This window comes from Bos indicus, chromosome 11 (assembly GCF_029378745.1).
Source record: "Bos indicus isolate NIAB-ARS_2022 breed Sahiwal x Tharparkar chromosome 11, NIAB-ARS_B.indTharparkar_mat_pri_1.0, whole genome shotgun sequence".
Classification (NCBI taxonomy): domain Eukaryota; kingdom Metazoa; phylum Chordata; class Mammalia; order Artiodactyla; family Bovidae; genus Bos; species Bos indicus.
In genome coordinates, this window is record NC_091770.1 from 20,579,870 (window position 1) to 20,724,048 (window position 144,179).

At 41.0% G+C, this 144,179-nt stretch overlaps 1 protein-coding gene across 7 annotated transcripts; it reads right to left on the reverse strand.

Annotated features, from left to right (window-relative positions):
* Positions 1-15,582: 15,582 nt before the first annotated feature.
* ATL2 (atlastin GTPase 2) lies at positions 15,583-83,505 on the reverse strand. 7 transcript variants are annotated; one of them, XM_070798518.1, is made up of 14 exons: positions 83,349-83,505; positions 54,691-54,935; positions 33,021-33,155; positions 32,669-32,773; positions 28,395-28,445; positions 28,040-28,096; positions 26,516-26,608; positions 23,743-23,881; positions 22,787-22,914; positions 21,595-21,651; positions 20,606-20,677; positions 19,537-19,968; positions 18,005-18,019; positions 17,420-17,904 (listed from the first exon to the last, which is right to left on the reverse strand). In XM_070798518.1, the coding sequence occupies exons 1-14, from the start codon at positions 83,464-83,466 to the stop codon at positions 17,797-17,799; spliced, it is 1,755 nt and encodes a 584-aa protein (XP_070654619.1). In that variant the 5' UTR covers positions 83,467-83,505; the 3' UTR covers positions 17,420-17,796. The 7 variants fall into 7 exon arrangements, with proteins under 7 accessions (XP_070654620.1, XP_070654619.1, XP_070654622.1 ...); XM_070798521.1 differs by lacking the exon at positions 83,349-83,505 and adding an exon at positions 82,805-83,004; XM_070798519.1 differs by lacking the exons at positions 17,420-17,904; positions 18,005-18,019 and adding an exon at positions 15,583-17,413.
* Positions 83,506-144,179: the final 60,674 nt, after the last annotated feature.

Sequence of the window (144,179 nt, forward strand, 5' to 3'; positions counted from 1 at the left end):
AAACGCTGGGTTGCCCCCTGCTGTTTTCTAGGTAAATGACAGGACATCCTAACCAGCAGGAGATAGAGCTGCTTTTGGTGTGTACTAGCATCCCTTGCTAGAATGGAAAGGCTATGGCAAAAAGACTGTGCCTGAGGCTCACCAGTGTGTCCCCAGCATGAAATTAGCTGGAATGTAGCAGGCACTCAATTAATGTGCCGAATGCATACACAAACAGAAAAGAAAATAGGCTTACATACTCTGTTTGCAGAGACATAACACAGAGAGTATACAGGCCCAAGGAAAGAAATGCTTTGCAATTCTCTGTTCATAACTGTTTGAAATAAATTGGTGGCAATTAGACATGCCTGATGTCCTCTAATAATTCCACTGGGTTAAACAAATTAATAAACTGGAATATTTAGACTTAACAATAAAGATATATTTTCTGAATGTTGCTTACTGCCAAAAAATAAATATTTGAGAGCTTAGGATCTAAAAGCTGCAAGGTTAAAAAAAAAAAAAATGATGGTTTCCAAGATGGCAGAGCTGGTTAAGATATAAAGTTCTCAGTGTTATCTTTCATCTGTTCTCCGAGATCCCTGCTGCTAGTGCTAAGGTCACAATCAGTCACAATCCGTGTATCTCTCAAGCATCAATGAATGCAAGGATAGAAATAGATCCTTTGAAACAGAAGGGCTTTACCCTGACCCACCCATCCAACTCAAGAATTCTACAGTGTCCTGGGATTCCCTAGTGGCCCACTGACTCTTTCATCCCAATGCAGGGGGGCAGGTTCAATCCCTGATCAGGGAACTAGATCCCACATGTTGCAACTGAGACCCAGTACAACCAAAAAATAAATAAAATAATAAATATTTTGTAAAGTTTAAAATAAAAGAATTCTATAATGTCCCCAAAGGGAAGTCACCATATTCTTCTGGAACACTCATCACATCTTGAGACAGCTCTTCCATTACAAAACAGCTCTTCTCTCTTCTTCCTTCTTTCTTTTTCTTATAGGCATCATCTTTAGTTGGGGGTGGATTTATTGAATATGAAAAGAGTCACGTTAGGAAAAAGATTTTGACATTTGATATACCTCTGTACCCACCTGGAAGCTTAGGTTTCTCTGATGAGTCAATCAGTGTAGGCAGAACAATTCTGAAGGGAATATAAATATGTGCCAGTGCATGTGATACAGAAAATGTCCAGAAGAGAAATGTTTCCACCGGGGGTATCTACCAGTGGAGACTGGCGCTTGGTCGTTTCAGGTTCTGTACACCACATGACTAAATAAGCAAATAAAATGGGGTGGAAGGGGGAGGGTTGACCATTTCAGCTGGGGTCACTGATCCTGGCTGTTAGGGAAATAGCTCTGCTTCCTGAGACAGGCTGGAGGAATGTTCAAAACTAAAGTGCCCTCCTTGTACTTCCCCATCAAATGGTGAAAATTAACACAACTAAAGCAACCCCAGAGAAACAGAAGGTCACCCCAGACTCACATCCTCAGGAATAAAAATCCTCCACCAGGTAAAGGATGCTAGCAAAGTAATGCTCAAAATTCTCCAAGCTAGGCTTCAACAGTATGTGAACCAAGAACTTTCAGATGTTCAAGCTGGATTTAGAAAAGGCAGAGGAACCAGAGATTAAGTTGCCAACACCCATTGTATCATAGAAAAAGCAAAAGAATTCCAGAAAAACATCTACTTCTGCTTCATTGACTACACTAAAGCCTTTTACTGTGTGGATCACAACAAACTGTGGAAAATTCTTAGAGATGGGAATACCAGACCACCTTACCTGCCTCCTGAGAAATATGTATGCAGGTCAAGAAGCAACAGTTAGAATGGGACATGGAACAACAGACTGGTTCCAAATTGGGAAAGGAGTACATCAAGGCTGTATATTGTCACCTTGCCTTTTTAACTTATATGCAGAGTACATCATGCGAAATGCCGAACCGAATGAAGCACAAGCTGGAATCAAGACTGTCTGGAGAAATATCAATAACCTCAGATATGCAGATGACACCACCCTTATGGCAGAAAGTGAAGAGGAACTCAAAAGCCTCTTGATGACAGTGAGAGAGGAGAGTGAAAAAGTCAGCTTAAAACTCAACATTCAAAAAACTAAGATCATGGCATCTGGTCCCATCACTTCATAGCAAATAGATGGAGAAACAATGGAAACAATGAGAGACTTTATTTTGGGGGGCTCCAAAATCACTACAGATGGTGACTGCAGCCATGAAATTAAAAGACGCTTGGTCCTTAGAAGAAAAGTTATGACCAACCTAGACAGCATATTAAAAAGCAGAGACATTACTTTACCAACAAAGGTCCATTTAGTCAAAGTTATGGTTTTTCCAGTAGTCATGTATGGATATGAGAGTTGGCCCATAAAGAAAACTGAGCACCAGAGAATTGATGCTTTTGAACTATGGTGTTGGAGAAGACTCTTGAGAGTCCCTTGGACAGCAACAAGATCAAACCAGTCAGTCCTAAAGGAAATCAGTTCTGAATATTCATTGGAAGGACTGATGCTGAAGCTGAAACTCCAATACTTCGGCCATGTGGTGCAAAGAACTGACTCTTTGGAAAAGACACTGATGCTGGGAAAGATTGAAGGCAAGAGGAAAAGGGGCTGACAGAGGATGAGATGGTTGGATGGCATCAGCGACTCAAAGGACATGAGTCTGAGCAAGCTCTGGGAGTTGGTGATGGACAGGGAAGCCTGGCATGATGCAGTCCATGGGGCTGCAAAAGGTAGGATATAACTAAGTGACTGAACTGAACCAGGTAAAGGCAAACCAAGTTATGGCTGAGGGCAAAGCAACATGGAGTAATAAATATTAACTGTATTCTTATATTTCCCCTTGTTGGTGAGTTATGTTATATAAATGTATTGCTAAATCTTTCTCCTCTCCCTTTCCCAATATATATTGTATATAGTCTCTGTTGATATATTTTATAATTTATCCAGGGTAGGGATTCCCTGATGGCTCAGACGTAAAGAGTCTGCCTGCAATGCGGGAGACCTGGCTTCATTCACTGGGTCAGGAAGATCCCCTGGAGAAGGAAATGGCAACCCACTCCAGTATTCTTACCTGGAAAATCCCATGGATGGAGGAGCCTGGTAGGCTATAGTCATGGGGTTGCAAAGAGTGAGACACGACTGAGAGACTTCACTTTCACTTTCCAAGGCATTAAGAAAAGAATGTGTTTAAATTAGAATGAACAGCAAACCAAAATCCTGACTATAGAGCTGAATGCAATCCACTGAAACTAGGGGCTTCCCCTTTTGAGGAGCGAGGCTGTGTTCTGCAGGCTGGGGGTTTAAGGATGGAGGAAGGGTGTACACTGATGTAGGGCATCCACAGAGTGACTGCGGCGAACATTTATCCTTTCCTGGATCTCTCAAACAGCTTCTTCTCACTTGGATAATTCCCCCCATATAAATCTTACCTCCCTCATCGGAAACAGATTTTTTAAATGCATTGAAATTTTTAATCCATTTCAAAATGCATTTTGAATTCATTTCAAAGATACATTTGAAATTTTGAAATTAATGTAAGTGTATTAAAGTCTACCAATCAGAAATACACATGCAAGACTTTGTTTTGAAAGCAAGTTTTCCGGAAAAAAAAAAAACAAACAAAGAACGTCCAGGGAAGCAAAGGTAGCTGGTTCTGAAGTCAGTGGTGATGGAACCGTCTCCTCTGTCCACAGCAGAGTCCCTGTGTTTTGCCTGCGGCTCCACTACCGGTCGAATCTGATCTGTGGTTCTGTGATCTGTTGTTCCTAGCAGCTCAGCCTAGCTTCTCCAAAAATTCTGCAAATTTTGAAGAGCCTTTGTGAATCCCTTCCCATGTAAACTAGCTAGAGAGGATTCTATTGTGAGAACTAAGACATCTGATTAGTATAGAAAAATTCAGTAGCCATGTGCCTAAGGCAATTTGTTTTGCCTCTCTCAGACTCAGTTTTATCATCCTTGAAAAATTTCAAGCACTGTTGTAAAGACTAGAAATAATACAAAATGTCTTATATTTTTTTAAAAAAACATTATATTATGGCTTATTATTTCATCAAACTATCAATTCAGTTAGCTGTTCACTCATGTCTAACTCTTTGTGACCCCATGGACTGCAGCATGCCAGGCTTCCCTGTCCATCACCAACTCCCAGAGCTTGCTCCGGGATGAACCCAAGTCCATTGAGTCAGTGATACCATCCAACCATCTTATCCTCTGTCATCCCCTTCTCCTCCCGCCCTCAATCTTTCCCAGCATCAGGGTCTTTTCCAATGGGTCAGTTTTTCACATCACATGGCCAACGTATTGGAATTTCAGCTTCAGCATCAGTCCTTCCAATGAATATTGGGACTGATTTCCTTTAGGATAGACTGGTTGGATCTCCTTGCAGTCCAAGGGACTCTCAAGAGTCTTCTCCAATGCCACAGTTCAAAAGCATCAATTCTTCGGTGCTCAGCTTTCTTTATGATCCACTCTCACATCCACACATGACCACAGGAAAATCCATAGCTTTGACTAGACAGACCTTTGTTTGTCCTTTGACGTTTTTCAAAGTATATCCCTAATCTATTTCTTACCATCTGATCCACAATCATCATCATCTCTCATCTGGACTATTTCCATCACTTCCTAATTGATCTTTCTTTTTCTGCCCCCCCAACCCCCTACAATCTAGTCTCATTCCAACAACCAAAATGACCCAGTCACAATCAGTTCCTATCACTCTTCTGCTCAAAATGCCCTAATAGTTTCCAGTTTGCCTTCTACTAAAAATTTCTTTTAACTGTGTAGAAGCCCTACATGACCTGACCCCTAAGAGCCTGACTGATCCCTTTCACAGGATATGCACTCTCATTCCTCAGGCCCCAGTACTTTCTTTTTTCTGGCATACTCTTCCCTGAAACATCTGCATGGTTCATTGCCTCACCTCCTCCAAGTCTTGGTTCAAATGTCACCTTGACGATGAATCGTACCGCCACCATCCCACTTAAAACAGTAAACCTCTACAACATCATTAAAGTACAGATTTTGTTAAAATTTCACAAAATTTTATGCTTGTGTCCATTATTTGTTTTCATACCTTATTCAAGATCCCCCTTGTATTTAATTGCATTGAGCAACTTCAGCTACATGCAGCAAATTCTGGTAAATACTCTTTTTATTTTTATTCTATTACAAACGTTTTCTCATTTTCCTTGTTATGGCTTCTTAGATGCAACCATCATTTAAAAGTGGACATTTAACTTCCACATACATGGGATTTTGTTTAAAGTATCATTAATATTATCATCTTGATACTAATTTCTCGTTTAAACATTCTTCTGTGCAGTCACCCAAGGTGTTTTTTTCAGTCTAACTTTGAGGCTTTTGATGCCTAAGTCGAAGATCTCTCTTGGTAAATGTCACACCACACTTGAAACCATGTGGGTTGTTTTCGAATATCTTTAGATATTGATTTCTAGTATAATTCCACAGTGATAAGAGAACAGACTTTATATGATTTTAGTACCTTTAGACCATGACAATTTTGCACTTTTTATATCCCTGGATGTGTTCCAGTGTCTCCTAGTTTACAGTCTATGGGAACTTGAATAGAATTTGTATCCTACTGTTGTGTGAAAATTTTATAAATATTAATTATATTGAATTGGTTCACAGTGCTTTTCAGGTCTACTATATCCTTCTACTTCTCTGTATATTCATTCTATTAATTTTTGAGAGTTTGACATTGAACTCTCCAACTAAAAATCTTTTTGTAATTATTTGTTTATTGGCTGTGCTGGGTCTTTGTTGCTATGTGGGCTTTTTCTCTAGTTGCGGTGCTCAGGCTGCTCATTACAGTGGATTCTCTTGTTGCAGGGCAGGGGCTCTAGAGCACAGGTTCAATAGCTGTGGCACACAGGCTCAGTGAAGAGCCCACGTGCATTGGCAAGCCGATCCCTTACCGCCGAGCCACCAGGAAAGTCCTCCAACGAAAAATCTTAATATACAGTGGAATTATATGTAACCTTGTTCTGTATTTTCCAAGTCTCCTGAAAATGTGTTATTGTACTTTCATAATTTAAGGCAAATCTTTAAAAAAGAGAGAGAGAGAGAAAGAAAGAAAGTACTCTAGGTTATGCCTCAGGCCCCTGGGCAAAGAGGTGAACAGGACCTTCCTTGGTCAACCCTTCAACTAGGCAGTTCCTCTCCTACAACCCACCCAAGAGACATGCACGGGAATGTCACAGCAACCCAAACTGGAATCCGTTCAAATGTCATCCATGGACATATACATACATATCTACCAGTGGGATGCAATAGAGCCTACTAAAGCGTGAATCCTGGCAACTCAGCGCTACAAACGTTCAGTGTTGGCTGAAGCTGAAGGAAAGCAGACCCAAGCATACATATGCATGAATTCATGCAGATAATGTTCAAAATCAGGCAAAACAGAGTAACAGAATATAGGTCAGTTCCCCACCCCCCAATAACAGGAGGGTTGACATGGAACTACCTATGGAAAGGGAGCATATGGGAACTTTCTGGAACAGTGGGAAGCTTCTATATTTTTACCTAGGTGGTAGTTATGTAGGTGTGTACATTTGTGAAAACTGAGCTGTACAAGATGTGTGCATCTTATGTAAATTATGCCATAATTTTTAAATTAATTAATTAAACCTCCCCACCCCTAGCACTCCTCATCCTGATCCTTTTTTTTTTTTTCTGTAGCACTTACCACATTCTTGTGGCTTCTCAGGTGACTTAAGTGGCAAATGCAGGAGACACAAGAGACACAGGTTTGACCCCTGGGTTAGGAAGATCCCCTGGAGAAGGAAATGGGAACCCACTCCAGAATTCTTGCCTGGAAAATGCCACGGACAGAAGAGCCTGGTGGGCTACAGTCCATGGGGTCACAAAGAGTCAGACACGACTGAGCGACTAACACGCATACACACCACAAAGAGACTAAGAATATACGTACAAGAATAACTGGGACTTCCCTGGAGGTCCAGTGGTTAAGACTCTGCACTTCCAATGCCAGGGCCACGAGTTCCATCCCTGGTGGGGAAACTAAGATCCCACATGGCATGGCCAAATTTTTTACAAAAGAGAAGAATGGTTGTCTTGCTGGACCACTGCATCTAAGCTGAGTAAGAAAGGAAGTGAGATGGGTGTGATATGTATGAATAAGTGGTAAGGCCAGAGAATAAGGTTTTGGTGAGATCAGAGGATTGCTTGAAAGGAAATACAGGAGTAAATGAGTTGAAAGGTTAGGAGTGATAACTGTCAAAAATTTAGATTTGGGAGGCAGTATGGATATAGTAGGACAGTGTGACTGAAGACTAGTCCTACTTAGGACTAGGTGGAAATGGAGTGGAAAAAAAGATATCATGGGAGCTGAAAAAAAGTTCAGGTATGTGATGGGTCATTTCTGTGGTGTTACAGTTGCCAAGAATGACCACAGAAGGAGCAGAGAAGAAGCACTGCAAGCCAAGTGCTGTAGTTATTAGTGAAGGAGAGAGGTGTGGCAAATGCCAGTAGCAAGTTGGGGTGAGGAGTGGAAAAGTCTGACAGCTCTGAAGAAGCTGGTTTGTTTGTGGTCAGTTAATGGAAAAAAAGATTTGAATCAGCAATAGAGCACAATTAATCTAACCCTACTTCAGGACTTGAAGAACACAGGTATGGAGAAAACCAGCCTCGAAGACATATAGGGAGACATTCTACTGAGGGAGTGCAAGAGGAAACCCAGTTTCAGTTAAGGCAAGACATGAAGAGAGAACACAGAGGGACTGAGCTGTAGACAGCACAGAGGAAGGGGCAGGAGGGCAGGGGAGGGTCTTCAGTCCTAAGTGCACAACAGAATCACCTGGGGAACTTTTAGAAAATGAAGCCTGTGCCGCAGACCCCCTGAAACACAATCTTGAGGGTTGGCTGCGTGTGGTGATCCTGTTATACGGACAAGAATGAGAACTACTGGATTCAATGATTAATGAAACAGTAAGAAGATAAATGACTTCATTTTCTGATGGTAGATGGATGTCAGGAACATGATGGGGTTGGTCCTAAAAGCACTGGTGATGGGTCAGTATTCTCAAACACTGCTAAAGGAGGTGTGGACTGGTACAAGACTTCTATAGGTCGGTAATTCTATTTCTAGGATTTGTCCCAGTCTCCACATTATTAGCAGAGATGTCCACAAAGAGATAGGTACAGAGTTATTCACTGCTGTGTTATGAACACACCAAGAATGAAGATGTCAAGCATACATTATGAAACTAAGTAAATAGATTATAACAAAATAAAATAGCTGTTAAAAAACTTAGGACATGATTTACTGTCATGAAAAAGGCTTGTGATATGTTAAATTTTTAAATATATTAAATTTTTTTTAAAAAACATGGTCTCAAATTCAAACATATGCTTACTTTTATACACCTACACTGCCTGCAATGCAGGAGACCCTCATTCGATTCCTGGGTCGGGAAGATCCCCTGGAGAAGGGATAGACTACCTACTCCAGTATTCTTGGGCTCCCCTGGTGGTTCAGCTGGTAAAGAATCCTCCTGCAATGCAGGAGACCTGGGTTTGATCCCTGGATTGGGAAGATCCCCTGAAGAAGGGAAAGGCTACCTACTCCAGTATTATGACCTGGAGAATTCCACCAGGGGGTCGCAAAGAGTCGGACATGGCTGAGCAACTTTCACTTTCATTCTATATACCAACACAGATGACAGACTGAAGGAAATTAAAAAAAGAAGGTATCAGTGTTTACCTCCAGTAAGTTCAAAGTACTAGAGATAATTGTCTTTTATATTTTCTGAATTTTGTGCATTTTACACTGAGAGGGAAAAAAGACATTTTTGCTTGGGGGGATTGTTTAAAGAAATGTGTTTACAATGTAGTCCCAATTCTCACTGTTCACAAATGGAATTTGGTCTGTCTGACCCAATCTGTTTCTGGTGATAGGAGTATAACATAGGCTTTGAAATATAAATAAGAAAAATCATCCAAACCTTGGAAATAAGCAAAAGACAGTACAGCATGTACTTTCAAAGTTCTACTGGGGCATTGTTTAACATGCCTGCCAAGGGTATTTTTTAATAGAGGGTAGTGGTTCTCAAAGTGTAATCTAAGGACCCCTGAGATTTCCCAAGACATTTTGGGACTCTGTAAGGTCCTCCCTTTCCAACTACATAAGTGTGAGGTCAGATTTTCCTCATATACTTCAACCAAAACAACATACTGCAACATGTGAATGAAGAAATTGATATAAGAATTCAGCTGTCTTCTGATAAGCCAGTTTAGTGTTCTTTTTGCCAAAGTGTAAAAATGCCTTTTTTCTGAAAACATATCTCAAGTTATTTTTCATTTAAAAATGTTAATAGGCTTGTTCTTCTTATTTTTAAAATATGGTTGACCTTTGGGACTTCTCTGGTAGTCTAGCAGTTAAGACTTCACCTTCCAATGCAATGGGATCCTTTGTCAGGGAACTGAGATCCTACATGCCTCATAGCAAAAAAAAAAAAAAAAACAGAAAACAAAAAATATTGCAACAAATAAAGACTTTTTAAAAAATAATGGTCCACATAAAAGAAAAAAATCTTTTAAGAAAATACAGCTGACCCTTGAAAAACATAGATTTGGACGTCACAGGTCTGTTATACAAAGATATTTTTCTGTAGGGTCTTCCCTGGTGTCTGAATGGTAAAGAATCCATTCTGCCAAGCAGAAGCAGCGGGTTCAATCCCTGGGTTGGGAAGATCCCCTAGAGAAGGAAATGGCTAACAACAACAAATTTTTCCGTAGATACCAGCTGCTGTGCTACATAATCTGTGGCTGGTTGAATCCAGAGAAGCAGAACCCAGGATGAAGGGTGGACTCTAAAGTGATTCCTGGAGTTTTGACTGTGGGGAGGGTGGGTAACCCTAACCCCCACCTTGTTCAAGAGCCTACTATAATATTTAAACATTTTTGTTTTAGTGTCAAATAAGGTTAATACTGATAGATCACTTGGGATCCTCAGTTTTTAAGAATATAAGGAGTCCTAAGAATAAAAGTCCTTGAGACTCACTAACCTAGAGGTTTGACTTTGCTATTCACTTTAGAAGGCTTAGATCACTCAGCACACTCATTTCAAAACACCCTTTCTGGTAGACTACGTAACTCCTGTTCCTCCAATTCTGCTTCCAACCAGCTTTGCCACCTTATCAGCTTCCTCAATCGGAGAAGGCAATGGCACCCCACTCCAGTACTCTTGCCTGGAAAATCCCATGGACGGAGGAGCCTGGTGGGCTGCAGTCCATGGGGTCGCTAAGAGTCAGACACGACTGAGCGACTTCACTTTCACTTTTCACTTTCATGCATTGGAGAAGCAAATGGCAACCCACTCCAGTGTTCTTGCCTGGAGAATCCCAGGGACGGGGGAGCCTGGTGGGCTGCCGTCTATGGGGTCGCACAGAGTCGGACACGACTGAAGCGACTTAGCAGCAGCAGCAGCAGCAGAGGGATCAGAAGCACAAATTCCTATCCCAGAATGGGCTCTGGTGTCCCCCCATCCTCCCTACTGCCTCAAGCCCTGTGCTCTTTTAGTTGTACATTTTATTTCAAAGGAAAAAATATTTTCAATTGCCAAAGGGGAAAAAAACACCAGAAGTTGATTACCCTACTACGCATTAGGAAACACTTCTCAAAATACTAAAATATTAAGCTCCAGTACACATCAGAATGATCTGAGAGGCCTATCAGAAACAGATTTGAGTTCATTAGTGTGGGGCAGGGCAACAATGTGCATTTAAAACAAGCACTTCCAGGTGACTGATTTAAAAATAAAACCATACTTTGAGAAACCAAGACAATTAAAACCACTGCTAACTGACTGCCTCTGTTTTTCTAAGAATCACCCATGTATCCTTAACATCTACATGCCAAGTCCTTCTACATGGTCTGTAAAAGGACTTCACAATCTGACCAGGGTCTTCACAACTTTCTCTCCCACCACTCCATCCTTCTCCACCCTACAACCACCTCCTACACTGGAACCCACTGCTGCACTCCTCCTTATTGTTGACCTCTTTCCTTCTCCCTTGCCCTGCCTATGCAGGACTGCTTATTCTTTACAACGGTGCAATAGAGAGGGTTCGGTTCAGTTCAGTCGCTCAGTCGTGTCCGACTCTTTGCGACCCCATGAATCTCAGCATACCAGGCCTCCCTGTCCATCAACAACTCCCAGAGTTCACTCAGACTCACGGCCATTGAGTCGGTGATGCCATCCAGCCATCTCATCCTCTGTCATCCCCTTCTCCTCCCGCCCCCAATCCCTCCCAGCATCAGAGTCTTTTCCAATGAGTCAACTCTTCGCATGAGGTGGCCAAAGTACTGGAGTTTCAGCTTTAGCATCATTCCTTCCAAAGAAATCCCAGGGCTGATCTCCTTCAGAATGGACTGGTTGGATCTCCTTGCAGTCCAAGGGACTCTCAAGAGTCTTCTCCAACACCACAGTTCAAAAGCATCAATTCTTCAATGCTCAGCCTTCTTCACAGTCCAACTCTCACATCCATATATGACCACAGGAAAAACCATAGCCTGGACTAGACAGACCTTAGTTGGCTAAGTAATGTCTCTGCTTTTGAATATGCTATCTAGGTTGGTCCTAACTTTTCTTCCAAGGAGTAAGCGTCTTTTCATTTCATGGCTGCAGTCACCATCTGCAGTGATTTTGGAACCCCAAAAAATAAAGTCTGACAGTTTCCACTGTTTCCCCATCTATTTCCCATGAAGTGGTGGGACCAGATGCCATGATCTTCGTTTTCTGAATGTCGAGCTTTAAGCCAACTTTTCCACTCTTCACTTTCACTTTCATCGCTATCTAGACTCTAAAGCCAGTACACCTGGCTTCCAATCCCAGAACTGTTTGGTAAAAGTGGCCAACCTCTGAGTCTCAGATAACTCCTCTATCAAAGACTGTTTAAATAGCCACCCCAAGGTTATTAGTACGTCAGCACCAGCGGTATTTCGTTTAGAGGCTAAATGTATTAATTTGGTTTTCTTACCTCCTGTAAAACCTTCAACACTAATAGAACTAACAGCTCTCCCCTCTGTTTTAAGCAGTGTTAGCATTCCTAGAGACACAATGAATATAAGAACTCTAAACTCCTTACTGTGCAGGTCTATAAATCCAGTTCTGTAAGAACTTAAAAGAGTAGACACTTAATTTGAAATGACTTTTTACAACTGGAGTTTCAGAAATAAAATTCGTGTCAGTTTAAGTAATCACGCACTCATTTTCCATAAATACTTTATAAATTTATACATTCACACACACACACAGAGCAGATACTTAAGAAGCTGCATTAAATCAGTATAAGTTCTAAAGATAATCCAAATCCCTAAGGGTAGCCTACCCTCACTTCCTCAGTTACGATTTTTTTAGTTAATAATCATGTTCCTTATTTTGAGGTCAAGGTGGAATAATACAACTACTGATACTTAGGGTCCATAGCTGCCACATGACCCCCTTGCCCATCTACAGCAGATGGTATAGCTCATCTATAGTGGATGTTTAAGTACGGAAGGTGGGTGAAGGGATGCAGTTGCCCAGTCCAGCCCATGTTCAAATATTCTGAGCATTTACCATGTATAAAAAAATACTAGACAATATGAAAGGCTAAAAGATGCATGAAGTATAGTTTCTTCTTTCCAAGGAACTTAGTCCTATTGAGGAAAGGAACTCCTGATACTGCTTTTCTCCACAATGACTATCACCCTCCAAGAGTCATCATGGTTTTTCTCTTCAGAAAGCAGAGGGTGTAAGATTAAGAGTAGGTATGATTTGTAAGACAGATGCACATTTACAAATATCATCCCCCATAAAAGGGATTCAAAAGAATGTCTATGAGGATTTTATGTTCTCATCCTATTCTCCTAACAACCCTGAGAGGTAGGTATTATCTCTATTTAATAGATGAAAGTGAGGCTCAACTGTTACTAAGTGTTGGCCCAAGTTCACAAAGCTTGGAAGTGGTGGTGCTAGGAACAAAGCTGTTTTAACCCCAAGGTTCATCTCCTTTTCCCCCCCGAGTTTAAATTCAAGTATTCTTCCAGCTCCAGGTCACCCAAGCATTTACAGAGTCTTCACATTTTTTGATTGGAAAGTCTAAACTATGACATTTTAGATGACCTTTCTTGCTCTGTCAGTAGCTACAGAACCATTTTACTCAATGACCACATTCTTTGACATACAAACTTTCAGAAAGTTTAAAATTGTTATTTAAAATAAGAGCCCAGGTGGTACAGTGTAAAAAATCTGCCTGTCAATGCAGGAAAATTTGGGTTCAATCCCTGGGTTGGGAAGTTCCCCTGGAGAAGTAAATGGCAACCCACTCCAGTATTCTTGCCTGGAAATTCCATGGACAAAGGAGCCTGGTGGCCTACAGTCCATGGGGTTACACAGAGTCAGACACAATTGAGCACACACACAAATCACAGTCCAGATAACCCCCACACCCTATCAAAGTATGGACAAGCTTCAGGAAGTAGTCATTAGTCAACTGGCCAAATAGAGCCAGCAGACAGACAAACAAAACTGAGTACAAATTTCCTACAGTACCTGCTTCCCAAGCACCCTCCACGTATCTGATTCTCTCACCAATCCTGTGGTAGGGGGGAGAACAGCACAAAAAGTAAGATCCAAGGTCTGGGCTCTCCCCACAAAACCCCATCGACCCTCAGAAGGGTCAAAGCCACTGCATGAGCATTGAAGAATTACTTAACAGCCCAAGAAAATGTCAGTGTTGTATGGGGAAAATGTATAATGTACAGGGTAATTCTATTTTTGTGTACAACAAAAACCATGTTTTATACATACATAAAGATGTGTCAATAAGCACAGGGCAAGTTTTCCATAGCACACACACCAAATATATGGTTACCTCTGGCACATACAATCAAAAGGACAAGGAGACTTTCACTACTTAATTAATACCACTTTTTAAACGTGGTATTATGGGTCATTTTCACCTTGCTTCAGTATTAACAAATTCTTCTCCAGCTTTAGTAATTTTAAAATGCAGGTAAGACAGTTTTGAGTTATGAATATCACTGTCTGTCTGAAACTTTCCACGGACTCAAACCCCTGGTGTGGAGTGGCAGAATCCTGGTTCGCAAGCCTGAGACACCCGAGACAGCTTTTTTTAAGTGGTTTCCTACCACACGACGGTTGAACAGAAAGTACTAATGTATGTGCAAGTGCTTGACTGACTACACGAAGGCTGTGATGCCCCCCTTTCTCCTAAGCTTGTTTTACACTCCTCTTCAGGCACTTTTGACCCGGTCAGCTCCTAGCTTTCACTGAAGAATGTTAACAGGAGCTGTATTGCCCTCAAGTATGTCAAGGGTAGATCAATTCCTCATCCTAAATTACAGCAAACTGCAAATCTGGAGAGGAGAAATTCCTAAAATCTGATAAAAGACTTAGGTAGAGAAGGTGGCATTTCTCTGTCCTGCATGAGAAAGCCCTCATGTAGCTTTGTTTGCCCCAAAGCCAAGAATTCCCCAAAGTTAAGTTCCCTTTCTGACAGAGGCTCCAGACTGAATCCAAGAGTCATTTGATGAGTACATTCTGGCCAAGTAGATGGCTGCCAGGAACAGCTGCCAGCTCTCCAAGCCGACGTTCGCCATCACCTCACAACTAGGACACAAATGGAAAAATATTTAGGTGCACAGAGCAATCCTGGTCAAAGTAGGAAAAAAAACCCTAATGCCAAGAATGAAACTGCTGAAACCTAAAAATGTGTGCAACAGACCCAGGCAACCCACAGTGGCAAAGAAACAGCTAATCGGAAAGCCAAAAGACTAAGCAACTGCTTAAAAACTTTCTATAAGCCCATTTTGACCTTAGGGAACCATTAACAGTAACATTATAGTGCTTTCTGCAATTTTATGATATATTTATTCCCAATAGGTTCTTAACCAAGCTAAGTCCACCCAAAAAATGTTTAACCCTGCAATAATCAAACAATGTAACAAACTCCAGCAGTAGTCACACCTACACCAAGAGTAACTGCTCAAGCCGCCCAGTTCTGGAATAAAATGACTAATTAAAGTTCACCAAATAATATAAATTCTCAAAAATCACTGCTACTCCATTTCACAAGCAGAATATACTTAGTCAAGCAAGGATGACTATTTTCATGAGGAATATATAAGGCATACTCAACAGTAGGGTCACAAATTTTATCTCTTCCATAGAAGTAAGTTATTTATATCTCAATGGGGAAGACAGTTTGCTTTAAAAAAAAAAAAAAAAAACAAAAAACCCTTGTAATATAAATTACTAAAAAATTTTACCACAGAAAATATACTAACACCAAAATTATTTCAGGGAACAGTTTGAATTTGTCTTTAATCCCTTTTACTGCTTCTTAACAATATTCAGTCTTCCAGCTGAAACCAAAGTACTTTCTTGGAATCCTTAATAGAATTGTTATCTTTGGGAAAAATACTCTTTCCAACAAGAAATATTAAGAAATCCAATGGTCTAGATTTCACAACTCTTTTGTTAAAAAAACAAAAAACAAAAAAACAAAACAGTTACCTGTGTCTCTTTAATTTCAGAAGAATTGCTATTATACAACAAACTTTTTATTTTTTCCATTCATAAAAACAGTCCACAACATTCATAAAACATAGTAAAATGAGACACTTTTCAGGTGGATTCTCTTAAAGAACAGATGAGTTGGTAGCAGTTTAATAATAGATGGAAACAAACACAATCCATATAAAAACAGGATTTGAAGCGGGAGGGGGGAGATATATACCAAAGTAAATTTTGAGCTTTCGGCCATGCAACTCAACATCTGAGTTCTCCATTTAAAAACCAAACTAGGTGCTTTAAACAGGTGTTCACAGAAAAGGCTACAAAAGTACTGCAAAATGTTAGCCTTACATACACCAGAAAAAAGAGAGAGAAATGAAAATTAATAAATCCCCTAGCTAATCACAAGTTTTCCCTGACAGAGACAGACAGAAAAATAACTGTTTACAAGCTTAGCTTCGAGGTACAATGGCTTACAGCTCTCACATGGGTGTTCCTCACTCATGCTCTTTTTAGTATAAACAAATAGGTTTACGTAATGGAATACATATTTGAAGAATTCCTTAAAAAAAAAAAATCACAAGTTCCATTTTATATATGCAACAAATTTTTAATTATGTACTGAAAATAAATTACAGAAAATAACTTTAAAATGCAACAGAGGACAAAGTCACAATAAACATTCCCATTGAATTCCCTCGAGGGTGGGGGGTGGGGTGGGGAGTGAGACTGCAGTGCTCAAGAAGATAAATATCACAAATATATCAAAAACTTCAAATTGTCTATGCATTCATACACTGACATGAGCCACAAACACTCCTTCACAGGGACTGTACTCATTAGCCTACCACAGAACCAGATTTTGCCATAAACTACAAAACTTTTAATACAAAATCGTATTTATATATTTATAATTCATATACATGCCCTATCTGTGATTTTAGAAAATAAAAGCTACACACTGTACAGACACTCTTAACTCATAGCTGTAGGCAACATTTTTGGATGGAATTTCTCCCCCAATAAAATTAATGGCATATTTTATGTACATGAAGGCTAAACTGCATAAAGACAGTTTAGTTTCCCAGATATGCATCTCGTTTTAGGGCAGGTTTATAAATTTAAAAAGGCAAGACAAATGTACACTTCAGAATCACTTTCTTAGCTACAAGAGTTGTCGTGTAATTTCTGTGAAATTTCTGATACATGCATTTATGTAATACTGGTATTGAAGGCAGTAAAGCAATATATACTTTTAATGTCGTGGCTCAATAAAGGCTTCATTGTCATTCCAATCTGAATCTTGCTACAGTGATTCATTAACTTCTCTAAAAATTAAAATTTCAATGGGACACTGTGTTAAAAAGACTCTAAATAGATTTCTTAAAATATTTCCCTGAAATATCCTTTTACATAAGACAAATTTCACTAACATCAAAGAAGGGAAAAAGAAAAAAAAGAATTAAACATGGCACCAGTGTGCATGATAAACTAATGCTCCTCAGCCAATCATCATGTCTCAGGAGCCATGAACAGAATGCTTAAAACCAACAAACAATTTCACACTCTGTGGCAGCCATCTGTGAAGCCAGTTATACTAAACTACTTCTACAGTTGATTGTAAACTTTGGTTTATTTTTATTTGAGTTCTCATTGTACAGCAAGCATGAAAAAAAGGGAGAGTGGAGTCCATGAGGAGATGAAGTGTCAGTCTGTCTTTAATCTGGCATGATGAGACACCTGGTCAGTCAGGCCTGCTTTGATAGAGTTTGTTACAGACTGCCTTATGTTTTCCTCCATCAAATTATCACCCAGGGGCTTCAATACCTGTGGTATGAGAAATGTGCAAAACAAATAAAAACATGAGGTAAAAAAAGAGTTACATATAAAAATAGATATAAAAAATTCAATTCAAAGCAATGAAGAAAATAACCAGGAATGTGGGAAATAAAAAGATGCTTCTCCCAAAAAAAAAGTTATGATGCTACAAATAATGCAGTTAGACATTTTATAATGTAACAAAAATTACTTTCCTCCTATTCAAACCATTACAATTCCTATGAGATGGATGTGCAATTCCATACCCTATATGCAGCATCAAATCTGGTATGTATACAGCATTTATGCAGACCGGCCCAGACGGTCCTGCTTATTGTCCTACATGTATAAGTGTGAACACTTCAGATAGGGAAAAAAGTTAAAAATACTGTCTAATTTTTCTTCTTGTTATTGTTGGATGACAGTCTCTGTCGCTGTGCTGACGAAAGAACACGATGAACCATTCGACGTCTAGTAACTTCGAACAGTTTGGAAAACACCTAAAACATGGAGTGATTCGTTAGAAGAATGATTCAGAGGGCCTTGAACTTAAAGAGTTTAATTAAGACTATAAAAATTTGAGACTTCATAGTTTCTCACCTTCCTGGGACTCCTCTGAAGCAAAAGAAAAGAGAAATGCAAAAAAATTTAGACAAGGTTTGTTGACACTGCACAGACCTTCCGCCTAGTGATCATCTTACCTCAACTGTACTAAAAATACTTGTACACGCTTTAGATTCTTCCACTGACTTGTTTTGTGATAGTGGCACCTCTAAAATCCTAGAATCAGCGCTGTACTGGAGATGACTGATTTTCAGAAGACTCTGTACAATTATCAAAATTCCATGTGGCAGAAAATTAATAATGATTCAACACTTTTAAAGTAGATACTATTTTAAGTGATGCTGTGATAGCTTTTTTTTTTTAGGTTGTGATAGCTTTTAATCCATCTTCTGTCAGAACATATCAGAGGAATATAAAGAATGAACTTTTTAAAGATATAAAAATTTAATAAATATCCAGACATAAGGTTCCAAATCAGATCTGAATAGAGCATTTCTCTAAAGAAATATAAAATGGAAATTAATATAGCAGGTCACTGTATAAAATAGTAACGACATTATTAGTAGAAAAATCAGCATCAATCAACTTCTTCAGTCTTTGACTTTAAAACCAAAACCAGCATGGACCTGCATTATCTTAAATCTTCAAAATAAGCCCAATACTTCATCGGCCCAGAAATGGTATCTGAAAACGCCTTTCATATTGTCCATCAGTAATAACTGTAGCTTTCATTCTTGATATGATGCTCAGGTATTTCACGATGACCATTTTAATGACAATATCCTTAAGTGGAATTTTCTGAACACAGGCAATTCCAGACAACAGTTGGCTGATACACAAGGCTTTCCTTAGTAGATACTTGTCAGGCCCAACTTTGAATTCTGGTTTAAGGTAAAAAATCATGATTTGAATTCTGGTTGCGGCAACAGATTATGATTAAGAAAAGCTGGCTCCCTGTGGTACTTTGCTTTGCTCATTAGCATTTCCATAGTACAGAAGTAAAAGATTATTTGCTGTAAGAATTCCCTATAAGATTGTTCTTTGTAGTAAGTACATCAGTAAACCACTACTATCTTCATGGAAGGCAATGAAGACCTGAATATCACCCATTTTTCCTGGAATATAAGCATGCATTGCTTCTTATCAACCCTAGTAAGAAACTTCAAGGGAACTGCACTTCCGAACTTACTTCCTTACCTTCATTACTCTTGCACTGATATTTTCTTTTCTCAAAAAAACAAAAAAAAAGGGGAAAATCCTTAAAGACTCTGGTCCTGCCCACTTGTCTGGTATAATCAGGCCTATAACTAAGAAACTATCCAGAGTATTACAGATATAAGTTAACCAAAGCACACTAAAACTTTCAAGGAAAAAAAACTTCAGTTTATACTTTATATTTGGATTATGCATCTAAACAAAACAGAAAATATCCTTTTGCCATTCTCCATATAAAGAAAAAGTAGGTGTGGAAATATTGGGGGTGAGGGTGGGGAATGGGGGACTGGAGGAGGGGTGGGGAGCCACAAGGATAAGATTAGTCACTGAAAAACCAAAAGAGAGATACCAACCTGTTCCCATAGTGTTTCAGCAATCTGATCGATCATTGTTCCAATTTCTCTGAACTCCCCAGAGTATTTAACATATGCCCAAGTACAAAGAGACGTCAGTGCTAACCCCATGACAAGGTTACACAAGACGGCTATAGAGTTTAGGCCAACGAAGCCAGTCAGTCCTGAGATTATATACATAGCAAACATGACCGCAAACAGTGTGGCAGGGGTACGAGCAGCATAGAAGATGTTTTTGCCATCATTGTGCTTTATAAAATTTGCATAGGTTTCTTCAATTTCAGCCTCAAGCTGGTCCTGATAACGACGGCAGAATTCATCTCCACCCATTTTTTTCACTGAACGAAACTGTTTAATCGCCACTTCCTTAAGATCCAGGTGTTTTCGCTCCAGATCTGAAGGTGCAATGTAAGGCTTGTCCCCACCACATACCTGTGCAGACAGCAGGACAGATTACATGCTGGAAATAAGTCACACTTGAAAGAAATTCCCCATCAGTAAAGTTAAACCACCTACATGATTTAGTTTTAAATTTGTTTGTAATACTCCACACTTCATCATAATCTATGCATTTCTTATATATTTAACTGACTCAGGCAAAATAAATTTTCCCAATTAACTATATACCAATAAAGACAAAAAGAATTACACTACAATCTGTATTGATGTCAGCTGACCCAGCAATACACCACAAAAGACTGCTGGCAAGAAAGTGTGTTAAGAGCTGTAACACATAAAAAAGGTACTTGAATATTTGAATTAGCAAGCTTAGCAAAGCAATTGCTATTGGTCTTAGGACAATGTTACTAACATCAGAAGCTACTGATAATAGCACTCTGAATCATGTGTCAAAAAATATTTTATTGTGGTCTATGTAAATAACTTACTACTCTCATCCTGCACTCTAACGATGGAAATTATAATCTTAAGTTTATTTTCAGTAGAGATGATAAAAGAAGATTTGGGAATGATGTAACATGACAATGTATAAGGAGTATGAATTGGTTCAATGATTTTAAATATAAAAATCTTCTCACTCTAGTGTCTAATATAAATGTTAGTCACAAACCTGCTCCATACTTTTGCAATAGATCTCTCTTGCTCCTGCTACTGCAGCAAGATTATTAGCTTCAGCTGTTGCCTAAAAAATAAAATAAAATGTGCCAACTTTATGTGAAATAACTGATGACTATAAATGCTTAAGACAATAAATTATGTACAGTGACCAAGTCTGAAAATGAAACAGAAAAATATTATCAACTTCCAGTTTTCCTTTCTAATGGAGGAAACACTAGTAAAAATGATATAACAACTGCTTCTAATAGGACTACCTGATTAATTTTGTTTTGCTTAGATTTGTTAAAGTGGGTTTGTAGAATAGAACACATATGCCCAGGAAATTATAAGAGAATTAAATAAATACAGCCCTAAAATATGTCCCGTCTCCAGGTGCAAAGAATCAAGGGTTACTCATATGGTCCTCTCTCTCATAATCAGTATGACACAGGATACATTTTTAAATCCACAAAACTGTTTACTACATGTATTTTATGAAAAAAGTTTAATCCACTATAAAACTGGGAAATTGCCCAAAGTAGCAAATTTTTAAAAAATGAAACAGGTTAAAATAACATTGTCCCTAAAGAATACCTTTTTTTTTAAAGAAAGAAAAAAAAGAAAACTATAGTCACTAGAAGTAGCTGTCATTCATTAAAGAGAAAATAAGCCTATTTCAAACAACATTCATTGTCAAAGACCCAGAGAACAGAAGCAGCTTGGTTCAGCATGGCCCACACCAAGCTATCTTCTGAAACAGAAATTTTCCTACACTTCTTGAGCAACTGAAGAGAAAGCACCAAGGACCTTCATTTCTATGAACTGTGTGTGTACAAGGTCTGCAATCTGTAGTTACAAAAACTCAAAAACTTCAGGACCCATGCCTTGAGTATCTAAAATGTATTTGCATGCAAAGAAGCACCACCCCATTTCCAGCATTTCTCTCTAAAGCAAATTTTTTTTCTACCTCATAAATAAATGTATGTACAATGCACACACTACCTGAAGCATGGACTTTGGATGTGGAAGTTCCTCTCCTTGATAAATTTTAATGTAAGCCTAAAAATACAGAAGACTCATTATACTGATAGGTTATGCAATTTGGCTCCATATCGCCAAAGAAAAATCATTAGATAGAAAAATGATTCACACTATTAAAAGGAAAGTCTAAGCTTTAAAAATCATATACTCTCATTCCAACGAAGTTAACCCTATTCTCAACATTATTAAAAACGTGTGTTGCTAAGTAATATCCTAGAGAAATATCTCTAAATGTAACTCCAACTTGGCAGAAAAGTTGTTTCATATTTAAAGTTATATATAAAATGCTATCTACCCTATGAAAAGAAATCCACAATTCTCTCCTACTGCCAAACTGCCAATGTTTCAAATAAATATGTAACAAAACATTTTAACTCAGTATTTTACTTTGATCAGATTAAAGTATATTTCAGTTCAAGAGCAAAAAAAATTACCGAATTTGTGGTTTAAGAGTAAGAAAGATGAAAATTTTTAGGTAAGTTCCATATAGGAATCTTTCATCTCAACTTTCATCTGACTCTTAAATTATTTCATAACTAAACAAAGACAGTATGAAAGTGATCAAGTGTCCATTAAATAACACAAAAATACACTCTTTCATTAACTGTGTTTTCCCATCCATCTACAACTACTACAAATAATTACAACCCTCAACAGTGGCCTTCCTCTGGCAAGTAAGCTATAAAGACTAGAGAGCAGAGGGGGGGGAAATAATCTATGAATAATTTACTTGAGCTCAGAACCCAGTTTTGATAACTTTCAAAGGCTCTCATCAAGTACTCAGACTCTGAGACAAGGTTTTTTATGAGAACTCAAGATGCAGAATTATGCTCCCAATATCTATTATTATTTTCAAATGATAAGAGTGGTATTATAATATTATGAATGGTTCTTCTCTGCATATCAGAGCTGGAGAAAAAGTAAGATAACTGTATAAACAAATAAAATTACTGTGTAGAAGATACGTGTTACAATCTGCTATAATCTTCAATATTCTAAAATATTGATACATCCAATTCAAGGCAAAAAAATACATTATAAATTTTACTTCATTGTTTTAAAATACAGATAAATTTTTATACCATACAGATGAGTTTTAAGTCAACTATATTTCTAACTTACACAAAGTCATTTAATATAAGTATTTTCCTACCTTAAAGTATTCTACAAGATCTCTACAAGTGACTTTAGATCCACTTATCTCTTTTTCTACCAAATTTTCTGGGGCAAGGAGCAATGGAACCAGATTTCGAAGCTCTCGTTTAAACTCTTCATCAATATCTGATGGGCATGAAATTAGTCAACATATTAGTAAAATAAAAAAAAAAGAAGAAGAAGAAGTAAAGTCACCATTGGTAAGAGTTAATGAGATTCTGTTTTATAGAACAAGAGTATGATACTTAAGTATAGATTCATTTCAAAAAACTCATCCAAATCTGTCATACTGACACATCTCCTAGGAAAAAATATAATGCCCCCACCCAACTCTGTACCCCATTTTCTTCATCTTCCAATAATTCTGTCAGCTTAAATAATAAAAAACTGTGAACTATCAAAACAAATTCCACATCAAGTATTTTAAGTCAACTATCCTTTCCAAATGGCAGGCAATTCATGAAACTGTATTAAATATTAAAACTAAATTTTGTTTTTCTAGCCATACTGTTAAAGTTTTGTTAGTCCCCAAGTCTTCTGCTATCATGCTCAAAATAATCCTAAAACATACACAGAAAATTATACCATCACCCCGAAACAGACTTAAATCTAATTATATCAATACAATACATTGGTAATGCTTTTTAGCAGACTGCAATCAGATGAAATACTGAAATGTTCTTAGTCTTCAGTGTTTTTAGGACATCAGTGCTGAGCAACAGACATTAAAAAATATGTTAATCAATATGCTAGGTGTTTGCAACAAACCAATGAAATGGAAAGCTACAAAGACCACACAGAGCACTACAATCACTTCATTAACAATGCACTGAAATATCCTCCAGTATAAGAGAGAAATTTTAAGGAACCATATATATATATATATATTATTTTTTTTTAACTTTCAGTCTCTAAAACTTCAGTTCTGATTTTAGCAAGAATGGGAATTCCCACCTTTCAATCTCCCATCAAAACTAGGATTAGTTGCAACTTTAAGACCAGGATGTGGCAAAAGGAAGCAACCAAGATTTGAGAAACAATTGTGAATGTGCTTCCTTACATTCTGCAGCTCTTCATGTTGATTCTGTTTTACCTGGAGGTAGGAGGAGACAGGGTAAAGGAGCAAACAAGAGAAAAACAAATTTTTTTTAAAAAAGTACACACACATACTCACAAGCATGCACAGTAATTCAAATGCTACTCCACATGGGTGTTTTTTGACAATATAAAATTTTATTAAAGACCCATTTCTAACCATTGGGTAAGACCCACCTCCTCTCCTAAACCAAGAGATTTTTTTTCCCCGTTAGCTACCAGAGAGAAAGTGAAATTCCGAATCTGACTCTTTGCAACCCCATGCATTATACAGTCCATGGAATTCTCTAGACAGAATATTGAAGTGGGTAGCCTTTCCCTTCTCCAGCGGATCTTCCCAACCCAGGAATCACCCATGTCTCCCACACTGCAGGCGGATTCTTCACCAGTTGAGTCACAAGGGAAGCCCATTAGCTACCAAGGATATGAATAAATACAAATAATAATCAATCATAATATCTAACACCAGAACAACAGGTGTGACTGTGATTTATAAACCCGTCTTTAAAGTACTTATAATGGCAAAGAGAAAAACAAAGTACTAATCTGCCTACAAATAAAAAGGTCAGCCCTCGGGCAAAACAACAGATAAGGTGAAAACTACCAGTACAGTCTAAAGAACTGTAAGATTTCAGCACTCATCCCAAGTGATTACTTATGACATATGCTAGTCATCAGTTTTCTGCAGAAGAGAAACTGCTATGTGTTTTCTGGAAGAATATACTATAGTTAGATTTTTAATAACTACTTATCCCAATATAATTCACATATTCCCTCCTAAACTCTTCTCAAAAACCATTCTAAAATACATGTACTGTTAGTAATCAACAAAACCTGGAAACTACCCAAATCTCCATTGAGAGTAGAATGGAAAAATTATTGTTATTCTTACAATGGAATACTGAATATCAATGAGAATAAGGGAACTAAACTACAGGCAACAATCTGAACTAATCTCAGAAACGTAATACTGGGCAAAAGAAACTGGACACAAGAGAATACATATCATGTGTGATTCCTTTCATAAAAAGTCCAAAAACAAAGCCTCATGAAGGTCTGAACAGCAATGAAGGGTTTGGGGACCAGGGGGAGTTAGCAGACAGAGGTGGGTGCTTCTGGGTCATTATATGGCTATGTTCAATTTGCACAAATTCACCAAGGTGCATACTTATGGTCTGTGTACTTTTCTGTATCACTTTAATAATGTATTTAAAAACCCCTTTGTCTTTGAAGTCCATAATTCTGAATTTAGTTAGTATGCCTAATGTACTTCGTGTTAATTTCTTCTGAACAAACCAAAGAAAATGCTGATGAATGAAAATCTTTGACAGTCTAGAAACGCCTTTCATATAATCTAAGAATAAGGATTTGGTTTTAATCTCAGTTTAGGATCAAGAAAAATTATATTATACCCTCAGTCTTTGAATATGGTTGCAAAACTAAATTCATCCTTCCACAGGGAAAAAACAAAAGTTTATTACCCCAAAGAAAGAAATCTCCTATTTATGAATAAAGGGATTTTTATACATCTTTTATTGATGTCAGTAGGCGGGTAGTATTTGACCTGAGGGTTTCCACAGGAGGATACCTCTAGGAATAAAGGATCATGGTGGTGAGTTTATTTTCCAGGACTGCCTTGGTATGGCATTTTGCATGGGTCAGAACAAGAGTCTGGATATTTGAGTCCTATTATAGTTACTGATAATGTGTTAAATAAACAAAGGCAAGTCACTTTTCTGGATTCCAGTTTTGAGGTGTGTGTGGAACTGTGGTTTTGGAGAAGACTCTTGAGAGTCTCTTGGACTGCAAGGAGATCAAACCAATCCCTCCTAGAGATCAGTCCTGGGTGTTCACTGGAAGGACTGATGTTGAAGCTGAAACTCCAATACTTTGGCCACCTCATGCGAAGAGCTGACTCATTTGAAAAGACCCAGATGCTGGGAAAGATTGAGGGCAGGAGGAGAAGGGGACGATGGAGGATGAGATGCTTGGATGGCATCATTGACTTAATGGACATGGGTTTGGGTGGACTCCGGGAGTTGGTCATAGACAGGGAGGCCTGGCGTGCTGCAGTTCATGGGGTCGCAAAGAGTTAGACACGACTGAGCGACTGAACTGAACTGTGTATAAATGCTAAGCTAGATAAAATGTTTAAGATCCCTTTTCTAGCTCTCTATATGCTGCCACTCTATGAGGCAATATTCCTTGGAAAGAAAGTCTCACATCATTTGCGTTCAATGCATGCACACTAGATTATCCATCCTGTCTCAAATGTTCAGAAGCTCAGCTGGGCCAGAAAGAGACATGCATGCAATCTGAACAGATCAAAAGGTTAGTCTACCTCAAACTCTTATCCTGTGAATATTGATTTATTGAAATGTCCCTTCAATATGTCTCTGGAGAAATATCTGTTCCTTAATTTCTATTCAAGGGCATTTCTACTGTTCTCTTTCTCAGGAGTGCTACCAATTTATACCTCATCAATTATGTATGGGGTTACCTAGGTTAACCAGGGATACTCTATTTGTCCCGATCATACTTAGACATTGGTGGTCTAAGCAGCAGTCCAGGCAGCCCACTCCTTTGCCTGACTCGGTGCTTATGCTCTCCTCTCTCAGAAATAGGGACTTACCTGCAATCTCTTTTCAAGGAATTGTTTGCCACCTTCCAAACCATATGAATGTTCATAAGGATAACTCCAGTCTCGAATCAAAAACATTAATGTCTACAGAAAAAAGGAAAAACATAGAATCATTTCTTATAAAATTTTACCAAAAATTACTACCTTAACAACTGAAGCATCCCTTACTCCCCAGAAACAATCCTTATCAAAAGTTACAGCAACCAAATGGTTTACTACTAATCATAGTTATATCAAGAGCCTACTACATAAACCAGTAACACTCCCAACTCCTATCCAAGAATCTACATCCACTTGAGAAACTTACTCTATATATTGTCACCACAAGTAATAACACAGGGATTTTTAAGAAGAAACAAAAGACGTATCAGGGTATACAGATCATAATTTTAAGCCAAGATTGTATAATTAAAAGACCAAATAATTCACAGAATTTTGTATTCTTACATGCTTAGGTTTCTCAATTCAGCATTATTGATGCTTTGGGTCAGATAATTCTTAGCTGTACACACTTGTCCTATGTATTACAGGATGTTGAACAGCATGTCTGGTCTCTAAAAACTAAATACCAATGGTATTAACTTCCTCCCCAAAACTGTGATAACCTAAAATGTCTCCAAATATCAGCAAATGCCATTTGGGTGGCAAAATTACCCCAGTTCAGAAAAACAGATATAGGCAAAATAGAGTACATTTTATCATATACAAAAAATGACACCATAACCTGTCTAAATATTTCATGAAAGTAATCACTTGAGCCAGGCAAGACTGAGGCTGAATCAGTGTAAACCCACTGACAGTAAGAAGCACCAGTGATGCTTTCATGTAAGGGAAGACTTCACACACGGATGAGCAAACAGGGTGGAGTCATTCTTACCTACTGTAACACAACTAACCAAGTAACACTATGTCAACTTATAAACCACTTATTTCAAAAAAGAAACTATCTAAAATTAGCTTTTTTTCTTTTAAATCTCTGTAATGTTAAGACTCCAAAGAAGCAATATCAAATTATGCTTCTCAAATAACTCCACCCAGATTAATTTCTGACTTAATATTCTGCATCTAGCATTTAAAGGTAATGAAAAAACATGAGGGAGAGACATAATAAATTCTGAAACTTTTCTATGAATCAAAAATGAACAATAACAGGTCTAACTTCAACTTGTAATATACTCCCCCACACACACAAAACCAACAACATGGCAGTAGTTTATGATGTATACAAGAAGTTCACATGACTATCTCAACTCTGGGAATTAACACCTAATTAAGAGAAATGTTATTAACTTCTTTAAGTAAAAATTCTAAGAATCAATCTATAATCATTTGTTCTATTTCCTATCTTGTAAATTGCTACTGTTAAGTTGGTAATGACTCTACCATAAATTAGTTTCAATTCCACTGGATCTGTTGCTAAAAATGAGTTTGGCATAATGTCCTTATGTCTTCAGAAATACAAGATGACAGCTTTTCACAGATAAATTTCTTTTAATGATAAAATACTTAATTTACCTGAAATGGTTTCTGGTAGATTTCTTCCATTGCAAGTCTGCCGTATTCTGTAAATAACTATTAAATCAAATTATTTAAAATAATGCCCCCAAAGACGTTGAAAGAAGACATCTGTAAAGCTGTTCTATATCAGAGCACTAGATGTCAGGGCCTTTAAAATCATTTGAAAGCCAAGCATTTAATTTTTAAGACCAAGTATACATCAAAATTTCTTTTAGTTAAGAAATCATGTATCTGTTTAAAATCATATAATAGTCAATCTTCTTACAATATTATAGATTCTTGGTGTAAAGTAACAATAATGTAGGAATTAAATTTTCAATACTTTGGCATACATTCTTTGAGACATACATACTTGTAAGTGTTGAAGATCATCTTCCTGAATATTTTGAGACAAATTATATACCTGTTAAAACAGAATATGGTTTTCATTAGTGCTTTACTTTGAATACCCATCTGTGTGTAACTTTACTTGTGGTAATGAAGGCTATTTTATACCTGAACACATATGGATGACTCGATCATTATCTTAACTGGTGATGAAAAGGATTTCTTTTTCCCTAACTATAAAACATTAAGGGGGGAGCAGTGGTGGTAAACTATGTAAAAATCATGAATACATGCATATGGGGCCAAGAGAGCAGCAGACCTTTTTTTAAAGTATATGTAGTATATTTATATTGTACGTTTACATACTTACACTTAGGTAGTAAGTTTCTTTAATGTTACACCATGTTTTTTTTTTTTCTTAAGTATAGGATTTCCCCAATTATTTTTCTAAGTGAATGTATGTGAAGGGCATAGTTCTACAAAGATCAAATTCCTCCTTGGAGCATTCACAATATATATGGGTGAATATATATATCACCCATATATCATGGGTGCCTCAACTACCATTGACTCTATCTTTTTACTTAAGCAAACTCAGTCTAAATAACACGAAAATTTTACCAGACTGTAGTAGCTGTTTTAAAAAAAAAACACACAACAGTAGGTGGCACTCTTGCCCTTTCCACAAATTTTTAGGAGGCTTTCCAAGCCACACAGACCAGAGCTGATAATGGTAAGTTCAGTAAGTATAAATATCAAATAGGCTAAGTTTTCAAACTGAGTACAATGACATATAATCTTGTATGCTAAGTCACTTCAGTCATGTCCGATTCTGTGTGATCCTATGGACTATAGCCCGCCCGGCTCTTCTGTCCATGGGACTCTCCAGGCAAGAATACTGGAGTGGACATCCCTCTCCATGGGATCTTCCTAACCCAGGGATTGAATCCGGTCTCCTGCATTGCAGGCAGATTCTTTACCATATGAGCCACCAGGGAAGGTCTTATAATTTATTAAGTGATTTCTTAAGTGCCTTTGGTTGGGTTTTTTTTGCCTGTTGGAAAGAACCCCCATTATACCGAAAAAAAAAAAACTTAAAAATTGCTAATTTAAATACTGATTATATTTGAAAAGTAGCTTTTCAAAGAATTATGATATATTATACATTTTATAGCTTCTTTATTTGAAAATTACTGTTTTTGCACATATTTTTGAAGGAATGTGAAAAATGCACAGTTATCAAAAACAGAATTTTAGAACTAGAAGGAGCATTGAAGGAGCATCTGACCCTAACTTTGTATTGTCCATGGGTAAAACTGAGACCCTTTGGGTCCAGTTTGGGTCCAGAATCCTGTTTGCTGAAAAACATGGAGAACTCATGGCTCCTGACCCCTTTTCTCTCTTCAGTCCCCAAGTCTGGGGAAGGAGTGTTCAGTTCATTGGGAGATGGACCAATGTGACCTGGCATTCTGGAAATGGAATGGTTTGGGTGGGGGCAGGGGAAAGGTAAGAAGAACTGGGTTTGAGACCTAATATCTGTGGAGCATCAGGGTACCTTCTGAAACCATTATACCCTAGAATGGAACCGCAAATACCTCATCCATGCAGAATTTTAGAGGCTTTGCGAAAAATCTGGAAAGTGCCACTGGCCAGTGGGAATTAAAGGGATGTGTCTTGGGACTGGAGCTGTGCTTAGGGAGGATAATGAACAGTCAGACTTGACTACCTATCTACCCACCATGCAGGTTTCTGAGTGGATGCAGGCAGCACCCCAGTGCCCCAAAATTCCACCATGAGGGATTGCTCCTTTTTGTGAGAGGGGCATGAAGGTCATTTGGAAAAGGAAATGGCAACCCTTTCCAGTATTCTTGCCTGGAGAATTCCATGGACAGAGGAGCCTGGCAGGCTACAGTCCATGGGGTCGCAAAGAGTTGAACACAACTGAGTGACTATCACTCACTCAAGTACTCGCAAGAAAGAGAAACTGGAGAGAACATTCACTAGGTACAGTCCTTCTGAATCAAATCTTTTAAGAGGTCAACTAGGCCACCAAAGGAGAAAAGTAGTAGGTGTCCATAGTTGCAGCCTCTGCTAAGAAATAACGTATCTAAGAAAACTGGGTTACTCCAAATATAGAACAAGCTATTCTAACCACAAAAAAATGCCGATCAAACTTAATCACTTGGAGGTCAAGAAAATAAACAGCCACTATAAGCCAGCAAACTTAAAATTATTTTCTCAGCTAATTTCAAACAGGTACTTACAAAGAAATTAATGATTGAGGTGGTTAAACTCTATTTAAACTTAAAATCTGAGAGCATGACCAACCTATTCTCACTGATATGGGCCTTAGCGTTTAGAAAATAGGCCCAGATCCTTTCATTGTCAGGGCCAGGTTATAAACAGCAAAGAGAAAAGATTTGTTTACTGTAGACCATTAGTACTTAGTATACCACACTGTATTTAACAAGATGCTCAACAATTATTTTTTGAAAAAATAAATGACAAAGGGATCAATCTGTCATTAGCCTATCAATCATATAACTTATATAATAAGGAAGGACAGAAATCTGGCCTCAAGAATCAGGAAAGACGCAATAATAAAAAATAATTTCAGGGACTTCCCTACAAGTTCAGTGATTAAGACTCTGTGCTCCCAAGACAGGGGGAATGGGTTCGATCCCTGGTTAGGGAACTAAGATCCCAAATGCCAGTCAGTTCAGCCTTAAAAAAAAAAAAAAAAAAAATCAATCTTTTTGATTATTTAGTTTACAAAGCACTTTTTTATGCATTATCGCATTTGGATTTCATTTCTGACTGCACATAAAACCACATTATGAGACAGTCAAGCAAAGCAAGAATTTTCATTTTACAGTAAGAAAGTGGCTTTAAGTTTCCAAAATTAGGCCTCTCACTATCATAAAGTTAAACAAACAACAGAACACCACGGTATATAAGTTTTAGGACAGAGAGCTTATAATTTAAAGCAAGTCAGAGAGTCAGCTAATCTGAAGGGCTATAATGTGATAATACAAACACAAAGATGCATTTTCTGGTTGCCTCAGGAAAATGGCAGTTGTGCCACCCTGTAAGATTGGAGGAAAAAAAGTAGAACATATTGGAAAAGAGAGATTCTGAGGGTCCCCAATAATATCATTTAGTTTATAGAGACAGATATTTCCATCCCTATAATAAAAAGAAGCCCCTTCTCTTTTATCTCATAATAATATCCAAAAGTTGTTTCCACTGACAGCTAAATACTTCGAATTGAGGAAGGAGATGGGAACTTTAATCGAGACAAGTCATACATTCCAGATACTAATAGAAAGCACAAAAACCAAGACACTGTGACGGTATCATCTATAATCTCTCATCAGTAAGAAATATTTCTTACCTCAGAAGAGGCACATACTTTTTAAAATATTTGCAAATACGTATCTCGAAACATCACCACCAGCTGGACCTAACCACCATACTTCAATAATTCTTTTTTCAGCCAGAGAAGTATCAACCACAAATGAGCTCATAAAAGGGAAAGTAAAAAAATACAAAATGACCTGTGGTGGTTTAATTCAGTCCAATCAGTCTAAATTATACAGAAAAAAGATGGCCTAGCTCAAAGAGACTAGAACTTGACAAAACACCAAACACACCTAGGGTACAGCATAAGTGAAAGAGAAAAGAATTTTACTTCTTTCTAAGTGAAACAGGTGCTATCCTAGATTATATAAACATCACTCAGGTTTCCTAAGTTACATAGGACCCTAGTTTATTATATAAACATACCTCCATTCATTCAAATAATCAAGTACTAGTTGCCACGCACATCAAGTAGAAAACTAAATTTAATTACTTGATTTTGCTGTTTGGTTGATTTAGCCAAAAAATAAAAATATACTCTACATTTTACTGTATCTGGCAGCCACAGTATCAACTGAATATCCTAGAATTCAATTAAGGATAATATACAATATATACTCCTTAAAGAAAAAGAGCATTGATGCTACAACAAAATACCAAAGGCATTGGCTGTTGGTTCACTGCTTCCCTGGTAAGCACTTAAAAGTACGAAATTTCACACTGTAAGCCAGGACAGCAGGCACAGAAATGTAAGTGAGCGTTAAGAAATGTAAATAGTTTCTCTAATTTTAATCCGTCTTTTCTTCAATCAAATGGCATTCTGAGGAAGAGCAAAGGTACTAGAGTTCTGTGAACTGATCATGCTGGAGCATCCCTGCGTCTCACCTGAACAGAGCTAGTCATGAGAACTGATCATGCTAGAGCATCCCTGCGTCTCACCTGAACAGAGCTAGTCATGGTGCTCAGAGCAAACACTGTAGCACAATCCTTGATCGTCGACTGGCTGTCAAAGGCACCCTGGGTATCCATTAGCAGCACAGCCACCTAGGAATTTAAAAGTTAGAAATACTACGTAAAAACTCACCGACAGTGATTTATAAAAGTCAAATATAAAATGGTTACTATAAAAACCACTAATTAAGTCAAGAAAAGTACATATCTCACACATTTTGACTTAATAGTCCACATGTTTAAGTTATTGGATAATAAGATAAGAGTTCTGCATTGTTTTGCTCAAGAAATAAGGAAGAAAAAATAGTTAAAAAAAAAAAAACTCTAAAAAGAATTTTACTTTTGTTCCATTAGGTCTCTCGATCACAAACACTTCATTCCAGACTTGTATGCCTGTTGTTTCTCTTTCGCAACCACCTCGCCATGTAAAGCCAGTCAATGGTTCATTGTTTCCACCAATCCAACTCTGAGAATCCTGTTGAAATCAAGCATAAATATAAAATAAAACACACAAAAATAAGAACTCAAAAGGAATGTAGGAAATCACCCACTCTTTACAACATTGTAAATCAACTACACTTCAATAAAAATTTTAGGAAAAAAAGAAAGAAATCATCCACTCCTTATTTTATAGATAAGGACGGTATATCCAGGGAGATAAAATATACTGTAACATTACACAAGTAGTTACAAAAACAAATCCCACATCCTTCACAGAGGGACCTGAACCTTCTCACATCTGCTCCCATTTTCACACCCTAGGCTTCTAGATAAGTGGGGTCACACCCACTTTTCCCACTTTGGAAAGACTTCCTATGTTCAAAATCATAAAAATAAGATACCAGCTATTTTGACACCTCCTTCTACAAAACCAAGTTCCAGACAGAATGACTGTCAAAACAGCACTGCTCTCTTAGAATAGCTTATATACTAAAATGTTTTCACACTGCCTTAATCTTCTCTTTAAAAAACATCAACTTTAAAAATAACCACAAGATTTGTATAAAATCCGATTCAAACAATCCAACTGTAAGTCTTTTTCAAAACCAAAAGGGAAATCTGAATCCAGACTGGGTATGGTATTATATGGTGCTAAGTTGGGGTAAAGATGATTGTGTGAGGTAATAATGGCTTTGAAGTTGTACTACTAATAATAAAGTCTTATCTAGTTAAAATAAATAAGTAAAAGGGCAGAGAGGAAAACAGATGAAATAAGACCAGGAAAATGTTGGCGGGTACACTGGAGTTCATTATATTCTACTATTTTGGGGTATATTTAAATTTTTCTATAATAAAATGTTTTAGCACATACATTATGGGACTAAACTGTTGTAATATTATAAAATTATATGAAATTTAATATACCATAGGCTAATTTATCTAGAAAATTAAATCTAGAATATGATAAATGAGTTAACTGTGACATATATTAAGAGCCCTCTACTTTAAGTATATTTAAAGCCCATATATCCTTTTCTCAAAGTACCTTCCCTCACAGGAAAAATTCCTTTGTTTCAGAAATACTTCTAATAAGCTTTACTACATAGTCCAAAATAGATAACAAAGGTCCAATTAGGGGTGGAGAAAGATGTATAAGGTAGACTTAATGAGGAAAAGGCGGGAGACAAAAGTGTTGCCCAAATTATCACTACTTTATATAAAGATCAGTCTTAAACATCAGTGGGCTTCCCTGGTGGCTCAGATGGTAAAACACAAACCATCTATAATTATTATTCCACAGAACTCCATCCCCAGTTGTTACCAATCCTATCACTTACAAAATTCTCTTGGACTCTCTTCACTTTCAGTACCTTCAACTTAAGACCCTCATCCTCTGCTGGTCACAAGGCTGACACATGGTACAGCTCTATTTATACTATATACTACAGACTTGTGCTTCAAGAAGCACCCTTCACAGGGATCAGGGGATTAACAGTACACCCTAGATAAGCCCAGTTACGGTCTTGCACTGACTATACTTTTTAGATGCTCCAAATCACCTTGAACCTCCCTGTTGTACCCTCCAACCCATCCTTCCCAACTGTCACTTAATGTTCTCAACAAGAAATCTAAAATCATGCCATGGTCCCACTAAAAAGCCATCTGTGGCTCCCCATTTCTTTACAGGACCATCTGGAGACGTGCTGTATACAATCCACCTTTAATTTACATTTCCTATCTCTGCTCCTTATGTCCCCCCAACACACACACCTCTTCCAGTTTGTCCCACAACAAAAAAGGTCAATATTCCCAAATACATAGGTTGCTTAGCATCTCTATACCTTTGCTCAATCTGCTCTCAGCCTGGACTGAGTGGGTGGTCAGGAAAAGAAACTCCAACTTTTCTGAACTCTTAAAGCCTATTATTGACAGTTCAGGTGGCTCCCTTTAAATGGCTTTGCACTGCAGTTCTTGTGTAAGTATTGTGAGCACTGGCTATAAACCCATCTGATTTACAAAACTGTTTCTACCAAAATGCCTTCCATATTCTAGGTCCTCACACATAGCACCTCATTCCCCAAAAGTGTCAAAGTGATATTTAATGAACTGATTCAACCTACACAAGTAACTTAAAAGAATTTATCCTATTAGAGAAATCTACTTTTATTCTACATATTACTTTTTACTTAATTACTTAATTTTACTTATTTTTTTCCCTATCTCTTCTATGAGAATTTAAGTTCCATGAAGAAAAAAAGTCTTGTCATTTTTTTCCTCTCAAAACACAGGATAGTATCCCCAGAACATAGAATAGTGCCTGGCTTGCAGTAGGTACTCAAAATATTTGCTCAATAAATACGTCAAATTTTTTAAATTAGTAAGCTTCAACATGTTCCTTTTTGCACATGGGTAAGAGAGATGGAAGAAATAAAATCCTTTCAATCACTGCTAGAAATAATACAATAAGAGTAAAACTGAATTTTAAAAAGTACAGATGACTGAAATCATAAGCTAAGTAAGATGCTTGTTAACCTTACTATCTCCAAAAGAACTTTAAAAAGAATTGGTGTCTCATTAAAAAAGATGTACTAACTATATATTATCTCTTCTTGGTTTACCCTGTAATGGAAATGTTTACTAAATTGCTATTGTTCAGTCACTAAGTCGCCCAACTCTTTGTGACTCCATCCACTACAGCACATCAGGTTTTCTTGTCCTTCACTATCTCCTGGACGTTGCTCAAACTCATGTCATTGGGCTGGTGATGCCATTCAACCATCTCATCCTCTGTTGCCTGCTTCTCCTCTTGCCCTCAGTCTTTCCCAGCATCAGTCTTTTCCAATGAGTCGCCTCTTCACATCAGATGGCCAAAGTACTGAAGCTCCAGCTTCACCATGAGTCCTTCAGTGAACGTTCAGGGTTGATTTCCTTTAGGATTGACTGGTTTGACTCCTTGATCTTCAAGGGACTCTCAAGAGTCTTCTCCATCACCACAGTTCGAAAGCATCAATTCTTCAGCAATCAACTGTAGCCTGCCAGGCTCCTCTGTCCATGTAATTCTCCAGGCAAGAATACTGTAGTGGGTTACCATTTCCCCTCTAGGGTATCTTCCCAACCCAGGGATCAAACCTGGGTCTCCTGCACTGCCGGCAGGTCCTTTACCACTTGAGCCACCACAGCTTTCACTATACAGACCTTGGTTGACAAAGTGATGTCTCTGTTTTTTAATGCGCTGTCTAGGTTTGTCACAGCTTTCCTTCCAAAGAGCAAGCATCTTTTAATTTCATGGCTGCAATTACCATCTGCAGTGATTTTGGAGCCTGAGAAAATAAAGTCTGTCAATATTTCCACTTTTTTTCCATTTATTTGCCATGAAGTGATGGGACTGGATGCCATGATTTACTTTTTTGAATGTTGAGTTTTAAGCCAGCTTTTTAACTCTTCTCTTTCACCCTCATCAAGACACTCTTTAGTTCCTCTTAGCTTTCTGCCATTAGAGTGATATCATCTGCATATCTGAAGTTGTTGATATTTCTCCTGGCAATCTTGATTCCAGCTTGTGTGCTTCCTTCAGCCAGGCGTTTCGCATGATGCACTCTGAATAGAAGTTAAATAAGCAGGGTGACAATATACAGCCTTGACATATTTCTTCCCTAATTTTGAACTGGTCCATAACTCCACATCCAGTTCTAACTGTTGTTTCTTGACCGGTACACAGGTTTCTCAGGAGGCAGGTAAAGTGGTCTGGTATTCCCATCCTGTTAAGAATTTTCCAGAGTTTGTTGTGATCCATACAGTCAAAGGCTTTAGCGTAGTCAATGAAGCAGAAGTACTAAATTGATCAGTCAATAAAAGAATGAGAGAAAAGGTAAATCAGAGAACCTAATTAAAACCAGTTAAGTTTTGACATTTCAAAACATGAAATTAAGAAGTCTTGTTATTTCTCTAACATACTGAACACTGGTAAATTTAATAGTCATTCAACAAATATTTATTGAACCCCTACTGTGTGCCAGCCACTGTTCTAGATTCAAGGGACAGAGCAGTGAAAAAGAACAAACATCTCTGCCCTCAGGAGGATGCTAATGAATTCGAGAAGGAGCCTCGCTCATAACAGATACCGTCTGCTGTCATGAGTAGAAGCAAACTTAAGAACTTGAAAAACAGTACCTGATACCATTTATTAATACAGGGACAAAAACTAAAAATTTAAAAAATTATCTTAATCCTCCAGTTCAAAAAAAAAAAAAGCTTACTGAGTAAGTCCCAGTTGCAAAAGGCATCTCAGCTGAAAAGACTTGAACTTTGAATGTAGTCAAATATTACAGTGAATAAACAGAAATCCTTGCCAAAAAGACTCAGCAATATAATTATCAACAATAAAGAACCCCTACCTGCTCTAAACAATAAGAAACAAATTCTTATTTCACCATAGGAAAGATAACATTCTCTAGCAATGGAGATCGGAGAAGGCAATGGCACCCCACTCCAGTACTCCTGCCTGGAAAATCCCATGGATGGAGGAGCCTGGTGGGCTGCAGTCCATGGGGTCGCTAAGAGTCAGGCACGACTGAGCAACTTCACTTTCACTTTGCACTTTCATGCATTGAAGGAGGAAATGGCAACCCACTCCAGTGTTCTTGCCTGGAGAATCCCAGGGGCCAGGGAGCCTAGTGGGCTGCCATCTCTGGGGTCGCACAGAGTTGGACACGACTGAAGCAACTTAGCAGCAGCAATGGAAAAGGCAATGGCACCCCACTCCAGTACTCTTGCCTGGAAAACCCCATGAATGGAGAAGCCTGGTAGGCTGCAGTCCATGGGGTCACTAAGAGTCAGGCACGACTGAGCGATTTCACTTTCACTTTTCACTTTCATGCACTGGAGAAGGAAATGGCAACCCACTCCAGTGTCCTTGCCTGGAGAATCCCAGGGACTGTGGAGCCTGGTGGGCTGCCGTCTATGGAATCACACAGAGTCAGACACGACTGAATCGACTCAGCAGCAGCAGCAACAAAGTGAAACAAAAGCTAGGTAAATTTGCACACTGAGTTGGTAGTCCAGCCAGGTCTCCTAACTTCAACAATGGGCATGCCAGAAGATAAAGGTGCATTGAGAAGCCGTAACAACTCAACACAGCTATAAGGAAAATGAACAGAAGGATGAAATTAAAGATCCAAGTAACTGTACAACAAAACAGCAGATCCTTCGAGCTATGAAGCATTCCCCATAAAAACATAACAGATAAAAATCTTAATCTGTATAAACTAGTACCTAACTTAGGAGGTAGATTATTAACACCAAACACCAAACGACAGAATAAGCTAATACTAACATTCTGACCACCAAGCATAACTTAAAGAGTTTTCATTTGAATATGTAAGAATACTCTGCAAGTCCGAGAGCAAATTAAGAAACATTAGACTTTTAAAACAATTTTAAAACTGTCTAACATCTTACCCATCTCCTCATCCAACTCTTCCCTTTTGGGGCTGGACAGACAGATAACATAATGACTGACCTAACTCACAAGCTCAGACAAAGGACAACTGTATCAACTTAGCTACACGTGAAAGAAGAATAAGTTTAAATAATCTTTTTTTCTTATGATTCTGGTTAAAAGGTGACCTTGACCTGGAAGACACACTTAGTAAAATAAGCCAGATACAAAATAACAAAATTGTACGATTATACTTACATGAAATATCTAGAGCAGTTAAACTCATTGAGACAGAAAGTGGGAAAGCAGTTATCAGGGGCTGGAAGAAAGAGTTTATTGTGTACAGATCTTTAGTCTGGGAAAATGAAAAAGTTCTGGAAATGTATTGGTGGTGATGACTGCACAATAATATGAACAATCTTAATGCCATTTAAATTGTACACTTAAAAGTGACTAAAAAGGTAAATTGTTATGCATTTTTTAACCACAATTTTTCAAGTGTACTTAAGTGCTACTAGAACAGGAAAGGGAAAACACTTCTAGTTATTGATGTTTGGTGTTGAGATCTGACTTTATAGCCTTCCACTGGACTTCCAGTCTCAGTGCTCCCATGTATAAAGCTAATATAAAAAAGCATATCAGCCTCGCAAGAAAAAGCTCAACATGAAAATCAATGACCTTTCTTTCTTTTTGATCAGAGAATCAAGGTCACAGGGCAAATTGCACACTGAACTCTGGAGACAGGCAAATACAAAGAATTGCAAGCTGAAAGTCAGTTTACCAGAAGCAGAAACTGCTAGAGCAAACTGAAGAAACACTTAAATAAATATGGACAAACTGCTAAAAGCTAAAAGAAACTAGCTTGAGACCTAAGAGCTCTTCATTTTTACCACAAGAAGTTCCCTGAGGTTCTCTCTTTCTGTTTGTTTTGACCCTGCACATGGTTTGCGGAATCTTAGTTCTTCAACCAGGGGTTGAACCCAAGCCGTGGCAGTGAAAGCATTGAGCCCTAACAACTGGACCACCAGGGAATTCCCTGCAACCATTTCCAAACACACAGAGGGGCAAGCAAGCCCTGAGAGCAGTCCCCACTAACGAAGGCCAGCCCTTCAAGGCAAACTACCTGATCAGAGCTTTATCTAACCCTGGGAAAGTCCAATTCATCAACTCCAGTTCCCTCTAGCCTTCCTGTTTCAAGTAAAGGGAGAAAAAAAATTTCTGAAGGTCATAGCCCAGGGACTCAGGTCCACTTACAAAACTGAGATTTAATCATAAAATGATAAAGCTCTCCTCACGCACACATTACCACCACATCAATCAGTGGATTACAACTGACACAGCGGCAAGACACAGATTCTATTTAAGGAGTTCTTAGGGAAACCCAAGGACAATGGAAGTGGGACAGAATACTGAAGTCTCTGGGATCTAAAGCAGCAAACACTAACCACATCTTTGAGCTAGAACTAGATTAACAAAACTTCACAGTAAAAGCTTAACTCTCAGTTCCTATTTTCTGATACTTCACGTCTGATAAGTACAAGCCATGTACTTTCCTCAAAAGTTGAGGAAAAACAGACTGATGAGACAAAGCAACCTTAAGAATCAAACTCAGGTATGTTGCAGATTTTGAAATACTAGACAGCAAATTTAAAGTAACTAAGGTAAATATCATAAAAGCTCTAATTTTAAAAAGTGGAAACCGTGCAAAAACAAGTAATGTAAGCAGAGAGATGGAAACTCTAAGCTAGAATCAAAAGAAAATGCTAGATAGAAAAATACTATTATAGAAATAAAGAATACCTTTAATATACCTGGGCTTTCCTTGCGGCTCAGGTGGTGAAGAATCCGCTTGCACTGCGGAGACCTGGGTTCAGTCCCTGGGTTGGGAAGACCCGCTGGAGAAGGGAAAGGCTACCCACTCCAGTATTCTGGCCTGGAGAATTCCATGGACTGTATAGTCTCTGGGGTCACAAAGAGTTGGACACGACTGAGCGACTTTCACTTTTAATATACTTATCCACAGACTGGACACATCAACAAAAGAATCAGTGAACACTAAAATGTATCAACAGAAACTTCCCAAACTGAAATGCATAGACAAAAAAGGATAAGAATAACAGAAGAGACTATTCAAGAACTGTGGGACAATTACAAAAAGGTATAAATAGGTATGGCTTCCCTGGTGGCTCAGTGGTAAAGAATCTGCTTGCAAGCAGGAGACGTGGGTTCGATCCCTGGGTGGGGAAGGTATACTGGAGGAGGAGATGGCAACCCACTCCAGTATTCTTGCCTGGAAAAGCCTATGGACAGAGGAGCCTAGTGGGCTATAGTCATAGTCCATGGGGTCATAAAGAGTCGGACATGACTGAGTGACTAAACCAGTAAGTAGGTATAATGGGAATACCAGAAGGAGAAGGGGAAAAGGCATAAAAGAAACATCAGAAGTCATCAATTCAGTTCAGTTGCTCAGTCGTGTCTGACTCTGCCACCCCATGGACTGCAGCACACCAGGCTTCCCTGCCTATCACCAACTCCTGGAGCTTGTTCAAACTCATGTCCATCAAGTCTGTGATGCCATCCAATCATTTCACCCTGTGTCAGCCCCTTCTCCTGCTGCCTTCAATCTTTCCCAGCATCAGGGTCTTTTCAAATGAGTCAGTTCTTCACATCAGATGGCCAAAGTACTGAAGTTTCAGCTTCAGCATCAGTCCTTCCAATGAATATTCAGGACTGCTTTCCTTTAGGATGGACTGGTTGAATCTCCTTGCAGTCCAAGGGACTCTCAAGAATCTTCTCCAACACCACGGTTCAAAAGCATCAATTCTTCGGTGCTCAGCTTTCTTTATAGTCCAACTCTCACATCCACACATGACTACTGGAAAAACCATAGCTTGACTAGATAGACCTTTGTCAGCAAAGTAGTATCTCTGCTTTTTAATATGCTGTCTAGGTTGGTCATAACTTTTCTTCCAAGGAGCAAGTGTCTTTAATTTCATGGTAATAATGGCTGAGAATTTTCTAAAATTAATGACGAATACTAAAGAACAGATCTAAGACAATCAGATAACACCAAACAAGATAAATATCAAAAGACCTATACCAGGCGTATCACAGCCTAACTGCAAAATGACAAAGACTAAAAGGAAACCCCAAAAGAAAACAAAGCCAAAAACACATATCTATAGATGATCAAGGAACGGTAAGAATCACTTTGGACTTCTAGTCTGAAACCATACAAACAGGAAGAAAATGGAATGAAATATGTAAAGTGTTAAAAGAAAAAAGCCACCAACCTAAAATTCTGTATCCAGTAAAAGTTATCCTACGAAACTGAAGGAGAACTAAATTCTTCCTTAGATAAAAAATGAAGGATGTTGTCACCAGTACACCTGCCTTGCAAGAAATGTTAAAAGTTCTTCACACAGAAAGAAAATAACACACACTGGAAACTCAAACATATATATATATAAAAGAGTATCAGAGAAAGACAAGAAAATCTTTTATTCTTCTCTTAATTCATTTAATAGACAACAGCATATCCAAAGTTCTAATTGCGACAATGTATTAGGCGATTATGGTACATACAGAGGACTGGGAATAAGATACCTGTACTACCCATAAAGCAGTATACTAATATTCTAAAAGCAAACTTAGATCAGTTGTAAATGTATATTGCAAACTCCAGGCAATTAGATTTTTTTAATGTTTAAATAAATATAATAGATACACTAAGAAAGAACAGAATGTGGAATCATATAAAATAGTCAATTAAAGCTAAAGAAGGCAGAAAAAGAGAATAAAAAAGAACCAAGTATAACAAGTATCAATAATCACTTCAGACATGCATGACTGAAATAAACCAATTAAATGAAAGAAACTGTCACTGGATTAAAAATAAATCCAACTATCTGCTGTCCACAAAAAAACCCAGTTTAAACATAAAGAAAAGGAATGGAGAAAGACATACAATGCTAACACTAATCAAATAAAAGCTAGAGTAGCTATACTAATTTCAGACAGAGCTGACTTTAAGACAAGGAAATTATCATTATAAAGAGTGGTAATACATAATGATAAAAGGAGTCATTCATTTCTCCAGAAAAACTTGACACTCTTCAATGTGTATGTGCTTAATAAGAAAGCATCAAAATATATGAATTCCAAGGAGAAACAAGAAAATCCGCTATTACACTTGGAGACTTCAACACCCCTCAATCAGTAATTGACGGATCCAGAAGACAAACTATCAGTTCCCTGATAGTACAGTTGGAAAGAATCCCCCTGCAATGCAGCAGACCCTGGTTCAATTCCTGGGTAGGGAAGACCCACTGGAGAAGGAATAGGCTACCCAGTCCAGTATTCTTGGGCTTCCTTTGTGGCTCAGCTGATGAAGAATCCACCTGCCATGTGGGAGACCTGGGTTCGATGATTGGATTGGGAAGATCCTCTGGAGAAGGGAAAGGCTACCCACTCCAGTATTCTGGCCTGGAGAATTCCATGGACTATACAGTCCATGGTTGCAAAAAGTCGGGACATGACTGAGCGACTTTCACTTTCAAAGATACAGCTGAACTAAACAGCACCAACATTAAAGCAGATCTAACTGACCTTATAGAATCCTTCATCCAACAACGGAATACACATTCCTCTCAGTCTCATACACAACATTCCCCAATAGAATAGAACCCTGGGCTTTAAAACACACCTTAAAATAAACTTTAAAGAACAGATCATACAAAGCATGTTCTCAGACCACAAATGAATTAAACTAGTGACCAATAATGTAAACATAGTTGGAAAACCCCAAAACAGTAGAAGTTTACACAACACACTTCTAAATAACACATGGGTCAAAAAAATCCCAACAGAAATTTTTAAGTATTTTGAACTAAATGAAAATGAGAAAAACAACTTATGAAAACATGTGAAATGCAGTGACAGCAATGATTAGCAAAGAATTTATAGAAATGGGTGCACATATTAGGAAAGAGATCTAAAACCAAAACTAGAAGAATAATTTAATCTAAAGAAGCAGAATAAAATTACAGCAGAAACCTTAATAACACTGAACATAAGAAAACAGGATATCAAGGCAACAGGAAAAAAAAAAATCAAACCAAAGCTGGTCCTTTAAAAGATCAATAAAATTGTTTTCAACGAGAAAAGATAAATTAAAAATATGAGAAATCAGAGGAGTCAAAACTACTAATTTCATGGACTTTAGAAAGATAATAAAAGAATATTAAGAACAATTCTATGCCCACAATTTTGATAACTGACTTGAAGTGGATTGATTATCTGTAAGACATAACCTAGCAAACTCACATGAGAAAAAAATACATCATCTGAATAGGTCTGTATCTACTAATGAAATTTAATCAACAATTAATAACCTTCAAAAAAAGAATGAACTAAGTTCAGACAGTTTCACTGCTAAGTTCTTCCAAACATTTAAGGAAGAAATGATACTAGTTCTCCCTAAACTTTCCCAGGACATAGAAGCAGAGGGAATACTTCCTAATTCCTTCTATGAGGCCAGTGCTATCTTAATATTAAAACCAAATGAAGACATTACAAAAAAGAAAACTAAAGACCAATATATTTCAGGAATATAGATGTAATAATACTCAACAAAATATTAGAAAATTGAATCCAACAATGTATAAAAAGAATTATATACCACAACTAAGTGGACTGTTCTAGGGATGCAAGGCTAACTGAACATTCAAAAAATATGATCCATTTCATTGAAAAAGTGAGAGGATTCCAGAAAAATATCTATTTCTGCTGTACTGACTATGCCAAAGCCTCTGACTGTGTGGATTACTACAAACTGTGGAAAATTCTTAAAGAGATGGGAATACCAGACCACCTGACCTGCCACCTAAGAAATCTGTATGCAGGTCAAGAAGCAACAGTTAGAACTGGACATGGAACAACAGACTGGTTCCAAATTGGGAAAGAATTACATCAAGGTTATATATTGTCACCTTGCTTATTTAACTTATATGCAGAGTACATCATGAGAAATGCCGGACTGGATGAAGCACAAGCTGGAATCAAGACTGCCAGAAGAAATATCAGTAACCTCAGATACGCAGATGACACCATCTTTATGGCAGAAAGCGAAAAAGAACTAAAGAGCCTCTTGATGAAAGTGAAAGAGGAGAGTGAAAAAGTTGGCTTAAAACTCAACATTCAAAAAACTAAGATCATGGCATCTGGTCTCAATCACTTCATGGCAAACAGATGGGGAAACAATGGAAACAGTGACAGACTTTAATTTTGGGGGGCTCCAAAATCACCGCAGATGGTGACTGCAGCCATGAAATTAAAAGACGTTTGCTCCTTGGAAGAAAAGTCATGACCAACCTAGACAACATATTAAAAAGCAGAGTCATTACTTTGACAACAAAGGTCTGTATAGTCAAAGCTATTGTTTTTCCAGTAGTCACGTATGGATGTGAGAGTTGCACTATAAAGAAAGCTGAGTGCCGAAGAATTGATGCTTTTGAACTGTGGTGTTCGAGAAGATTCTTCAGAGTCCCTCAGACTGCAAGGAGATCCAACCAGTCAATCCTAAAGGAAATTAGTCCTGAATATTCATTGGAAGGACTGATGTTGAAGCTGAAGCTCCAATACTTTGGGCACCTGATGCAAATAACTAACTCATTTGCAAAGACCCTAATGTTGGGAAGGATTGAAGGCAGGAGAAGGGCCTGACAGAAGATGAGATGGTTAATGACATCACCGACTCAATGGACATGAGTTTGAGGAGGCTCCAGGAGTTGGTAACGGATAGGGAAGCCCTGCGTGCTGCAGTCCATGGGGTCACAAACAGTCAGACACAACTGAGAGACTGAACTGATCAAATCAACAGACTAAAGAAGAACCATATGATCATATGAATAGATGCAGAAAAGGCATCTGACAAAATCCAATGTCCATTCATGATTTTAAAAGCAAACAAAAACTGTCTTAGCACACTAGAAAGAGAGAACTTCCTGAACCTAACAATATCTCCAAAAAAATTCTACAGCTAACATCATACACAGTGGTGAAAACCTAGGTGTTTCTCCCTAAAGGTTAGGAAAGCAGTAAGAAGACATGTTCTTATCACCTGTATTGTACTGGAGATTCTAGCCAGCACAATCAGCCAAGAAAAACAGATAAGAGGTACTCAGATTGGAAGGGAAAAAGGAAAACTATATTTACAGATGACATGGTCTTATATATATATATATTTCTGCTTTATTGACTATGCCAAAGCCTTTGACTGTGTGGATCACAATAAACTGTGGAAAAATCTTTAAGAGATGGGAATACCAGACCACCTGATCTGCCTCTTGAGAAATCTGTATGCAGGTCAGGAAGCAACAGTTAGAACTGGACATGGAACAGCAGACTGGTTCCAAATAGGAAAAAGAGTTCGTCAAGGTTGTATAGTCACCCTGTTTATTTAACTTATATGCAGAGTACATCATGAGAAACACTGGACTGGAAGAAACACAAGCTGGAATCAAGATTGCCGGGAGAAATATCAATAACCTCAGATATGCAGATGATACCACCCTTACAGCAGAAAGTGAAGAGGAACTAAAAAGCCTCTTGATGAAAGTGAAAGTGGAGAGTGAAAAAGTTGGCTTAAAGCTCAACATTCAGAAAATGAAGATCATGGCATCCGGTCCCACCACTTCATGGGAAATAGATGGGGAAACAGTGGAAACAGTGTCAGACTTTATTTTTCTGGGCTCCAAAGTCACTGCAGATGGTGACTGCAGCCATGAAATTAAAAGATGCTTACTCCTTGGAAGGAAAGTTATGACCAACCTAGAGAGCATATTCAAAAGCAGAGACATTACTTTGCCAACAAAGGTTCGTCTAGTCAAGGCTATGGTTTTTCCTGTGGTCATGTGTGGATGTGAGAGTTGGACTGTGAAGAAGACTGAGCATTGAAGAATTGATGCTTTTGAACTGTGGTGTTGGAGAAGACTCTTCAGAGTCCCCTGGACTGCAAGGAGATCCAACCAGTCCATTCTGAAGGAGATCAGCCCTGGGATTTCTTTGGAAGGAATGATGCTAAAGCTGAAACTCCAGTCCTTTGGCCACCTCATGCGAAGAGCTGACTCATTGGAAAAGACTCTGATGCTGGGAGGAATTGGGGGCAGGAGGAGAAGGGGACGACAGAGGATGAGATGGCTGGATGGCATCACTGACTCGATGGACGTGAGTCTGAGTGAACCCCGGGAGTTGGTGATGGACAGGGAGGCCTGGCGTGCTGCAATTCATGGGGTCGCAAAGAGTCGGACACGACTGAGCGACTGATCTGATCTGATCTGATAGAGAGAAAACATTTAAAAAGTCCACTACAAAGCTACTGGAATGAATAAATGAGTTAAACAAGATTTCAGGATAAAAAATCAATATAAAAATATCAATTGTATACTTACAACGAACAACCTGAAAATGAAATTAAGAAAACAATTATATTTATATCATCATCAAATCAGGAGTAAATTTAACAAAAGTATAAAAAATACAAACTACAAAACATTCTCCCCCCACAATCTGGATTTATTTATTTAAAGACGACCCACATAAATGGAAAAACATGCCATGTTCAAAGATCAAAGTGCTTAATATTCAGACAACATTACCCAAACTGATCTTTTAGATTCAATACAATCACCAACAGAATCCCAACTAACCTCCCATAGAATCAGGGAGACAGTAAATAAGATTATAGTTCCTTAGGGAGAGAGGCTGGGAGAAGAGGTTATAGGGGATAGGTGGGTTAACAGCTTAAAAGGTACAGGGCTTCATATTTTTCATTCTGAGATGGTAAAAATGTTCTAAAATTTATTGTGATGATGATTATATAACTGTGAATATACTAAAATCATGGGACTGTATACTACAGGTTTCAAGTAGATGAAATTATATATTATATATGAATCATACCTCAATAAAGCTGTTAAAAGAAAAACAAAGTATCACATACACTTAGTACATGAACTTAACAAGAGACTCCCAGCCATACAAAACCCACCCTGTAACACTACAGAAGTCTAAGAGGAAAGAGAATGGTCCACTGGCAGTTCTGTTAAATGTCCATATACTACTGCAATGTGGCATAAATTGTTATTTTAACTTGCTTCTTGACAAAAGGATTACAGTGAACATTCTCTAAAGCATCTATAGAAAATACATCCTATTAACTATAAAAAGAAACGTTGCAAGAAAAAAAAATGTCTTAAGAGAAAAAAGAAATCTTGAACTAGAACTCATGAGTCAAACATCAAAATTGTCCCAGGGGGAATAGGGGAATGAAGCAAGGAGTTATTAATTACTTAAAAATTTCTTTCTCCTCCAAAAAAAGTTAGTATTAAGGAACTTGAAATCTATAAAACTGTTTTAACTCCCCAACTGTTTTAAAGCTGGTGTTTGAGTAATTAGTGCTCATGTATAACAGTATTATTACTTGAGATATTCTTCAAAAAATGACCTCATAAAGTCAATTATTTTAGAGAAAGTAAACTTTCACTTGCAAGAACAAATACTTTGGAGTAGGAAAAGGTCTACTGGAAAAAATAATTAATGCTCTCTCAAGTACAAAACTGAAATAAGTGATAACATAGGTATAATACTTTTGATATCACAAAACAGGCAGTACATACATTTGGGGCTTAAAGCTAGAAAGGTATTTCAAAGGCTACAGATGACAAAACATTTTCAGGGAACAAGTACAGAAACGCAACCAAGAAAGGCCCTCCTAAAACATGGCAATAAGGACTTTGAACAACGTATTGTAGCCTCCTCCACGTCATCTGTTTCTGATTCCTCTGGCTTTGGCAACATTTGGTGAAGCCTTCTAAGTGAAATTACACTAATTTTAAATCTGCATATGAAAGAACAGAAATATATAATTCAGAAATCAAGGGGGGAAAATCTAATATGCTAACAGAAAGAAAGTAGTCAATAGTCCACATAACCTCTATACCCAACTCTTTAGCATATTTTCAGCAGACAAAATTAGACCACCGATTTTTATTTTTCCTTACCGAATCTTAAAACTCTGACCAAGTTCTGCCTGCTTCTTACAGAAGCAAAACTAGTAACAATATCAAATTTTCAATTTCACCAGTTTGTTACATAAGTTATATTCAGTGTATCACTTGGAATAGGTGAAATATTCAAAAGCAAATTCAGTTAAAGCAATAATTAAATGAATAAGCTAAACTTCTACATCAAATCTGGCAATTTTATGAGCATATGAACCCGAACAAAGTGATGCCTTAAAATTTTTTAAATGCACATCTATTAGAATGGCTAAATGACAGTATTGTTTTATAAAATGTAAAGGAACTGTAAGTCTTTACACATAGCTGATGGGAGTACAAAATTGGTAAACCCACTATTGAAAAAATTTTGATCCTAACATTCCTACTCCTGGGTATAAACTCAACAGAAATAAGTGCTTACTTCACCAAGACTTTTATAAGAACATTCATCATAGCTTGATCCATAACAAACAAAAATTACAAACAACCCATAAGACCGTTAATTCAAATTCAGATCAGTTCAGTCACTCAGTCATGTCTGACTCTTTGCGACCCCATGGACTGCAGCACGCCAGGCCTCTCTGTCCATCATCAACTCCCGGAGTTTACCCAAACTCATGTCCATCGACTTGGTGATGCCATCCAACCATTTCAAACTCTGTCATCCCCTTTCCTCCCGCCACAAATCCTTCCCAATATCAGGGTCTTTTCAAATGAGTCAGCTGTTTGCATCAGGTGGCCAAAATATTGGAGCTTCAGCTTCAACATCAGTCCTTCCAATGAACACTCAGGACTGATCTCCTTTAGGATGGACTGGTTGGATCTCCTTACAGTCCAAGGCACTCTCAAGAATCTTCTCCAACACCACAGTTCAAAAGCATCAATTCTTCGGCACTCAGCTTTATAGTCCAACTCTCACATCCATACGTGATTACTGGGAAAACCTTAGCCTTGACTAGATGGACCTTTGTTAGCAAAGTAATGTCTCTGCTTTTTAATATATTGTCTAGATTGGTCATAACTTTCCTTCCAAGGAGTAAGCGTCTTTTAACTTCATGGCTGCAGTCACCATCTGCAGTGATTTTGGAGCCCCCCAAAATTAAAGTCTGACACTGTTTCCATTGTTTCCCCATCTATTTGCCATGAAGTGATGGAACCAGATGCCATGATCTTAGTTTTCTGAATGTTGAGTTTCAAGCCAACTTTTTCACTCTCCTCTTTCACTTTCATCAAGAGGCTCTTTAGTTCTTCAATTTCTGCCATGAGAGGTGTCATCTGCATATCTGAGGTTTACTGACACTTCTCCCAGTAATCTTGATTCCCAGCTTGTGCTTCATCCAGCCCAGCATTTCTCATGATGTACTCTGCATGTAAGTTAAATAAGCAGGGTGACAACATACAGCCTTGACGTACTCCTTTCCTGATTCGGAATCAGTCTGTTGTTTCATATCCAGTTCTAACTCTTGCTTCCTGATCTGCATATAGATTACTCCAGAGGCAGGTCAGGTGGTCTGGTATTCCCACCTCTTTCAGAATTTTCCACAGTTTATTGTGATTCACATAGGCAAAGCCTTTGGCATAGTCAATAAAGCAGAAACAGATGTTTTTCTGGAACTCTCTTGCTTTTTCCAAAATCCAGTGGATGGCAATTTGATCTCTGGTTCCTCTGCCTTTTTTAAAACCAGCTTGAACATCTGGAAGTTCACGGTTCACGTACTGCTGAAGCCTGGCTTGGAGAATTTTGATCATTACTTTACTAGGGTGTGAGATGAGTGCAATTGTGCAGCGGTTTGAGCATTCTTCAGCATTGCCTTTCTTTGGGATTGGAATGAAAACTGACCTTTTCTAGGCCTATGGTATCTTCATCCAATGAAATACTATTCAGCAATTAAAAAAACAATTACTGATACATGCAACAACATGAATCTCTTAGACTTAATATAAAGTGAAAGAAACCAGACATGAGCGCACACTTTATAATTACATTTATATGAAATTCAAAAGTAGACAAAACTGATCGATGGCAATTTAAGTCAGAACAGCAGTGGCTCCTGAGAGCTAGAGATAGTAGTAACTAGGAGAAAGAACAAGAGAGCCTTCTGGAGTGCTGAAAATGCTGTTTTTCTTTATCTGAGAGGCAGTGGTCACAAAAGTATAACTCAATGAAAATTCACTGGCTGTACTAAGGCTTACATACTTTGCTATATTTTACACCACAAAATAATAATAATAATAAAAGTGACCCTAGGAAGAAACTTATAAAAGCATTATTCTTCCTCTACATACATTTCTTTCTTAGAAAGCACAAGAAACCAAGTTTTTTTTCATAGATTAACATTTCCAAGTCTTAATCTCAGATATTACTAGCCTTAGAGAAAAAAGTGAAACCAAGTTCAACATCCCATATACTGATCCTGATATAGTTGTGCTTTTGGCAAATTATATGTAGCAGCACATATAATCCTTAAAGACAGTTCCTACTCTTGATCTCTGGAAGAAGTTCTGGGAGCAGCTCTTAAAATGGAAAAGAATAAAAACTATAGATAACTCCCCTTAAAGTGCCACTAGCAATTATGATACAAACAGTCAAAACTCATACTTATTAAGCAAAGATACCAGTGGGCAGCAAGAAAAGTTATCAGGTATGTACTCCTGTCAGTCTCTTTCACTTTCTCAAGTAAACAATGAAAAGTAAACACTTACAAAAGAACAATTGAGGATAAGTATATAAATGGACCAAACATCATTTTACATAATAGTTTTTAGAATAAAGGCTTTGGCGTCAAATTGGCTGGCTTGGAATCCCAGCTGTGCCACTTACTCTGAGTTTCATTCTTCAACTCCAAGCTGAAATACTAATACAACTCCATAGTGTTACTGTGAATACTGCTACTGCTGCTGCTAAGTCGCTTCAGTCGTGTCCGACTCTCTGCGACCCCATAGACGGCAGCCCACCAGGCTCCTCTGGAGAATCCCAGGGACAGAGGAGCCTGGTGGGCTGCCATCTATGGGCTCACACAGAGTCGGACATGACTGAGCGACTTCACTTTCACTTTTCACTTTCATGCATTGGAGAAGGAAATGGCAACCCACTCCAGTGTTCTTGCCTGGAGAATCCCAGGGACAGAAGAGCCTGGTGGGCTGCCATCTATGGGGTCGCACAGAGTCGGACACGACTGAAGCGACTTAGCAGCAGCAGTAGCAGTATTCACAGTAACGCTATGGAGTTGTATTAGTATTTCAGCTTGGAGTTGAAGAATGAAACTCAGAGTAAGTGGCACAGCTGGGATTCCAAGCCAGGCAATTTGATGCCAAAGCCTTTATTTTAAAAACTATTATGTATAATATCTATTAAATGCTTAGTAATCAGAATACCCAGAAATCAATAAAGATTCAAAAACTGTTACGTGAAAAGATAACATGTGCCTCCTCATAGAAGAAAATATCATCTACGAAATGCTCTTGCCAAAAAGTCAAATCTGAGTCTGATCTAGGTTCAACCAACAATTTACAGGAAATTCATAAAACAAAAGAACAAGAAAACTGCACCAATGGGGTAAAATCAGCAAACCCAGACTGGGAAACTCTGTAAGACCAACAATCACATTTTTCAACAAATAAATTTACCAAGAAAAAGAAATGGAGGAAAATCTTAAAAGAATTAAAACCACTTTTTGCTAAAAATTATTAAGTACATGGGCATTCACTGTCTACTTTCATACATTAAAAATTGTTCACAAAAGTTTTTTAAAAAATAAGGAATGATTAAAAATAAATTAAAAAAATAAGAAACACTTAAAAAGGGAAGCAACTCTATAAAAGATCAAGAATCCTTACCTAGAACAGCTCCCATTACTTAGTGTTCAATATATCCCCAAAATTAAGTTTTACTAATTTAATTCTACTACATTAAGTTTCTACCTTCCTAAACTGATTCTTGAAATTGGAATCACTTTTATATGACCACTTGATCAACATTTTTCTAGCAATTCCTACTGACTGTTAACAGAGTAACCTACTTTTCTTTGGAAACATGTGATTCAAAAATCAGCTTACTAAAACTTATTAAGATTATCCATTGACAAATGGATAAAAAAAATGTGGTATAATCATATAATGGAATACCAAAGTAACAAAAACAATGGACTATCACAGATGCAAAAACATAGGTAGTTCACAGATATGTTAATGAATAAACCAAACATAAACCCATATGGTATGATTTCATTCATGTGAAGTTCAAAAACAGACAAAATTAGCCTGTGGTGAGAGTTCAGAACAGTGGTTACCTTTGAAGATATTAACTGAGAAGGCTACACTGTGTATTAGTTCAGAAATAACAAATATGACACATGTGTGGGCTGCTACTCCCCCTCTGAACAGCCACTACTAACTGATCAGAGATCAAATAAGAAACTGCACCTAAGGTGAAACTTGCTAGACAAGTGATCTAAGTTTCCTTCCCCTTCTAACGTTCTATCTGTCACCTACGTGGAATCAAACACACTTGCAGTGAACAGCCAGACACAGATAGATACAATATACACAAGCTAACTTAAGAAGTTAGAGCCTCAAAATACAGAAATTCATCATCTTTAAATGTAGTTTTTCTTTCTTTTTTTTTTTTTTTTTTTAAGAATAAGTCATTATACATTTCTCTATTTCAGATGTAAAATTCTGGAAAATAATCAAGTGGAAAAACTTTACTGTATCTTTCTCAACTCCCAATTTCTGCAAAATAGTGTTCTTTAACATGAACTATATCCTTGATACTCAGGTGTATTTAAGTATGCCTGAAAAGATTCCTAGAAAAAGAATTCTGAAAAGCTTCCTGGAAAATCAACTAGGAATGTTTGCCTTATTACTTAATCTCAAGGCACATACACAGCCAGTTACAGATTTTACACAGAATTCGTACAGATGAACACCATGACAGATGTTCAGACAATTACATAATTCTAAGTGTTACTTCCAGCACCTTCACGTGGCCTTCTGAACATCTAGCCTCTTCCTATAAAGCCGTTCCCCACTAAGTGTTCCACTCCAAAATTTCAATTCCTCCTTCTTAGTTCCTACCAAACTCTCATTCCCTCAGCCCAACTTTCAACTATTAGAAAAATATTCTGACTCAAGTCGGGGAGAAATTCTTTTTTTTTTTTTTTTTTTGCTTTTTTTCCAGGGAAGAAAGTTGAAGTCAGGGAAAGGGAAGGAAATAACAATTGTCTGGAAAATAACAACTGTCAAAAAGTGAAAATAGAAAGGGTGATTCATTAGTCAAAATAGAAAATAAGTGCTTACTATGGGCCAATTACTGTGCCAGGCACGAGAGACATGGTAATCAAGATAAGGCCACTCCTGACAGAGGTTACACTAGCCAGGAAAAATAAGTAACTAAAGTAGTATCAATGCAACACATGACCTGAGCCATAGAGTCATAACATAGTCTTAGAATCATGGAAGGCTTCCAGTGAAAAAATAAGCCAACAATACAGCAACATTTGAGAGATAATATGGCATAGTCAAGGAACTGCAAAAACTACAGAGGTAAGGAATGAGGCTTAGAGATCATGGAAGGCCATGGGAGTCACTTTAAGGAACTGAATCTTACCTCAAAAAGAAGAATTCTCTAAAGGAGACTTATTTGAGGAGCATAAGTATACCTTTTCAGAAGTCTCTATCAGCCTACTTCACCCATTACTGCAAAGGTGATCAAGAAGGGGAAGGTGTGAGGAAATACAAAACAGGCGAGACTGAACAATACTCAGGAAATTTAAAGTACACTCAGACATTCTGAGTTAGAGTTACAATGCTCGGAACACATTGTACACAGGTGCTCAATCATATGCCTCAATATGTACTACCTGCAAAGAGGAAGTATGGAGATGGGAGATGAAGAAGAATCAAGAGCTCAAACAAACTTACATTACTGTCTTAACTGAGAAGTCTTATCAAGAACTATATTTTTTAAAACTAAAGATACAGTTCTTACTGCTTTTTATCTATTATTTTTAAACAAGACTGGTTGGTAATTTTTGTGTTTAACTTGGTTCAATTTAAAAGACACTATTCACCTTGTTATACATATATCTAAGCATGAAGTCCAGCAGAAATGATTTCCCTTTACGGAAAGCTCCTGCCACAGACACCACTACTATGTTTAGGTCTCGTATGTGTTCCTGTAGTAATATCTGCTCCAAAGCTTCTTCATCAAGCTCAAAGTTATGGTCATCTTCATGTGCAAGGACAATCTGTACTGGACATGGTTTCTTCATAACCTCATCAGAGTTTACTAGGTCATCATCTTCATAATTCTCACCTAGAGTTAAAAAAGAGAGAAACAGGTTACTTTAATTCCTGCATTCTGAACTTTTTCCTAAAGGACCACAACTAAAGCAATATTTCAAATAACTTCTTCCCCATTATAGGTCATTTGGAAATAGTTACAAAAGTGATGCTCAAATGCATACTGAACGTCTCACTCCCTCTGTAATATTAGGACCAAGAATACCAGTCACTTTCCTACTATATATACAGATAAGCAGCAATACTAAATATGGCCTCAATTAAGTCTTAACAGCTAAATGTGAGCAGCACTGTTCGTGAACACTGTATTCAGCCATAAACAACTCCTGCTACTGGATGCACACAGAAACTATCAATTTCACCTAATAATTCAGATTCCATTCTTCCCCCTAGACTCACCTGGAAAAATTCCAAGTTACAAAGACTAAAATATATATATTTATTTATGTGTGTGAATATATATAAATATATACATGTGTGTGTATATATATATATATATAATTGTTAAGATCCTAAAAAGTTTTCCAAAATGGCATATGATAAAGCTAATGGGTCCTAATTTAATAAAAGTTACCTAAAAGAATAGCCTTCCTTATTAAAACAGAGCACATGATTAATGTTTCAGTGGAAGACACAAGAAGGACAATTAGTGAGGGACAGAATTTCGTTTGCCTCTAGGACCCTTTCTCACCAAACACCATAAATACCCTTTCAAAATTACAAAACTCCTAAGAAACAGCTAGCTCAGTTGGTAAAGAATCTGCCTGCAATGCAGGAGACCCCAGTTCAATTCCTGGGTTGGGAAGATCCCCTGGAGAAGGGAAAGGCTACCCACCCCAGTATTCTGGCCTGGAGAATTCCATGTCCTATATAGCCCATGGGGTCGTAAAGAGCAGGACACAACTGAGCGACTTTCACTAAGAAACAGCTACATAAACTCTTTTGTTCACCCAGCACACAACAAGAAGTTAACCTTTGCAGAAGAACTTTACTGAATAGTGGTGGAAAAGTAACAATCCTAAAGTTTAGGTTTCTATTTTGTTCCGTTCTGTTTTTTTAAACCCACCGAATAGCTAGTGGTGGCCCAGTGGTAAAGAACCTGCCTGCCAGTGCAGGAGATGCAGGTTAAATCTCTGCACAGGGAAGATCATCTATCTGGTAAAGGAAATGGCAACCCACTCCAGTATTCTTGCCTGGGAAATTCCATGGACCATGGAGCCTGGCAGGCTACAGTTCATGGGGTCACAAAAGAGTTGGACACAACTTAGCGACTAAACAGCAAATGGCTAGTTTCAGAGGCTATGTACCATAATACCTTGTCTGCCTTTCTTCCCTATCAACTGCTTGATCCCACTAGTACACTCCTGGGGGATCTTATCCTTTTCCCACATGAGTGTCTTTAAGAGACTCTCCCCCTCAAGCTTGTCTAAGTGCCAGTTTCCAATCTAAGGAAATATATAGCATCTACTACGTTCAACCCAATGACAGCCTCTCCTCTCAGAGGAGGAGACAGCCAGTCCACTGCGGAGTGGCTCATTATTAGTGTGCCAATATCAGTCCACAGAGACACTATTCTCAGAGCAAAGATCACACACCCACTTTAATGAATTTTTAGTCTCTTTACAAAAAGAAACATCTAGCTTATGTGATTTCCAAAGATTATTAGAGACTTCAGGCTTCCCAGGTGGCAAAGTGATAAAGAATCCACCTGCCAATGCAAGTTCAATCACTGGGTGGGAAGACCCCCTGGAGGGGGAAATGGCAACCCACTCCAGTATTCTTGCCTGAAATATTCCACGGACAGGACAGCCTGGCGGGCTACAGTCCATGGGGTCACAAGAAGTTGGACACAAGAAGTGGAGCGACTGAGTATGCACGCACATTAGAGCCTTTACCTTCACTTTATGAGCCACATTTAATGTACAAAGTAAAATCAACACTATTTCAAAAGGTGCTGCAAACAGTAACAATACAAAGACCAAGCAATTTCAAAGACTTAGGGTGGCACTAGTGGTAAAGAATTTGCCTGCCAATACAGGTGACATAAGAGATGCAGGTTCGATCCCTAGGTCAGGAAGATCCCCTGGAGGAGGGCATGGCAACCCACTCCAGTATTCTTGCCTGGAGAATCACATAGACAGAGGAGCCTGGCGGGCTACAGTCCATAGGGTCGCAAAAAATCAAACACGACTGAAGTGACTTAGCGCACACACACACATACACACATACATAAAGACTAAGCAATTTCAAAGAATTTTAGAAAATAAAAGAAAGCAATATTTAATTAAAGAGGATATTACCACTGCTTGTTCCAATGCTATAAAGATATAGCCAGGTATGCTATCTGAATGCACAAAAAAAGTAAACTTCCCAGGAAAAGTCTAACACAGTTAAGTGCCAATTTAATGTATCATTAGGTGAGTCTACATAATTACCACACAGTATGCAAACTGTGTGATTAAAACCGTCTAAGCCTAATTAGTAGTTAAGAATGAAGCAGGAAGCAAAACTGTCTAGATATATGTCTTTTAACTTCTCTGTGCCTGTCTTCTCATCTGTAACATGGGGATAGTCACAGCACCGACCCCATTAAGTCATCAGGATTCAATGAGTTGAAATATGCTTAATACATAGTAAGCATTATATGTGCTTGTCATAAGGTGACAGTAAATGGCTCAGGGGTAAAGAATCCGCCTGCCAGTGAAGGAGACACAAGAGATGAAAGTTGGATCCTTTAGTCCGGAAGATCCCCTGGAGAAAGGAAATGCCAACTCACTCCAGTATTCTTGCCTGGAAAACTCCCATGGACAGAGGAGCCTGATAGGCTACAGTCCACAGGGACGCAGAGTCAGACGTGACTGAGCACACACTGCACTGTAATTTTAAAATAATCAATCCCATAGGAGAAGCTTTTATTTGCAACCTTAGAATGCTAAATCTCTGCAGTGACCTTTAATTGACCAGTGTCGCTATGTAACATCACCATCTACCCATTTGCAGGTACACACCTGAGGCCTGTCCATGATACATTTCTCCTTTTCCATACCCCTAAATCTAACCAAGGTCCTAAATCTGTCTTCACTCAAAATCTCTACTGATACCATCCGTATTCTCATCACCACCATCTGTCAGGGAAATTAAATAAATAGTCTTGTTTAGGCTTCAGAGACAAAGCAAAGTAGGCCTCTGACCTGGCTTCCAAACTGCCGGGACACTGCTTGGTCTGTGAGTGACCTAGAGTGACTGCCTGCTGTGAGTGCAAGAGTTGCAGACAAAAGGGGGGAAAAATTTTGAGATGGCTGAGCCCCTGAAGTGGGCCTGGCCAACCAAGCCTCAGGCTTAACAACATTCCAAGTTTTACAAGACAAAACAAACAGCATTAACAGGAAACTAGGCTTGCAATTGGAAAAGACTCTGATGCTGGGAGGGATTGAGGGCAGGAGGAAAAGGGGATGACAGAGGATGAGATGGCTGGATGGCATCACCGACTCGATGGACTGAGTGAACTCCGGGAGCTGGTGATGGACAGGGAGGTCTGGCGTGCTGCGATTCATGGGGTCGCAAAGAGTCGGACACAACTGAGCGACTGAACTGAACTGAGGCTTGCAATTTGGTCACAGATTGATTATGATATCAGTGTGCATCCTGGGATTATAAATGGGAACCCCAAACTGCAATCTTTGACATCTCACCCACAGAGTGGACCCCTGGGACCTTTTCCCAATTGGGACTCCAGATGTGCTGCATCACGAGACTTTCTAGAGTTGTTTAAGTCTGGATGTTGGTTAAAACCAATTAGGTAATGTATCTTCTGCTCTATTTCTCTTTTCTTTTAATGTTAGTATATTCTTTTAATGTTAGTATATTCTTTTAATGTTAGCAACCTAGATAGCATATTGAAAAGCAGAGATATTACTTTGCCAACAAAGGTCCATCTAGTCAAGGCTATGGTTTTTCCAGTGGTCACGTATGGATGTGAGAGTTGGACTGTGAAGAAAGCTGAGCGCCGAAGAATTGATGCTTTTGAACTGTGGTGTTGGAGAAGACTTTTGAGAGTCCCTTGGACTGCAAGGAGATCCAACCAGTCCATCCTAAAGGAGATCAGTCCTGGGTGTTCATTGGAAGGACTGATGCTAAAGCTGAAACTCCAGTACTTTGGCCACCTCATGCGAAGAGCTGACTCATTGGAAAAGACTCTGATGCTAGGAGGGATTGGGGGCAGGAGGAGGAGATGACAGAGGATGAGATGGCTGGATGGCATCACCGACTCGATGGACGTGAGTTTGAGTGAACTCCGGGTGTTGGTGATGGACAGGGAGGCCTGGAGTGCTGTGATTCATGGGGTTGCAAAGAGTTGGACACGACTGAGCAACTGAACTGAACTGAATGTTAGCTAGATGATTCTCTAATAAATATTTGTATTATTTATTTATATATAATGAGTGGCTTATTTTGTTTAATAAATCCTTTAAACTTGAGACAAAAGTGAAAGCAAAAACACCATCCTAGCTCACTTAAAGTGGAACCAAACTGGTCTCCATTCTCGCCCCCTTCTCCAATCTAATCCTCACAGAGTAGCAACTACTAATAATATTAAATGCACTAGTGATTAAGTTACTCTCATTAAAATCACTGTTACAGAGGATTAACAGCTAAAATCGTACACGTGCCTCATAAAATCCTGTTCAATTCAGTTCAGTCGCTCAGTCATGAACGACTCTTTGCTACCCCAAAGAATGCAGCATGCCAGGCTTCCCTATCCACCAACTCCTGGAGCTTGCTCAAACTCATGTCCAACAAGTCGGTGATGCCATCTAACCATCTCATCCTCTGTCTGCCCCTTCTCCTACCTTCAGTGTTTCCCAGCATCACGATCTTTTCCATTGAGTCAGTTCTTTGCATCAGGTGGCCAAAGTATTGGAGCTTCAGCTTCAGCATCAGTCCTTCCAATGAATATTCAGGACTGATTTCCTTTAGGATGGACTGGTTGGATCTCCTTGCAGTCCAAGGGACTCTAAGTGTTTTTTCCAACACCACAGTTCAAAAGCATCAATTCTTTGGCGCTAAGCTTTCTTTATGGTCCAATTCTCACATCCACACATGATTACTGGAAAAACCATAGCTTTTGACTAGACGGACCTTTGTCAAAGAACCCTGTACTCACTGCCAAATCTCTCCTGCCCCATTTGGTGCTATTTTCCCCTCCGTAAACTACAAATAGACAAGCTAGCCTTTTTCAGAGCCTTATGCCACTAAGCTCTTTCTAGACTCATATTTCACCTTGCTATTCCTCTGTGTGGAATGCTCTTTCCCATGCTGTTCCCCTAATTAATTCCTTACGCCTCAGTTTAAACGTCACTGCCTCATGAATGTCTTCTCCCAAGGTTTCCAGTCCCCCCACAAGCCCCCACATTCTATGCACCCGTCATTTGCATATGTATGTCAGTGCTCATTTATTATATGCCCCCTAGATTAGCAACCCTTGCGGAACACCCTCAGCTAGTTTCCCACTGTAACCAGAAAATAGAGGGGGAAAAAATCTAAGTTCCTGATCACAGCCTCCACAGTTCTGGGCAATCCAGCCCTCCTGCTGTTCCTTGAATAGGCCAAACCTGTTCCCTACCTTAAAATCTTTGTCTTGTATTCTTCCCCATCTGGAAAGCTCTGTCCCTGGAAATTCAAGTGGCTTGCTTCTCCATCATTTAGGTGTCACTGCAAATGTTATCTCCTCCATGTGGCTTTCCTTAATCACTCTGTCTAAATTACAGATCCTACCCATCACTTTAACAGAACAGGGTTTTTCTCCCCCAGAGCCTTTTTCAGTATTTAAAAATGACCTTTTTTCATTCATTTACATGTGTACATCATCGCTCCCCCTCCTGCATAGAAGGTGCAGGCCACCAAAAGAAGGATCCTAATCACCCTGTTGACTACTCTTGCTCTTAGCATTTAGAAAACCGCTTGGCACCTAGCAAGTGTTTAATAAATATTTCCTGAAGGAATGAAATGTACATATTTTACTCAGGAGTTTTACACATGCCCCTTCCCACCCATTTTATAAGGAAATTTAACAATCATATAATTAGTTTGGGGAAATACTTCTAGCAACTCAAGAGTAGTATATTTATCACAAAAATCACAAATAAAAGTACAAAGATCTAACAACACATTTTAATTAAAAAGACCCTGGAGTAAGAAATGGCAACCCACTCCAGTACTCTTGCCTGGAAAATTCCATGGACAGAGGAGCCTGGTGGGCTACATACATACATGGGACCACAAAGAGCCAAACACAACTGACCACGTACTCACGTGCACAATTAAAAGAACTCAAAACCAGTAAGTGCTAAAATATCACAATGACCAAATATGGAGATTGCTGATTTTGTTAAAACCAACAAGTAGTCTTATCTTTAATGTAAAGAAAGTCTTAGTTGGTTTCTTAAAAATAAAAACAAAAAATAACCATCTGGCAGGAAATCTTTGTTATCTTGAAATTTCACCTAAATTAGTTGGCTACAGTAGCCTGTTTTCCTTTAATATCATGGATAAAGATAGATACTACAGATACACAGGCAGCGTATTTGTCACTATTTCTAGTCAACAGATAATAAAAGGAGGTGTCGCCAATGCTGCAAAGATATTCTGGAGCACAGTCCCATGGCTCAGCTAACTTCACTCCCACCATACTTGCTAGACCAAGTCTGGACTACATATAGGCAAAGTATTTCATTCACAAATACTGATTTAGGCCACTGGAAAAAAAATTAAGAATTATATGCAAATTTATTTAGACTACCTGTAAATATGAATAGTGATCACCTACAAGCGGAAGTCTTTTTAAATTTAGCATTACTTAAGATTTTACGTAACGTAACGTGTAACATGAAGTTGCTCAGTCGTGTCTGACTCTTTGCGACCCCATGGACTGTAGCCTACCAGGCTCCTCTGTCCGTGGGATTTTCCAGGCAATAGTACGGGAGTGGATTGCCATTTCCTTCTCCAAGGGATCTTCCCAACCCAGGGATCGAACCCTGGTCTCCCGCATTGTAGACAGACGCTTTACCATCTGAGCCACCAGGGAAGTTTTTAAACTGAAGTTAAATTCTATGTGGAGAATACTGATTTCAATTTCCACTTTTCAGTACTAAGAGATTGCTGGGAAAGTAGGTTTCAGCCCGCCAATATAGCTTTCCTAATATACTTAACCTATTTGCTACAAATACTTAACCTATTTGCTACAAGGCCTACAAAAAAAAAAAAAAAAGACACTACCTTTGTTTAAAAACAAAAGTCAGTATTTACCAAGGGTTGGGGAAAACAGAGATGAGTAGGTGGAGCACAGAGGAATTTTAGGGCTATGAAACTAATGTTACAGATATGTCATTATACATTTGCCAAAACCCACAGAATATACAACTCCCAAAAAAGTTGAAACCTACCGTAAACTCTGGACTTTGGATGATAATAATGTGTCAATGAAAGTTTGCTGACTATAACAAATATACCACTCTGGTGTGGGATATTGATAGGGCTGCAGGTGTGTGAGGAAGTGGGGGGCCCAGCATTCTTTGTGCTCTATTTTGCTGTGAACCGTTTTAAACTGCTTTAAAACGTAAAAGTCTATTATTAAAAAAAAAAGACACCTATCATTTTGCTTTTTTTTTTGGCCGTTGAATCATACTTTATCTTATATTTGCCAAACTCATACATTCAGTACATATTCCAACAGGAAAAGTGACACTTCAGGACTGACCTAAGTACATTTGAAAACTTCAAGCTTAATTAGAAGCTATACAATAAAAGGTGCTGTAAATCTACATTACAATAAAATGCTACTAGCATTAGGTTACATCAACCCAAAACTAAACTTGTAGAAAGAGAACCAAGTAAAAAGTATTTCACTTTTCAGAAGCAATGAAAGTATATTTTATTACTCACATTCCAAATAAAAACTTAAAACAAATTTTTGTGGAAAGTGGCCTGGACTCAGTGCATTTAGTCTATTTACAAAAATTAGCTATTCAACAAAAGCAAAGTGATATTTTGGTGTCTGGTATTTATTGTCCAACATCCACACTCTGTAACAAAATAAAAATAGTATATAAGTGCTCAAAAGTTTATTTCAGCACATATTTTAAAAGCTTTAAAGAGGTTATATCATGGTAAATCTATTTCTAGATATTTATTACAAGAAAATAAACAAAGATACTAACAAAGATATACAAGTTGGTTTATCAGTGTTATTTATGGTAGGGAAAATTAATGCTGAATGTCTCAAAACTGGAAACTGGCCTAATATTTTAACTACATATTGACATATTATGCAGTTTTAAAACACATATACACATTTAAGAAATTAAAGATATCTTTAAGACTGGTATAAAATCACCAGGAAAAAGGCAGATCACAAAGTAGTACAAATCTTCCCCAATTCTGTTTTGCTTTGTTTTTAAAAACACAGGCTCACTTGGGAGTTGCAGTGGGAGACAGAAACATTTGAGGCTTCTTCTTTCAGTCATTAGAATAACTGCTACCAGACTGGCCCTCTGCCACAAACTATAAAACTAAACTAAATATACAAGGCATCTTTTTTCAAGCACTGTACAACAGAGAGAAGAATCCTTGGGAAAAGATCACACCCCCCGCCCCCCCATCCACAGCCACTCTGCGCACGCACACATACATCCATCCACGGCCACTCTCTGCCTAGGAACAATTTCCTAAACTAGAGTGGGGAACCAAAGCACAAGCAAAGATCTGAGTTCAGGACTACTAAAGGCAGTGGGATGGGAAGCTGTGAGGCAGGACAGAGAAAAAGGAACTATGCAGAAGTATTCATTGGAAGGACGGATGCTGAAGCTGAAGCTCCGATACTTTGGCCACCTGATGTGAAGAGCCATTAGGAAAGACCCTGATGCAGGGAAAGGCAGAAGGCAGGAGGAGAAGGAGCTGACAGAGAACAAGATGGTTGGATGGCATCACCAACTCAATGGACATGAGTCAGAGCAAACCAGGAGATGGCGAAGGACAGAGAAGCCCACCATGCTGCAGTCCATGGGGTCGCAAAGAGCCAGACACGACTGAGACTAAACACCACCAACGCAGAGGCAGAGCCCAGAAGTCCCTGGCCAAGGGTGATAAGCTTCCCAGGCACAGGAGAACACACTACACAAGGCTCAGCAAAAAGCAGCAACCACAGGGTTGCAAGAGCAACAGAGATACCAGAAGTCAAACTGTACTGGGACGCTGTGACATTTTGGCCCAGCCACTGTGGGCAGAACACCTCAGGCAGAAAGCTAAAACACCAGGAATGCCATACCTTAGATTCAAAGCCCATGCTTATCTATTTTAAGATCTACTGAAGATTCACCCAAACAAAGCCTAACACTAAGACCTGAAAAGAGAGGAGACACTTCGGAGATTTAGTATCCCCAAGTTAGGAGGATTTCCTCTAAGCTTTCTACAGAGTCATACTAAAAAGATAACAAAGTCAAGCCTATAAAAGGTCAAGAGCAATTCGTAACTGAACTTTGAGCCACAACACAAATCAGACAACAGAATCCAGAATCTCCAGAATGCTAATGTACAATTAAAGAACATGATCAGAAATCATCAGAAATGCAGAGAAGAAAATGTGGCCCACAGTAAAGAAAAAAAAAAAGCAGCTGCAGAAAAACAATCCTGCAGTGGCCCAGATGTTCAACAAAAGCGTTAAAGAAGACATTACAAATATGTTCAATAAGCTCTTAACAAGTGAACAGTTAGGGAGTTTCAGCCAATAAATAGATGAATAGAAAACAAATGAATATTCTAGAGCTGAAAAGTACAATATTAAAATGAAATATTCACTGGACAGACTCTGGCCACTGATGAGAAAGAACTGACTCATTAGAAAAGATCCTGATGCTAGGAAAGATTGAAGGCAGGAGGAGAATGGGACGACAAAGGATGAGATGTTCAGATGGCATCACCGACTGGATGGACATGAGTTTGAGCAAGCTTGGGGAGTTGGTGGACAGGGAAGACTGGCATGCTGCAGTCCATGGGGTCGCAAAGAGTCATACATGATTGAGTGACTGAACTGAACTGAGTCAAATGTTACTAAATTTGGTGTCAGAGACTTAAAGATCCAAAAAGCAAACCTCAAATAGGGTAAACACAAAAAGAAAACCACATCAGTCAGACTGCTAAAAACCAAAGATAAAGGGAAAATTTTTAAAGAAATGATGTGGTGAAGAAAGTGAAAGTCACTGAGCTGTGTCCAACTCTTCGAGACCCAATGGCCTATACAATCCATGGAAATCTCCAGGCCAGAATACTGGAGTGGGCAGTCATTCCCTTCTCCGGGGGATCTTTCCAACCCAGGGATGGAACCCAGGTCTTCTGCAGGATTCTTTAGCATCTAAGCCACCAGACAGTAAAGGGAATAATTCAAATGACTACTTTTCATCAGAAGCAATGGAAGCCAGAAGACAAAAAAATAATATCTTTAAATTAAAAAAAGAATGCCAATTGAGACTTCTATATTCAGAAACTATTATTGAAAAATGAAACCAGTATATAGACAATGAGCAAAAAAGCTACACAAATTTGTCACCAGAAGATATGCTTTACATGAGATGCTAAATGATGTTCTTCATTCTTCAAGCTGAAAAGAAATGATACCAGATGGAAAGCCTCCTCACTCCTTCCTATAGTATCCAAAGTAGCAAATAAATGGATACAAAAATAAAAAACTGGTTGTTTCCCCCAAGTAATGTCCTTAAAAGGTAATTGATCATATAGAACAAAAATATAGACTGCAATGTGGGGTTTATAAAGTATGTAGAAGATTTTTAAAAATTATGACAAATAGTCAATATTCTCATTTTGACTCAAAATCAATGTTTTAAAATTAAGGCATATACATTTCTCTTTCACACTGTCTTTGAAATTCACTGTGTATTTTACACTTATAGCACCTTTCAACTCAGACATTAAATGCTTATTAAAAATACATGATCACTCAGATTTCATAAAATTTACAACTCAATAAGATTCACATACACAAAGTGTTCCCAACATAAGTTTTCCAATAACTGAATCAAATACCAAAAAATCACTTTCCATTCATATGTAAACCTATACTGACAAAATTGTTTTTAAAACATAAACTAAAATGAAAATTTAAAACTCATTTCTTTAGTCACAGTATCCATTTTGCTTTAATACGCATATCCTTGACTGAGACTGATCATTTTTCTATGCATATTTGTTTCCTCTTGTATGAACTGTCTATTCATAATCTAGGCAGCTTTAAGAAAACACATAGTCATAAACTGTAACCCAGAAGTTACTTTAACTCTATGTTTAGTCGCTAAGTTGTGTCTGACTTTTGCGACCCCGCAAACTGTAGCCCACCAGGCTCCTCTGTCCATAAGATTTCCCAGGCAAGAATACAGACTGGATTGTCATTTCCTTCTCCAAGGGATCTTCAAGACCCAGGGCTTGAACCCACGTCTCCTGCTTGGCAGGCGGATTCTTTACCACTGAGCTACCAGGGAAGCCCCTTAATTCAACAGTAGCAAATTATTAAATGCTTAAACAGTATATTTTGCAGACAGTTTTTTAAATTCAAAAACAATCATGTGCTGCTTGCATATTTTAGAGCACAGAGGGGTACCTTGTATACAACACATAATTTAACGCTGAAAACTACAAGATTTAGTTGATGTACAGTTGCTTGCATAATATATCAGTGATTTACTTCTTACAGAATGCTCAGTCAAGAATGTTTCGTTTCAATTTAACATTATAAAGCAAACTGTGTTTTTCCCATTAGAATAATTGTGGTTCTCTCAACTGAATGGGGTTAAAAAGCTGGAACTGGCTGTAAACACACAACAGAACTAGTTAAAGTCCCATTGCTGCCTCTCTTACAGACATACAGACAAAGCCTCAGAAAGAAATGGTTCTATTTTCAATAACCCTACTCTGCTTCCATGACCTTTATTACAATTAATATTACCACAATCAGGGTCAAAATTCAAATCTATAACTATAAACACTGTGAACAACTCAAAATTAAGGATCATCGGCTAATGAGCTGAGGTTAATAACCCAGCAAAAAAAATCGGGAGTCAGTGCTCAACATAAATACATACTCTGCTCTCTGCTTTTTGTATATTTTCTTCAAACTCTGGAACTTTTTTGCTTTAACTATGATCTCAAAAAAAAATAAAAATAGTAGATCACCCAAAAAAAGTCTTAAATAAAAAAATTGTCACTCTAGAAATAAAGGATGGCATTTAAATCTACAGAAGTGAGATATGAAAGAGTATGAGTTATCTTTCAGGTTCAAACTATCATGTTCAACAAAATACAGTTGTGAAAGACAAGAAAATATAACTGAAGGCTGCAGAGATCTGTAGGTCAATGTAGTCACCACTCAAAATAGTTCAGCTACAAAGCACTTTCAAAGTGGAAAAAGCAAGTAATCACTGAAGACATCTGCTATTCAAAGTTTTAAAGAATCACCAAGAAAAATATGAAACAATTTTAACATTAATTTTGGAAATAATTATAAGATCTTTGGAATAATGCAGACTTAACTTGCTAAAGCAAATTCTACCAAGGAATGAAGGACTCCTGACTTGCACTTTATCTTGCTCTTAAGAAGAGGCTGGTTATAGGGAATTCCCTGGCAGTCTGGTGGTTAGGACTCCATGCTTCCACTGCAGAAGACACGGGTTCGACCCCTGGTCCATCTAATAATTCAGCAACCCTAGTTTAAGAAAAAATATTCCTTAAAAGGTTGTAGTAGCAATAAATATATAATCATTATTATTGTTTAGTTGCTAAGTCCTGTCTGACTCTTTTGCGACTCCATGGACTGCAGCCCACCAGGCTCCTCTGTCCATGGGATTTTCCAGGCAAGAATACTGGACTTAGGTTGTTATTTCCTTCTCCAGGGGATCTTCCCAACCCAGGAATGGGACGTTAAGTCTCCAGTACTGGCAGGTGGATTCTTTACCACTGAGCCATCAGGGAAGCCATATGATCATTACTAAGTAATAATACATTCATTTATTTATTTATATGTTACGTGTCTAGTTTATATTCTTAATCAATGCCTGAAAAATTTTTGTCCAATTTTCTTTTCATTTATTTTCAAGATCAAGCACGATATAGAAAGATTCTCTAAAACAAAACTCAACTGAAAATAAAACACACTTACAGGAACTAATGATCTGACTTAAGACTGTTTATCCAGGAAACAATTAAGTAGTAAGGTCTTGAAGAAAATCCAGGTAGTCTTCATTCCCTAGAAATGAGGACTTCAAAAGGCAACAATGCACGAAGACTACTAAGACTACTGAGTCAAGACTACTAAGATAACTGAGTGAAAAGCAAAGGGGATAGATTACAACGGATAGATTAACCCACCCTTAACATCCAAAGCGGAGAAGACAATGGCACCCCACTCGAGTACTCTTGTCTGGAAAATCCCATGGACGGAGGAGCCTGGTGGGCTACAGACCATGGGGTCGTGAAGAGTCGGACACAATTGAGCGGCTTCACTTTCACTTTTCTCTTTCATGCATTGGAGGAGGAAATGGCAACCCACTCCAGTGTTTTTGCCTGGAGAATCCCAGGGACTGTGGAGCCTGGTGGGCTGCCATCTACAGGGTGGCACAGAGTCGAAACACTAAAGCGACTTAGCAGCAGCAGCAACATTACAAAGAGACAATCAAAAGTTTCATGGACATCATGCGAAACACCGGGTTGGATGAAGCACAAGCTAGATTCAAGACTGCCAGGATATGCAGATGACATCACCCTTATGGCAGAAAGCAGAGAAGAACTAAAGAGCCTCTTGATGAAAGTGAAAGAGGAGAGTGAGAAAGTTGGCTTAAAACTCAACATTCAGAAAACTAAGATCATGGCATCCGGTCCCATCACTTCATGGCAAACAGATGGGGAAACAATGGAAACAGTAATAGGCTTTATTTTGGGGGGACTCCAAAATCACTGCAGATGGTGACTGCAGCCATGAAATTAAAAGACGCTTACTCCTTGGAAGTAAAGTTATGACCAACCTAGACAGCATATTAAAAAGCAAAGACATTACTTTGCCAACAAAAGTCTAGTCAGTCAAAGTTATAAAGTCAGTCTAGTCAAAATTATAGTTTTTTCAGTAGTCATGTATGGATGTGAGAGTTGGACTATGAAGCAAGCTGAGCGCTAAAGAATTGATGCTTTTGAACTGTGGTGTTGGAGAAGACTCTTGAGAGAGTCCCTTGGACTGCAAGGAGATCCAACCAATCAATCCTAAAGAAAATCAGTCCTAAATACTCATTGGAAGGACTGATGCTGAAGCTGAAGCTTCAGTACTTTGGCCACCTGCTGTGAAGAACCGACTCACTGGAAAAGACCCTGATGCTGGGAAAGATTGAAGGTGGGAGGAGAAGGGGACGACAGAGGATGAGATGGTTGGATGGCATCACTGACTCAATGGACATGAGTTTGAGTAAACTCCAGGAATTGGTGATGGACAGGGAGGCCTGGCATGCTGCAATCCTTGAGGTTGCAAAGAGTTGGACGCAAAGAGTTGGACACAAAGTGACTGAACTGAACTGAACTGTGATGTATCAGAAACCAAAAGATACCACCAAAGACATATGTTTGAGGAAAATTTTTTAAAACATCAAACTGATCAAGCCTCTAGATCTAACTATGGGAAAGAAAAGAGACACATTCACTACCACCACAGAGATGGAGTCAGAAAACAAGAATATAGGAAATTTCACTGGACAAGCAAACCTGGACAAACAATTGAAAAAATAAAGGCGGGAAAAAAGAGAAGGAGACTTAAGAGCCGTATCAACCAAAGGCAGCGAGGGGGCCTTGTTCAAGCAAATCAACTACTACAAACCTGAAGCAATCAGGGAAATATGAACTCTGGATATGTGGTATTAAAGAATTATTTTTCTAGCATGGTAATAGTACCAAGGCTGTTTCTTTAAAAAGCTTTACTCTTTTAAAGACACAGAACATTCATATAATCTGTTATTTGCTTCAGAGTAATCTGGTAGGGAGGCTGGGTATGGAAAATAGATAAAAGAAAGTGGCCATTATATTGATGATCGTTTAATCTTGGAGATGTTTATACACAGGTTTCTAACGTTGTTCTCTTCTGTACATATCTGAAATTTCCCATAATAGTAAGCGTTTTATGTGGTGAGGCTAATAGTCTTTATTAGGAAATGAAGTAGATCTAAGTACAAAAGATAGAAATATAGACCAGAGCTATTAGAAGTGAGAAAAGGTCTCTCAAACTGTACTTCTCAATGTTTCTGCTACTTTCACAGCACTTTAGTGACCAGGAGGGGCAGGATGGTGCCATGAAAGATTAAAACAAAAAAGGTAATTCTGAGTATCTCCAATAGTGACAAATTCACTCCTTTGTGAATCAATTCCTGTGAGTCCTCATCACACCAAGATCTTATGGTTAAACAATGAATATTTTTTTAAAAGAACTCAAGAAACAGCTTTCTTAATTGGAGAGGGGGACATTTTTAAACTCCTTACAAGTGTTTACGCATAAAGAGAATATATGAATACACTCCCCAGAATGTCAAGAAATTTTAGGGCATTCAAGTTCTAGTACAGATGCTGAAAAATTAGCCTCCATATTTAAAATTAAATCTAATATATCACTCACAGGGGCTTTAGAGATTATGCAGCCAAACTCACTCATTTTTAAGACAAGGAAAACACATGATTGGACCACCGTGTGGAGAGAGACCTGACTGTGGTTTTATTTAGTGTTATTTTCTCTACATTAGTGTTTCTCAAACTTTTTAAATGCATATGAATCACCTGGCTCTTCTTGAACATTCTGATTCAGGCAACCTGGGATGGGAGGCTAAAACTGCATTTCTAACTCCCAACTTGATAATGTTGTGATGCCAACATTGACGGTCCTCTGAACAGAACAGAGTACTGATGATCACGGTATTGTACAGGTATTTAGAAGGTAAAGACCATTCATTTTATTTCATGTAGCATTCAGTGATGCTAACGTTTTCAGTAAAGGAAAACAGGTTTTCAAGCTATGCTATAATCCTCCATTTTCCTGAGAGACTGCTAACCACTCTAGCTGAGCTACTCTGGATGCTGTATAAAGTGAAAAGAGGTAGTGTACATAGACACCCCTACTTTCAAAATATAAATATAGAATTTTTTCTAATGTGTTAATATGATATATAGCGAGGGTTGAAAAGTATTGGCCTGGAGCCATCATCAATCACCTGGTGAGCGTCTAATAGCAGGCTTCCCTTTCCCTGCCCAAACAGATGCAGCCCAGAATAAGCATACTGACAAAGACACAAACTTGGACTTCAAACATTTTTAAGAAGAGAAGTAGCTATTAGCCAAACAGGTACCACAAAAAAGAGTTTAACAATTTGCTCCTATAAAATACTGTTATTAATAACTTAAATTTCTCTCCTATAAAACTGGAACTATGATGCAAATGGTAAAAATGAAAACTTTAAAGACTCCAGGAGACCTTCCACTAATGTCATACATCAGATACTTTCCCCCATCAGCTTTGCCCATCTGACCAACAAGACCATCCTAAATCACCAAGCTTTAAAAATACTTTTAAAGAGCATATACAGTAGTTCATATTTCCTTCCTTCATTACTCTCAAATCATGAGATAAACAAAAAAATGTTTTCCTGTAAGACTCAAACATTATTTCCCACTTGTAATCTACTGTTTCCACAGTAACCGGCAGTGATGACATAGAATTTTTGCTGTTTCCATTTAAAGAATACTGAACAACCCACTTCAGTATTCTCGCCTGAGAAATGCCATGGGCAGAGGAGCCTGTCCATTGGGTCGCAAAAGAGATGGACACAACTTAGCAACTAACAACAAGACTATGCTAAAAATATTTTCAAGAATGAAGGATATTTTCTTATTGCCACTGCTGCTTTAAAAATAGGATTTAAAAAAGATAAAATTAGTATGCCCAAACATTGTTAATAAAAGACAAGGTAACTAAAAGTTATTGTATATACAGGGTTTCTCTGGGAGACAAAAATGTTGTTCAGTCATGTTTGACTCTGCAACCCCATGGACTGCAGCATGCTAGGCTTCCCTGTCCATCACCAACTCCCAGAGCTTGCTCAAACTCATGTCCATCGAGTTGGTGATGCCATCCAACCACTGCATCCGCTGTCATCCCCTTCTCCTCCTGCCTTCAGTCTTTCCCAGCATCAGGGTCTTTTCCAATGAGTCGGCTCTTCACATCAGATGGCCAAAGTACTGGCTTCTGATTTAAAACTGTTCATTATATACTCACTTCTAATTTAAAACTGTTCATTTTATCAAACATGATTTGACTCTGGTTGGCTTTTAAGTTTATATAAAACAAAGTTGACTTTCCTCAATATGGAGGACTTAGATTATTCCCCACATTGAGCAAACAATAAAATCTGAATCTATTAAAAAAAATGAATAAAAATGTTTTTATGCATTTATCTAAATAGAGGAAAAATGTAAAATAGATCACAAAATATATCTCTCAAAGTTTATCATCAAATATTAACCAGCTCTTAAAGCATACATTTAAATATACATGCATATACTTTAAGATTACAAATTTTCAACTGAAATTAAATTAGATTATTTTTTAAAAGGTGGCAGTTTATGAAGTGAATTTTGTTGACTAGCTAAGAAATGCTAGAATAAATAATGGCTTGGGAGGCTCTAAGCAACAAGACAGAAATTCAGAAAAATTCTATTTAGGTTCTGCAACTTAAGAGTCCTCAGTAGGAAAGGACGTTCCTAAAGGAAAGTCTTACAGAAAAAATCTCACCCAAGTCACCCCAAGGGGCCTGCATCTTTTGTACCTTTAAAAAAAAAAAAAAAAAAGGATGGGAGACACATTTTTTGTTGTGTGGTACACTATTTTAGAGAATTTGAGTAAACAGTATTGAAACTTTTTAAATTTAATTTTAGATAAGTTATTTACATGCCAGAGGAATTCTTACCCAAATGCACAGAAGAGACATGGTTCCTTTTCAATGGAGGACTGTCTCTAACTGCAAAAAAAATTTGGAACCTGAATATCTACTGATAAATAAAGTATGAAAGAGAATTAAAATTAGTGCATAAGATCCAAATGTGAGAGGTGAAAAATGTTAATCACTCAGTTGTGTCTGACTCTTGGAGACCCCAAGGACTGTAGCCCACCAGGCTCCTCTGTCCATGGAATCCTCCAGGCAAGAATACTGGAGTGGGTTGCCATTCCCTTATCCAGGGGATCTTCCTGACCCAGGGATAGAACCCAGGTCTCCCACATTGCAGGCAGATTCTTGACCATGTGAGCCACCAGGGAAGCCAATGCTATAGAGAAAAATAAAACCAGTCAAGGGAAATGAAAACAGGGGTTGCCATTTTACAGAACAGTCAGGCAAGGCTCCTCAATAAGGAGGCATTTGAACAGAGAACTGAAAGAATTGGGTACTGGGAGAAGGGATATTATTAAGAATTTTCTCATTCCTTGAAATAATTTACTTTACGAAATAATTTTAGATGTTACTTTAGAAGAGAGAAAAGCACTTAGAATGCCTACTCTATGCTAATAACTATATAAGCCTCAAAAGCAGCTAAGAGTTTTCGTATCTGTATGAAGGAGGACACTGAGGTTTGCTTAATGTAAACAAAATCTAACATTTTGAAGTGGTCAGATCACAATGTACACCCAGTCTTTGTAACTGTCAGATCCATCATTCTCCAACTATGCCAAATGAGCATGTTTGTTGAACAAACTCACAAGTCAATTCTTATGTGCTCAAGATCTTTATAAAGTTAAAAAAAAGTTACCAAAAATACAGTTTGTTTAAAAGCAAAGAAGTTTATTTCTCATTTTTATAACAAATCTTAGCATACAGCTATCTTTCTCTTTATTTTTTCAAAAAATTTCCTTGTGAAAACTTAATCATTTATAGTTAGCAAATCATTTATACAGTCCTCCATTAGGGAAAAAATTTTTTCTTCATAACTTCTAGAAGGGCAGGTTTTAATTGAAGACTTTAAAAACATAAGATGCAATAAAATTATACTTTCCCATCTTTGGTAAGATATGCATATATATGTATATGTAAACAAATATGCAACTTACTGTTTCATATTCACTGATTCCAACGATGCTCAGCGATGTGTCATGAAGATTCTCTCAACCTAACTACTTCAGACTAATCATCAGAGAGCAAGGCACTATTGCTAGACACTAGAGAAGTACGGATGTGAGAGTTGGACTGTGAAGAAGGCCGAGCGCCAAAGAATTGATGCTTTTGAACTGTGGTGTTGGAGAAGTCTCTTGAGAGTCCCTTGGACTGCAAGGAGATCCAACCAGTCCATTCTGAAGGAGATCAGCCCTGGGATTTCTTTGGAAGGAATGATGCTAAAGCTGAAACTCCAGTACTTCGGGCACCTCATGCGAAGAGTTGACTCACTGGAAAAGACTCTAATGCTGGGAGGTATTGGGGGCAGGAGGAGAAGGGGACGACAGAGGATGGCTGGATGGCATCACTGACTCGATGGACGTGAGTCTGAGTGAACTCCAGGAGTTGGTGATGGACAGAGAGGCCTGGCGTGCTGCGATTCATGGCGTCGCAAGGAGTCGGACACGACTGAGCGACTGATCTGATCTGATCTGAGAGGAAGTACAATTTGCTACTAACAGTCCTTACTCAAAGTTCTGACACAAATGAGTATAAAGTGACAGTATAACGAGAAAGAGATAATATGGGATTATTTAAACCAGGGTTATCAATGAAGATACCCTGGAGAAGGCTGCATTTCTCTAAGTCATGAGAATCAGATTAAGCTAAACAATTTAAGCTAGGACTTCTCTGGTAGTCCTGTGGCTAAGATGCACTCCAGTGTAGAGGGTCTGGATTCAATCACTGGTCAGAACTAGGTCTCACATGCAGCAACTGAAGATCCTGCATGCTGTAACAAAAATGGAAGATCCCATGTGCCACAACTAAGACCCAGTGCCACAAAATAAAATTTTTAAAACAAAAGAATAAAAAAGTTTAAAAATGCTAAGCATCATCCTGAGGAGAGCCATGGAAAATTCTGAAGCAGAGTGATAGGATCAAAGCTGTGCTGCACAGATAAACTTAAAGTGATGAGTGAGTAAGAAGTATAATAATGAGTCTAAAAACAGGGAAATCAGATATAAGGCAAACGAAGGAGCCTGAGTATAAGGTGAAAAGCTCAAAGTCAAGAGGTGACAGTAAAAATAGAAAAGTGATGCATGCAAGAGCTAGCTAGTTTCAACATCGTTCTTAAGAGTAGGCAACAAATAATACCAAATTATTCCATATTTTTTATAAGGGACATTCTCTTCTCTATAAGCCTTTATAAAGCGACAAAGCACTAAATTCCCATTTCCAAATGTACTGTTGCTACAGTGACTCCCAAGACTTTAACAAAGCAATCAGGAATCCAACAAAACCAGAGTGCGTTGCCTCAATTTAGGCAAATCGTTTAATCATTTACTCTGAAGGCCTCCCAACTAACTCTGCAGTAAGATAAAAGATATTAAACTCATAGAAGAGCTATTGAAATTTGGGGTAACAGGCTAGCAAAGAAGTTATTAAAAAAAAAATACACTCAAGCTTAAATTTCAAATAGGCTTTTCATGACAAATCTCAAACAGGTATGTGTCAAGTCTCTGTAAACAAGACACTACGTTCCACTTTGCTTCAACTCTCAACCTCAGATGACTTATTACAGCAACAGTTTAAAGAAAGGAAAGCAAAGAGTATACTCAAATCCCAACCCTGGCTCAGTGCAGGCAAAATCCTACTAAAAGCAGGGGTAAAAAGGAAGTAGAGCCAAAAGGGACAAATAACCATCTTTCCAGCTAGATAAAATGTGATTAATTTGAAAAAAAAAAAAAAACAGGATAAGAGTGTCAAAGGTTCTCACTATCCTCTCCTTTGTTCTTTCTCTAAGTTTGGCAATTTTAGAGTAAGTGTCAGGATTTCCTGCGGCAGAGAAATACACACATAATCAAAAATAGCGGCATGGAGCACACATCTTTACAGTTTTTAGGTACAGCTAGGGGGGCTATTCAAAGTTTTTCTAGTAGTTATTCAGTTATTTAAATCAATTCTTTGCTGTACTTGGCTACAGAAAAACTCATATCCTTTTTTATTAAACATGCTCTAACAAATTTGATCTTTCAGTTGCTTCTAATTGCTTTTAAATATTTCAAGCATCCTTTTTAGAAAAATTCTTAGAAAGCAGGAACAAGTACTTTAAAGCTTCCCAACATAAGCCTATCTTTCTATCTTCAAACAAGTGGTATATCCTACAACTCTGCTAAGGACTTCAAGGACTGATAAGCCCAACTTCCCCCAAGTCTTCCTTAACAATATTAACACACTAATTTCTACTTCTGAAATTAGAAACTTCATGATAAACTTTACTCACAAACATGCATAAGGTCTATCTGATCTCCCAACTACATGAAAGCTTTAGAAAAGAGTGATCTCTTTTGCACTTTTCTACATAGGTACTCACTACAAGAAACAGAAAGCCTTTTTATAAGGTGTCAATATAGCAACATAACATCAAGGGGAGAAAAAAGCTAGTTCTTTGTCCAAGGATGGCCCTCTACCTGACTGTCCTACTCCACCTCTTTACCCCCAAAAGAAAAAACTAGCCGCAGCCCCTTCAGGCTCTCCTTTACCCTGAGGAGTAACCCTGTACACTCAATAGACGTCAGGAGCTTTGAAAAATATTATCTTTGAACCTTAAATTTCTAAAGTAGGGTTTGTTTGTTTTGTTAAGGAAGCCAAAGCTTAAAAACGATGGTGATCTGAATCCAGCTCCTAAGTTTGGATGCTTCTACCACCCTACTAAGCACTGAAGCAGATGCCTATGTGAGTGAAAGTCGCTCAGTTGTGTCCAACTCTTTGCAACCCCATGGACTATTATATTATAGTTCAGGGAATTCTCCAGGCCAGAATACTTGAGTGGGTAGCCTTTTCCTTCTCCAGGGGATCTTCCCAACCCAGAGACTGAACCCAGGTCTCCCACATTGCAGGCGGATTCTTAACCAGCTGAGCCACAAGGGAAGCCCAAGAATACTGGAATGGGTAGCCCATCCTTTCGCCACAGGATCTTCCCAAGCCAGGAATCAAACCAGGGTCTCCTGCATTGCAGGCTGATTCTTTACCAACTGAGCTATCAGGGAAGCAGATGCCCATACTTTGGTATTAAAAAGAGATGGGAACAATATCTCACAAAGAATTCAAAACAAAAAAGAAGGAAAAAACCTCCAGGTGTGCATACCTAAATATTCAAGAGACTAGCACTAAGTTACTAAGTTCAGACATGCCATCAGAGATGCCAATTTAAGGAAAGAACTCATATCGAACCATTTTAAGTATTTTTTTTAAATATAGTATTTCGCAAAAACAACCCACAAAGTCAAAAAGCAAACAGGAAAAAGAATTTCTTGTATATAAAAGAACTTTTACAAAGATAAGATAAACACTGACAGCAGGTCAATTACCAAAAATTCACATTCAATTACCATGTTAAAATTTCAATATCAACTGTAATCAAAGAAATGCAAATGAAACAAACAGTGGGATCCCCATTTTTCCCATTTGTTGGTATTTATTTTTAATTAACAACACTCATTTGTGAACAAATGGAGACAGAATAAATGGGTATAACCTTTCTGAATGGATATGCTGATGTGGTCTTCAATCTTGAAACTGTACAGGCCATTTGAACCCTGAAAACTACTTTTAAGACCTTACCCTGTAAGTCAAGATTTATCTAGAAAGATGTTTGGCCAGCATTATTCAGTAAGAAATAACTCCATAATCAAAAGGAAGACTGAACAGATGTGGAAACAGTGACAGACTTTATTTTCTTGGGCTCCAAAATCACTGAGGACAGTGACTGCAGCCAGGAAATTAAAAGGCACTCGCTCCTTGGAAGAAGAGCTATGACAAACCTAGACAGTGATCACTTAGCATCACTTAGTGAACCTAGCATCACTTTGCCAACACAGGTCCATCCAGTCAAAGCTATGGGTTTTCCAGTAGTGAAGTACAGATGAGAGAGTTGGGCCATAAAGAAGGCTGAGTGCCGAGAACTGATGCTTTCAAACTGTGGTGCTGGAGAAGACTCTTGAGAGAGTCCCTTGGACTACAAGGAGATCAAACCAGTCAATCCTAAAGGAAATCAGTCCTGAATATTCATTGGAAGGACAGATGCTGAAGCTGAAACTCCAATACTTTGGGCACCTGATGGGAAGAGCCAACTCATTGGAAAAGATTCATGCTGGGAAAGACAGAGGGCAGGAGAAGGGAGTGACAGAGGATGAGATGGTTGGATGGCATCACCCACTGACATCAAAAAAACTAAGAACAATGGTGAATTTCGTTCAAATTTCGTCAAAATTTCTCTCCAACTTATTCAAAATTCAAACCCCCTCCCACCATTCTGATAAAAGTGAACTTAATCCAGCTTTTAATCCAGCTCATAAACGCAGTCATTCAAATAGGAAAAGAGCAACTCAATGGGTGCCAATTTCAGCCCTTTACAGAGTTTCGTTATAGGAGGCTTTAAAGTTTCTAAAGTACCTCCACAGATTAACTACTTAGTAATCCAAAAGAAAAAAAGACACCAGCTTGCTAGGGTAGATAGTTCCTTCAGGAAGGAAAAAATGTTATTCCATTCCAAAGGCCATGGAAGTCTACACTACTCAAAATTCAAAATTAAGTCTTGAGTTAAAATACGTACTTTCTTATCACTACCCAAGACTCTTCTATGAATGACGACTACAGAAAGGGGGAAAAAAAGCTTTTTATGGGATTCATGATTAGTGTGGTTTCAAATCAATCACTGTTTCAGGCATTCTTGTGCATACAGACATTAATTAGATTTCGCACCTTTACTGTTTGAAAAGCCAATGTTTTCTACTTGAAAACTGCCATGATTCATATTGAATCCTGAAACTGAAATAAACTTCAGAAGATTATCTGCCACATGATTAAATGATTCTCTAAAATGCAAGTTTATTAAAATAAAGGTAGCTGAGAAATATGTTTATTTTTATCTGATAAAAACTAAACAAAGACTTTTCAAATCACCTATTTTAAAAATTAAATGTTTAGTTCAAAGTCTCATCTTAAATAACCACACATTATAGTAAGTACCACCAAATAGAATGTTTGATACTGAGTTAAGCACTTTAATCACATTTAATAACCCTAATCATGAACACATTATCAGCATTTTATAGATAAAGTTAAAAATTCACCCACCACTCTTGACCACACTAAACTTTCACATTACAGGGGGAAAAAAAGAAACTTTCTGACTGCAAATATACACATATATTAATATAACAGCACAAGTAGTCCAACTGGCATATTCTTACCTATACATTACTGTATCTTACACACAGCTTTATAATTTATGAAACACTGGTACCCTCACCTCATTTGTTTCCCACAACAGCCCTTATGGGATGATTATCACTACTGCGTGTGAGGGGTTTCAAGCTCAGAGTTTAAATGAAGTCACTCAGCTTTTGAGTCCTCATTTTTTTTCCACTGGACTTCCCTGGTGGCTCAGATGGTAAAGCATCTGCCTACAGTGCGGGAGACCTGGGTTCAATCCCTGGGTTGGGAAGATTTCCTGGAAAAGGAAATGGCAACCCACTCCAGTATTCTTGCCTGGAAAATCCCAAGGACGGAGGAGCCTGGTAGGCTACAGTCCATGGGGTCGCAGAGAGTCGGACACGACTGAGCGACATGGTAAAGAAACATTGCCCCCACAATCAGTATTATATAATAAAAAGGCAAAACCATTAGAGAGCCTAAATTAATCTTTCATCAGTTACACATTTCACCAAGTTATTAGTCACTATTTATTTTGATGCCAATCATAGAAATACAAGTTGTACAAATAACTTTACTAAACTGGTAAAGGGAATCCCCTAGATTCTACTTATACTGGCCAGAAGACTAACCCCAACATCTACATTATTAATTCTTCTTTCTACAATATCCACCTTTTCCCTTCCTACTTTAAAATTTCCCACTCCACTTAAGTGATTTGCCCTACCTTTACTTTTTAACTGCTCCATCATCTCATTAGTATGATTTCAGACTTCATTCAACAAAATTTTACCCGGTCATGACTATGATACATGACAATCTGAATGAAAAGAGGCCCCTACCCTCCTCCAAGTCTGGTGAGGAGCACCTCTGAGTCACTTCTGTGACTGTAGACCAGTCTCAATCACTCCCTTCAGCGGCAATAACTTAATTCCTCCAGAGGAAGGTTTTAAGAATAAAATCAAAGCACGATGTTTGAAGTGCTTTATAAAGTATCAAGTATTATCCTGCTGACACTATATCCTCAGGTTGGTCTTTTTTTCTGGATATCCACTTTTAAAGCTATGGAGAAAGCCCTCAATAGGTCTTCTGTATTATGGGTGATAAAGAAGAGTAAAGGATAGCAAGAAACTTACATCAGTAATGAATTGGAGGATCAAGTTTGGTTATTCTATATTCACATCTATCTTCCTAAAGTTAAATAATGCCCCAAAGAGTAAACAATACAACCCCAAAATGGCTAGACAATACCATCACACTTCTTTAAAAAAAATTTTAAAAAGCTGTTTCCCTGCACCCACTCTAGAGAAAAACTCCTTCTGTAAAGCTATAAGTCACTGTTATAAAAAGTCTAACTTCTATTCCCACCCCGTACATTTCTGGCCCTTTGACAGACTGCCAAACAGCTTTACTTACAACTGTGTGTCAAAAAGGTCTCCCAATTAAGCATAAACAACATAAACAATGTGCATAAGATGCATTTTTTAAATGCATCTTACTACTAGGTCTCACAATTTTAAATATGTCTTGAACTCCAGCATCAAACTAGGCGACAGTCCTCCAAGTATACTCTTCAGTTCAGTTCAGTTGCTCAGTCGTGTCCGACTCTTCACGACCCTATACTCTTAGTAGCTGCTTAATAGCGGATAAATGGAAAAGGCACAATTTTGGAAACGGGTCTAAAAATTTCAAGAAACTTACTTTCACTTGTGAGTATTCCAAAACCCTACCCTAAAGTTAAAACAGAGAGGCAACCTAAAAATGAATTTGAAAACAGGTGCATTCCATTTAAGGACTGAATCTCATTTTAAGTCGTGGTTTATCTGCCCTATAATAAGTGCCTCTTTAATATAAGGCCCCTCCATCTTCCCCAAACGAAAAATCTGAAGGATTTCAAAACACTTTACTAAATATATTTAATCACATCCACAGATTCTTATCATCCTACAAAGTCAACGGAAGAGTTCCTAGGTCTTTTATAAAGGTCTTACAATCCTAAAAAGAATAAACACTGAAGAGACACAGCATCTTCCTAAGACTGAACTACAAGAGCAGCACCTGACTCACCCCAACTCTTCAACTTTATCCAGGAAGCAGAGGGAGACAGAGTTTCTACAGCCGAAATCTAACCTGCTCATTCAGAGCCTGTTTGCACACATCTCAGCCAATTTACTTAGTTTTTAATGTAGTAAAGGGTGATTCAGAGAAAATCAGCAGGAAGAGGGACTATTTTGGGCAGTCATTTGATAGAAATGGCTTTCAAGTGAAGGACTAACTTCACAAACACACACAAAAGACAAAAACCTGTGAGTAGCAGACAGAGCATTTAATAAATGATGACCCCGATATATCAAGTCTTAAGAATAGCATCTCTTTTCAATATGCCATAGCCTAAAAACGAGGTTCATAACTGTGAGTCATAAAGCAACGTTTCTCCTAATAAGGCAAGCACATAAAACGCTCTGAAACTACATCTAAAACGGTATAAGTAAACAAACACGTGCACACACATTCCCAGGTCCAAAAGAGCTAAACTAACCAATCCATCGGCATTCCAGAACAACTAATGACTTGAGAATTCCAACCAGAATAGACTTAAGGCATACCTCTCTTCTCTAGTGGCATTTTTTTCCTGCATAAACAGCTCTGTCAAGTGCTTTGGTTGGCAAGCAATAATAACATCAACTTTATTTCCTGTTCCCTGTACCTTAACAAAACTTCCAGTTTGTCCTTACCTCTGACATACGTTCAACACGTCCAAGGGCTAACGTAAATGATAAAATATATTTCACATAAACTTTTCTATTAAAGGGAGTTTTTCATCAAAATGTTTTACATTTTACCTCACAAAACCTTTATCAGACTGTGGAGAGAAACTTGAAAAACACAGTTCATACTTAATATACTTAATAAACTCTTATCTATGTCACGGCCACACTTGCCTAAGCTCAAGCTTTTACTGATTATAAGCCTTGGGAAAACTTTATGCCTTTAAGTACCATCAAAATTCTCAATCAAGATTTCAGGCGTTCAATTCACACCACAGTGAAAGATCAAATGCTAAACTCCTAAAAATAGGGTGTAATGAGTAAGAGAGACACACAACACTCTGCTGCCAAAGCAAGTGCGTCTTCCAAGGGGCAGGGGCGCTCCTTTACCCGTACAGTAGGAGCTCACATTCAGCAAAACCGGCGAGCGAAGGATCAGGTGACTTCACACCACCGACACTTTCAGCCCGACTGGGCCTCACTATGGTCTCAGAACTAGTAAACAGCTCAAAAGCCCAGTTTTGACAATTAAATCTGAACTTGCATCCTAGCCACGCACTACCCGCAGGAATAGGTTCGGGAACTGCGGGGCCCCGGAACCCAAGCCCCGGGACGCAGCCCTGGCCTGCGGGCTGCGGTTCCCTCCTGGAAGGGTGTCTGGAGAGCCTCCCGACCTGGCAGCGAGGTGTCTGCTCCTCCCGCGCGCTGCGCGTCCTCCTCCACCGCCGGGCCCATCACGACCTGGTTAACCCTTCCTCCCTCTCCGCGCGCGAGACACAGGGCAGCGAGTGGCGGCGGGTGACAGGTCGCCCGGGCGAGTCCGGAGCTCCCGAGGACAGAGCCGCGCCGCCGCCGACCTCCCCTCGCCCTGGGTCTGCAGCCCCTGCTCAAGGCCGCCCCCTCAGGTCGGGGCGGACACCGCGACAGCCACGCGGCGGCGGGCGGGCAGGGGGGCCGGGTCGGACGCAGACGCGCGCGCCGCCCGTTCACCCGACAGCTGCGGGAGCCGCGGCCCCAGGGCCGCCTTTTTCAGGCCGCGCGCCGCGGGAGCTCGGGGCGCGGAGGGGGCTAGGCCTGGCGGCCAGACGCGGCGGCGGGAGGAGAGCCGAGCCAGCCGCGGACGACGACCCCGCCGCCTGCGGCCGGTGCCCGCGAGCCCGAGCGGCCCGCGCCCTCTCCTTGCGCGGGCCTTGCGGCCTCCACCCTGCAGGCCCGTACCTAGGAGGGTCGTGGACGAGACGTGGTTAACCCCGGTGTTTGAGTCGCTGGTCCGCCGCCGGCGCCGCAGCCCTTGGTGCGGTTCTTGGCTTCGCGTTACCTCGTCCCCCTCCGCCATCTTGTACCGATTTAAAATTAACTCCCCACTGACGTCAAACGCCGCCGCCGCTTTATCAACCTCCCGGGAGCCGGCGGGGAGCCGGCAGGTCCTAGCGCCGCCCGCAATCTGTGCCTCCTCCTCCTTCTGCCCACGCCCTCCCTCGTCCCGCCCCTCGGCGCCCTCGCTCCGCCTCCTCCCTGCTAGCCTGCTTGCCTGCCCCTCGGTTTTCCCAGGCTTCCACTTCGGGGAGAAATTGGGCGGCGCCCTCACCGCAACCTTCTCGCACTCCCACCGCCCTAAACTCAGGACCACACCCCCCGAGCGCTGTGTAATCGCAGGACTCTCCGGAGAACCAAGTTCCCCCTTCCCAATTCAGTAACCCAATTCTCTTTACGTTTCTTCTCCATAATCGTTGACTCGTGCAACGCAAATGTTTCATACTCCTTTCCTTCTCTCCTTTTTTATCCCCCACCTCCTCCCCCAGTGCTAGTCTCTCCCTCCTTCCCTCGCTTTCCCTCCATTCCCGAGCTATTGCTGGTGGCCTGCTTTTCCTTTTGATCTTTTCTTCGCACAAGTCTCTCATACCGTTTCCCATCTAGAGACCATCCTCTGCTTTGTTTATCATAGCTTCCTTTTACTTGAGACCCTCCTCCTATCTTCTTTACTGCGCATACCCTTGCCCTTCTGCTCCTAGCCCCTTATAGGGTCAACCAGAAAGCGCTGTAATCAGAAAATGAATTGTAACAGGTCCTTTCCTAACTGATGCACCTTCTTGTGGGGATCCAGTGACATCCTAGAGAAAGTTCGGGTCACTTTTAAAAATAAATATCTGCCTGTGCAGGCTTCTGTGAAACATGGTTTCTATTCTTTTGGATCTTTGCCCTATCACCAGCTTCATCAGAAATTCCTTCTCTCTGGTAAAGGCATGTGTCCAGTGTCCAATTGCAGTCTTGTCCTGGTCTTTTCACAGCCTTTCATCTAGCATGACCTCTAGAAAAGCACTGGTGTCATCAAAGCTTGCAGAGTGCCATTCTAGAGGGGGTTTTGTTGAACTCTTTATTCATCTGTTTTCTGTATCAATGGAAAGGGATTTGGAGTTCCTCCTGCACGTGATAACTCTCCATCTTGGCTCAGTGACCCTGGGGCAACCCCCCAAGCCATGAGCCCTGCTTGATGATGGATTTCCTAATTTCCTATGATGGATTCCCTACATTTCCTAATCTCCTATGAGACATCTATTTAATATTGCCCGCAGTCTGCATTATGCATCCTCTAAGGTGTGAGAGAAGATGCAAAGATGAGTTATTTTTGTCATCAAAGAATAAACTTCCAGTTACAATTAGCAATAAACTTAGCACCAGCACGCCCCATCAGGGACCCCTGGGGGGTTAAGGCTGCACTACTAGTCAAGAGACCTCCCAAGCAATGTTGTTGTTGTTCAGTTGCTCAGTCGTGTCCAATTCATTGCGACCCCATGGACTGCAGCATGCCGGGCTTCCCTGTCCATCACCATCTCTTGGAGCTTGCTCAAATTCATGTGCATCGAGTTGGTGATGCCATCCAACCATCTCTCCTCTGTCCCCTTCTCCTCCTGCCTTCAATCTTCCCCAGCATCAGGGTCTTTTCTAATGAATCCACTCTTTGCATCAGGTGGCCAAAGTATTAGAACTTCAGCTTCATCATCAGTCCTTCCAATGAATATTCAGGATTGATTTCCTTTAAGATTGCCTGGTTTGATCTCCTTGCAGTCCAAGGGACTCTGCTGCTGCTGCTAAGTCGCTTCAGTTGTGTCCGAGTCTGTGCGACCCCATGGACAGCAGCCCACCAGGCTCCTCTGTCCACGGGATTATCTAGGCAAGAATACTGGAGTGGGTTGCCATTTCCTTCTCCACCAAGGGACTCTACGACACCACATTTCAAAAGCATCAATTCTTCAGTGCTCAGCCTTCTTTATGGTCCAGTTCTCACATCCATACATGACTACTGGAAAAACCATAGCTTTGACTATATGTACCTTTGTTGGCAAAGTAATGCCCCTAACCAGTGTACTTTCCAGTATTAGACCGTTTACCTCATGGGCCACTACAGTGTGCTGGACAGGGCCCAGTCTCCTGACTCCAAGGAGTGTAAAGAAGCCAAAAGCAAGTACAGTCAGGAGATTGAGCACTGTCCCGTGGTCACCTCAAATCCATAAGTTTAAAAGGCCATCCTTGGGCCTCCCTGGTGGTCCAATGGTTGGGAATTCACCTTGCAATGCAGAGGACACAGGTTCAATCCCTGGTCTGGGAAGATCCCACATGCAGTGGGGCAACTAAGCCCATTAGCCACAACCACTGAAGCCCCTGCACCAAGAGCCCATGCTCCACAAAAAGAAAAGCCACCACGGTGAGAAGCCCATTGCACCACAACTACAGAGTCGCCCCTGCTCACCACAGCTAAGAAAAGCCGGAGGGCAACAATGAAGACCCAGTGCAGCTAAAAATAAGTAAATAAAATTTTTTTTTTAAAGCCTTTCTCCATTTTCCCCATCAGTCATGCCTTTTCAATTTCTTTCTCTTTTTTTGGCTGTTCCAAGAAGCATATAGAATCTTAATTTCCCAACCAGGGATCAAACATATGCCCTCTGCCCTGGGAACACATAGTGTTAACCACTGGACCGCCAGGGAAGTTCCTGTCTTTAGTTTCTCATCGCAGTGAAATCTCAGTGATGCTGCAGCTTTCTTCCTCCCTCTACACCCAGCAAGTCCGGGTGATGTCAACTCTGACTTCTAAACCTCCCTTCAGCTCATCTCCTCTCCATCCCCTCAGCTTCCCGCTTGATTTGGACCTCATCATCTTGCGCTGGACTTATTATAACAACCTCCCTGTCGTTCTCCCCCTTGTAGATCCTCCACACAGACCGACTTGAGTTTCTTAGATGCAAATCTGTTTCACATGATTTCTCTGCTCAGGATGAAGTCCAAACTCTTCAAAAGAGTTGACAAGGCTTTTCATGATCTGGGCCCTACCTATGCATCAAGCCTCATTTTTCACTACTCTGTCATTTCTTCCTTCATTCTTTCATTTACACAAACGAAGTTTGACACTGTTGTGTGTGCTGAACAGACTACTGATGAACAAGACAGACAAAATTGGTTTCCTTGGGGACTTCCCTAGAAGTGCCGTGGTTAAGACTCCATGTTTCCAATAAAGGGGCTTCGGGTTTGATCCCTGGTTGGGGAACTAAGATTCCACATGCCGCATGGTGTGGCCAAAAAACAAAATTGGTTTCCTTCGGTTTTCTTTCTTTCCACACCTTACACAGGCCTCTTCCACCACAAAAAAGTGAGCATTCAGGAGCCCAAAGATCTGTCTTGTTCAGACTATATCTCCAGTACCTAAGCCAGTGCCTAGTAGGGCCTCAAAAAATAGCTGAGAATAAATGAATAAATTAATTAATTAATGGGTTACAATTCCGATTCTATCTACTGATTCACCTAATGTTTCTACACTTCCAGGTCTTCATTTTTTATAAATAACTATATAACAAGATTCTTATGGGATTAAATCAACATACTGAGAGGATTTTCTTGACACTTAAGATAGCCAACATTATGGAATGTTTCCTGCTCAAAGTACTTTACATATGCTAAGTCATTTAATCCTAACAATAATCTTAAGAGATAAATGCTAATGTTACTTTCATCTTACAAATGGAGAAACTGAGGCACTAAGAGATTAAAAACTTGCCTAAGTGGCAGGACTGGCATTTGAAGGCAGGCAGTCTGGGTCCACAGCTTATGCTGATACCCACTGTAATGGTGTTCACCTTACAGACTGCAAATTCCTGGAGGGCAGAATCCATAGTTTATCCACAGCCAGGTACTTTGGGATTCTTCTCTCAGGTAGCATAAATTATTTTAAAAGCTATTTCTGCCAAATAAACAACTTTTAAATGTTTAAAATCCTGTTACTAAATGGGCAAAAACATCCACAGACTACTCACCAAAAAGAATGATCAAATTATGGACCTTAAACATATAAAAAAACATTTAGCTTTACTCATAATAAGAGAAATGCAAATTAAAACAACACTGAGACACCATTTTTCACCCATCAGGTTGGCAAAAAATCAAAAGCTGACGATTACACTCAGTTGGCAAGTATGTTGGGGAACTCAGGCACTCTCCTACATTGCATCCTCACTGGGAATGCAAAATGGTATAACCCCTATGGAGAAGAAGTTGGCAATATCCAACAAATTTCATTCACATTTGCACTTCGACATGCCAATCTCGCTTCTGGGCATTAACCCTGAAGATACAACTCCAATAATCCAAAAAAAAATTTTTGTGCACAAGGTTATTCACTGTAGTGTTATTTGCAGTTGCGAAATACTGGAAGCTAAATATCTGAGCATAAATGATTGGTTAAATAAGCTATGATAATTCTTCATGATGAGCACTTCTTAACTGTAAAGAAGGAACAGGAGGATATCTATGAACTGATACAGAGTGATTTCCAAGAGACATTCGTAAGAAAAAGCCAAACTGCAAAAGAGCCTCTGTAGAGCCTACCTATTGTGCCAAAGGAAAAAAATAAGAAAACATACATATACCTATCAACCTATCCAAAAAGAAACTTGGAGAGGTGAAAAAATAAAGTTAGTTGCCTCCAAGGAGCTGGGAGTAAGGGGGATAAGGTAGAAGTAATACAGAATAGAGAATACCTTTTTATCTAGTGTTGACTTCTGTTACATGATCAAAAAGTAAAATCAACAAGGGAACAGGGTGCTAAAACTGAAAGCAAACCAAAAAAATGATTGTTGTTGTTATTCAGTCGCTAAGTCACGTCCAACTTTTTGCAACCCCATGGACTGCAGCGACCCAGGCTTCCCTATCCTTCGCTATCTCTAGGAGTTTGCTCAAATTCATGTCCACTGAGTCGATGATGCTATCTAGCCATTTCATCCTCTGCTGCCTTCTCTTTTTGCCTTCAGTCTGTCCCAACATCAGGGTCTTTTCCAATTAGCCAGTTCTTCGCATCAGGTGGCCAAAGTTTTGAGCTTCAACTTCAGCAGACGTGTATGTACATGAATATATTTCCTAGTTTTGTCCACAGAACAGGCCTATAAGCACAGACACCCAAGTAGCAATGATCATGACCTAGTGCCCACTCTTGCTCTTAATTCTATTCCCTACTAAAAAGAAGTAGAGTCCTTGGAGAAATGACTGGTTCCAGAGCTGGGGTAGGATGCATACAAGGTGAGCCATGAGCATCACCTTTGTGGCAGAAATGAAGGAAGTAGTCAAAAATATGATGGCGCATGTCTCAGGGAGACTTTCCTTCTGAGTCTTTTAGGGAAGGAAAGCACAGGTTACTGTGTATGAGATCTAACGGGAACCAATTGTAAGATCTTTTTAACCTTAATGGAAATGTATAAGACAGACAGAAACTTCCCTTCCTGTAAGAGTCAGAGATTTGGGTAACCATTAATGAAAACTGTTACCTTGATTCAGGGGAGGGACAGCAAATGGATGGGGCAGGGCTAGAGGAGGGGAACAAGAAAACAAATGTAAAACAAAGGCCACAATAGAAAAGTTGGATATTGCTGTGGCTAAAATGAGATAAATTGCTCTCTGAGAATGACGAAGGTTGTGATAGAGGAAAATTGCATCTCTGTAGACCTTATCCTTTCAGTGATGTGTTTGCTAGAAATTTAATTTAAGGTACATACCACGTTTGCAAATTGTTGCTCCTTTATGTGAAGATATGTGTTTTTTGTCCAACAGTGGTTGGCAGAAGATGAATGAGTCATTTCCCTGAGGCTACGGGAGACTAAATCTGGACACAGGCAGGACTGCTCCAGGGCCTAGTTGACAAAATGAAGAACAAGGCTGGAAAATTGGTCCAGCAGCCTGGGGGCACCAGGGAGCTTGACCCCATCAACTGGCACCTCTCGGTGGATTCTGCAGGCTCCTCTCACTGACCTCGGGAGCAGTGGCCACTGATTGATCTCAGAAGTTGCACAGCCACTGTGGCTAACCAACCAATTTGCCACATCGGCTTTGGTTTTCTTTGGGATTAACATTTTGAGGGAGGGGCCTAAGAGGAAATTTTTGCAGGGAAGGAGGGAAATCAAGGTTCTTGCTGGAACAGCTGTGAACAGTAATATAGACTCTGAGTTATTGATTGACAGGGAAATGTTATTTCTATCCAAACCTAAGCCAGAGTCATTGAATTATATCTTATAAAGGAAATCAAATGAAGAACATCAAGGGTTCCATGAGGCTACTTCTAGTAGGACCCTGGACATGCGTACATGCCTCTCTGATACAGCCAGGCTGGTCTCATGCTGAGAATTGTGGGCATCATGAAAGGCACTTGCTCTGCATGGAAAACTGTGGGCAGATGGATTTCCACCCAGCTTGCTGCATAATATTAGGTGTCCATTGTTCTCTGAAGCATGGGACAGCTGTCCCTCATGAACGTGACAGGAAATAGTGACCCTTCCAATCCATATTCATCCTTAGAGGTAATGATTTGAATCAGGATATGTGAGCATCAGAGTCACTTAGTGAAAAGAACACCAATTCTGGAGTTCAAACTCCAGCTATACCGCTTGGTTTTATGACCTTCAGAAAGTTAATTAACTTCTTTGATCCTCGGTTTCCTCTGCTATAAAGGTCTCTTCTTGCCATTTTTTCATGATGATTACAGACAATATAGATAAAGTATTTAGCCCAGTGGCTGGCACATGACAATAAATGATAGCCATCATGATTATTACTCCAATCAAGTCTAAGAAGAATTGAAGAGCAGGAGCATATTAAAAATGATAACACCTATAATTTTATTTAGTCTATAAAATCTCTATGAGGTAAGGACTATTGACACCATCAGCCTTTTACAAAAGAAGAAACTAGGGCTTTAAAAGTTGGCATAGGGACTTCTCTGGTGGTACAGTGGATAAGAATGTGTGTGTGTGTGTGTGTGTGTGTGTTAGTCACTCAGTCATCACGTGCCTTGGAGCAACTCAGGCTGTGCACCACAACTAGTGAGCGGGCATGCTGCGACTACTGGAGCCTGTGCACCCCAGAGCCTGTGCTCCCCAACAAGACAGGCTGCTGCAGAGAGAAACCTGCAAATCGCATTGAAGAGTAGCCCCAGTTCGCTGTAACTAGAGAAAAGCCCACGGAAAGCAACAAAGGTTCAGTGCAGCCAAAAATAAATAAATAGAATTCTAAAGAAAAAAATAAATTTAAAAGGTGGCATAAATTGTTCAAGGCCACATGCTTAGTAAACTGAAAAGCTGAGATCTAAATGCAGCTCTGTCTTCCTCCAGAGTCTATGTTCTTAACCATCAATCTCTGGATAACACACTGGCCTCAGGGTTAGACGCTGGAAACACTATAATCATAAGAACCATTTATGTTGATCACTAAACAGCTTCTGGATATCCAGGAAACTTTCAAGTGGCTGGAATGGAGGTAAACAGAACTCCAAGTCCAGAAAAAAGGCACCCAGGAACACCGTGACAACAGAAACATTACCTGAATGTTCAATGTCTATGGAATTCACAGATGCTATGGAGTCTTGTGGTCACTAAAATTGTTTAGTGATAGGAGAAACAAAAATCCAAATTCATGAACTGGACTTGATGGCGTACATTTTGAAAAGTAGGTAGTGACTTGGTTTTTTAATTAAGATAAGCATACAAAAGAACACTGGTGGGAACTCTTTAGGAACTACACTGTAGTCAATAACATCTTTTCAAAAATAACGATGAAGGAATGAATGTAGCCCCCAGGGTACACAAAACATGCCAGTATCTTAAAGCAAACAATGCCACGTGCTTTCAGTTCCTCTGAGAACAGGGCCCTGAATGATACCCACCCTAGAGAGCTCATCCAGACACAGTTTACAGCACCCCTCCCCCATCACTCCCATCCTTAGGAATGCCTTCAAAGTCAGTGGGAAATCCATGCTTCACGGAAGGAGCTGCACATCCTAGCCTCTTCTAAGATTAAGACAATATCCACTTGGGCATATCACAATCAACGTGTTCAATATTTTCTTTGTAACCAGAGAGCAGTCAGATCTTTCTCACACCCAAGCTTAATTCCAGACTCCCCAAAACTGGTTGCCAAGTTGGCAGGCAAAACACTCCACCTTGATGATTAATTAATAGAATTAATTGTCCCTGTTGTAACCTACATAATCCTTGGATTCACCACCACCAGTGTAATTCCATCATTATATTCTAACTGTTAAAGCTGCACTTCACTTCCAACACTGCCCACCCTTCCACCCCCACCTCCCCAGCCCAATGCCATTTCTCCTGACCCCTAATATTCTTGAGGTTGGTCTTCTGGTATAAACACCAAGAAAGTGAGTTCCTTATTTCTTTTCCCATGAGAGTTCTATGCTCAAGCTGAGATATCTGCACGTAATGCCGTTGCCACTTGATCTGATGGCAAAGCTGTGATTCATGGGGTCGCAAAGAGTCGGACACGACCGAGGGACTGAACTGAACTGAAATGAAGCTTGTCCTGATTGCCCTCCCAGAAGGTGAGCTAACATAAATCATAATGAAATGATTGTTATTTTGACATTCAGTTTTAGGGTAATTTGTTATACAGTAATAGACAACCAGACCACATGGACACAGCATACTACCAGTGTGTGAACATATATAGGTAGTAAAAGTATAAACTAGTACATAGTAACAGTAAAGATTGAATTCAGGATATCACTCTGGTATAGTTGTTTGCTTTTGCTGTGTAGAGCAGTGGTACTTAATTTGTTGTTGTTTTGTTGTGTTTTATTTGACAAATAAACAGACGATACAGATGATATACAGCATTTGCTTACAGGTCAGTTCCCTTACGACGCATGCACAAATACCCACTGGAGGCCACTGTCAATGACCGTGGCCATGCAACTCCCATCAGGAGCAGATCCAGGATTTGTGGGGTCTAAAGCATCTGTAAATTTGAAGAATTTTTTTAAGACAACAAATTATGAGTTAAAATTAGATTTGAAAGTAAATTTTTTTTTAGTGAAAGTGAAGTCTCTCAGTCATGTCCGACTCTTTGCAACCCCATGGACTGTAGCCTACCAGGCTCCTCTGTCCATGGGATTTTCCAGGCAATAGTACTGGAGTGGATTGCCATTTCCTTCTCCAGCCGATCTTCCCAATCCAGGTATCAAACCCAGGTCTCCTGCATTGTTAAGTGGGCCATTTTTAGTCTTTATTGAGTTTGTTACAATATCGTTTCTGTTTTAGGTTTCAGGTTTTTTGGCCGCAAGGCATGTGGGATCTTTGTTCCCAGCCAGGGACTGAACCATACCCTCTGCATTGGAAGGTGAAGTCTTAGCCACTGGATCACCAGGGAAATCTCAGAAAGAAAATATTTATTTAGAATGAGAAAAGGAATCCCAAGAAATCACAAATTTTGTAATGTTAACACTTCACAAATATACAGGAAAATTATATATTGATTAACCTCATGTCATACATCCCATGGGCTTCCCAGGTGTCACTAGTGGTAAAGAACTTGCCTGCCAATGCAGGCGACTTAAGAGACGCAGTTTCGATCCCTGGGTTGGGAAGATCCCCTGCAGGAGGAAATGGCAACCCACTCTAGTCTTCTTGCCTGGAGAATCCCATGGACAGAGGAGCCTGATGGGCTATGTACTACAGGGTTGCAAAGAGTTGGACACGACTGAAGTGACTTAGCATGTACATATACATCTCATACTTTCTTTCTGACATTTTTGGCTGCACAGTCTTTGATTGGCTTTTCATATTATATGACTTGGAGTATCATTTTACAAAAAGAAAATAATAAGACAGTTAATTTCTCCTCTAGCAGAGTTAATAAAAATTTCACTTATTGATAGCTTAGGAAAGTCTCTTTCAGCTTCATAACATTTTATTCCTGGCATGTAAATTTTTAGGATTACTGTCAAATTTGGGAAAATCTGTCAGGTCTCTTTCATGTAGGAGCTTCAGGTTTCAGGGCATATCAAGTTTGGTTTTTAGCAACGAATCTCAAATACTCTTCGAATTGAAAATGCATCAGGGGTTTATAACTGTATGTGCTGCTTTTCTCAATAGTCTTAACAGGAGAGAAATTCCATTTTTCATCATCATTGATGAGGACAAAATCCTGTTTTTATAATTTTACCCATCTAGTGGTTGGAAGAATTTTCCAGAGATTAGTTTTTGGCTCAAGACTTTTCCACATCGTTTTTCCTCTGCTCCCCACATACATACTGCTGATGCTGGGCCCGTGGGACACTTTAACTCCTAACCTTGCATGTGGTTCTGTCACCTTTGAGCCTGAGAACAGGAACAGAGAGACAAAGGGTACATGTGATCTGCTCTGCCCCTTTCAGACTTATGTCAAGAAGTCAATGTTAAACAGAAACCAGAGGGATTTTGTGTCCTCCCCCTTATTCAGTACTCAGGGAGTGAACTCGTCCACTGAGTGGCCTTGCTCCTTCAAGAAATGGTCATAGCAGATTAAAACTGATGGTGCAGAACTTCCCAGGCAGTCTAGTTGTTAAAACTCCAAGTTTCTCCTGCAGGGTACTAGAGTTCAATCCCAGGTCAGGGAAGTAAGGTCCCTCATACTGCATGGTGCAGCCAAAGAAATAAATTAAGATAAAAACGATGGACATGGGGATAGGTGGAAACAGGGCTTGGTTATTCCTTCTCAGTATCCATTGGCTGGAGTCTAGCCATCTCCACGTACACCAGGGAGGACTAGGAAGGCAGCTGAGTTGGGAACCAGACATCATCGTTTGTGAGTACAGCACGTTCAGCCTAAGCTAGGAATCAGATGGAGGCTGCAGGCAAGATTCAGACAGGTATGCCACACCGAGGTGACCTGATCAGCAAAAAAAGAGCACTGGGTCCTGAACACCCCAGAGAACAGAGCACAAGCAGATCAACTCCAGCTCCACAGATGAGTGCAAGGGGCTTAGGGAAGAGGAGCCAAGCCACCTCACAGCACAGTCCAGTGAGGCCCCTCACAAGAGCAATGGGACCCAGATGTATATCTGGGAACCTCCCCTCAACAACTGGTAAACCTGAGTAAGCTCTCTACTCTGCAACCCTGTTCCTTTAGCTAAGTGCTCTGGGAGCAAGTAGAAACATGGAACCTAACATACGAGAATTAGATCTTCAAGTCACAGGAGAGGATCCCTGGAAGCCTCTACTAAGACTTATAACAGCACAAGGCAAAAAATTGTTTTCTATTTCTTTAATTTTGTATCTATATGAGATGATGGATGTTCACTAAACTTATTTGACAATCATTTCATGATGCCTGTTAAGTCAAATCATTATGCTGTACACCCTAAACTTATACAGTGCTGTATGTCAATTATATCTCAATAAAACTGGAAGAAAAAAATAAAGTGCGTTTCTTGTACACAGCAAAAGAAAAAAGTAACATTTATCAGGTACTTACACACGTCTGGTAATTCACGTTACCATAATAAGGTAATATAGTTATATTACTTGTTTTTCAGTTAAGCTTCACAACTCCAAAGCAAAGGTATTCTGTTTTACACCAGGAAGCCTGAGGCCTAGACAAATTAAATAATTTGCCCACGGTTTGTTGTTGTTGTTGTTCAGTGGCTAAGTCTTGTCCAACTCTTTTGTGACCCCATGGACTATGGCCTGCCAGGCTCCTCTGTCCATGGGATTCTCCGGGCAAGAATACTGGAGTGGGTTGCCATTCCCTTCTCCAGGGGATCTTCCCAACCCAGGGATCAAACCCGTATCTCCTACATTGGCAGGCGGATTCTTTACTGCTGAGCCGCCAGGGAAGCCCTGCCAAAGGTTACACGCTTATAAAATAATGGAGGGTCTTCCCAGGTAGAGCAGCAGTAAAGCGGAGCTAAGGCTTTAAACCCACTGGTAGAACTTGGGAGTTCACACTTGAAACTATCAATTTTGTTTTCCTATAGCAACTTGAGGAACTCCAGGTGTGTGATACCAATAGCTCCTTGGGGGTGGCCTGACTATCCCCCACTACAAGTCCCTTCCTTGTCACCACATGCCATCAGTGGCAGATCTCAGAATGTAAGACTGCTGTTCCAGTGTATCAGGTGTAGTCTGCTTCTCAAATCCAGAGCCCAGACTGCCTCAGAGGAGAGTCACCTGTTGCTGGAGAAGAACTTCACATCAGCCGCCACCACCCTGTGGATAGCACACTGAGCCATGCTGGCAGTGGCTGACCTCACCCTCCATCACGTACACCTTCTCCACTCCATTCCAGAAGCTATGGTGCATTGTAAAGGCATGCTCAACTCCCCGCACAGCCATGTTTTAATCCATGGAAATTCATCCTTAAACATAACCACACTTGCTAAGGGTAACCCAGAAACTGCAGCAGCCAGGGCTCCAGACTGCAATTCTGACTCTGTGATAAGAATCCTTCAAAATGTATTTAGCCTTTATGGACTTTCATTTCCACCAAACTGAAGGGGGTGCGACATACTGTTATCATTTATAGGCAGGTGGATTTGTTTTTTCTTGAGCAAGTATTCATGTTGGTGTTCAGGGTTCTTCTCCTCCTAGCCTTGCCACCTCCTCCAACACTCCCTCCTGTCAGCATCTACTTTCTTCAGAGCTCTTAAGGCAAAGCCATCCCCTTGCTGGCAGTGCCAATGGAGAGAACTAGGATCTGGGCCAAGCCTACAGACTGCTGATGCTCCTAAAGCCTCTGGTCCACTGGGTACCACAGCTGAGAAAATTCTGTACAGAGATAGAGAGGTCAGGCTGCAACCAGCCCTGCCATGCTTTGTTCGAAGCAGTCCTGCCTGTGCTTAAAGGCTCCCAAGGTCTCTCCTGAATGCAGAGTTTTCAGTTTTTTCCTCCCACTTCTCACTGCCTCAAAGTCTCATGAAGTCATTTCTTCTCTTTCTGGTCTCACCTATGGAACATCATCACTTGGCCTAGCCTACCTTAAACGTACTCAGAACCCTTACATCAGCCTACAGTTGGGCAGAATCACCGAACACAAAGCCTATTTTATAAGAAAGTGTTGAATAGTCATATAATGTATTGAAGACTGGAAGGAAAAACAGAATGGTTGTATGGGGACAGAACAGTTTTAAGTGTATCAGTCGTTCACCCTCATGATGGTGTGGCTGCCTGGGAGCTGCAGCTCACCGCCAGTGCCCAGCCTCAGGAGAGAGGACCATATTGCACATCAGTAGCCCAGAAAAGATCAAAATTCAAACTTCAAAGTCCAGTTTCTTCTGAATGCTTATCACTTTCACACCATTGTAAAGTTGAAAAATCGTCAAGTCAAACTATCACCAGTCAGGGACCGTTTATATAGTCCTCAATAACTTGAAGTGACTTGAATAAGTTGGGCTTTTCCCACCAGAAAATCAATCTAACCTGGAGGTTCAGGCTTGGGAACTGAATGAGACCTGCAGATTTGTTTTGTTTGTTACATAGTTGGACGGCAAAATAATTTCTTTTAATTAATTACAAACATTGGAAAAATCAGCAAATTACACACTCTTTTTTCTAAAAAAAAAATCTGGATTTCTGGCTTTTCTTGAAAAAATCAGAAAATCTGGCCGCCTGGGCCAGCCTACCTATATAGTAACCATTGTCTGATGCTGACTAGTATATTCTCTTTGGAAAAGAAAGAAATAGATTCCCCAGCTTGCGACCAATCTCACTTCATATTCATGTTGCCTGCTTGTCTACCACAGCATTTGAACTTATGGCACCTGGCTACATAACAAATATACCCATGGAGTAACCTAATGGACTTGATAAATCCTAGAGTCATAGCCAGTTCAATCTGAGATTGGAAAGCAAATTCACACATGAAGGGAGAAACATATACGTATGTGACATGTGATCTCCTAGCAGGAGATCTGAGACGTGAGGCCCATCCCCAAAGGAAAAACATTCTGAAATTCATAGCCCTCCTCCCTCTCCACACCAGTCTTGGGAAGCTGCCCAGCCAGGAGAGGAGAGAGTCAAACAGCCCATTGTTTTTTGATCTACTCTACAACAGTCACCATGTTGCAGAGGCCCCAGAGCACTAGATCTGATTACTTGCTGATCACGATTTCCGATTGCAGAACAAGCCTGTTCCCATTAGTGACTCTATACAGTTACAATCTGTTATGCTCTAGGGATCTTATCACAATATTCTTTTCAGGGATTTCTCATTTCTTCCACCAGTCACCACACACAAGCACACATACTCTCTAACTTGATGTGCCTGACAGCACGGGGCCCAAATGGAGTCTGAAAACTGGCTTAGTTTGATCAGCAATACACGTTTCTCAAGGTCTGTATTTTCTGCCTTGTTTAATCCTTCCTTTATGACCACTCCCTCTAGATCCACCTTCCCAAAGAAAGATTTCAAAACTGAAAGAAGGCAGGTAGAGGGTGGATATTTCCACCAATTGTTTTCAATAAGTGCTAATTCCAAACTTAGAACAGTTAAAATGTACTAACTTAACATCTCAGAATCTCAGTCCAGAAATAGCCAATATTTGGACTTCCCTGGTGGTGGTCCAGTGATTAGGAATCTGCGTGCCAACGCAGGGGGCATGAGTTCAATCCCTGGTCTCGGAAGATGATGCCACATGCCGCGGAACAACTTAGCCCGTGCACTCTGAGCTCACTGAGCCAGCTTCCTAGAGCCCAGGAATCACAACTACTGAGCCCACGTGCTGCAACTACAGAAGCCCACACACTCTGGAGTCCATGCTCTGCAACAGGAAAAGCCACCACAATAAGAGCCCACGCACGGAAAGGAAGAATGGCCCCTGCTCGCCGCAACTAAAGAAAGCACACACAGCATCGAAGGCCAAGTGCAGCCATAGAAAAATAGCCAATATTCAGTATGAACAAAAATGTGCATAACATGACACAACGCGGTGTGCTGAAATGAGCAATTGTATACAGGTCCTTTAGCTGATGAGATGACAGAAATAGTTCTTAAAAATTAGGACAGATTAAAAAAAAAAAAGAAGAACTAAGTATCCTAGAGACACTGTGGCCTTTGGAGAAATTCCTATCAAACTGGATGCAGCCATAAGGAAATCAGGTTAGTGTAATAAGACCAGACATTTTGAGTCCAGAGCACCCCTTCCAGCATGGAAGGGCACAACCCATGCACTATTCTGACAACCCCGGGTAAGACAGTCTGCTGTGTGTTCCACTTTCTAGTGGACTTAGGTATGTGCTTCAGGAAAATCCTTTTGAAAACAGAGGGGCTCATTTTACCTAAGAAGTTTCAGCACTTAGAATGTGGGCTCTAGAGAAACATGAAGGAACTGGACATTTTCTAGAATTACTCTCTCCTGTTCCCCTTACTACCTTAGGGATTACCTGAAAGTGGACCGATTAGGCAGGGAACTATGAATAGAAAGACATTCCATAGACCTAGGTGGGTTGCCTCCATTGTGACCCCATGGACTGCAGCCCACCAGGCTCCTTTATCCATGGAACTCTCCAGGCAAGAATACTGGAGTGGTTTACCATTTCCTTCTCCAGAGGATCTTCCCAACTCAGGGATCGAACCTGGGTCTCCTGCATTGCAGGCAGATTCTTTACCGTCTGAGCCATAACTGCCTCATTTCATTTAGTTCAGTTCAATTCAATCAAAATTTACTGGATGCCTACTCTGTACCCAGCACTGTTCGAAGGGCTATAACAACTATGAAAGGAACACAAAGTCCTTGACCATTTGAAGCTGTCCATCTTTCTCTGTGTGCTGAACCTATATTATATAAAGGAATTATAGAACAACACAAGACTATAACTGAGCATTAAAATTGACTTAAAGTAGCAAATTGACTATAGTACAATTAAAAAAAAATTGTCTGATGTAATGTCTACCTAATGTCAGATTCCTTATGTACCATTTCACAAATGTATTTATAAAATCATAAAAATTAAATTAATTATTGTTTAAATGTATTAAAATCTATCATAGGACACATTCTAGCAGAGTTAAAACAAGAAAATAGATAACACCAACTGCTAAGAAGAATATGAATCATTTGGACCTCTCATATATCAGCGATGGGACAATAAATTGGTTTAAACCATTTTGGAAAACTCTTTAATTATCTCTACGAATGTAAATCTATTCTATGATCTATTCTACTTCTGGATTTATGTGCTACTGAAATCCATATATATTTTCACCAAAAGACATGGATAAAAGTGGTTACAGCAGCATTGCTCATAACAGCCCCAAACTGGAAACAACCCAAATGACCACCAGTAGTCGAATAGACATGTACCTTACTCACATGCTATTATAGAGCAGTGAGCAAAAATGAACTCCAACTATATGCAACAATATGAATAAGTCTTATGAACATAATGTGAGCAAAATAAGCCAGACAGAAAAAGATGACTACATTATATATGATTCCATTTGTTTAAAGCTCAGGTAAAACTCATCTATTGTGGTGAAACACAGGATGGCAGTTACCCTTATTTAGGGAGAGTAGTTACTGCGATGAGTGCTGAGAGGAGGATTATAGGGTGCTGGTAATGATCTGTTTCTTTATCAGAGAGCTGATTACATGAGTATGTTCACTTCGTATGAATTCATTGAGCTCTATATGATTTACACAGTTTTCTATTAACGATTTCTATTAGTAGAAAATCAAAGCCCCAAAGAGTTGTAGAAATTAACTTTCAATAGTCTCTGATGAGGGTCAGGAGAGAGTTCTAAACTCTCTATTTTGTCATTGATTCTCCAGAAAATTTTAGGAAAACATTACTTTCGATACCTCTGGGGTTGTTTTTGTTTGTTTTTTGGGATTTTTTGAAAAAATGTATTGTGGTGAACCTCACATAATACAAAACCTACTATTTTCACCATATTTAACTGTACAGTTCAGTGGCACTAAGCTCATTCACACTGTTGTGCAACTTTCAACATCAACTATCTCCTGAATTTTTCACTTTCTTAAACTGAAACTGTCTTCATTAAACACTAAGTCCCCATTCTCCCTCCCCAACCCCCCTACCACCTCCTACCGTGGCCCTTGACATCTAACAAAATATACTTTCTGATTATGAATTTGACTATTCTAAGTACTTCATGTAGGTGGAATCAAACAGATTTGTCTGTATCTATTGTATATTGGAATGTCTAATGCCTCTGTTTTTTTTAAAAAAAAAAAAACAGTAAAATTGACTTTTCATTCTTCACTCACCATCTCATAGATTCACCTTTATGGGTGAAATATGTGACATTGCCTAGCAGTCAGTGCTTTTGACATTAAATCAAAATGAAAATTCAAGTCCCTCATCATTTTCATGACAGGTAATAAAACTCTACTGCCCCTGAGGGATGTGTTGTTATTGTCCAAACTTAATCATTAGCACTATATAGTCATTGTCCTGATTCTCTGCTGAACCCAGAGGTGAAGTCTGGGCTGTCTGCCATAAACCTTTATGTAGAAGCCAAATACTATTACGTGACAACACAAATAAGTAATAAGATCATTTCAGAAAGTAGGAAGTGTTGTGTGTGCTCAGTCACTTCAGTCGTGTCTGACTCTTTACCACCCCATGGACTATAGCCTGACAGGCTCCTCTGTCCATGGGATTCTCCAGGCAAGAATACTGGAATGGGTTGCCATGCCCTCCTCCAGGGGGTCTTGCTGACCCAGGGATCAAACGTGGGTCTCCTGCACTGCAGGCAGATTCTTTACCCCTGAGCCACTGGGGAAGCCCCAGGAAGTGTTATGAAGACCATTTTAAAAGGACTACAGCTGGGAGGTAGGGTGAGGGGAAGGAGGTAGTTTAGACAGGGCATCAGGGGCAACCTCTCTGAGAAGTAAAGGATAAATGAATCTTGTCCCCAGGGTTTGCTCAACAAACAAGAAGGAAATTGCTTCCCTAAGGGGGTTTGGCTTAGTGAGGGCTTGTCCCCTAGGAAGCCTTTGCCATGTCTTGCAAGGGGGAACAAAGCTTTCTTTCCCAGAGCCATCACTGGCCATTTGTCAGGCCGCTGGATCGCAGAGCTGGCCTTCAGTGTTTACTAAACAAACCAATGTGATTATCCTGTCAAGTTCTGAAAGAGAAAGACAAAAAAACTTAGCACAAATACAAGGCCACCTATTCAGTTAAAGCTGCAAACCAGGGCAGGGAAAAGGCTGAATATAAAACAGTCAGGGAGAGTTTTAATAAGAGTGAGTTACATAACTTGAGACTTGCTTGAGACTTGAACAAAGGCGTTCTTATCTCAAGGTTAAAGAGAGGAATTAAGGCTAGGTGCAGTTTCCAAGCACTTTCCCAATAAACTTTCTGCCAACAGCGAGGCTGGGCATTGGGATGACACAGGCTACCCAGCTAGCCTTTCCCTGGGGTTAATTAGGGCGTCTTCTGGGCCAGGTGTGGATCCTCGGTGCTGGTGGAATTAGAGAGTTTCAAAATCATTACCATTTCACAACACTGTTCCAGTTGGAAGCAACCTTTGAAACCATTGGGCCAACCCATTTCTGTTCTGGATAAAAAGCCCAAGAGGTCATCCAGGCAGTTAGTACAGGCCTAGACCCTCTGACACGCAGGCAGGGGCCACTCCCCCTCCACCACACTACTATGCCTTCTGACACCCCCAGTGGCCCATGACTGCGGTTGGGAGCCAATGGCTGGGTAACGCTGAGCACACTGCCCTCAGCCTCCAAAACTCGGTGATAGGTGCTGACCCCTATCCTGCCCATTTGAAGCCTTCTCTTTTCCTTCTTCCTTCTTTTCTCCTCCTTTCTCCTTTTCTCCTCAAGCCAGCTATGTCCTCAACCCACAGTAGCAAAGAGGGACCTCAGGTGTTGTTTCTCTTGCTGGTGGCACTGGAAGGCAGAGCAGTCCAGAAACAAAATATTTTGTCCTTCAGCCTTCTCTTCCACCTCTCTTCCAGTCTAAGCCTCCCCATGCCTGGTGGCCCTTCAACCTGTACCCCCAGCCTTTTCCTCCCTGTTCACTACGATCAGTACTAGAACACCAGTCAGGTTTAAGGCAGGACCCTCCTCAAGATTATGGCATTTTAATAAGGCACTCTTTAATTCCCAACAGCTTTCAACAAGAAACAAGAGTGCTGACAGCAGACACATTTAACAAATAAATACTTGGTGACAGGGCTGTCCTACCCTCCCTTCAGTTCAGTTCAGTTCAGTCCCTCAGTCGTGTCCGACTCTTTGCGACCCCATGAATCGCAGCACGCCAGGCCTCCCTGTCCATCACCAACTCCCAGAGTTCACTCAGACTCATGTCCATCGAGTCGGTGATGCCATCCAGCCATCTCATCCTCAGTCATCCCCTTCTTCTCCTGCCCCCAATCCCTCCCAGCATCAGAGTCTTTTCCAATGAGTCAACTCTTCGCATGAGGTGGCCAAAGTACTGGAGTTTCAGCTTTAGCATCATTCCTTCCAAAGAAATCCCAGGGCTGATCTCCTTCAGAATGGACTGGTTGAATCTCCTTGCAGTCCAAGGGACTCTCAAGAGTCTTCTCCAACACCACAGTTCAAAAGCATCAATTCTTTGTTGCTGAGCCTTCTTCACAGTCCAACTCTCACATCCATACATGACCATTGGAAAAACCATAGCCTTGACTAGACGGACCTTTGTTGGCAAAGTAATGTCTCTGCTTTTCAATATGCTCTCTAGGTTGGTCATAACTTTCCTTCCAAGGAGTAAGCGTCTTTTAATTTCATGGCTGCAGTCACCATCTGCAGTGATTTTGGAGCCCCCAGAAATAAAGTCTGACACTGTTTCCACTGTTTCCCCATCTATTTCCCATGAAGTGATGGGACCAGATGCCATGATCATTGTTTTCTGAATGTTGAGCTTTAAGCCAACTTTTTCACTCTCCACTTTCACTTTCATCAAGAGGCTTTTGAGTTCCCCTTCACTTTTTGCCAAAACGGTAGTACCATCTGCATATCTGAGGTTATTGATATTTTTCCTGGCAATCTTGATTCCAGCTTGTGCTTCTTCCAGCTCAGCGTTTCTCATGATGTACTCTGCATAGAAGTTAAATAAACAGGGTGACAATATACAGCCTTGATGTACTCCTTTTCCTATTTGGAACCAGTCTGTTGTCCCATGTCCAGTTCTAACTGTTGCTTCCTGACCTGCATATAGGTTTCTCAAGAGGCAGGTCAGGTGGTCTGGTATTCCCATCTCTTTCAGAATTTCCCACAGTTTATTGTGATCCACACAGTCAAAGGCTTTGGCATAGTCAATAAAGCAGAAATAGAGGTTTCTGGAACTCTCTTGCTTTTTCCATGATCCAGCGAATGTTGGCAATTTGATCTTTGGTTCCTCTGCCTTTTCTAAAACCAGCTTGAACATCTGTAAGTTCATGGTTCACGTATTGCTGAAGCCTGGCTTGGAGAATTTTGAGCATTACTTTACTAGCATGTGAGATGAGTGCAATTGTGCATAGTTTGAGCATTTTTGGCATTGCCTTTCTTTGGGATTGGAATGAAAACTGACCTTTTCCAGTCCTGTGGCCACTGCTGAGTTTTCCAGATTTGCTGGCATATTGAGTGCAGCACTTTCACAGCATCATCTTTCAGGATTTGAAACAGCTCAACTGGAATTCCATCACCTCCACTAGCTTTGTTTGTAGTGATGCTTTCTAAGGCCCACTTGACTTCACATTCCAGGATGTCTGGCTCTGGGTGAGTGATCATACCTTCGTGGTTATCTGGGTCATGAAGATCTTTTTTGTATAGTTCTGTGTATTCCTGCCACCTCTTCTTAATATCTTCTGCTTCTGTTAGGTCCATACCATTTCTGTCCTTTATCGAGCCCATCTTCGCATGAAATGTTCCCTTGGTATCTCAAATTTTCTTGAAGAGATCTCTAGTCTGGATGATAGCTTAGAGGCAGTGGACTCCACATCCTGCTGCTCAAAGGGCAATCAGAGCTGCCCAACACCCTGCACTGCCTCCTTCAGAGACTAATCAATAATCTCATCCTGGTGTCCATCACCAGCCCTGGCCAGGACTCTGCCTTTAGTGGAACCTATATTTGCCATGCTGTAATCAGAGGTCATGCCCTCTCATGTTATCCTCCCTGGAGACATACAACACTGGTCAGCTCAGAAATCCTGACTTACACAAAGAGAAAAGGGCTACTCCCTAGCCACTCCTGCCAGTGGGTACAGTAGTTGGGTGCCAGCCAACAGTAGGTGGGTGGCTTAGAGCTTTAAACCCAGCAGAGTGGTCCAAGCTGGTTCTATGGACGCTGAAGTGACTCTTTGTCTCAGGGACCTGCTGGACCAGGTTAAAGTAGGAGGCAGGCTCTGGCAGGATCGGTGGTTTCGCAGGGTTATTAGGAATTACACAATCTCTCACTGGACGGACAGGCAGAACTGGCAGGCTCCCTGGAACAGAACAAGGCCTTGGGAAAGAGCTTTTTACCCTGCACCTCTGCCAGCGTCCCTCATCATTCTGGCTCTAAATGGTCTTGGGGCTTTAAATGACAAAATGATAGGTCTGAAATTTACTTTGCCACTCCAAAGAAAATTGCAAGACTCCCCGGGGGCTTCAGAATTTTAGAAGTGCTAGTTTGGATTAACTGGCTTTTCCGAATCCCTGCCACATCAGCCAAGCACACCAGAGAGAATGACAACTTACATTTTGGTGGGGGCGAGGTCCTGAGCTGCCCCTTTTCTCTTCACTGAGCAGTGGCTGTCTTCAATTTGCATCAGAACAAAGGACATCAGCTTCAAACTGGGTGGCTGTGGCTGTGTTGTTTTGCATTTTTCCATCATCTTATTTAGAAAGCAATGAGATTTTTTTCTTTCTTATTGGCTCCCTCCAAGTGGAATGGTCTTTTAGGTCCAGCATATTTCAGGATAAGTTATGGGTCAGAGAGAGCATGTGTTTAAATTTCTAGCACTGCTTTTAGAACAATCAAAGAATGATATCTCCCCAGGGTGCCCAACAGTCCCAGAGGCCAAACCTTCTGAGTCAGCCAGGGAGAAGGGATGGTTAAAATAAGAGGAGGATTGCCTTTTCAGGGGCTTCCAAGGGCTGGGCCTGATGGCTTCTGATTGAGCTTCTGGAATCTGCCATCCACCTCTACTGAGTGTAGCCATGGGAAAGTGCCACAGAATTTCTCCATGGTGTCTCTGGCATGAATGTCATTCATTGAAGACATAGTGTATTCATCACACAAGACTCTCTTTTTCAGGATCCTCAGAACATATTTTGTTCTGGTCCTAATACCGAGGATAGACATACATCTCTTGAACCATAATGCTATAATACCTTACAGGACTTCGTTTTCTTGGAAAAAGTCTTAAGAACCCAGTTATATATATCCTTCATGGATCCTGCATCTGTGGTTCTATCAGGGCTGCTCTGAGAAGAAATTGCCTGTCCAGACTCTCAAATCCCAGAGGGCATCTCCCATGGACAGCCAACCCAGACCCCGGGCTTCAAGAAACCTGCATTCATGCGTGCTAAGTTGCTTCAGTCATGTCCAACTCTTTGTGACCCGCATTGATCATAGCCCACCAGGTTCCTCTGTCCATGAGATTCTCCAGATAAGAAAAGTGGAGTGGGTTGCTGTGCCCTCCTCCAGGGGATCTTCCCCTCCAGGGGATCTTCCCAACCCAGAGAATGAACCCATGTCTGTTGTGTCTCCTGCATTGCAGGAGGGTTCTTTACCAACAGTGCTACCTTGGAAGCCCCAAGAAGCCTGTCTTGGTCCAGACATTCCCTGGATCTAATTTCTGTAGATATATCATTCATCCAATAACAAATAGTTATTTGACAAATAACTGCAGGGCACCTACTATGAGTCAGAAGATATGGCCCAGAACATGACAGGCAAAATTCCTTATTCTTACAAAGTTTGCAATTTGATAGATTCATCCAGCTGAATCCACTTGAGTTTATAACTATTCCAATGAAATTAACAGGCAGCTAAGGTGAAAACCTCAAAAAAAGACCAGAGGACCAAAATAACAACAGCAAAAAGCTGATCTGAGACAAAGTGAATAAGGACACTGGGAGGAAGTGAAAGAATTATATTTCTATTTGCTGTGAAACCTCAGGCAAGTGACAACCTCCAAGTCTCAGCTTCTGCATCTAAAAAGTGATGACACCACAAAGGTTTATCGTGAGAAATGTGAGAGAATATTGATTAAGCTCTTAACACACATTGATAAAGCTCATAAATGTGCTCGATAAACACTGGCTCCCACCACCTCCAATATCATCCAAGGAAAGGGGCTCTTGGCATGGCATTTTGGCCTCATGACCAGTTTCAGTGCAATCAGTGGAAATGTAGGGAGGAGGGAGGTTGCCATTCTATAGGAACCACGCCTATGGGTCACCTGAAGTCTTATTATTCCCAGTACACTCACACTTCAATTATTATTATTATTATATGGCTATCATCATTATTAGTGTTGTTTTGTTGTTGGCTATGCTGGGTCTTCACTGAGGCATATAGGCTTCCCTAGGTGTGGTGCACAGGCTTAGTCGCCTCTCAACATGTGGGATCTTAGTTCCCCAACCAGCAATCGAACCCACATCCCCTGCATTGAAAGACAGTTCTTTACCATCGGACCACTAGGCAAGTCCCAATACACTTCAATTATTTCTAATCACAGTAGGCAGGAAGGTGACGTCCATTGTCCATTCCATTTTACTAATGAGAACAGTTTCCATCTTACTGATCTTAGTCAATGTTAGAGAATTTTAGCACAGATAGAAAGTCCAGACTTTCTAACTTGCCTCTCCTGTTTGCATGGTATTTCTTTTGAAGAAAAGAAAAAATCAATCTGTGTTACCTTTGTTCTTTTTTTGGCAATAGCAAGCATGTCACTTGCCATGGACAAAAGTCTGAACCATGTACATTCTAATTTCGGAGTTCTTTGCAACTGGCTGTGGTTATTATTTACTTAAAGTTCGTAGTCAAAATGCCTCATTCAATGTAACATCAAAAGGACTGTTGGTTGCAGCCCTGGGATGCACAAAAAGGAGAGTTAGGAAGATTCCAAAAAGATGTGTTTCCCTCTTTGGCTCCCATCTCAGCCTCAGTGAATGGCTCGCTTCTATTTCAAGGGGTTGATCTTCAATATACAGTCTAGGCAGTGAACATCACATTTGAATCAACAAGATACTAAAATCCCAGGATCTTGAAAACCCAGTCTCCTCAGCTTCTGTGCATCACCATACCCATTAACCCCAACCCACACTCATCCCTCTACCCCTCCCACACCTTCATGGTTCTGAAGAACCTCTCCAAGGCCAAGCAGAGAGGAGCTCTGCAAACAGAGTGATGAGTGAGAGGAAATACCCACATGCCCCCACCCTATCCTCATCCCCTAGGAGCTGAGAGAGACATGAAAGAAATGGCCTCACAGCATGAAAACTAGAAAAGGCTAGAAGACAATGAAGAAATAGCATGCCACCAGTCATTTCTACTCATGCAAGATGAGTAGGCTAGTGACATAAATAGGCAAGGGACACGTCTCAAACTCTCAGGCCTTTATTCGCCGTAGACCTTACAAGTTGATCATGGCGTGTCCTCTGTTAGCAGATCGGCCATCCAAGAGCTGGCCTTTCTCAGCTGGCTGAGTTTGGGTACCTTGGAGCAGGGGACCCCAAGGAGCTAAAAACATCCACTGTCCCATCAAAAGAAATGGAGGGAGGAGGGAGGTTGGGGCCTGAAGCTCGGAGCACTTCCTTCCAGTCAATGTGCTGGAAGGCAAAGGTCAGAGATTCAGCTTTAAGTACCCTTGGCGACCACTTGTCAGAGCTTTCAAGCACAGATCTGAGCCTAGTGGTCAAGTATACAGGAAGAAGAGAAAACCAGTCCCAGGAAATAGGCCTCTAAGTTCTCCAATTCTATACCATTTCTGCTCATCCGGCAGCTCTAAAGTTGGTGTAAGCTTTATCCTGTGTCCTGTACTTGAAGTCTAGAAAGTATATGAGACAGTTCCGTGGCCTAATATGTAGCCCACGGGAGCAGCAAAATCTCCCGCGTATGTCAGCTTATATATCCCTGTGGATGTACCCAGGCCTGTCTGACCTAGAAAGATTATACTGTAGATTACATGATAAAAATTTCTGGGACATCTCAGAGTATTATCATGTTGCTTTTATAATTACTCTATACATTTCTCTTTGAGTGCAAAATATATATTGAATATTTTTTCACACCCAAGGCTCTGAAAGTTAGTCTATTTACTGCTGCTGCTGCTAAGTCACTTCAGTCGTGTCCGACTCTGTGCGACCCCATAGACGGCAGCCCACCAGGCTCCCCCGTCCCTGGGATTCTCCAGGCAGGAACACTGGAGTGGGTTGCCATTTCCTTCTCCAATGCATGAAAGTGAAAAGTGAAAGGGAAGTCATGCTTTAAAGATCATGTATTCTAATTGCGTGAATCTGACCTGAATCTAACTGATTCTCTTGATATTCCCCTAATCAAAGATCATGAAAAATATTCTAGCCCCCATGAACTGAGTGCCTACTAGGTACAGGTCAGTAAATGTCCCAGGTACTTCACATATATAATTTCATTTCATCTTTACAACAGACTTGTAGCATTTATTATCTCCAGTTTTTAGATACCAAATCTAAAGGCAGAAAGAACAAGTAACTTATTCAAGAGCACGGCAGCACATGATAGAACACAAATGCAAACTCAGATATGCCTGATTCCCAGGGCAGTGATGGGACATACTGCAGCCTGAGTAGGAATAGCCATGACATGAAGCCCTTTCTACTTCACTTTCTCCGTCTAATACTGAAAAGAACTCACAGAGCCTTCTTTCTGAAAAAGGTTCATGGTGTCTACAAGATGATCGTATTCTACTCACACTAGTGAGGAGGTCTCATCTGTGGTGTTGTGAACACTGGTAAAAACCACAAGTTAATAAGGATGCCAGTGAGGGAGGTTGATAAGATTAGGTGGGTCTGAAAAATGCAAGGGGCTGTGGAAGGGTAATCAGCCTGTTAGAAAAAAGGCAAGAAGGGGAATAGGAGAGAAAGTCTAACAACTCTGTTGTAATATTTGAAAAGCTGTCATGCAGAAAAAGAAATGAATTTTGTTCATTCATTCATTCATTCATCCAAGAAACTTCTCACATTAATCACGTGCTGGGCACTGAGCTAGGTGGTGGGCAACAGTGAGAAACAAGCCAAATATACCTTTGCAGTGTGACCAGGAAGACCAATTTTAAAGGAATCACTAAGGGACTTTCCTAGTGGTCTGCTGGTTGAGAATCCACCTTCCAATACAGGGAACACAGGTTCGATCCCTGGTTGGGGAACATGCCACAGAACAATTAAACCCACGTGTTGCAACTAGAGAGGCCCTCAGGCTACTACTACTAAGCCCACACACTCTAGAACCACCACCACAAGAGAAGCATGCAACTAGAGACACTCCACATGCCACAACAAAGAGCCTTGTGCCATGATGAAGACAGGGCAGCCAAATTTTTTTTTTAATTAAAAAAGAAATCATTGCAAGTATAACAGTTTGCAAGGCAGTGAAAGGAGATGACAAGGAGTCTGGGTTTTAAAATGAGTCTTCATGGGTAGAAATATCAGTGGGTAGAAGTGAAAGGGAGGCAGATTCCAGGGCAGAATAAGAAGAGCTGTCCTGAGCTCCCAATGAAGAAGCAGCATCAAGAAGTGAGCCCTGTCACTGGGAGGGTTCAACTGGAGATTGGATGACCACCTGCCAGAAACCACCATCCACAGGAAATGCCCACATAGGGTAGGAGGTTGGCTTAAGCACTCGCTACCAACTCAGATTCTCCAGTCCTGCCATCCTTAGACCTCACTTCCAACAAAGTGAATAAAAGCTCTCTGAAAGAAAGGCTTTTTTTCATATTTTCACGGGGTTGGTGGGCCCCTCTGATCCACTGCTGATGAAAACCTGGATGAAGGAAAACTCACTGGGCACAAACTGTGGCATCCAGGACTTAGAGAGTTTTTGGACACAGGCCACGTTTTTAGGAACCTACCCCATCACTGCTAAGCACCAAAATTCAAGAGCTCCTCCCTGCTTACTTCTATTATCTCCTCAGCCTTGCCTCTTAAGAACTGTTGAGTATTCATCAACTGTTCCTGGAGTGACAAGGAAGAATGCTCTTGTTTTCTATGATAAAGTCTATTTTTTGTTTCCCTGCTTAGGTGAGTAGACACAAGCCTGGGATATTTATCTGTTTATTACTCATGCCAATTTTTGAAGCTTGCAACTTAGAATCAAGTCAGGAATATCTGCTATAATATTATACAAACCTAGTTAATCAGAGTGGAAAACTCGGGAGAGAATGTATACATGTATGTCTTTGTCCATTGCTCACAGGTGTGTGTTAGTTGCTCAGTCGTGTCCAGCTCTTTGCAACTTCATGGACTGTAGCCCACCAGGCCCCTTGTCCATGGAATTCTCCAGGCCAGAATACTGGATTAGGTAGCCATTCCCTTCTCCAGGGGATCTTTCCAACCCAGGGATCGAATCTGGGTATCCCTTATTGTAGGCAAATTCTTTACCATCTGAGCCACCAGGGAAGCCCATATATATATATGGGGATATATATATATATATCCCCTTTGACCAAATTATTCAAGTTGGCATGATCCCATCTCACAGATCAATTTCCCATTTGATCATAATGCTTTCTAGTCACATGGCATTGGAGAGACAGCTTACACAGTATGTTCTCATTTGATATCTCTTCACCCTCTATGTAGTCCTCTTCAGTGGGCTTGGCTGGTGTTATCACAGCAGGCTCTGGACTATGAGCCAGAAGGATGGGCTCTGGCTCCAACCACTTCCTTGACTGATCTTGGGCAATTCCACTTAACTCTAAACTTTAGTTTTCCTTTCTGCATAAAGGAGCTTAAACACCCAGAGATGGATGAAGCTAATAGAGCTTTAGCTTTAGGATCTGCCACTTGCACAGACTGTGAACCTAATTTTGAATTCAGTTCTGTGTCCTTTTCTTAAAAGGATCCCCAAATTGTAATAAGCTTTAGGACCCACAAAACCTAGATGGGTCTTCTAATAATAGCTTCTCAGTCTATTACCAGAAAGCAAGAATAGGACAAGCATCGCTATGACTTCACCTCTGCCAACTGGCTCTTACTGATCACCATTCATCCTTGTGTAGTCGGTGGGCTCTGCTGATGCCCTGCTGGATGGTTGCAGGGCACCCAGCTTCCTTTCTCTAGAGAATATGCCCTCTGCTGCATGGGATCCCCTCATCCTGCAGGCTCTACCACCACCCTCATCCGAGGCAGCTAACCAATGTCTGAGTGATGGGGAGCGGCCCCTTCTTGTAACAAAAGGCAGCAGTCCTTCTGAAGGTAGGACCAGCTGTGGTGTAATCATGCTTCCTTTTTTTTTTTTTCTTTTTTGTTTTTATATTGAGGTATAATTGATTTACAATACCATAAAAGTTTCAGGTATATGACATAGTGATTCATAATTTTTAAATTCATGCTTCTTTGGGATTAGACTGAAGCTTGACTCCAGCCCAGATGACATCTTTGCTTAGCTTCTTCCTCTGTCTCATTCAGCTTCTCTCACTCCCTTTCTCCTAGAGCACTGTGCCATCAAGACATGCACACTGAAACCCAGCCTGGGGCGTGGCTTCCACGGTACCTGACCTGAGACAGAGAGTGATAAGAAAAATGTCCTTTCTTTCCTATCTCAAAACCTGTCTGGTCTACTTTCAGATACAGTCAAAAAGCCATGAGCCTCCAAGATCCACTGCAGTTGATACTCAGCTGCCTGCAGAAATGTGACCTATGATCAGCAACCTGAGGTCCATCCGGGGCCCTGAGCATAATCCGCAGATTAAGAGTTCTATGTACCTTTGGAATTAGGCAGTGGGAGAGTGAAGGTGAGCACTTGGTAAAGCCCTACTCTGTGACCATCCCACCCTTAATATCTTCTCGAAAACATTTGCTTTTGACATTAGAAAACAAACCAAAAGATGAGAAAAGAATGACTGGTGGCATCGTGTCTCCTTTGATCATTTTTAGGGCACTTTACTGCAGGAGATTTATAACTAGTTCTTTGATCCCAGTTGAATAGAACAGGGGTCCAGACTCTCCAGTGTTGCCTGTCCTTTGAGAGAGAGACTGAGTTTAGGAGTAAAGAGATTTAGAGCCTGTTTCTGTCTCACTTCTGACTTTGTTTGTGACTTGAATGGAATTTATCCTCACTTATCATTCCCACATGTGGCACAGAGACATACACACTCCACAGAGTCTCTGAAAAGCATCATCCACCATTACCATATATGGCCTATCTGACTAACTGTCCTCTGCCATCATTTTCAGCTTCAATTCCTTCTCCACCTTCCTGTTGGAATCAGAGCCTATCCCTGAATCCTGGTCCCAGGGGCTGTGGCCATGTTCATTCTAGTCTCCTCCCCAGGACAAATGGACCCTTGGATAAACATCTTGGATATACATGGGACACCCAAACTCTCCTTAAAAATACCACCCTGTGCCTTGCTTGCTCAACCCAGATAGAATCCCCACCTCCACCCTGGCCAAGTAGCCCAGCCTGGATCAGACACAGCCTCACTCCCCAGGCTTAGTGGTTTGACGATGGACTCTGCTCCTGGTGGAGATGGGTCTGCAGCCATCCTCCCCACCCATCAGCTTAGCTCCTCTCTACCCTCAACTCATCATTAGTTGTAACTGTCTCCCTCCTCTTCTTTGGGGGCTCACAGAAAAGAAAATGACAGTTTTTAATATATTTCTCTAAAAATATTAGCAAAGACAAGAAAGGCACAAGATAAAAGACTCAAAAGAAATATGAGCACGTACTTTTAAATTTTTATTCCTTCAAAGGAAGAATCAAAGATAATTAAAATATTAGTGAAGGGAGCATAGGTAGATTTATATTTGCAGGAAGAATTATATTTGCATATTCTTTAAATTATAGATTAGTGTGTTGTGCCTGAGCAGGGGGAGAGAAAACCTTTCCACTTCAACAGCTTAGCTGATTGAAATGATAAAGTTTGCAGAAGCCGTAAAGCCTATGAAATAACTGCACCTGGTATGCACTACACATATCATTGATGGTTTTATATAAACGCCAGAGTGATGTGCTGAGTGATTCTCAAATAAGCACAAGAAGATAAGAGGCTATCAGGCCAGACAGAATGAGATGGCTTTTGTTATTCACCTGTGTGTGTCACTCAGTCGTGTCCAACTCTTTGCAACCCCATGGACTGCAGTCTGCCAGGCTCCTCCATCCATGGGATTCTCTAGGCAAGGATATTGGAGCGGGTTGCCATTTCCTTCTCCAGGGGACCTTCCCAACCCAAGGATCAAACCCGCATCTTAACCAGGAGATGTTAACCAAGGTGCCTAACAGTTTGCAAATATGTCATGCCATGCTTATTTCTTTGCAAATATGGCAGGCAATGCTTGTTTCTCTGCTAGGTCAGGAAGGTGGGCTGTGAGTGACTGAATAAGGGTGAACTGTTCCCTTGAAGTGTCCTGGGAGCAGAGAAGAGTGATCCGAGAGGCTTCATCTTGAGACCTGTACCCCACCCAATGCCAAACCAGGCTGGTTGGAAACCAAGTAGCAGTTGGAGACAGGTGGCTTCAGGGTGTTGGACTGGACACTCCGGGAGCAAACTAGGAAGACAGAGGTGAGTGCAGAGGCTGGAAATTGTCTACTTGAGAAAGAGGCTGAGGCACCTTTCAACAAAGCCACTAGGGCCCCAGCATGGCCAAGGAGGGAGCCACTTAGGCATCAAGTGGGTCTGGACTATATCTCTTCCTCCTGGAATCACAACTCAACCTACTCATCTCTATAGTTCACCAGTCTGCCACACCGAGAAGGGGCACAACCCCGAACTCAGAATATCTAAGCATCTGGAACAGAGAGTCACACTTTGTTTTCTTTCATGGAAAGTCTCTATTTCTTTTATCTTGACTATGAAGTAATGTAATTGACCACTTAGGTCAAGTAAATAAAGCAGGTAAATATGATTTGGGACACAAAACCGTGCAGTCTCTCCGGTGGGAGCTTGCACTGATTAATGTGACAGAGCTGGAACCGCCATGAAAGAGAACAGGAGACCTGGATCTGGGATCCTGGCTTTTTCATGAACTATATCCTGTGGAATTAGGAAAGTCACTTCGTCTCATATTCCTCCAGCTTTAGACTGTAAATGCCAAAGTATTCTTGTTTAAAATAGTAAATAGGATTTCCCTGGAGGTCCAGTGGTTAGAACTCTGTGCTTCCACTGCAGGGGGTGCAGGTTCAATCCAGGGATGGGGAACTAGGATTCCACATGTGGTAGAGCAAAAAATAAAAATAGTAACAATAAAATGAAATAGTAAATAAACTGGAAATTGATCTGCCGATACAAGGTACTATTAGGCATATGATAATTAATTTTCTAAGAATGAGCCTCAAATATACTTAACATCAAAATATTAAGCAAAAATTGCATCTGTCTTTGATGATTCAGAAGGTATTTCAGCAAGTACTTCAGGCTCATTATAAACATTCTTTACCATTACATCATAAATCTGTGAAAATACCAATTAACAGAGAGTTCTATTTGATAGAATGGAACATAAGTCAATTTCTTAATAATATTGTATTGTTTTCAAATTGACATACTATAGAATGATCTACTGAGGTTATTGCCAAAACAGCCTTAAGGTTTTTTGAGATAAATGCATACTTAGGCCTAGAAATGGAGAAGGAAATGGCACCCCACTCTAGTACTCTTGCCTGGAAAATCCCATGGACGGAGGAGTATGGTGGGCTGCAGTCCATGGGGTCGCACAGAGTCGACCCCACTTTCACTTTTCACTTTCATGCATTGGAGAAGGAAATGGCAACCCACTCCAGTGTTCTTGCCTGGAGAATCCCAGGGACAGGGGAGCCTGGTGGGCTGCCGTCTCTGGGGTCGCACAGAGTCGGACATGACTGAAGCGAGTTAGCAGCAGCAGGCCTAGAAAGGCTTGTTCCAGCACTGTCAGTTTAATCACCACTCACTGGTCTCCAATGGGTTTAAAGGGATGATGTTAAGCATTACCATGTGGTCAGTGATTCACATGCAAATCATTGTTTTCAGGCAGGAAAATCAAACATTTGGGCAACAAACCTTGTAAGATTCTAAGTTATAGGGACGTTAGGCAGCCTTGGTGATTAGTCTCGTCCAAAGAGAATTTTAAAGGCTTTCATTAACTGCAAGTCTGAAAATTCCTGTTTACCACAGTGACACAGAAACTGCATTCCAGGGAAAACACCTGTTTTCCTCCAGACTTCTTGGAAACCAAACACTGTGGTGACCATTCCTCTGTGAATAAGTGGTCTGGGAGCTGAACTAAAGCTGTCCCATCGAAGCTGTAAGTTGCCTTGTCTAAATTCATCCAACATTAGGAGATTCCATTTGTAATTTTGCTCTGAGGCAGAACCAGAAAGAAAAAGTAGAAGCTTGTTCTTCATGCAAGGACCATATGTTAAAATCTCCAGAGAAATAAAACCAGGTATAGCAGAGGCAGAAGGACAGAAGAATTGATGAATGAGTGACTCAAGCCAGGGAAGGACTGGGAATGAGATTGAGAAATAAAAATCATGCTGAAGGAGGTGATCACACTCCTGGGCATATATGTGGACAAAACTGTAATTCAAAACAATGTACGTACCCCTGTGTTCATAGCAGCACTGTGTACAATAGCCAGGACATGGAAACAACCTGAATGTCCATCAACAGATGAATGACCAAAGAAGAAGTGGTGCATATACACAATGAAACACTACTCTACCATAAAAAAAGAACAAAATAGGGGATCCCTGTTGGTCCAATGGTTAGGACTCCCCTCTGTCACTGCTGAAGGTGCAGGTTTAATCCCTGTTCCGGGAATTAAGGTCCCCGAAAGTCACAAAGCATGGCCCAAAATGAAATAAAACAAAACAGAAGACAAATAAAAAGAATGAAATAATGCCATTTGCAGCAAAATGGATGCAACTAGAGATTATCATACTAAGTGAAGTCAGTCAGAAAGAGAAAAAAAATACCATATGATATCACTTATATGTGGAATTTAAATACGATATAAATGAACCTATCTACAAAACAAGAGGCTCACAGACTTGTGAGTTGCCAAGTGAGAGCAGACTTGAGGTTGCCAAAGGGGAGTGGGGAGGGAGAGGGATGGACTGGGAGTTTGGGGTTAGTAGATGCAAACTGTTACATTTCGAATGGATAAACAACAAGGTCCTACTGTATAGCACAGAGGACTATATCCAATCTCCTAGGATAAACCATAATGGAAAAGAATATTTTAAAAAGAGTGTACACTCTGCTGTATAGCAGAAATTGGCACAACATTGTAAATCAACTATACTTCAATTTAAAAAAAAAAAACCCAAAATTTTAAAAAATCATGCTCGAGAGGAAGGAGAAGCTACTGAAGGAATTTGGGGCATGAAAGTGACTCCCATGTCACACTGAGAGAAATTTTGTGAAAACTTCCTCATTTTTGACACAAAGACAAAAAAGCATCATTAGTGATAAAGGAGGTAACTAACAGGTGAAACAGCACAAGAATAGTCACAGTGAGAGAGCATGCCTTTGCATGAGTTCTAAAAAGGTTCAACCCAAGCTAGAGCCTTGCTTCTCAAAGGAGGTCCATGGGACTTCAGCATCAGTCTCACCTGGGGCGTGTTGGAAAATGCAGACTCTCTAGCCCCACCCCAGACCTACTGCATCAGAATCCACATATTGACAGGATTAGCAGGGCACTTGATGCACAGCCCTAGTTCAGCCCTAGAATTTTTAGAGCAGTTGCAACCTTATCTCCTCCTTTTCTTCGTTCTCCTTCTTTTCATTCTCCTCCCCTTCACCTTTCATCATCTTCTTTCTTAAATTCCCAAAACAAGTTATGCATGAAAATTGGTATCTACTTGTCTCCACTTGGTCCCAATTCAAATATGCAAATGCATCTCTTCTTGGTCCTCATTCAAAACACAAACCAGCTTCAATCCATAAACGTGTGAACAAAACAGTCACACTGGGCCTCAAGAGAAACAGCAGGGCAAGACTCTTCCCCCACTCGATCTATATTTATGTCATTTATTTAAACAGAGCCTTAAGTATACACAGTACTTTGTGGGAGAACATGCCAAGGAAAGACTACAATCCCCGCCTGTTAAAAAATATTTTTCTTTTTCTCTTGCCACCGTAGGGAATAGCCAGGGTGGAGACAGAATTATGAAATCTGTGTACCAAAATATGTAAACTGAATAGAAGGAAGTCACAGGTATTTGGTAGGGCCTCCAGTCATTTCTAAGAAAACAAGCAAGACTTTCTCAAACAATGTGCATGAGTAGATTTTTGCTGTGTGTGGTAACAAGCTCTCCATTATTTGAAAGGAGGCTCAACCACACACACACACACACACACACACACACACAGAAAGGTATTTTTAAAGGCATTTTGGACAAAAATGTCCATTTAGAGAGGAAATTTATAAAAGGGAATTTTTTTAAGCAGATTTTATGATACTTGCTAAAAAACAGTTGAATAAAATATGGAACAACCGTTTGTTAAAAATATCATGTAGCCATTCAAATCAGGATTTCAACGATATCTAATGAGCAAAACATAGATATTTTAAGTGGCAAAGCAGGATATGAAACTTTATATTCGCCATCATTCCACTTTTATGTAAATTTTAAATGGGAATTAGGTATACCGAAATGTTGGTAGTCCGTATTGAGTCCTGCCCCAAGGCCACAGGTGCGAGGCCTTGCCCCGAGGCCACAGAAGCGGAGCCCAGAATCAAGGACGTCTCCGAAGCTGACTGAGCCCTTTTGTAACCGTTGCCAAAAGCCCCCTGATATTCACTAATGAGCTTCCTGACTCCCATTAGGCAAAGATGCCCACTTCAGTAAGCACCCTATAGACCCCTAACCAATCACCTAACGCCAACCGTCCAGCAGGAATTTTCTTCGTCTTGAGGCTACAAAAATTGGCTATTACCCACAAAAACTGTTGACTTTCTGGTCTGTCAGAAGGTCAGCCCACTGGGCTCACAGTACCCACATTATATCTGCTCTTCGTTCTTAATAAAAACTCACTCCCTTCTGAAATGTCCTGGGTCCGGAAATTCTTTTCCAACCCGCGCATCTCTAAAATTGATATTGAGAGTGATTTAAACATTATTCTTTGTGCTGATCTGTATTTTCCACCTAGTACATAAACATATACAAATAGTGCATGCACTTTTCTAAACTGTCACATTTGCTTTGGTAAACATTCTTTCTTAACCTTCCTAGTTCTCTCTATTACCTTACCCAAGTCCATTTAATAATTCCTCCTCATCCAGAAGATTTGGTTCAGAAGCACGGTGACTGTCTCTATTTGAAAATTCATGCTGGCTCTACACACTGAGACAAGAATAAAGCAGGATTGAAAGGAGTCAGAATGAGGAAAGGTAACAACTTCCCAAATCTTCCTAAATCAGCCCCTAGATGTGAGACTTAAAGACTTCGTTTCAGAGTGTTTTGACTTCCCAAACACACCTATTATTCGTTGATATAGAAACACATTCTACAGTCCAAAAACATGGTTACTGCACTTTCCAGAAGCTCGAGAATGGAAAGGATTTTAAAGACCGTCTAGTTCACTGAGTCTCAATTATGGTGGGACTTCTCTGATGGTCCAGTGGCCAGGACTCCCTGCTCTCAGTGCAGGGGGCCCAAATTCGACTCCTGGTCAGGGAACTAAATCCCACACACCACAGCTAAAGATCCCACTTGCCTCAATGAAGATCAAAGATCCCATGTGCCACAACTAAGACTGGTGCAGCAAAATATATATATATATAATATTTTTTTTTTTAATTTGGTGCACACTGGAATCTCCTGGAGGGCTTGGGGGGAAAAAAAATGCCAGGATCCTACCCTCAGATTTTGTTGGTCTAGGGTGTGCCTAGCCATCTGGGTTTCCTTAAAGCTCTCCAGGTGGTTTCATGTGGATCACCATAGTCACTGACACTCTAATTTAAATCCACCAAAACCCCACTAGTGTGAACTCCCTCCAGTCTAGCCTCCAGTATTACCCAACTTCATCACAGGCTTCTAGAGCGTCATCAGGTCCCTGGCCATTGACACAATAGTCACCTAACCACAGTGGCTACAGTGGGCAGCCGTGTTCTATTACTGTGGAAGAAGGAAAGGATCAGTGTTGGTGGACAAGTTCCAGTCCTGACTATACAGGTATTCTCTCCTTTTCATAGCCAAACAGACTCAAGTTAATTTCTTTGCCCAAGAACTCCAAACTAGCAAGTGGCTGGGTCAAGATTCTTACCCTAAAACCTCAGTCTCTCAACTTCACTATAGGACAAAGCATCTAACAAATTTAAAAATGTATATATATTTTCCAATAATTTTAGACTTATAGAAAATTTGCAGAGATAGCCCAAAGAGCTCTTATATGAATGTCACACAGTTTCCCCTAATATTAACATCTTATTCAACCAGGGTACATTTGTCAAAACTAACACATCAACACTGGTATGTTATTATTAACTAAACTACAACTTTATTTGGATTTCACCAGTTTTTCCATTAATGTCTTTTTGTCTGTTCTAGGATCCCACATCGATCATTAATATAGTTAATGTAACAACACAGGAAATGTCAAATGCATCCAGTAAAGAGCATCCTCCCTTGGTGAGAGATACCTAGACATGAAACTCAAAGAGGAGGGACCTGACTTGAGCCTGGTGGAATGGGGAGTTGGTTTTATGGCAGACAGGTCAGGGCAAGCATCCCAGCTCTCAGTAATACCAGATCTGCCTCAGTGTGTACTAACCACCCAGGGAACTTGCAGTTTGTACTGGATGAAAGATCAAGAGCTCTAATCATGGACTCTGGGACTAAACAAGACCAAGAGGCTGAGCATTTCCAAGCCAAGAGACGGGAGACTTTCTCAAGGCCTGAAGCCACACTCCCTGCCCTAGACAAGGGAACAGTGCAAAGCCTCAGGACACAGGCTGACTTCTGAAGCTAGTTCTCAAGTTAAAGGAACAAAAGCAACAAATTAAATATTTAGATCTGCAGCTCCTGAGGAGTCTGCTCTTTGCCTCTCCAGGGACCCACTTTGCCCAGAGGTGCTGTGTGGCTGGTGGTAGCACTGAGCCAGCCCCAGGCTGGAGGGAGAAAAGTGGAACTTCACTCAGAGCTGCCTGGTACCCTCAGGGGCCTCCCTGTTCGTGGCTTCTCTGCTTTCGAGGTCACTGCTCTGTGAGCTGGACGCAGCGCCTAAGGCAGGCATGTTAGCATTCCAACTTTATTTAACTTGAAATAAATTCTAGATTTAGCTCTTCAGCGAGGATAGAATTTTCCCTCTTCTTCTCTCCCTCTTCTTGCCTCAGGGTCAAGTCTAGGGTGAAGCAAGCGAGGGGCCCAGAGTATAAAATATAAGGAGGCTTTGCACGACCTTGAGAATGAGCAGCAGCTTCAGTTCTGCACACCGGGGCCTTTTTCGTGCCTCACCCCTGTTCCATGTCGGTTACCTCCTTCCCCATCCACCATTCACCCCTCCACCTCTGAGGTATCATCATGAGGCTTTAGCATCTGCAAAATAAAAAGGGGTCAACAATTCCCCAGTTTCTAGTTCCCCCAAGTTACAACCTAGTTTTAAATCTCTCTCTCTTTTGGGTGGGGAGGGGCCACACCGTGCGACTACTGGGATCTTAGTTTCCTAACCAGGTATCGAACCCACACCCCCAGAAGTGGAAGCGTAGAGTCCTATCCACTGGACCAGGGAAGTCCCTACTAATACAGATTTAAGTGGAATTGAAGAGGTTGGGGACTGAGAAAGACAACAGGCTTGACAGCCTCTGAGATTTCTGACGTGGGGAAAAAGTGAGAGAGCGGGCAAGTGGGCCGGAGGGATCTGCTTGGCAGAAAAGAGCGGAACTGCACTGGCGGCTGCTCACCACTCTTCTGGACATCCAAGCAGGGCTAACGCCGCAGAACTGCCCTAAATACCTCAGTCCTAATTTTCTCACATGAAGATGAAAGGAATTTTAATCACTGAACAGTTCTAAGCTTGACTACACATTAGTATCACGAGGGGGCTTTAAAAACACAGGTGCCTGAGCCCCACCTCTGGAATTGCTATTTAATTAGTCAGGCTCAGCCAGCAGCACTTTTTAAAACCCCTCAGCTGGTTCTAATGTGTTGCCACAGTTGAGAACCCCATGGTAGGTGAGCTCTAAGACACCACCTCTGACATTCTCTGATCCTCTGAGAAAAATACAGGGAACCATTTCCTGACTTAGCTTCTCTGGACAGAGCACTGTTTAAACGCTGTCATTAAAATGACTGAGTTTTTAAAAAGGTTAAAGGTTTTTAATTAAGTTCCTGGTTCCCTGGTAGAAGGAGGCTGAGGAAGAGACAACAGAGATAACAAGGTTAGTGAGTGAATTTTCAAACAGAAACTGCTACAGGAGCTCATGGCCGCAGGGGCAGCTAAAGTCAAAATTAGGTTGCTTCACAGGCTCAGAAGCCAGTGGGCTTGACCCTGGGCCATGGCCGGGCCGCCTTAATGGTTATGCAATTATTCTGCTACCCCCTCAGAGTTGGATGCAAGGCCATGGGTAATAAGCCAGCAAGCTCAGCTCAACCTCCTGGGAGGACACCCATGCCAATTAAATGAGAGGTCATCCGGGTCTGACGAGGGTGCTGGCCAGCTTGGCTCTGCTCTCGGAGAAGGCAATGACACCCCACTTCAGTACTCTTGCCTGGAAAATCCCATGGATGGAGGAGCCTGGTGGGCTGCAGTCCATGGGGTCACTAAGAGTCGGACACGACTGAGCGACTTCACTTTCAATTTTCACTTTCATACACTGGAGAAGGAAATGGCAACCCATTCCAGTGTTCTTGCCTGGAGAATCCCAGGGACAGGGGAGTCTGGTAGGCTGCTGTCTATGGGGTCGCACAGAGTCGGACACGACTGAAGCGACTTAGCAGCAGTAGCAGTGGGCTCTGCTCTGCAGTGGCTGTTGAGGCCTCAGTAAATTGGTCACAGGCCAGCACACAGTGTCTGAGAGGCCCATGGTCCCTGGAAGATTAGCCAACAGTAGATTGCAGGAGCAAAGTCTCAGGGCAGAGGTACAGACATACCTCACAGGAGACAGTCCTGGTATGGGTGCCTAGTGTATTACCACCAGACCAGAAACATTTTTTGCATTCCCTTCCTCCTTTTTATTACTCCTCTCTGGACTTCTCCTCTGTACCATGGACACCGAGCGCAGTGAATACCAACTGATGCTTTTAAAGAGAACTGCTTCCTCTGAGAATGCCATGAGGCAATTTCTGGGGGCCTAGGGGGGCAGTTCTCAAACCCAGAGGGCTTCAGTTGGTCTGAAATGGGGTCTGTGCATCAGTATATTTTTCGAGCTCCCCAGGTGATTCTAACGTGCAGTCAAAGGAATTCCCTGGCAGTCTAGCACTTAGGACTCTGAGCTTTCACTGTTGAGGGCCCAGGTTAGATTCCTGTTTGGGGAACTAAGATTCCACATGCAGTGCAACCAAAAAAAAAAGAAAAAAGAAAAACCCCCAAAACAAAAAGAAATCACCTACTGATGCCTTTTAAACTTAATACTTTTCAGTAATCCATTCGCTCACCAATATTGACAGTGGTTGGTTCCAGGGATATAAATGAGTGAGGCCCAGGCCCTGCCCTCGGGGAGCACACAGCGTTTAGGGGAGACAGACACTTAAGTGTTACTGTGTAACAGAAGTTGGCCGTGGACTTTTTATCACTAGGCACCCCAATCTGGGTAAAGGGCAAGCTCAGCCACAGTCACGCTGCTGGGAAGAGGCAGAGGCTACCACGATAAGTGGGGCTTGGAAGCAGGACCTGGGCCAGGGAAAGGCGAGGCCTTTCTGGGCTTACTCTCTAGATTTGAATCCCGAGGAGCCTGAGATTTAGGTACACTCAGAGCTACTCTATTGGACAACTCCAGGGGGTGTGTTCGTGTTGCATTTTATGAAAACACTGCCTGCTAGAGTTGTGCACTGAGCTGGCCTTACCAGTGGTGGTGAGGGAAGCTGGCTCTGACAGGGAGGCCCATGAGGGGTTCGCCTGAGAGGTGCCTGTGCCATCTGACAAAGAAGCCCCTGTAAGCAAATATGGGAACAGATCTGGGCCTATGAGCTCTGAGAGCTGCCATGTTTAGGAGCCAGGAAGAGGGCTCTCTATTTTCCTTCCCATTCTGCCAGAGCTTTCAGTGAAGTAGAAGCAAGGATAGGTCTGTGGCCGTCCTGTGCGCTGGCATGGTACCCAGCCCCAGCATCCCCTGGGGCCAGGGCCACTGTGGCTTCCTGAGAACTGCAGGGGGACTCACTGCAGCAGAGGCAGTGAGCAGGGTGACCCACTGAAAGGGACTGGGTGGAAGGGGACACAGAAAGGTCACTTGAGGTCCTGCCACCATTCTGCAGCCAGTGGGCTTTGGATTTAAATATTAATGTGATCTCACTTGTTCCCATAACCTAGTGAGGCCTGGGGAAGTATGGAAGTGGGTTGAGGACATTTCAGTGACAGTTAAGTATTGCATGAGATATTTAAGGGCTGTGTGTGGGCAAGGAGAAACGCCAAGGAGAATGGTATCCCTGAGCAAAGAGTTGGGAGAGTCAGGGAAATCCTCTCTGCAACACCCTCTGAGCTGGGTCTTAAAGGATAAATGGGGCACTTCCCTGGTGGTCCAATGGTTAAGACTCCTCACTTCCAGAGCTTCTACAGCAGGGGAAGGCACAGGTTCAATCCCGGGTCAGAGAATTAAGATTCCCACATGCCATGTGGTGAGGCCAAAAAATAAAGTAAAGGATGAATGGATCTCAGCCAAATGGACTGAGAGAGGCAATCCAGACCAGAGACAGCATGCACACGGGCACATGACAAGAGCCCTCTGTGGCCAGGACCTAAAAGGCAGCTGGGACCTCACTGGGACGCAAGCTAAGCGAACAAGAGTGGAGCAGTGTGGACCAGTCCACGGTGGGTGAAGACCCCCCCCGAGAATTCTAATCAGGATCCTGAGGTAATCTGAGACATGGAAAATCTGTCCAACAGCTGTGGGACCCTGTGCCAGGTTAGGGGGAAGATGCTGAGAAACGTTTCTTGCCACCTGTGTGACATCCTGCTTTGTGGGGGGAAAGAAGAAGAGAAGCGGGTATCTGTTGACTCGCCAACCAGCCACTGTTTCACCTCAGCTTGGCCATGGAGGACTGCCGTGGCCTCCAGTGCCCTCTCCACTGCTCACTACCATCAAACAAAGGGTGGCTTTCAGCTTCCAGACAGTGCAGGAACCTCGCCTTCTTTCCCTCTGTTCCATCTTATAAAGTATCTATCTCTGCAGTCAAGGGTAAAACAAAAGGACCTCAGCTTTGGACTTCAGGGGTCTGCTCCGCACATGGGGCGTGGGGGCTGGCAGAGTGAGTTTCTTATCCACCTACCACCAGCTCACTGCGACTTCCCTTTCATGGACAAACACATTTCTCCAGACCTTCAGAGTGATTCTCATCGTTGTTTGGGTCAACTTGCTACGTCTTCCCCACAAGAAGGAAGCACGGAGACCCTGGGTTTGTTGATTCAATAACCACTCCTATACTTGATTTTCTCAGACCTGGAAAAGATTAAAAAAAAAACAAAACTAAACTAAACTCTCTGACTGTGAGAAGACACTGCAGACACCATGCTGGATAAAGTGAGAGAAACATTATTTATTCAACTGTCTTGATTAGTGGGTGCCAGACAGCTATTAGAACAAAAATCATGCTTTTGGGCAACTGTGTCTATTTATGTCATGGTGAGCCTCTGCAGAGATCCCAAATAGTGCTTGTTATCTTCACTCACATGAGCCAAATGTTTGGATAAATAAAGATGTTGTATGAAATTCCCTGTCTCTTTTACACAAATTGACATATAATGGAACACTACTCGATTGTGTTCCATTTCATGGCTGCATGGCTTCCATGGTCAAGCAAAGGGGAAGGAGGGGGCTTCCTGGGACTAGCGATCCATGTAAAAATCTATCTGCTTAGCCTGCTACCCTCCTCTTCTCCTCTATGTTTACCCATCTGGTCCTCCCCCAAGTCCAGGGTTCACTGTATATTAGGTGAGCTAATCCTGACTGGTTGCTAGAATTGTCCACCTGTAACCTGTGTTTTCGGAGAAGGCAATGGCACCCCACTCCAGTACTCTTGCCTGGAAAATCCCATGGACGGAGGAGCCTGGTAGGCTGCAGTCCATGGGGTCTCTAAGAGTCGGACACGACTGAGCGACTTCACTTTCACTTTTCACTTTCATGCATTGGAGAAGGAAACGGCAACCCACTCCAGTGTTCTTGCCTAGAGAATCCCAGGGATGGGGGAGCCTGGTGGGCTGCCATCTATGGGGTCCCACAGAGTCGGACACGACTGAAGCGACTTAGCAGCAGCAACCTGTGTTTTAATCTAAACAGATCTATGGGGAATTCCTTGGCAGTCCAACGGTTAGGAATTCACGCTTTTGCTGCCAAGGGTGCAGGTTTAATCCCTGGTCAGGGAACTAAGATCCCACAAGCCGCACAGCCAAAACAAAAACAAAAACAGACGTATAGACACAGGTCAGTATACATCAGTCAGAGTGCCACCGGCACCGCCCGTGCCACTGGCAGCCACTTTATTAGGTTGTCGACCTGTGTTCCATGTTTGTGACCCTTTGGACTTTGTGTCTTGTTCCTGGATCCCTGGAGACTGTAATCTAATTCGGTTCCCTTGCTTTGACTGCCAGCGCTGAACTTGCACTAACGCGAAGCTCTCCTGGGAACACACCCCAGCCTACAGGTATCACTGAGTCCCTTGCTGGGCAAGTTTTAGTTTCTCACATGGAGAGTTGGACATAAATGGAAAGTAAGTCAATTTTTACTAGACGGGGAAGTTACTGAGTCCTCCCAACGATCCCACCTCATTCAGATACCCAGCTACAACACAGAGACCAAAAGTAGCCAACCCATTTCACCCGTCAAGCTACATAGACTAATGCACCCGATTAAGGCAGACCTTCATTTAGAAAAGCAGCTGCAAACATGGCATAAACATCGCTCTTGCTGAAAGGTTCTTCACTCACCTGTTGAGCCTTTATGTGTTGGTGGCCACACTGAGGTACACTTCACACCTAGTGGTCACCTTTTATCACCCCTAAATCATTCTTCTGAAACCAGGAGCCAATTACTATTAAGCGAATTTGGGATGAAGTTGATGAATTAGTTAGGACCAACTCAAACTAGCTTAAACAAAGAACAGATTGCATTAGAAGGATGCTGGGCGCATTTATAAGCTCCAAGGAACGAATTAAAGAATCCAGTCTTAAGAAAGGCTGGAATACAGGTGAGTCTCAGAAACAACTAGAATCAAGGACCCCATCTCTGCCAGTCTCTGCTTCTTTGTACAGGAAATCAAGTTTCTATTCCTCTAAGTCCAGCTTTCTCCTCATGGTAGAAAACCCGACCACCAACAACTCCTAACTATTTCATCTCCTGGCTTCATCCACTGGAGACAGGACCTCCAGCCCACTCCCTTCGAGTCCGCCATCTAAATCTTCAGAAGGAGATCACTGGTCCATTTTGTAACATGGCTGCTTCTACTGCAGGCCCTTGATGGGAATGGCGACATGGCAGGTACAGCATGACATGATCGCCCTCCCAAAAGGGAACTGTCACAGTTGATCAGAAAAAGTTAGGGTTATCACCTCAACTTGTTCCTGAGCTCTACCAATCCCAGCCTTATTCAGCAAAACAAGAATTTCTCTGTTGTGCCCCAGCTACATCAAAGATAGAGACTGCAGTGTGTTTTAGGTAAGCCACTGTGGAATCCTTACCACTTATTGGCTTGTAATACAGAGGACCCCTTTTCTACCACTGTGCAGTGGAGGAAAAAAAATCTGAGCTGCCCAGTCTGAACAGTCCCTGTGTTTTAAACAAAGAGCCTGCTCTGTATTCTGGATGAGGCTAATCCTCAACAAAAGGCAGTGGATGGAGAGATGAAGCTCATTGGTTCTGGAGTTGATTAAGGGCTGAGTTCAAATGTCTGCTCCAACATGTGTAGCTGTGAAGCCACGGTCTCAAATCTACCATCTGTAAAAGAGAATGGTTGATACCCATGACCTAGCACCCATGGGGTTGGTGTGACGATTTGAGAAAGTGTATGAACACCTGGCACAGAGGCTTGTTATGATGCTAGATCAACCTGGTCTTCCGAGGATGTTCTCTGGCCCTTTCTTTAACATTTATTTATTTGGCTGTGTTGGGTCTTAGTTGCAGCTCAAGGGATCATCGTTGTAGTGTGTGGGCTTAGTTGCCCCACAGCATATGTGATCTTAGCTCCTCAACCAGGGATCAAACCCACACCCCCTGCATTGGAAAGTGGACACTCAGCCACTGGACCACCAGGAAGTCCCCCTGTCCCTTTCTGATATCTTCAGTCCCCTTCTGGCCACTCCCCAGGATATTCTGGGCTCTGCCTCCAAGCTTTGTCGTTGTTATTGCTCAGTCCCTCAGCAGTTGGGTCCAACTCTTTGTGACCCCGTGGCCTGCAGCAGGCCAGGCTTCCCTGTCTTTAACCATCTCATGGAGTTTGCTCAGATATACCTATTCTTCCTATATATGATTTCCTGAGGGATCTTTATGACATATACATCCCCACCCTAATTTTAAATCCTGCATGACTCATAAAAACTGTTAAGACAAGTCTCTCAGCATGGACTCTAAGGCCATTGTAAGTTTGGACCCTCCTAACTCTTGCACCTCACATCGTCTACTCTAAGCTCTCACCAAGCCAGACCACTCACTATTGCCCGAATCTACCATGCTTTTTTCACAATAATGCATGTTCACACATGCTGTCCCCTCTTCCTACAATGGCTTTCCCGGAGCTATCTCCTACTAGCCTGGCTACTTAGCTTTCAAGATCTGTGTGATCAGGAGAGTCCTAGAAACTTTTGCTGACCTCAATGCTCCTTCTGAAGTATATATGCTTCGCCTGGCTCTATTTATGCCAGAGTATACCTCTGTCAAATTCCTTATCACATTGTATTTCCTTGTTTATCTTTGCTACTAAATTCTGAGTTTATTGAGGGTGAGACTGCATTTCCTGCACCAAGCACAGAGCCTGGCATAAAACAGATGTTCAATAAATTGTAAGTGCTAAAACACGAATGACATATTTGTGAAACCATGTATACTGGAAGAAATGAAGAAACATTCCCAGGTGGCTAAGTGAGCCAGCTGGACATAAACCCATGACCTAGGCCATCACAATCCAACTGACACACCTAGCTGCTCCACAGGAAACAGAATCCACTTCATGCATAAAGCTGGAAACCTACCTACAAAGTTCCTATTTCTTGTGATCCTGGTCAAAATGATTACTTTTGTTTTCCTTGCATACAAGCAGAGTTTATAACTCCGCAGAGAATAAATGAGACAATGCCTGTAAAATTAAAAAGTATCACCAAAAATCTTTCTGATATTATCTTGATTAATTTCAGAAGATGGTGAATATCCCCATCTCTAAGCCAAAGTTAGTCCTTGTTCCTAAATATCAAATCATTGTCTAAGATAATGCTGGGCATTACCTGTGTTTGTCTCATGTTTGGGTGTTGCGTCTCAAGTGGAGATCTAGGGACTTCCTTGGTGGTTCAGTGGTTACAACTGTGGGCGTCCACTATGAGGAGCATGGGTTCGGTCCCTGGTCAGGGAACTAAGATCCTGCATGCCACGCGGCCAAAAAGAAAAGGAAAAAAATTCGAGTGAAGACCTGGGTATACATTTTACACCCCTCATGAATTTTCAACTTTACAGTATTCACTGGAGCCTGACTGCAGCCCAGCACTGTCCTTAGGGGGCATGCTGTGGGATCAAGTCACAAGTAAAACTTCTATAATGAGCTCTTCCTGGTAGAGCCAACAGAAACAACCCTCAGATGAGATTTAACCTGTCCTGACACAGACTTCTAGGCTTTTATGGGTGAGATGAGTAACAAAGTGAGCTGAGTAATAAAAGAAAAAGTTGAAATTAACCATGAGAATAAGGTTTGCTGTGTTCATCTGTGAGGATTATGTATTGGGTTTTAACAACACCTATATTAAACATTGCTAAGCTTCTTCCTGCTTATAATTATTAATAAGTTGCAGAGGGAATCATAATAACTCTCATCTGGGAATAGCACTGAGAGAGTGCACAACTCTTAAGAAGGTGAACTAATTCCTAAGGTCAGGTGATGTTGAGCAGCAATGTCAAAGTATGCAGTATAGAAAATAATTAATAAGGTAACCGTGAAGAACAAGGCCATAAACTCATCTAAGAGATCTGAATGAGCCCAGGAAGAAAGAACCACAGCTGCGTTAGGATTTGCACATTTCTAAACTTTGTTCTGTTACTGATGGTGCAATTTGTGGTTGGTGTCCCCTAGGTAACCAGCATATGAACCCAGGGTGTCAACCTGGGGCAGAGTGGAAGTCAACAAGCCTCCGTTCTTTGCACAAACATTTAGGAAGCATGCACTGAACACCTGGCACAGTAGCAGGTCTATTAAGATAAGTTCCTGGCCCCAAGGAGGAGGCAATTGTGCACATCAATATGATAAGGGCAGTTCCAAGTCTGCACAGAGTACCAGGAGAGCCAGAGAAAGGAGTGGCTAGTTCTTCCTGGGAACATCAGAAAGGCTATCTTTGAGAAATGACTTTTTTTTGGCGACATCATGTGGCACGTGGGATCTTAGTTCCTGATTAGGGAATCAAACCCATGCTTCTGCAATGGAAGCATGGATTCTTAACCACTGGATGGCCAAGGAAGTCCCAAAGACATGGCTTTTGAGCTAAGTCATGGAAAGCGCCTCTGGCTGTGAGGAAAGGGTGTTTCAGGTGAAAGAGAAAAGCAAGAGCTATTGAATCTCTGCTTGCCTGGAACCAGAATGAACCCCTCCAGGGCCTGGGCCATGAACCTCAGAGTTGAACTCAACAAGGAGTGGGGAGAGCCGGGGAGGGGTGCCAGGCTAGACCTTTAAAGAGCTGGGAGATCATCACCAACAAAGTCCAGATTGGTTGGCAACAGAGGTAAAGGGTCAGAGCTGGCAGAACAGGAAGAGAGAGGAGACCTAGAGAAGAAGGAGGTGCCTGTTTATTAGAGGCTGCCACTTGACTGGTCTGGTTTACAAGTGTGGACCAGATGAGACAAGTTTCCAGGCACAGGGGTGGGGAACCCAGGGATGAGTTTTTGGGGAACAGCAAGCGTCCAGGAGAACAGGAGCGTGTGTTCTTGGGGAAGTGAAGAGGCAGGAGGACAACCCAAACAGTGGGGCAGAAGCTGATCAGCATGGGTCTTCCCTGCTGCCTTAAGAATTTGGGCTTCACTTTGTTCAGTTCAGTCGTTCAGTTGTGTCTGACTCTTTGCCACCCATGGACTGCAGCACACCAGGCTCCCCTGTCCATCACCAACTCCCAGAGCCTGCTCAAACTCATGTCCATCGAGTCAGTGATGCCATCCAACCATCTCATCCTCTGTCAGCCTCTTCTCCTCCCACCTTCAATCTTTCCCAGCATTAGGGTCTTTTCCAAGGAGTCAGTTCTTTGCATCAGGTGCCCAAAGTATTGGAACTTCAGCTTCAGCATCAGTCCTTCCAATGACTACTCAGGACTGATTTCCTTTAGGATGGACTGGTTGGATCTCCTTGCAGTCCAAGGGACTCTCAAGAGTCTTTTCCAACATCACAGTTCAAAAGCATCAATTCTTCGGCGCTCAGCTTTCTTTATGGTCTAACTCTCACATCCATATATGATTACTGGAAAAGCCATAGCCTTGACTAGACTGACCTTTGTTGGCAAAGTAATGTCTCTGTTTTTTAATATGCTGTCTAGGTTGGTCATGTTGGTCATATGCTGTCTAGCTTTTCTTCCAAGGAGCAGAAGTGAAGTCACTCAATCATGTCCGACTCTTTGCGACCCCGAGGACTGTAGCCCATGAGGCTCTTCCATCCATGGGATTCTCCAGGCAAGAATACTGGAGTGGGTTGCCGTTTCCTTCTCCAGGGGATCTTCCTGACCCAAGGATTGAACCCAGGTAACCTGCATTGCAGGCAGACGCTTTGACCTCTGAGCCACCAGGGAATCCCATTCCAAGGAGCAAGTGTCTTAATTTCATGGCTGCAGTCACCATCTGCAGTGATTTTGGAGCCCCCCCAAAATAAAGTCTCACTGTTTCCATTGCTTCCCCATCTATTTGCCATAAAGTGATGGGACCGGATGCCATGATCTTTGTTTTTTGAATGTTGAGTTTTAAGCCAGCTTTTTCACCCTCCTCTTTCACTTTTATCAAGAGGCTCTTTAATTCCTCTTTACTTTCTGCCATAAGGGTGGTGTCATCTGCATATCTGAGGTTACTGATATTTTTCCCGGCAACCTTGATTCCAGCTTCTGCTTCATCCAGCCCGGCATTTTGCATGATGTACTCTACATATAAGTTAAATAAGCAAGGTGACAATATACGGCCTTGACGTACTGCTTTCCCAATTTCAAATCAGTCTGTTGTTCCATGTCTGGTTCTGCTGCTGCTTCTTGACCTGCATACAGATTTCTCAGGAGGCAGGTAAGGTGGTCTGGTATTCCCATCTCTTAAAGAATTTTCCACAGTTTGTTGTGCTCCACACAGTCAAAGGCTTTGGCGTAGTCAACTGTGGCTCAGCCAGTAAAGAATCTGCCTGAAATGCGGGAGACCTGGGTTTGATCCCTGGGTTGAGAAGATCCCCTGGAGAAGGAAAAGGCTACTCTAGTATTCTGGTCTAGAGAATTCCATGGACTGTATATTCCATGGGGTTGCAAAGAGTCGGACACAATGGAGTGACTTTTACTTTCATATGTTTTTTTAGATCTCTCTTACTTTTTCTATGATCCAACGGATGATGGCAATTTGATCTCTGGTTCCTCTGCCTTTTCTAAATCCAGCTTGAACATCTGGAAGTTCTTGGTTCACGTACTGTTGAAGCCTGACTTGGAGAATTTTGAGCATTACTTTGCTAGGATGTGAGATGAGTGCAATCGTGCAGTAGTTTGAACATTCTTTGGCATTTACTTTCTTTGGGATTGAAATAAAAACTGACCTTTTCCAGTCCTGTGGCCACTGCTGAGTTTTCCAAATGTTCTGGCATATTGAGTGCAACTCTTTCACAGCATCATCTTTTAGGATTTGAAATAGCTCAGTTGGAATTCCATTACCTCTACTAGCTTTGTTCGTAGTGATGCTTCCTAAGGCCCACTTGACTTCTCATTCCAGGATGTCTGGCTCTAGGTGAGTGATCACACCATTGTGGTTATCTGGGTCATTAAGATCTTTTTTTGTATAGTTCCTCTGTGTATTCTTGCCACCTCTTCTTAATCTCTTTTGCTTCTGTTAGGTCCATACTGTTTCTGTCCTTTATTGTGATTATTATTGCATGAAATGTTCCCCTGGTATCTCTAATTTTCTTGAAGAGATCCCTAGTCTTTCCCATTCTATTGTTTTCCTCTATTTCTTTGCACTGATCACTGATGAAGGCTTTCTTATCTCCCCTTGCTATTCTGCGGAACTCTGCATTCAAATGGGTATGTCTTTCCTTTTCTCCTTTGCCTTTAGCTTCTCTTCTTTTCTCAGCTATTTGTAAAGCCTCCTCAGACAACCATTTTGCCTTTTTGAATTCTTTTTCTTGGGGATGATCTTGATCACTGCCTCCTGTACAATGTCATGAACCTCAGTCCATAGTTCTTCAGGCACTCTATCAGATCTAATCCCTTGAATCTATTTGTCACTTGCACTGTATAATCGCAAGGGATTTGATTTAGGTCATACCTGAATGGTCTAGTGGTTTCCCCTACTTTCTTCAATTCATCTTGTACTCAGTTGGAAAACCAATAGTATTTTAAGCTGGGGAGGGACAAAGAATATCATTTTAGAAAGAAAGAACACTCAGGCAGCACCATGGAAGAAAATAGCCTTTCTTGAAGGGTACAACCACGCACCCATCTCAGAACACCCTGGATGCTGATTTAAAATGAAGAAGCATCATTTTAACTGTGCCCTAGATCTACTGCGTTTGAATTCAATGGAGAGACCTAAGAATCTGCATTCCTGGTTATTTGGGGACACATTAGAGTCTGCAAGCAGTGGCCTGGGCAAGAGAAGACAGGGCCTTGTACTAAAGAGGAGACTAGTAAAGAAACATGTAAGCAAACACCGTGTCACACAGGTAGCCACACAGTAAGTATTTATTGGGTGGTTAAGTGAGTGAATGGACTAGAAACAGGTTTTTGAGACTGATGGGATGGAGAGGGGTCAACTCCAAAATATAAGATACTTATACTTAACATACATTATATGCTATAAGGTACATATAACATAGCTTTTTTAAAAAAATAATTGGCGTATAATTTTTAAATATTTATTTATTTATTTGGCTGCACCAAGTCTTAGGTGAAGCATGTAGGATCTAGTTCCCTGACCAGGGATTGAATCCAGGCCCCCTGTATCGGGAGTGTGGAGTCTTCACTTCTAGACCACCAGGGAAGTCCCAACATAGCTATTTTTAAAGGTCACAACTGGATGAATATTGGCAATTTATACAGTTCAACTGAATGATGAAACTTACCATGTAAGTTTGTTTCTATCAGTGCAGTAGTATGTCACTTGCTCTTTGAAACCAGTGGAGACTCCAAGGGATGACCAGAGAGGGTTTTAGTTCCCTTCTGTAATCTCTAGGCCAATGTGGAAAGGGTTCAAGAGATTTGGGGCTGATCAAGGAAAGCTAAGGGCTTCTCAGGTGGTAAAGAACCTACCGGCCAGTGCCAGAGACACAGGAGACTTGGGTTCAAGCCCTGGGTCAGGAAAATCCCCTGGAGGAGGGCATGGCAACCCACTCCAGTATTCTTACCTGGAGAATCCCATGGAGAGAAGAGCCTGGTGGGCTACAGTCTATAGAGTCACAGAGAGTAAGACAAGACTGAAGTAACTTAGCACGCACGCAAGGAAAGAAAGCTATGACCGCCAGAGGCATTGACATGCAAGCCGTACAGCAGAAATTAACATAACATTGTCAATCAACTACACCTCAATAAAACAAATGTTTTTAAAATATAAATTAAAAAAATAAATAAAGAACAACGTTGCTGGAGGAAAAAAAATACCAGCTTTACTGAGCAGTGCCCTGACTGGTTTGCATGAGATGGGAAGACTACCCAGAAGCTTATGGTAGGGGGCCACTGTCCCGAAGAGGAGGAGGACATGGGGAGGGGGCTCTGAGAGGGGGCTTGCAGGTCTAGGAGACATCTTTCAGCAGCCTGGTGGGGAGTCCTGGATCAGACAAGGCCAAGGGCCGTGGCACCTTGGGGTTGTATCACCACAAGGCTCTATCTTATCAATGGAAAGCAGATGCTAGATGAGGTTTCATGGGATACGCAAAGCAGACAGGCTCTAAAAGGCTTAACTAACTATTTGTCTGGGTTGTTTTAAAAATAAGCAGGTATGTAAAAATTTGAGTTTGGTGCAGGCTAACTTTTGAGCTAATGGGTCCAGCCTGCAGTGAATAAACCATCCAGGGGCCAATACACAGTTCTTTGGCTCATTTACATAACACAGTCCTGGCCTGAATGACCTCACCTCCATTCCTCCCACTTTCCCACCTGCTCTCTAGGGCAGGAAGGTTCCCCGGTCATTTCTTACTGCTTTTCTGTCTTGGGCTGCGCTGACAGCAGTGGCCATCTTTGTATTTGGGGTGACCCCTGCCTCTAGCATCTGAGAATTCACCTCCTCCCTTTCACGGTCCCTCCAAACTAAGGATGGTAGTGACATCCAAAGACTACTAATTTTCCAGTTGTCTCCTTGTCCTCTGGCTGATTTCTCAGTCTCATCCATCACTTGTAAAACCAATTCTCCCCAGTCAATTCCCTCTATAAACACTCGGGGTGATTTCAATTTCCTGCATGTACCCTGCTAGACACAATCTCTTAGTTCTCTCCAGGCCTCTGAAGTATGATAAAAATAAAGTCTATAACAGAGACAATTGATATTTTCACAATCTTATGTAAAATGTGAATGAAGACATCTGCTTAAAAAAAAAAAAGCTGTTTATCTACAGTGTATGATCCAAGGTATAGGGTGCTAGCATCCTCAAGATAAGGCCCCCAGCCTACTGACCCAACCCTTTCATCCACACACAAGCTCTCCCGTGTTGCAATCCTGCAGCCACCCTGCTCACAGCAACGATTGTGTCATGAGGCAGCCCATGATCTCATACTCTGGCACTGCAGAGAGGAGAAGGGTGAGGCCGCCTCCAATCTAGTAAGGAGAGAGCTGTGATTCTGAGTGGGATCCCCACTATAGAACACCAACCGCTAGGAATTCGACTTGCCTCAGAGAAGTCTCTGACTCTTAATACTGGCCAGCCTCACTTAGTTATCCAAGTCCTGCTTTACAGCTTCTTCTTAAGACAAACAGTAAAATCACCTGCGGTCCCACAGCCCAGAGATAGCTCCTGCCAACATTTTGGAATCTCTCAAGACTTTTTTCCCTGTAAGTATATAATCATTCTTTTACTTCAATAAGAAGTTGTTCTAGAGTCTGTGTTTTTCTTTTTTTTTTTTTTACTTAGAATATTGTAGACCTTTTCCTTAATCCATTAAAAATCTTCTACATTATCATTTTTCATGATGCATAGTGTTCAAGAAGATATGGATGTCCTACCACTTTATTGCCAGTCCCCTTGAACTTCCAACATTTCCCTGGAATAAAAAATATTCCAACAAACATTCTCATCATGTACATCCTTAATAGTGTCTTCAGCATAAATGCCTAGAAGTGGAATCTCTTGAGCACAAAGTATGCATATTTTAATACGGCAATTTTGCCAAATAGCTACAGGGAGGTTAGTGTTTTGTTTTGATTTAGTTGCTTTTTAAGATTTTTGTTTTTTTAGATAATAAACATCAGTGCTAATAAGACACAGAGGGGAAAAAAATTAAATTGTAATTTCTGGAAGGCAAGGATCTGGCTATGCTCATCTCATATCCCTCATAGTGTCTACTCACCACAGTAAAATAAATGCTGAATTTCAAAGACAGATTCACAAGAGTATATTCAACCTCTATAAATTACTTTCATAAAGGAAGGGCAGACCAAGCTCTACGTGCTTGGTGCAGTGGGTCTCACCCTGACTGCAAATTAGAATCACCCGGGGAACTTTCCACAGTTATAGGAACCTGGACCCTACCCTAGATCAGTTAGTTACATCAGGATCTGGAAGCGGGGATGGGCAGTCTCAGCATCAGTACATTTTCAAAGCTTCCCAGGGAATTCTAGTGTGAAACCAGGGCTAGGAGCTGATAATCCTTTAAAAATGACAGATAACTGGAAAAGAAAAAGTGGTTTTGTTTCTTTTACCTAATTGTCATGAAGAATATAAAATAATAGAAAATGAGACAAATGAGACAACTTGGCAATATGTAGCCAAGGCTGGTTTCACAGTATTTAATCCAAGAGAGTAGTTTCGTGTCTTTTAAATGCAGTGTGTTTTCCCCTGCACCCAAAATGCCAAGCTTTCATGAAACCCTTATCTTTTTGTTATCCCTATATTGAAACCAGGACACAACAGATGGCAGGATAATGGATTGTGTCTGCTCAAGTTAGAGCTGCTTTTATTTGTTAGATGTGCTCAACGTGCTCAGTCGCTCAGTCATGTCCAATTCTTTGGGACCCTATGGACTGTAGCCCACCAGGCTTCTCTGTCTATGGGATTTTCCAGGCAAGAATACTGGAATGGGTTGCCATTTCCTCCTGCAGGGGATTAAACCCTAATCTCCTGCATTGCAGGTGGATTATCACGTGGCTCAGTGGTAAAGAATCCACCTGCAATGCAGGAGACGCGGGTTCGATCTCTGGGTCAGGAAAATTCCCTGCAGGAAGAAATGGCAACCCACTCCAGTATTCTTGCCTGGAAAATCCTGTAGACAGAGGAGCCTAGTGGGTTACAGTCCACAGGGTCGCAAAGAGTTGAACGTGACTGAACGACGGAGCACACACACAAAGGTAGTGTGTTTTCCCCTGCACCCAAAATGCCAAGCTTTCAGGAAACTCCTATCTTTTTATTATCCCTATATGGAAACCAGGACACAACAGATGGCAGGGTAATGGATTGTGTCTGCTCAAGTTAGAGCTGCTTTTATTTGCTGTACATCAAATTCATATTGACTGCGGGCCAGGCTGACATGATTTATTTCAAATGAAAATGGAGGCATCATGGGCTCTGTCTTTGCTCATTACTGTAAGACAAGTCTCCTCTGTGATCAGGACACACTGGATGGCCGATAACAGAAACTGTTAGGAGGGGCTACAAGAGGCTGTTCTTGTCCTCGATGTCACTACGTATTGGAGAATCTCCATACGCTGGACCTAGCAGCCCACATGTCACAGCAGTGAAGTTCCCCACCTTGAGTCCCACTCCTCCAGATCAATCAGCAAAATACAAGGGAAGTCCCACTTCTATTTATTTTTTACTGTTAACACTTTATTTATTTCTTCATGTGCTCTCAAAAATACAGCATGACATTTTGAAAAGAAAACGCGGCAGGGACAGCCCATTCATCTTGAAAGAAACCATCTGCAGTGATGTGAAGGCAGCCCTAGTCCGTGGCTCTCTGCGATCCCTCTTCAGCTCCACAGCGTGATCTCGTATGGAGCCTGGCTGCTACCAGAACCGCTCCCAGCTTCCTATAGAGGTTGGCTAACAGCAAACTCTAGCCCAGTGGCAGAGGGAAAGCAGAGGAGAAAGAGCCCAGGGCTGATCGAGAGTGGCTCCTCATTCCCCCACTCATCCATCAGGTAAAGAGCAGAACCCAGCAATGGCTGGGAACACTCCCTACACCCCCACCCCAACACTGGATCAGGGTCAGGGATGTGGAACGGGCATTTGAAATCTGACTCAGAATTCCCAGTTTACAGATGAGAAAATGAAGCCAGAAGAACAACTGATTTGCTCAAGATCCTGCAGTGATTCAGTGGCTGCATGGGGTCACAATGAATCGGACACAACTGAGAGACTGAATAACAACTGCAGAGACTCAGTGGTAGAGCCTAGGGCTCAGATCTGATTCTGAGATTCCTCAGCTTTTCCTCCCCAGTAATTCTCAAGCTTGGCTTCACATTAGAATCACCTGTGAGCTTTTAAAAATATATTGTCTTTAATTTAAGTACGGCTGATCTGCAGCGTTGTGTCTCAGGTGCACAGCAAAGCGACGCATGAACACGTTTTTTCCAGATCCTTTTCCCTTGTAGGTTATTACAAAAGATTGAGTACAGTTGTCTTGCCATATAGTAGGTCCTTGTTGGCTATCTATTTTATATATAGTAGTGTACCTGTTAATCTCAAACTCCTGATTTATCCCTCCCCCTCTCACTTGGGCGCTTTAAAACAAGTAAACCTACCCAGCCCCACCCCTAGAGATCCTGGTTTCACTGACCTCAGGTGAGGCCTGGATGTGGGTATTTTTACAGTTGCCTAGGTGATGAGTGTAAGAACTGAGTGCCCAGAGCCCTGGCCTAGCTTGACTCAGCTGTGTGTTTCATGAAGAGCCCAGCCCTTGCTAGAGACCGGAGCTGTGAAAATGAATTAACTCAGTTCTTGTTCTATAGCTGCTCAGCATTTGGCAGAAGAGCCTTCTGTGAAGAGCTCATGCCAGCAGCAGACTGAAAAGAGTACCACTATAAATATAATTAAGTAACCGCAGTGGTTAACTCTGTATGGGAAGGTTGAGGGAGGTGGCATTTGAATCCACATTTAAAGGATGAACAAGTTGAATACGATGAATGAGCTTCTAAGAGGACTAGATGCAGAAGTGTTTTCCAGAGGGAGGTTAACAGGTAACAGCACATGCTTACATGCTTTATTTAACTTCTATGCAGAGTACATCATGAGAAACGCTGGACTGGAAGAAACACAAGCTGGAATCAAGATTGCCGGGAGAAATATCAATAACCTCAGATATGCAGATGACACCACCCTTATGGCAGAAAGTGAAGAGGAACTAAAAAGCCTCTTGATGAAAGTGAAAGAGGAGAGTGAAAAAGTTGGCTTAAAGCTCAACATTCAGAAAACGAAGATCATGGCATTCGGTCCCACCACTTTATGGGAAATAGATGGGGAAACAGTGGAAACAGTGTCAGACTTTATTTTTCTGGGCTCCAAAATCACTACAGATGGTCACTGCAGCCATGAAATTAAAAGACGCTTACTCCTTGGAAGGAAAGTTATGACCAACCTAGATAGCATATTCAAAAGCAGAGACGTTACTTTGCCAACAAAGGTTCGTCTAGTCAAGGCTATGGTTTTTCCTGTGGTCATGTATGGATGTGAGAGTTGGACTGTGAAGAAGGCTGAGCACTGAAGAATTGATGCTTTTGAAGTGTGGTGTTGGAGAAGACTCTTGAGAGTCCCTTGGACTGCAAGGAGATCCAACCAGTCCATTCTGAAGGAGATCAGCCCTGGGATTTCTTTGGAAGGAATGATGCTAAAGCTGAAACTCCAGTACTTTGGCCACCTCCTGTGAAGAGTTGACTCACTGGAAAAGACTCATGCTGGGAGGGATTGGGGGCAGGAGGAGAAGGGGATGACAGAGAATGAGATGGCTGGATGGCATCACTGACTCGATGGACGTGAGTCTGAGTGAACTCTGGGAGTTGGTGATGGATAGGGAGGCCTGGCGTGCTGCGATTCATGGGGTTGGACACGACTGAGTGACTGATCTGATCTGATCTGAACAGCACATGCAAAGGCCCAGGGGGATGAACCAATATGCACATTTGTACTTTGATGCATCAAAAGCAGGGTGCAAGGTGACAGCAGTGGATACACAGTTAAGGAGGTAGAAAGAGGCAGGATCCCAAAGTCCCCTATATAAGTCATTCTCAGGGTTGAGGACAATCCCGAAATGACGGTGAACCACTGAGATACGTCATGTAGGGAAAAGGACAAAGCACAACGTGCCCTTTAGGGAAACTACTGCACTGATGGTGTAGATGATGAATTAGAAGGGAAGAGCCAGAGGCAGGGAGACTAGTTGAAAGGGGAGGCAAAGAGATGATGAGGGTCTGAATGAACCAGGCAGGGGCCACAAGGACTGCAAGCTGTGGACAGACAGGACCTGAATTCTGAGCTCTGCCCTGATGCATCACGTTTAGCAGGTGGAACTGAGGACTTCCCTGGTGGTCTAGTGGCTGAGTTCACAGTCCTAGCGCAGGGGGCCTGGGTTTGACCCCACTTCAGGGAACTAGATCCCACATGCCACTACTTAAGATCCCACACGCCACAACGAAGATTGAAGATCCCGTGTGCCGCAACTAAGTCCTACTGCACTCGAGTAAATAATAATTTTTTTAAAAAAAAGAGGGAAAGAAAAGACATATAAGAAGTTGGCGTTGATAGGATGAGGTGGTTGGTCGGCCAAGGGGCAAGAAAGTCTGACTCTAACCTAACTTCTCCCTTCCTCTTCATATCCTCTGAACTGAACCCCCTTCCCACTTTCTTTGATTCTGCTGTCCCCCTGGGTCTAGGACACCAAGCCCTCCTCCATCTCCAGATGTCATATACGATATATCCTGTAGGTCTCAAATCAATGATGCTTCCTTTGCAAACCTGGTTTCCAAATGAAGGAAGAAAGGAGTGGAGGTCAGCAAGTTTATTCTACATGTTGCCCAGAGTAGGTCACCACATCTGGCCTCCTGAGAAGTCTGCCTTGTCAGCTGCACAGTAGCCTTCAAACCTTTGCTGAAAGTCCCCTGTTCGGGGAAGGCGACCTTGACACCAGCAGACATTGGTCGTGTCCCCACAGCACTTTGCATTCCTCTGTCAGTATTTAGAGAACTGTTCCATGTTGTCAGTCGGTATTGTGTCGCTCATGCATCTTTTAGGGTAAATAAGCTCCTTTGAAAAACGGGGGCACTGTCTTCTTAGTCAGTCTCCTATCCTAACACAGTACACAGAAAAAAGATATTTGATAAAAGTTTATCCAATGAAGGAGAAGGAAATGGCAACCCACTCCAGTGTTCTTGCCTGGAGGATCCCAGAGTCAGAGGAGCCTGGTGGGCTGCCATCTATGGAGTCACACAGGTCAGACACGATTGAAGCGACTTAGCAGCAGCATCCAATGAAAGAATGTCAAAGGCCAAACTTCTGACATGTTCTATAATAACAAGGATGATGATTACTATGAGACACTGCAATCCCTCCCCTAGAAATGGGTATCTCAGATTTAACACTCCAGCATCATTTGGAGCCCAAGGGTGGAGTATTATACCAAGGAACCACACCCATGTAATTTGAACCAGTCTGCAGACCACCTGCAAGACTCTCTAAGACCACCACAAGGTTGGGAACTGCACTTTGAGAACTGCTTCTAGGGCCTTCTCTCAGAGGAGCCTTTAGCCATGCACAGAATAGAAGGTAGAGACAAAACTGCCTTGCCCAGGAGAAACAAGGCCTATCCTGGTCATCTGGCCATTCTCCTGGCCTCCTCAGGCCATTCACATCTTCCAGAAGCACCTCTTCCTCCAGGAATCTTGGACCTCGGCTGGGTATTATGAAGAAACTTCTGACTGACTGATACATGAAAGGTATACATCCATGACTGTTTTCTTAATCCTCCCCAGGGTTATCTTTTTTAAAGCACTGGAAAGTTCATGGGAATTTCAGACGCTGTAGCAACTTAAAAGAGAAAAAAACTAGGCCTCAGCCGAGTCCCCTCACCCCACCTACCATGAGAGAGATATACATGAGAGTCGTCATTCCAGCCCCCTTGAGCCGGACAATAGAGCAAGAACTCCAAGTCTTGACTCTGAGCTGGTCAAACCTGGAGTCAGCCCAGCAGTCAGAATTCTGCTTGAGGAACTGGAGCTAAAAGGAATAATCTCATCTGGAGCAGCCTCTCTGCTCACTTGTTCCCCAGCGGCAATTGTGATGTTCAGGCTAAGGCCATGTATCCTGGGGCTGGGGAATGGGGAGAGAGTGATGGGAATGATAAAGGGATGCAGGACCCCCTTTGGGGGCACTCGTGGATGAGGGAGACATCCCCAGGAGCTCTGCTGAACGCAGGAGGATGAACATCTTCCAGACAGGCTACATATCTCCCTGGGAACCTGAGGGTGTATTATAACCACTTGGTGGAATTCCCCCACAAGGCCCTGGCTCTGCGGGAAATTCCTGGCTGTTCTCAGAACATGTAATTGCTGCAGAAGGAGACACACAGGTTGGACAAGGGCAGGGCAGGTATGGCTGGCCCAGCTCTTCATCATTCCTGGGCAAGTCCAGACTAGAGGGCCTTGCTTCAGGACCACAGCTCTGCTTGGAAATGAGGTCTAGAGGAAAGTTCTGGAAAAGAAAGAAAGTCTCTCTTCCTGGGAGACCGTCAGCTTTAAATCATACAGAGGAATTTAAAGGCCTGGCTTGACATCCTTAAAGAAGTGAAAGTATCAGTCGTTCAGTTGTGTCCAACTCTGTGTGACACCATGGAATGTAACCCGCCAGGTTCTGCTGTCCAAGGAATTCTCCAGGCAAGAATATTGGAGTGGGTTGCCATTTCCTTCTCCAAGGGGTCTTCCCTACCCAGGAATTGAACTTGAAATCTACACTGCAGGCAGATTCTTCACTACCTGAGCCATCAGGGAAGCGCTGACACCCTCATGTGTGTGTGTTAGTCAGTTGTGTCCAACTCGATGTGATAAGGTCATCCCATGGACTGTAGCCCACCAGGCTCCTCTGTCAGTGAAATTCTCCAGGCAAGAATACTGGAGTGGGAATCCATTCCCTTCTCCAGGGGATCTTCCCAATCCAAGGATCGAACCTGGGTCTCGTGCACTGCAGGTAGACTCTTTACCATCTGTACCACCAGGGAAGCCCTTGACACCCTTAAAGCAGATGCAAAAAAGGGTGGGATCAGTGAGACTGTGCTGAGGGCAAGCAAAAAAAAAGTTAGTCCAGATGAAGAACATGACATCTGTGTCCAGAGTGTTTCTATAGCATCTGCTCTTGGAGGGGTTAATGTGTTCTCTCCAGGAAACAGCTGGAAGCCTCCAGAATGGGTTCTCCACCAGGCTGCCCAATCTGATGGTATTCTTTATTATAGAGAATAAGAAGAAGAAGAAGAAGAGGCAGATTCTTTCTGCCTCCACTGTAAATTCTACCTCAGGCATTACTGGCTGGAGACCATTTGAATTTTTAGAGAAAAACACTACTTTAGAACAAAGGGCTTGTTAACAGCTAAACACAGCTCTAGGGTTTGATGGACTAGCTCCTGTTTTGCTTTGCCTGTTTTGCTCTGTCTTTGTTCTTGTATTTCCAGAAATATACAACCACCCCCCTGGAACAGATGTGCTGACCTGAACAATTGCAGTGACAACACTCCAGTTCCAGTGCTATTAACATACACATCTCTGAACGTGTACTTACTCCGAGCATGCAGCATGCAGCCACTTTTACTTCACTTCTTATATAAATCCTGGCTAAAACTTGGGGAGTGCGGAATTGGTTCTTTTGGACAGGAGTCCACCTTTTCCCCACATTATAGCCTTCCTTAAAATAAAGCTATTTTTCCTTTACCCAACTCAGATTGGCTTATTGAGTGGGAGTAGCTGAGCCTGAGTTT

Coding starts and splice junctions, on each gene's coding strand:
- ATL2 (XM_070798518.1), bottom strand. CDS start 83,466: ATGGCGGAGGGGGACGAGGTAACGCGAAGCCAAGAACCGCACCAAGGG. Junction 54,936..83,348: donor CTCGTCCACGACCCTCCTAG/GTACGGGCCTGC, acceptor TTTTAACTCTAG/GTGAGAATTATGAAGATGAT. Junction 33,156..54,690: donor TTAGATATATGTATAACAAG/GTGAATAGTGTC, acceptor TGATTTCAACAG/GATTCTCAGAGTTGGATTGG.